General features: G+C 44.5%; 2 protein-coding genes and 1 pseudogene across 4 annotated transcripts; 2 read left to right on the top strand and 1 right to left on the bottom strand.

The window, feature by feature from the left end:
- Window positions 1-19042: 19042 nt before the first annotated feature.
- Window positions 19043-19177, top strand: LOC122703374 (annotated as a pseudogene).
- A 20121-nt stretch (window positions 19178-39298) lies between these two features.
- On the top strand, window positions 39299-43763 carry FAM136A (family with sequence similarity 136 member A). Its single transcript, XM_043918321.1, has 3 exons — window positions 39299-39449; window positions 40310-40450; window positions 42264-43763. Exons 1-3 carry the CDS (start codon window positions 39321-39323, stop codon window positions 42450-42452), a joined length of 459 nt encoding a protein of 152 aa, XP_043774256.1. The 5' UTR covers window positions 39299-39320; the 3' UTR covers window positions 42453-43763.
- Window positions 43764-54114: 10351 nt separating this feature from the next.
- Window positions 54115-114037, bottom strand: XDH (xanthine dehydrogenase). 3 transcript variants are annotated; one of them, XM_043918320.1, is made up of 36 exons: window positions 113646-114037; window positions 108564-108621; window positions 105579-105675; window positions 103850-103958; window positions 100680-100806; window positions 99673-99734; window positions 95871-95939; window positions 95449-95538; window positions 94142-94283; window positions 91404-91496; window positions 90659-90810; window positions 89322-89415; window positions 87851-87960; window positions 85914-86098; window positions 83571-83745; window positions 82102-82182; window positions 80167-80336; window positions 78637-78760; window positions 76762-76881; window positions 76181-76277; window positions 75153-75277; window positions 74290-74423; window positions 73831-73918; window positions 72789-72875; window positions 69457-69648; window positions 69093-69238; window positions 68223-68304; window positions 67394-67489; window positions 66655-66783; window positions 65953-66027; window positions 62595-62647; window positions 60535-60649; window positions 59830-59895; window positions 58022-58210; window positions 56349-56525; window positions 54115-54758 (listed from the first exon to the last, which is right to left on the bottom strand). In XM_043918320.1, exons 1-36 carry the CDS (start codon window positions 113685-113687, stop codon window positions 54708-54710), a joined length of 4002 nt encoding a protein of 1333 aa, XP_043774255.1. In that variant the 5' UTR covers window positions 113688-114037; the 3' UTR covers window positions 54115-54707. The 3 variants fall into 3 exon arrangements, with proteins under 3 accessions (XP_043774255.1, XP_043774253.1, XP_043774254.1); XM_043918318.1 differs by having other exon boundaries at window positions 82102-82185; window positions 113646-114034; XM_043918319.1 differs by having other exon boundaries at window positions 82102-82185; window positions 95449-95535; window positions 113646-114034.
- Between the last annotated feature and the right edge of the window lie 30142 nt (window positions 114038-144179).

Here is a 144179-nt window from a genome sequence, read left to right as displayed (position 1 = left end):
AACAAGTGTCTTTTAATTTCATGGCTGCAGTCACCATCTGCAGGGATTTTGGAGCCCAAGAAAATAAAGTCTGTCACTGTTTCCATTGTTTCCCCATCTATTTGCTATGAAGTGATGGGACCAGATGCCATGATCTTAGTTTTCTGAATGTTGAGCTTTAAGCCAACTTTTTCACTCTCTTCTTGCACTTTCATCAAGAGGCTCTTCAGTTCCTCTTCACTTTCTGCCAAAAGGGTGGTGTCATCTGCATATCTGAGGTTTTTGATATTTCTCCCAGCAATCTTGTTTCCAGCTTGTGAACACTTTAGACAGGTGAGTTCTGTGGTATGTGAATTATATCTCACTTAATAAAGCTGTTATGCTTTTGTGTGCTGACCTGCCGGTGGCCTTGTTCCCTCCCACTTTTAGAACCAGCTTCAGAGGCATCTGTACATGTTCCTCATAGAAGCACTGGCCCTGTTTGTGCTTCTTGCCGGTGTTGATCCCAGTCCTGGGGCCCTCTAACCACACTCACCCCACCAGATCCAGAAAGAAAGAGAGATTAAAAACAAACAAGTAGCATCTACCTACTGAAGGTCATTTAGGTTGTTTCCACTTTTCCTCTTAACAAAGGAACTGCAGTGGCCATTTTTACTCACATTGACTTGAGCACTACTGTGAGTTTTTCAAAAGGATACACTACTAGAGTGAAATTTCTGGGTCGTAAGTCATAATTCATCTCCCGCAAGACTTTGACCAATTATTCTTCAAAACAGTTGAAACAATTTATATTCCTACCAGCAATGTGGGAGAGTTTCCATTTACCAGCTGCTCTCCAGCTCTTGACCTATCAAAGTTGATTATTTTTTTTCTTTTTCAGCATGACCATTATAAATCTTGTTTTGTTTTAGTGGGCATTTCTCTGATTACCAGTTGAGCATCTATCCATTAGTTTATGAATACTCAGTTCTTTCTCTGTGAGTCACTGATTTTTATCCAAACAGCAATTTTCTACTGTGTTATTTGTTTTTTATTTCTTGGTATGTATTCTGGGCACTAATTATTATTACATGGCAGATATCTTCACTCAGTCTATTAGCTTGTCTTTTCACTTTGGTTGTGATGTGTTTTAGTATTTGCAAGGTTTTGATTTTTATGGCAACAGAGGATGAGATGGTTGGATGGCATTGCCGACTTGATAGACATGAGTTTGAGCAAGCTCTGGGAGTTGGTGATGGACAGGGAAAACTGGTGTGCTGCAGTCCATGAGAGTCAGACACAACTGAGCAAACGAACTGAACTGACTGAATTTTAATGTTGTCTAATTTTCCTCTATGGGCTTCCCTTGTGGCTCAGTGGTAAAGTATCCACCAGCCAATGCAGGAGTTGCAAGCTTGATCCCTGGGTCAGGAAGATCCCTTGGAGAAGGAAATGGCAACTCATTCCAGTGTTCTTGCATGGGAAATCCCATGGATGGAGGACCCTGGCAGGCCATAGTCCACAGGGCCACAAAGAGCTGGACACAGCAACAATTCAATTTTCCTCAATAGTTCATAGGAGCTTTTTGTTTTGTTTCAGAAATCTATCTCTACTCCATAAAAATAATCTTTGTTTTTATGCTTTTCTTCCACAGTTGGGTTTTAATCTAAATGAGACTTATTTTGTGTGTGATGTGAGGTAAGGATTTTATTTTTCTCCACAGAGAGCCACTGGTCCCAGCACATTTATTGAATAGTTTACCTTTCCCTATAATCCATAGTGCCTCTGCCATTAAATTCAAGTTCCCGTATACAAATGGAGACCTCAGAAATTCATCCCTCTGCAAAATTCACTTGTAACGTCTACAGTTTTATGATGTCTCAGTAACTTAAAGGAAAATACTCTCACCACATTCTTCCAAATTGTCTTAGCTCTTCTTGATCCTTTGCCCTTTTGGTGTTGACCAACAAAAAAAAAGGCACAACATAAGAGTTGCAAGTTAAATTTATCTGGGGCAAAATGAGGACTGCATTTCAGATAACTCTGAGAAACTGCTCCAAAGAGGTAGTTGTGGGGAGGTCAGTATATATGAGATTTTGGTGAAGGGGAGATATAGGCAATCAAGCATATTTTTTTTTAAGGCAGGTTTCTGCTGGTCATGAGGAGCAGTCAACACTATGAAGGATTTTAGTGCTTTGAGGAGATACAAACAAGAACTGGACTCATAAAATCAGCTCCTGGGATTTCCCTGGTGGTGCAGAGGATAAGAATCTGCCTACCAAAGAAGGAGACAAGGATTCAGTCCCTGGTCTGGGAAGATTCCACATGCTGCAGAGCAACTAAGCCCATATCAGTTTCTAGAGCCTGGGAGCTGCAAATACTAAGCCTGTGTATCACAAGTACTGAAGCCCCTGCGCCTAGAGTTTGTGCTCTGCAACAAGAGAAGCCACCACAATGAGAAGCTTGTGCACGGCAACAAAGAGTTAAGTCCCTGCTCACTGCAACCAGAGAAAGCCCTCGCAAAGCAACCATGACCTAGCGCAGCCATAAAAAAATAAATAAATTTTTAAAAAAATCAGCTCCTAGGGACTTCCCTCGTGGTCCAATGAGGAAAAATTCACCTTGCGATGCAGGGGACACCAGTTCAATCTCTGGTCTGGGAGGACCCCACATGCTGCAGGGCAACTAAACCCAAGCCCATGCACCATGTTTCACAACTACTGAAGCCCACTCGCCTAGAAGGGCAACAGGAGAAGCCACCACAACGAGAAGCCACAACTAGAGAAAGCCCGCGCATAGCAATGGAGACCCACAGCAGTCAAGAAATAAATAGATAAATCCAACAAAACCAAAACAGGGCTCTTTGAGTGGACTATCCAGCAACTGGTCTGTTATGGAATAATCCTGATTTCCAAATCACAAGAGGACTCACCAAGATGCTTATAAGCAATTCTGTGTACCATAATCTTAATATTTCTGAAATAAAAAGTTAAAAAAAAATCAGCTCCTGAAAATATCTAACTATCAGAAGATCTGTTTTGTCAGTTCCCTTCTTCTCCCCGACCCCTACCCACTTCCACCACCTCCACCCAACTCCCAGCCCCCATCCCACCTCTGGCCTCAAGCACAGAGTGTCTCATTCCTGCTCTTCACCTTGAACTCCTTTCAAGGGGCATTAAAAATCAGCAGCTGCAGAAGCACATGATTCAATCCTTGTAGAGGTAGATGGCAAGTGCCTACGCTAAGTGTCAGTTTGTAGTTGACACCTTTAATATTAGTTTTGTTAAATTCCATGAAAATCCTTCTCAAAGTTTCACCGTGTCAAGAAGGAAGACATTTTCCTTTACTCTCTAGGTTATTCTGGCTGGTCTAAGAATTAAATTGACAAGAGGCAGATTAATAGGAGGAAATCACACAAAAGTTTAATAACATGTACACATGGAAGAGGCCCAGAAAAACCAAGTAACAAGCCAAAATGGCTGAAACCTTAGTTTAAATACTCCCTTCAGCTAAAGACAAAAGAGAATACTGAGGGTAGTAATTTGGGACTTCAAAGGGGAGGAAGGCCATTGACCTATGTCAATGGAAAAGCAAATGATTGGTAAATAAATGTTTGCTGGGCCATGCAGAGACAGTGGGACACAGAGAGGAATTTTCACAAAGAGACTTTGCTAGGTTCCTCCCTGTACATGCATACATATGTGCTTAGTTGTGTCTGATTCTTTGCCCCTCCATGGACTGTAGACCACCAGGCTCCTCTGTCCATGGCATTACCTAGGCAAGCATACTGGAGTGGGTTGTCATTTCCTTCTGCAGGGGATCTTCCCAACCCAGGGATCAAACCCATATCTCTTGTGTCTCCTGCATTTCCCCATCTGTACACCTAATTCGTACTATAGTTATCTATGGTGATAACTTCTTTCTTGGAATATATTCTCCGTCTGCATTCTTTTAGACAGTTAGGGAGAAGGTCAAAGCTTTTTCATGAGTCTTTTGGGCCTTGATTGTTTCCAGCACAAAGTAATCTGCATGCAAAAGAGACCTTTTGGAATGGCAAGATTTGATCTCCTACAACTTAAATTACATTAAATGTATACTTTTTTATTTGGGAGCTGGCATCACCAGTTTCTTGCAAAAGGGGAGCCAGTGGTAGGGCTAAGGAGTGAGTGAACAGGCTCAAACGTTCCCTCTAAAATCTCATCAACACCCCATTCTCACTATTGCTCCCTGCAAGCCTCCTCATAAAATGCCGTGTCTCCAGCAAAACCCTCCAGTGGCAGTTTCAAGGAAAGGTGAACCTAAGTCTTCTCAACCTTCTCCCAACCAGACCTCACTGCCCCTACACACCCTGTGGTATAGGAAGTCTGGAACCTCCACCAAGAGGAAAGAGAAGGGGAATGGAGGCCGTGGATAAAGCTGTTACTGAATTGGTCAACCAGACCCATGCCTGGGTCCTAGCCTGGGCCAAGACCTCTTGTCCCAGCCCAGGAAGTTCTTTTCCCCGTCAGATTCATAGCCAATAACAAAACCAGTGCTGAGACTGGAACAATACAAGCTTTATTCAATGGCCAAAGCGTGGAGAAGCGGGCACCTAGTTCACAAATCAACTTCTCAACCCAGTTTAGGTGGAGACACCAAATACATAGAAGGGTTGAGGTAAAGGGGACAGAATTGGAAAGGGTGGGAGGAATGAATACTCATGTGATCCGATAACAGGGGTGTGATTTCAATCCAGAACTGATGCAACTCTTCTTTTCAGTGTTGGTGTAGGCTTTTCTGGTTGTTGTCATGGCGATTATCAACTGTCGTGGCAGTGGTGGGTCTGTCATTTAGCATGTTAAAATATTATAATGAGTGTGTAGTGAGGTTCAAGGTCTGCTGGAAGTCAAGTCTTCTGTTATTTTGGGCCTAGTTGGTTCTAAGCAGTTTTTGTTCTTTTTTCTATTTGAAGCTTCCTCTTGAAACCTAGGTAAGAGTAATTGTTTTCTATTCAAGAGAGGGGCCGGGGTTTGGTTCTGGGGAGACGGTCTTGGTAACAAAAGGCCTGGTCCCAGGCATTATTCTATTCTGATTCCTGTTATAAAGGGGCTTGAGCCCTCTGAACAGACTAGAAGACCTAGTCATCATCTGTTCATTCCAGAGCATACCTTGGGCTTCTCGAGGGTTTTTGGGCCTGTGGGGGAAATGGAGGCGAGGGAGGGAGAATAAGGGGGCTGCATGATTGCTTACAAAGCCTCATTCTTCTACCCTCACAACCCCAAGTTCCCTGGGGAAGGGCCTCAGGGAAGCAACATCTGAAAGGCCCACTGGGACTCCTAAAGCTGTGCAAGACTTTCATAAAACTACAACCAGGGCACAAAGGACTCGAGAAAGAGCAAGTTGAAAAGAAAGGGCACACCCAGCAGCGAGTTAATTGAGGAGAATGAGATCAAGAGGCTTTATTTTCTTGGGCTCCAAAATCATTGCAGTTGGTGACTGAAACCATGAAGTTAAAAGACGCTTGCTCCTTGGAAGAAAAGCTATGACAAACCTAGACAGCATATTAAAAAGCAGAGACATTACTTTGCTGACAAAGGTCCATCTAGTCAAAGCTATGGTTTTTCCAGTAGTCACGTATGGATGTGAGAGTTGGACTGTAAAGAAAGTTGAGCATCAAAGAATTGATGTTTCTGAACTGTGATGTTGGAGAAGACACTTGAGAGTCCCTTGGACTGCAAGGAGATCCAACCGGTCCATGCTATAGGAGATCAGCCCTGAACATTCATTGGATGGACTGATGCTAAAGCTGAAACTCCAATACTTTGGCTACCTGATGCAAAGTACTGACTCATTGGGAAAGACTCTGATGCTGGGAAAGATTGAAGGCAGGAAAAAAAGGGGACAACAAAAGATGAGATGGTTGGATGGCATCATCGACACGATGGACGTGAGTTTGAGCAAACTCTGGGAGTTGGTGATGAACAGGGAAGCCTGGCGTGCTGCAGTCCATGGGGTCACAAAGAGTTGGACAGTACTGAGCGACTGAACTGAACTGACTGAGATAAAGTGTTGAGTTACAGCAACATGGACAGGCTTAAGGGAAAGCAACAGTCCTGCCCTGTATCCTGTGAAGCAATCGTGGGGAGCTCTTACTATCTCTAGAACTGGAGGAGAATGGGGGGAATGGTCACTGTAACCCAAAGAGACCCACAGATATGAAAAAGAACTGTCCAAGAGCATGGCCTTCAATAGAGAGAGGCAGCCACTGCCAGCCTATGGCCCAGACAGTCCCATTAAGCATTTAGCTCTCTGCTCCTAAAGTAGAGGCCCATTGATTGAGGTGAGCAAAGCACAAATCACTAAGTAGTCCTCTACTTCTTGTCCCTATCCTTTGGCCCTAGGGTTGGTTAGGTATTCCTTACAGGCAGGGATGTGTGCAGGCTGATATTTTTCGGTTCACAGAGCTATTTCAGTTGCTTGTCCTGAGGAAGGCAAGGAAGAGTTGAGCTGGGTCTAAGTTTGGTGCTCCTGGATCAGATAAGAGAGACCACCAAAATCCACCCCCACCACAGACACCCACACACATGCACACACCCCACATGTAAATATATAGTAAAAGCTACAGAGTACTCCACAGTTGTTGTTTATTTTATTAAAAAGGATGCCCTTAGCACCTAAACTGGTCTTCAGACACAGAGAGAAGACTTTGAAATTCCTGAAAGCAACCCGAGGAGGAGAGAGGAGGAAGCAAAAAGGAAGAAAATCAAGGAAAGAGGACACTACTAAATGACTTAAGACTATGGTTTGTTCTCTGAGCTCCAGGACTGACCTGGAACCAACACACCCCTCTTTTCCTCACGGCCATACTCCTTTCATACTTAGATGAAGCAAGAAATTCACCAAGGAAGAGGTTAGAGCCTGCAAATAGGGATACTTCCTATTTCACACACTGTTGGAAAAGGATAAAGTAATTTCATTGAAAACACTTTATACAGAATAGGTCCTAAATATGTGTGAGCTGAAACTAAACAGACTTTTCATTACTCCCCAACGGGCTGATGAATTCTTCTCAAGCCATTTACCCCTTCTCACTTCTCACTCTGGAAGCAGAGGCAGCTTGAACTAGCTCAGCCCATCACCCCTTCTCCCTAAACCTCAATCTCTTCTTTGTTTCAAGTTCCTTTCTCTTAGAAAAAATGGCCGCCCTCCAAGCCTCATCACTTGGTCTGGGCACTAGACTCCACTCTGCTCTGGACCAGGATGTATCAGTTACTCCTCTTTAGTCTGGTTTCCCTCCCCTGTCTCCTTTCCTTCCCTTCCCTATACACGTGTTTAGTTGTGGCCAGGATTTTTTAAAAACAGTTCTTGGACCTGTCCCCCTCTCCAGTTTCCACCCTTTCACTCCTTCCTCCCATCACTACTAAACTCCTGTAATACCCTGCGCAGCTGGCTTCCCCCAAACGTCATCATAAAAGTCACCAACAACCTCCATGTTGCCAAATCTGATGGTATCTTCAGTCTTGATTTTGCTGCCATTCTTGACCCTCAGGCCCACTCCGTCTTCCTGAAAACTCTATCCCAGCCCCTGCCACCATCCTCACCAGGTTTTCCTCCTCCATCGGGCTATAGATCACTTTCTTAGTCTCTGCTCACTGTATACACACTTCCTGGACAGGCTCATTTACTAACTCTTCTTCAATATTCTTCCAGATAACCACCATTCCAGTCTCTGAGCACTGTAGGCATGGAGCCAGCCACAGTTTATTGGGAATTGCAGGTTCCATGGAGGTGGTACGGGTGGCACTCTCCTTTCCCAAAGCTTGGGAAAACTTACTTCCGCCTGGTGACCCACAGGCACTTTATGCCTAGCTGTCACAGCAGACCCCTGTATGAGGCCTTCTGCTAGGCAAAGGGGTGGGGATTGGGGAGCGCACACAGGCATAAAGCCCTAAAGTTTGTCACCAGCCCTCCTCGTCCTACGATATCCACATGACCACACACACATACACACATCCCTGCACATGCTCTACGCAACAGAAAAGAATGACCCGTTCAGAAAGGATGAGCTGCTCCACCTTAGCCAACACCCAAATTCCTTTTTCTGTTTCCATCACCCCACCCATCACTCCACCCCATTGCTCATAGTCATAGCCAATGTCACATCACAAGAGTGCCCTCTAGAGGACAATTTTCCAAACTGCAATGGTGCCCTCTAAGAGGGTGTGGTAGATTGCATTTTCCACAGATGGTAGTTGTCTCCCATCTCAACTGCTCTGCCTACAATATGGCACTCCACCCAACACTAAACTCCATCTTGATGGATTTAGGGACTTTCCCTGGTGGCCCAGTAGTTAAGAATCTGCTCTTCAATCCAAGGGATGCAGGTTTTATCCCTGGTCAGGGAACTAAAACCCCACCTGTGGCGTGGTAACTAAGCAGACTGCAATTACTGAGGCCTTGCACTGCAACTAAGACCCGATGCATAAATAAATATTTTTTTAAAAGAGGTGGCGTTTATGTTATATATTCTTCTATTGGAGTGAGCTTGTGATTATGGAGGAAGTCATGCTAGATGACTTTCAAGGCTAGGCTACTGTTTTTCTTGTTTTCAGCTTTAGAGCCCTTAGCCACGTGTAACCAATTCAAGTACCCTCAGGCTGCCATGCTGTGAGGAAGCACAAACTAGCCCATGTAGACAGACCACATGGAGAGACTACAGAGAAACAGTGATTCAGGCCCACACCGTGCCAGCCCCAGCCACTAACAACCACTTACAGACCTAACAGCAGCCGTGCTGAGCCCTTCCCAAATTCCTGCCCCACAGAACACTTGGGATATAATAAAATGATTTTTGCTATTTTTAGACACAGTGTTTAGGGTAATGTGTTATGCAGTAATAGATAACTAGAATAGTGGGTCATGAATTCAATCTACTATAGCATGACCAGTATTTTTTTAAAACTAAGTAGAACAGAATGAAACGGAATATAAATTAATAAGGGTATAAGAACTGTCGAGAAACTTTTTCAATAAAATGTATGTGTTTGTGTATGTTACACTAGATCAAGAAATTAAATGTATTTGCTCCTTGAATAATATAACTTTTTAAGTTTTGAGAAGCTAGACTATTATTGCAATTCCAGAAGTTACCAAAGCCCTCTGAGGCCAATATCATTGCTATGAGTCCAGGAAACTGGGAAATCTAGTACCTTGGCAATATGTTATAGATGGGCCCATTTGGCTTTATCATCTAGACTAGAAAGAGGATTAGAAGTGCCTTCTGCTTATAAGAATAATAAAGAAGGTGATTACTAGGAAAGAGGCATTCTAGGTGGTTCTTGTATATTTATACTATAACACTCAGTACCTTGATTTCCTTAGTAAATACTCTGTTGTATTAATGAAATTTCTGAGATAGTTTGATGGCATATTTTTTCCATGAAACTCCTGCATCAGAATTACTTGAGGGCTCATAAAAATGTAAGATCCCAAAAAAAAAAAAAAAAAAAGTAAGATCCCTGGATCTCTCTTCAACCCTTCAGTATCAGAGGCATGAAGCCCAAGGCCTAGCTTCCCAGAGAACCATCAGAAGACTAAAGTTTGAGATCTACTGAGTCTCAGAAAGGACTTCAAATTTGGGATTCAAACTCCCCTAGAAAGTGAAGGCTAACTCTATCATGCAAAGGCCTTTAGCTGGTCAGAACACTGAGTGGTTTCATTGCACCATGGATGTAACTGGAAATAGCCCCGATTATCAAGAAACTTCATCCAGGACACCTTTAAAGAGAGGGCATGGCTGGAGCACCTCCACATTTCTGAAAACAAATTGCATTGATGAAGAGTACTGTGTATCTTTGTGTATGTCTGTGTCTGTCTGAGGGCATGTCTGTTTTACATGTATATATTAAATTATATTATATCATTTTCTGTATGTTATTATGTTTTGACACCTTAAAAAACCTTTCCTGCTGAGGAGAGACAGCCCCTCCCTTTGTTGTTGTTCAGTCGCTAAGTTGTGTCTGACTCTGACCCCGTCGACTGCTGCACACCAGGCTTCCCTGTCCTTCACCATCTCCCTGAGTTTGCTCAAGTCATGTCCATTGAGTCAATGATGCCATCCAACCATCTCATCCTCTGTTGTCCCCTTTTCCTCCTGCCCTCAATCCTTTCCAGCATCAGGTTCTTTTCAAAGGAGTCAGCTCTTCACATCAGGTGGCCAAAGTACTGGAGCTTTAGCTTCAGCGTCAGTCCTTCCAATGAATATTCAGGACTGATTTCCTTCAGGATTGACTGGTTTGATCTCCTTGCTGTCCAAGGGACTCTCAAGAGTCTTCTCCAGCACCACAGTTTGAAAGCATCAATTCTTTGATGCTCAGCCTTCTTCAGGTCCAGCTTTCACATCCGTACATACCACTGGAAAAACTATAGCTTTAACTAGATGGACCTTTGTTGGCAAACTAATGTCTCTGCTTTGCGATACACTGTCTAGGTTTGCCATAGCTTTTCTTCCAAGAAGCAAGTGTCTTTTCATTTCATGGTTGCAATCACAGTCCACGGTGATTTTGGAGCCCAAGAAAAGTAGTCTGTCACTGTTTCCATTGTTTCTCTATTTATTTGCCATGAAGTGATGGGATTGGATACCATGACCTTAGTTTTTTGAATGTTGAGTTTCAAGCCAGCTTTTTCACTCTCCTCTTTCACCTTCATCAAGAAGCTCTTTAGTTCCTCTTCGTTTTCTGCCATAGGGTAGTGTCATCTGCATATCTGAGGATAGCAAAGGATCCAGCCAGGATGCAAACTAAACATTCCAGAGCCAGGCCACATCTCCTTTATGTGACCTGGAGGCAATATTCCTATGCCTCAATCATCTGGGCCAGGTACCCCCAAAATCGTCCACCACCACCACCACCTCCCCCCCCACCCACTCAGTAAGTACAGATTTGGATTGATAAACAGCAAAGGGTCCGCTGGAGCTCACTTCTGGATGACCAGGTCTTATGAGTTTGAAAGGGGTGCCCATCCTGTGCCAGTGACTTGGAACCAATGCTAAAGCCCATTGAAACTGTTCAAACTGACCAGTCCTAAAATGCTCACCCCGCCTCGCCTTGCTGTTTCCATGGAAGCCCCAAGAAAACCCATGGATTAAGGGCTCCCCTCATTCCTGCCTCCTCACAATCCTGGTGTCTCTCTCCCTGTGGCCTGCACGACAGCCCGTGTCTAGGACTCAGGAATGCAATAAACTTTGCTTTTCTAGGCCCCTCCTCCGTCTCCTCTCATGCCTGCACCTGACTAAAACCTTCTCATAAAGAATGTCTGCATGTGTCTCTCTAGTCCCGTCTGTGTCTGAGTGTGTGTGTCTCTGAGCATGTTTCTGTTTGTGTGTGTGCCTGTGTCTGTCTCTCTATCTGAGTCCAGGGGACCTTGGAAGCAGTCCCTTCGGTAAGGTGTTTCCTGACAAGCTCTGGGAGTTGTCCCTGTCCATTCCAGGTACTCCAAGTCTTCCTGTTCTGGAGTGTTTTTCCTTTGCACACACTGCACCCAGGTGTACACAAACATGCACACACTTTGCTTTGATTGGTAGATCCCTAAGTTCCTACTGAACGGGACCTCTGAACTTTTCTTCTTCTTTCATTCCCTGAATTATATCTACATGAATATAGATTCCCTGATCCAAAAGGAAATAAACAGATCTTACAACCAGTGTGCTTTCTTAAGAAATTTGACAAGTAATTTTTTTTTAAATCATCATCTGTTGACAGAATGTGAGTGGAATCACTTGGATTCAACTAATCAGCCAAAACAGTCTCACGGGGGAGTTAAATGCTACACAAAATGATCCCAAGTATATTCATATGTTGGAGTGAAAATACTGAGAAAAACACAACTATTTTTATTGCATGAAGAACAAAAAGCACAAACCATGATAAAATTGTACAATAATTATAGGACAAAAAGCCTCACATGGAGCAGTGATCATCACATGGACGATGGTCTGGACCCCACCACCACCATCATAATCACCACTCATCTGTGCAGCACGTCTCCACCTTGTGTTCCTAGGCGGGGCTCACCATTCCTTAAAGATAGTTTTTTACATAATAATCATTACCATATGTGTGTGTTCCTATCTTATTACATGTTTTTAAATATGTTTAAGAAAAAAAAATACCGTCTGTATTATTTTGAGAGTTTGGTTGGTTTTAGGATTTCAGAATTACCTCATAGAAGAAAAATTTAGAAACATGGATCCAACCCCATTTTCAGTTGAATTAACTGAGTCCCAGAAGAGTAAATGACCTGACCAGGATGGTAAAGGTTTTGCTTCACAATCTCAAGAGGAAAAAAGATTTGGAGAAGATTCATAGGCATGCTAAGTATATGATCACATCTCTGACCTTGAGGACACTCTGGGGCCCACACGGACTGGTAGGCTACTCGGAGTCATGGGGAGGGTGAGAAGAGCTGGAGCTATTGCTGGAACTTGCAACATGTTAAGTATTTAAAACAGAGATCTTATCTTTGGGCCTTATTTTGAGATTTTATTCTTAATATGCATAACAATTGAGTGAGTTTATAAATAACTTGCAGTCTAATTGGGTGGGTCTAATCTGTGTCCTTAGTCTCAGCAAAACTTGGGGAGTGGGTGATGATGCCAGCAGAAGCCACAATAAAGTCAAATCCATTCAGCTCCCCTGTGCACATAGTTAAACAGACCCCATGGGATAAACAGCTGGTGCTAAGCTGCTTATTTCCCTTATTACTCACACCAAGAGGCTGGCTGAAAAGCTGCCACATGGTTAGAACCTTTCGTGCAGTGACCCCTGCTGCTGAGACCTGAGATACACATGAAAACCATAATCTTGCTTGGGAGAGACTCTGGCCCCTCTGTTCGTCCTGAACCCATAGATCTGTCCCAACGCCCTCACTCACCCACAGCAAAGCCCACAGCTGAGTCAGGGGTTCATCAGGATTCCAGCTGTGAATTAGTTAGGGGGGCACATTGAGAGAAGCCTGGGAAGCAGGGGACGGCTGAGGGGCATCAAGGTGAGCACAGGAAAGGGGAGTCCCCAGCAGAGGAAGTGGGCTTGGGCAGAACAACCTAGGGCAGTTATGTTCAAATTTGAGAAAAGCATAGACTTCTTTTGAGGAAAGTTCCAGGCCTGAGATTGATTTTGAAGATTTTCCCACTGGCCAATTCAAGGCTATGATCAGAGAAAATACTTCCATTTCTTCTTTTCAAGTATTTATTTGGATATACCAAGTCTTAGTTGCAACATGTGGGATCTAGTTCCCTGACCAAGGATCAAACGGGGACCTCCTGCATTGGGAGTGTGGAGTCTCAACCACTGTACCACCAGAGAAGTCCCAATACTTCAATTTATAAATTTAAAAAATTATCACTTTGGGGAATCACTTTAGCGCCAATGTGATGGTAATCAAAGATGCAAACAAGAAAACATGAACCCTGAAGTTATATGGAAGAATAGATGTGTAAATCCATTCACAATTTGGTCAGATGGATAGTATAAAACATTACTTTATATTTTATATAAATATGTTTAAATATTTCATATATTTATATTATTTTCTCTAAGAGTATCAATAAAATGAAAATATTAAAAACTTGTACCGGATTCACAAACTCTGAGAATACACTGAGGCCCCCAGCGGTTCCCCAGTTGGAGAAACATTGGGTGGACTGTTTGGACTTGGATAGATGGTTATGCTCCAGAGTTTCAAGTTTCATGATGTTCACATTTATAAAAGTTAGGCATTGTTCTTAAAGAAAATTTGGCAAAATACTGAGAAGTAGAAAGAAAAACACAACTTCACCTGTTTCTGCCTTCAAAAAATGCTGTAAATGTGTCAGTATACCTCAAACTGTTATAAAACTTGTAAATTTGAGGGAAATTTCTTTATTAACTTATTTCTTTATTAACTGATTCTTTAGGATTGATGCTGAAGCTGAAGCTCCAATCCTTCAGCCACCTGATGCAAAAAGCTGACTCAATGGAAAAGGCTCTGATGCTGGGAAGGACTGAGGGCAGGAGGGGACAACAGAGGATGAGATGGTTCGATAGTACCACCGACTCAGTGGACATGAGTTTGAGCAAACTCCAGGAGACAGAGAAGGACAGGGAAACCTGGCGTGCTGCAGTCCATGGGGTCACAAAGAGTCAGACACAACTTTCCAACTGAACAACAACAACAAATTTCATCAAATATGTCTTGTGGTCCTAAAAGTCACACGGTGAGGTCAGGCAATATTGCACTTAGGAACCAAAGTGGTTATTGATGTGCCTGGCACATACCAGGAGTCACTTCTCCCTCCAGTGTTCTATAAGCAACAAAGAATCCAAGACAGGACTTGCTCCATTGATGGGAGGCTTAAGCTCTGGTCACAAATCTCTATTGAAGAGCAAAAGCTATTCCAGTGTCTGTCCTTAATCTCTTCTGTTCCACTTCACTGTGTTCAGAAGAATCAAAGCAAAAAGCCAGCCAAAATCATCCCTGATAATAAAACAACTAACAATTATAGAACATCTTGTATATCCTATGTGTGGGTACATACATATATATGGAGAGATTAACTGCAGATCCTCATGACTAACTACTACCAGGATGCCTCTTCTAACAGAAGCACTTTGCATTTTCCAGCAGCCCATCAGAACAGAAATCAAAGCTCCAGTGTGCCCACCTATCCTCTGTTCTCCAGCGCACGTGCACATATCTGCTTTCCCAAAGCTACAGACAGAGAAGAGATAATTCTGTTAACCCTTAAAGTGATTCATACGAGCAGAACAGAAGGAGACATTGAGTAGGAGGGTGTTTTCTTTGAGTTAAAGGAGGTAAGAAGAAAAAAAAATCTCGTTACAGTAATCAGATTGTCGGTACAAAGACAGAGTGACTTAACGCAGGTCCCCGGCAAGGAGGTGCTGAGCGAGGCTGGGCCATGTCCTCTAGAATTAGAACAGCATTCTGTGTATGTTCCCACTTCTAAGATACACATCCCTCAGAAAACCAAGTGAGGAGAGCCTGTAATTAAGGCAATCTGGGCAGGGCTGTGACTACAGATGAAATCGAGATGGAAACCCAATCCACAGTACAGTTCTCTGTTGGGGGCCAGAGCTTTCTTGGGCTGTCTTTTTGTCCACTTAGTACATCTGAGCAGTGGTGTGGCCTTAAGGTTTTGTGGGGAAGGTGCCTGATAGAAAAAAATAATAATAATTTTAAAGTATTGCTGATATGGAATATTACTCAGCTATAAAAAGGAATGCATTTGAGTTGATTCTAATGAGGTGGATGAACCTAGTGCGTGTTATACAGAGTGAAGTAAATCAGAAAGAGAAAGACAAATATCATATATTAACGCATAGATATGAACCTAGAAAAGTAGTCCTGATGATCCTACATGCAGCACAGCAAAGGAGACACAGACAAACAGAACAGACTTCTGGACACAGTGGGGGAAGGAGAAGGGGTATGATTTGAGAGAATAGCATTGAAACATATATGTCACCATATATAAAATAAGTAGCCAATGGAAGTTTGCTGTATGATGCAAGGAACCCAAAGCTGGAGATATGTGACAACCTAGAGGGGTGGGATGGGGAGGTAGGAGCGGGGATTCAAGAGGGAAGGAAGATACATATACCTATGGCTGAATCACGTTGATGTATGGCGGAAACCATCACAATATTGCAAAGTAATTATCCTCTGATTAAAAATTAAAATTAAAGGGAAAGTGTTACTGTTGGGTGAGTTGCAATATTACATGAGAAAATCAGTCCTAATTCTCAGTTCAGTTCAGTTCAGTCGCTCAGTCGTGTCTAACTATTTGCAACCCTAAGAGTCCTAACTCTCTTGCTCATTAATTATGGTGGAATGTTCTAACTTGAAATAATTTTTATATAACCAAGGGAGACGTATGTGTTGAAGAAAATGTAAACATACAGAAGAAAATAATTTCACCACCCACAGGTAACAAACCTTAACACATTTTATTGTGTAACCCTCCAAACTTTCTTCTATGCATATAAACCTGTTCGTTTCTTATAAATATAAAATCTTTATGCACAGAATATTTTCTTACTTGACTTCTCAAGTAACTCAATCAATCAAATATGCATTTTTCCACATCAATAGAAACTGCTCCCTCAGCATCATTCTTTATGTCTGCAGGGTACTCCATTACATAGTACATTCATTAGTTATTAATCAATTTTATATGTTTACACATTTAGTTGCTTCCTAATATGGAATATTATAAGTGCTAAATGTCTTTGTTCACATATCTTTCCAAACATGTCTGATTATTTCCTCAGGTTTTTCTTTTTAGAAAAATTGTTGGGTCTAGAAGTTTTCATGTATTTATGGTTTTTACATATACTGCCAAATGGCCTTCCTTGCTCTATGGATAAGTTGTACCCTTTACATCCACTATTATTGTATAAACGTTCCTTTTTTCCTTTCATCTTCACTGATAGTTGATTTTATCCTGCCACCTCACAGGTTGAACAGTGGTATAAAAAACAGTGTTTTGTTTTCTTTTTGATTTCTTAAATTTCTAGTGAAACTGAATATTATTTCATAGTACATTGGTTTCCTAGGGCTATTGTAACAAACTGTGATGAACTGGGTGGGCTAAAACCACAGAAATGTCCTGTTTCAGAGCTCTGGAGGCTGGAAGCCCAGAGTTAAGGTGTTGGTGGCCATGGGCCCACTCCCTCTGAAGCTTCTAGGGGAGGATCTATTCCAGGCCTTTCTCCCAGGTTCTGGGAGCCTTCCTTGGGAGACTTCTCCCTGTGCCTCTTCGCATGATCCTCTCACTGTGCGTGCCTGTCTCTGTGTCTAAACTCCTTTTTATAAGGATGCCAGTCATATTTGGGGCTTCCCAGGTGGCACTAGTGGTAAGGAATGCACCTGGCAATGCAAGAGACATAAGAGACGCAGGTTCAATCCCTGGGTCTGAAAGATAACCTGGAGGAGGTCACAGCAACCCACTCCAGTATTCTTGCCTAGAGAATCCCATGGACAGAAGATCCTGGTGGGCTACAGTTCATAGGGTCACAAAGAATCAGACACAGCTGAAGTGACTTAGCACAGTCCTATTGAATTAGGACCCACCCTAATGACCTTGCATTAACTGGTTATTTCTGGAAAGACCCTATTTCCGGATAAGGTCGAATCCAAGGTTCTAGGGTTTGGGACTTCAGTGTATCTTTTTTGTTACAATTCAAATCAGAACAGCATGTGTACTGACCATGTGTATTTCTTTTTCCTAAGGTGAACTGCTCACTTTTCTATAGAGTTGTCTTCTTCTTTTGTTGGTAGGGCCCTTTATATAAACACTTCATCTATCACACATGCTCCTAATGCTTCCCTTGTGTGCATGAACAGCTGCTTCAGTCAGTGGGACTCTTTGTGACCCCATGGACTGTAGCCCACCAGACTCCTCTGTCCATGGGATTTTCCAGGCAGTAACACCGGAATGGGTTGTCATGTCTTCCCCCAGGGGAGCTTCTCGACTCAGGGATTGAACTCACATCTCCTGCATCACAGGCGGATTCTTTACCACTGAGCCATCTGGGAAGTCCAACACAAAAGAGCCAACATAGCCAAAAATAAATAAATAAAATGAATATATTTTTAAAAAATCACATAGTGAATGTAAAAGTACAACCACAATAGGTGTGAGAAAGAAAACGGTTACAAACACTACTCAGTGTATGGTCCATGTACCAGCAGTAAAGGCTTTACATAGAAGCTTATTAGAAAAACAGAAACTCCAGTCCCTCCAGGCCTCCCCAGTCAGGATCTATACCTTAACATGTGTCTTAACAGAATCTCAAACATTACAGGTTGAAGAGCACAACAGTAGGAAAGATTTCACTGTTTAGAAAGGTAAGGAAAGATTTATATATATATACATATATATGCACACACACATATATCACACAGATATATACATGCACACACACATATATCACACAGATATACACATGCACACACACACATATATCACACAGATATATACATGCACACACACATATATCACACAGATATACACATGCACACACACACATATATCACACAGATATATACATGCACACACACATATCACACAGATATATACATGCACACACACACACATATCACACAGATATATACATGCACACACACATATCACACAGATATATACATGCACACACACACATATATCACACAGATATATACATACACACACACACATATATATATATTTGGCTCCAATCGGTCTTTGTTCCTGTGCGGGCCTTTCCCTCTTTCCCTAGTTGCGGTGCAGGGTCTTCTCATTGTAATGTTCTCTCTTGTTTCAGATCACAGGCTCTAGGGCATGCGGGCTTCAATAGTTGTGGCTCCCAGGCTCTGTAACACTGGCTCAATAGTGTGGCGCAGGGCTAAGTTGCTCCAGAGCAAGTGGGGTTTCCCGGATCAAGGGTGGAACCCATGTCTCCTGCACTGGCAGGTGAATTCTTTACCACGAGTCACCAGAGAGGCCCAGGAAAGATTTCTTGAGGAAGCAAAGACTATACTTAGACCTGAAAAAAGAGAAGGCATTAACTAAGCCTAAAAGAGAGGGAAGAGTGTTGTGGGTGGAGGGAACAGCACCTGCAAATGTGATGCGATGGAAGCTGGTGCAAATGAAAAAGGAAACAGGCCCAGAGGGCTGGATCACAGCTCACCAAGGAGAGGTGGGATGGGGGTAGGAGAGGGTGGGACAAGACTCTAGAGAGAGGCCTGATTGTGTACTGATACACAGGCCTGATATACTGGACTAACATTAAATGTGTTAGGAACCCATGATTGTGTTTTCAGCATGAGCACAACTTGATTATATTTGAACTAAGTGAAATAATTATTTGATCACTTTTGCTGCCTTTAACCTGTGAGTGTGATTAAATGAATAATATACACTAACAGATCTTTTATATTGAACTATATCAGCATTCCTCTAGCAAACCTTACTTGAACTCAACTTTTATTCTTTAAATATACTCCCACACCAGGCTGCAGCCACTGCAGACTGGACTCCCTTGGCCTCACTCCACTTCCTCGAGTGACCATGTCTGACAAACCCGGTATGACTGAGATTGAGAAATTTGACAAGTAAAAATGGAAGAAAACAGAAACACAACCGGAAAATCCACTGCCTTCTAAAGAAACAATTGAACAAGAGAAGCAAGCAGGTGAGTCGTAACCAAAGTGCGCTGTACATGCCACAAGCATTGCTTTTTTATTTCACTTCTTTTAACTGTTCGACTCTGTAGATGAAAAGAGGTTGGTACAAGTTTAAATGACCGTGCTGCCCCTTTTCACATCAAAGAATGGAGAACTACTGACAAAAGCCTGGGCCTGCCTCTCCCATCTGCCTGTCCGCCTGGCAGGGAAGGAAAAGAACTTGGTTGTTAGCAAAGGAAGAAGCTGGGTGGGAAGACAGAAATCTAGAATAAAAACCTGGCCCAGGGTTTCCTTCAGGCTGTAAAATGCTATTTAATCAGAGTCCCATTTTGTTGTTCAAATTTGGGGGCTTCCCTAGTGGCTCAGAAAGTAAAGAATCCGCCTGCAATGCGGGAGACCTGGGTTCGATCCCCGGGTTGGGAAGATCCCCTTGGAGAAGGGAATGGCTATCCACTCCAGTATTCTTGCCTGGAGAATTCCATAGACAGAGGAGACTGGTGGGCTACAGTCTATTGGATCCCAAGAGTCAGACACGGCTGAGTGACTTTCACTTTCAAATGATTTTAATTACTGTAATGCACAATTTTTAATATGCAAATAAAAACTTTAAAACCTGAAATAATCAAAATAATATACTCCTAGATTTTATTCAGAAGTAGTCCCCTTAGTATTTTTGCATTCATGTTCATTCTCTAGTCTATAGGCCTTTTTGTTTGTTTGCTTGGTGGGGGATCTTTCTTTCTCTTCTTGTCTCCGGACTAGCCAGTTTTGTAAAATAAAATTCTCTGCTATCCAACAGTTTATATATCATGAGAATTCTTTTCTTAGAAGACTCAAAAGAACTCATCTATGCATGAAGTTTCTTGAACATAAATTGATAATTTATTCTAAAAAAGAAATTCATCAAGGTTTTAAAACATATTAGCATAGCATTTTGCAGAATATTTTAATAATTATAGTTCTCCATGATTATCTAAGTTTAGGTCTGTTTTTTGATAACTTACTTTAATTATCTTTATTGAACTAGCCATGGTATGTATATTATCATTGTCTTGTTTTTCATAACAATGTGTTGAATTTGTTTATTTATGTTAGTGGCTATTTTTAAAAACTCTATCCATCAACTCCTCTCCCACACCTTATCTGACGAGAGGCCCTGCAGTCTTGACCATCAGGTACACATGTATGAGGCTGAGTCCATCTTAGTGCCTAAGCCACCTCATGACAGCAACTGAACCAAGGTTTACTTGCTACCCAAACTAGGACAATCAGAGTTCTTTCCCAGGATTATTTTTTTTGGGGGGGCGCACACTATGCATCATTCAGGATCTTGGTTCCCAAACCAAGGATTGAACCTATGCCCCCTGCAGTGGAGGCTCAGGGTCTTAGCACTGGATTGCCAGGGAAGTCCCTTTCAGGATTTTTCCTATTAGAACTAGCAGGTCCTCCTTTTCCTTTCTGGTCATGTCTGGAAAGATATAACCCTTCTGTTCAGTTCATTTCAGTTCAGTCACTCAGTCGTGTCCGACTCTTTGCAACCCCATGGACTGCAGCACGCCAGGCCTCCCTGTCCATCACCAACTCCCGGAGTTTACTCAAACCCATGTCCATTGAGTCAGTGGTGCCATCCAACTATCTCATCCTCTGTCGTCCCCTTCTTCTCCCACCTTCAATCTTTCCCAGCATCAGGGTCTTTTCAAATGAATCAGTTCTTCGCCTCAGGTCGCCAAAGTATTGGAGTTTCAGCTTCAGCATCAGTCCTTCCGATGAATATTCACGACTGATTTCCTTTAGGATGGACTGGTTGGATCTCCTTACAGTCCAAGGGACTCTCAAGAGTATTCGCCAACACCACAGTTCCTTGCACAGACAACCTGTCTGTATTCCAGGCAGCTCTTTGGATACTTGTTAGCTCGTTCCTTTCCCTTTCCCACCACCCTCCCCCCACCACACTCAGACATCCCACCCTTGTGTTTGTCCAGGAGGTGTAATACCTTCTTCACATCTCCCTATCAAATACATCTTAGCTTTTTTATCCTTGTGCACAGTTTGGACTGTACCCTATGCCTCCTTACTGAGAGGGTTGTACAGTTCCCCTCTGGGTAGCTTGAGGTCCTCTTGGGCTAGCCTAGGTGAGCCAAGGGCATTCTTCCCACCTCTTGTCCTTCTGGTAAGAATGTGTTCACCTGGCCCCTTACTAAACAGCTCACCATGCTTCTACCAGGGAAGAGAGAGTCCCACTGATTATCTGTCTCATTATTACCAACATCACCTCATGTTGGGAGCATAAATGTATCCACCTATCTGGTACTCAGATGGGGCCACCCTGCAAGTCTGCTAAGAGTTTAGCTGGAACCCAAGGGTCCTGCCTCCCCGCCTTGTGTTCCTGGCCAGGAGCCACAGGCAGCAACTGGAGGCCCCAAAGCCCAGTGGATGACAGCCCCTCCCTTCCTTCCTTCAGCCCGTCTCACCCACCCCCATACTGACTTCCTGAATGGCAACCTCCCTTCCCAGCCCACAATCATTCCCCGGTACTGTCTAAGTTATGGTGATGCAATGACACAAGTAAGCACGCAGACCTCATTTTTAAATGTTGAAGGCAACCTTTTCATTTCTTCAGGATTCAGTGACTCACAGTGGTCCAAGGTCAGAAGAAGAATAAGCTGCTTGTGCTTGCTGTGCACTTGGACCTGAGATGTCTAGAGTTCTTCTGAGGTCCACTGACATTCTTATATCCCCAGGAGAAGCTTAATCTAGGTTATTTGCATACTCTTCTTCTTTTTTTTTTTTTTTTTTTTTACTGACTCAGTAAAATTTATTTGCAGCCCAAAAGGAAAACTGCTGTTGTATTTACAGTCATTCATGGACATTTACATGTGGCCAGTACTTGAACCACCCAACACACACACACATTCATACCTAGGGTCAGTCAAATCTATTGCATACTCTGCTTGTTGAACTCAAGTATATCTTTAAAACTTGTACTGCATGGTGTTTACAGCAGCTAAAGTAGTCTGTGTTTATAGAAGATGAAGTCAGTCTTTGATAACTCCCTGAATTCTCTCTTAAAGCTTCTGTCCTATCCCCAGTCTTCTTGGGACACTATTGTCGTCATGAAAAAGTGAAAGTGAAAGTTGCTCAGTTGTGTCCGACCCTTTGTAACCCCATACATCCATGAAATTCTCTAGGCCAGAATATCGGAGTGGGTAGCTTTTCTCTTCTCCAGGGGATCTTCCCAACCCAGGGACTGAACCCAGGTCTCCTGCATTGCAGGTGGATTCTTTACCAGCTGAGTCACAAGGGAAGCCCAAGAATAATGGAGTGGGTAGCCTATCCCTTCTCCAGGGGATCTTCCTAACCCAGGAATTGAATCGGGGTCTCCTGCATTGCAGGTGGATTTTTTACCAACTGAGCTATCAGGGAAGCCAATTGTCATCTTAATGCCCTTTAACTGCCACTGTTTTCACCACTTATCCCCTCCATTCCTAACACCTCCCCCCAATCTTGACAAGGCCTCAGAACAGAGGCCTCTCCTCCACTCTTACTCTTCAAAACTTGGCTGCCAGATATGTTTCCCAATTAGCAAGAGATACTTCATCTTTTGGTAAAGGGTGTCACAGGGAGTAAAGTTGTTGAGAACCACAGAGATGGTCTAATCCAATCCCACTCATGTTACAGATAAAGAATTTGAGTCCAAGAGAAAGGAAGGCTTAAGGCCGTCACAGACTCAAAGACTTCAACCAAAGTTCCTTCAATGTCATGAGAACCAGAGCCGCTTGGGTTAAGAACATGTGTGACCAGCCTCAGGTCTCCTCCTGTAGAATGCACTGAACACTGCCCCATAAGAGGTCTTCTTATGCGGGCTCATCAGTCCTTCTGCCCCCAAGGCCTGACCCATAGCAGGCTCCATGAATTATTATTATTATCATTATCATTGCTAATCATGCTAATTGATATCAATGCTAATAATGATATTAGCATTATCATTGTTGTTTCCACTATGATTACCGTAGTAATAACAGTGGGAGAGAGAGAAATACAAGATTCCCAACAACAATAATAATTATTTACCTCACACCTCAAAGACACTAAATCATGGTCTGCCATGGCACCCCTGAGAGATAGCAGGATTGTCCACAATTTTTAGAGAGGAGAAGGAAAGAAAAGAAAAGGGAAGTGTGTCAGTGGATTAATCCAAAGATAGATTGTCAGAGATAAGTGAAAAATACTGAAGACTTTGATGTTCTTTGGCTACAGTCCATGGAGTGGCAAAAAGAGTTGAACATAACTGTGCAACTAAACAACAACACATATATATGTATATGTATATGGTGGTTTAGTTGCTAAGTCATGTCCAACTCTTTCAAACCTGTGGACTGTAGCCCACCAGTCTCCTCTGTCCATGGGATTTGCCAGGAAAGAATACTGGAGTGGGTTGCCATTTCCTTCTCCATGAGATCTTCCCTACCCAGGAATCAAACCCAGGTCTCCTGCATTGCAGGCAGATTTCTTTGCCAACTGGGCTACGAGGGAAGTCACCCATATACATATACATATATGTGTGTGTGTGTATATATATATATGTATATATATATATATTTTCTTTTTCAGATTCTTTTCCATTATAGGTTTTTCTAATACGATATTGAAAAAAGTTCCCCATTCAGTAGGTCATTGTTGTTTATCTATTTTATATATAGTACTGTATATGTGTTAATCCCAAATTCCCAATTTATGGCTCCCCGCTTTCCCTTTTAATAATCTTGTTTGTTTTCTATGTCTGTGAGTCTATTTCTGTTTTCTAAATAAGTTCTTTTGCATCATCTTTTTTTAGATTCCACATGTAAGTGACATCATATTATATTTGTCTTTGTCTGACTTACTTCACTTAGCATTGTTAGGGGAAGCACACTGACTGAAACCACCCGCCCTGGCCAGGAACCATACTAACCATATGCATGAGTTACTTTACAACAGGAGGTCCTGGTAAGGAACACAGAACTAATAAGCCACCACCAACCAGAAGAATTCAGGCAAGGTCAAAAGGAGATACCACATGTCCTACCACCTCCCAGAATCCTTCTTGCTGGCATCCATCTTGGCTGAGCAATGCATGCACCACCAGGAAGGACCCTGAGTCATAATGATTGGCCAAAGACAACCCTGAAATGAATCCCATCACCATAACACTCGAGACTGCAAGCCACATGGCAGAGCAGTTCTGGTTTCGCTTACCCTGCTGCTCTCTGCCCAAGTGCCTCTCCCCAATAAAGCATCTTGTTTTATCAGCACATATGTCTCCTCAGATAATTCATTTCTGAGTGTTAGACAAGAGCCCATTCTTGGGCCCTGGAAGGAGTTCTCCTTTCTGCAATAGTATCTCTAGGTCCATCCATGTTGCTGCAAATGGCATTATTTCATTCTTTTTTACAGCCAAGTACTACTTCATAGGCTTCCCAGGTGGTGCTAATGGTAAAGAACCTGCCTGCCAATGCAGAAGACGTAAGAGATGCAGATTCAACCCTTAGGTCAGGTAGATCCCCTGGAGGAGGGCATGACCACCCACTCCAGTATTCTTGCCTGAAGAATCCAGTGGACAGAGGAGCCTTGTCGCCACAGTTCATGGGGTTGCGATGAGTCAGACATGGCTGAAGTGATTTGGCATGCATGCACAGGTTTCAATTGCATATATGAACCACATCTTCTTTATCCATTCATCTGTCACTGGACATTTAGGTTGCTTCCATATCTTGGTTATTGTAAATAGTGCTGCAATGAACATTGGGTGCATGTGTCTTTTTGAATTAGAGTTTCTGCCTTTTCCAGATATATACAGAGGAATGGGATTGCTGGATCATATGGTAACACTATTTTTAGTTTTTTAAGGGGCCTTCATGTAATCTGTGAGTTTTATTTATATTTCCTCCCAGTTAGGTTGCCCTCTGAGATTCAAAAACTTCCCCCAAACCCGCCCGTGAGAGGGTTTCCTGGTGTTTGGAAATTTCCTCTATTAAGACTCCCTTCCCGGGATGGGTCTCTGTCCCTAGCTCTTTTGTCTCTCTTTTTATCTTCTATATTTTGTCCTACCTCGTTTTGAAGATGATGGGCTGCTTTTCTGGGCGCCTGATGTCTTCTGCTAGTGGTCAGAAGTTGTTTTGTGAAGTTTGCTCAGTGTTCAAATGTTCTTTCAATGAATTTGTAGGGGAGAAAGTGGTCTCCCTGTCCTATTCCTCTGCCATCTTGGCTCCTCCCCCTTAAGGAGCCTTCTTACTGCTCTCCATAGTGGCTGCACCAATTTACATCCCCAATGGTGTAGGAAGAGTCCCTTTTCTCCACATCCTCTCCATTTATTGTTTGTAAACCTTTTGATGCTAGCCATTCTGACCTGTGAGTGGTTGTACTTCATTGTAGCTTTGATTTGCATTTCTCTAATAATTAGTGACGTTAAACATCTTTTCACATGCCTGTTGGCAATCTGTATGTCTTCTTTGGAGAAATGTCTATTTAGATCTTCTGCCCATTTTTTAATTGGGTTGTTTGTTTTTTGACATTGAGCTGTATAAGCTGTTCGTATATTTTAGAAATTATGCCATTGTTGGTCACATCATTTGTAAATGTTTTCTCCCATTCTTTAAGTTGTCTTTTTGTTTTGTTTCCTTTTGTATGGTTTCCTTTGTTGTGCAAAAGATTTTACGTTTAATTCGGTCCCATTTGTTTATTTTTGCTTTTGTTTGCATTACTGTAGAATACTGCTACAATTTACGTCATGTCAAAGAGGGTTCTGGCTATGTCCAGTTTTCCCAGCACCACTTATTAAAGAGATTATTTTTCCCCATTGTATATTCTTGCCTCCTTCGTCATAGCTTAATTGAGTATAGATATGTGGGTTTATTTCTGGCCTTTCCTGTGAAGAAGGAATTCATAGGGTCTGGACTCCATCTCGGGCCTGTCCTTGCTGATCGTGCTAGGCTGCCTCTCTAATGGACTCTGAACTCTGTGCTTAGCGCCTGTGGGAATGACAATGGAAGGATAAGACCCCGTCTGGGCAGGGGAATCTTGAAAATCACATCCAGGTTAAGAGGAAAACAGACACTAATCACCCCTGCCTCCGGACAGTATCTATCGGAATGTAACCACAGGCTTATAGGTTATTAACTAGTTGGAATATAACCATGGGCTTATTGATTATTAACTGTTTGAACACATAACACGTGAATGATGGGGTTATTGTGATTGTATTTACCCTTCCTTTGTAAGCCTCAAGGGATTTGGGCTGGTGGGTTTGGACACGTACACACGGGGTATAAAAGATTTTCACAAATGCTGGTTGGGGCCCTTGGCTAAGAGGAGACTCTGCCTTGGGCCCGCCGGTGTAATAAACTGCACTCCATTATCTGCATTGTCCTTCTGAGTGAGTTTGTTTCCCGGAAAGCATGGCTATAACACCTGTTCCATTGATCTGTATTTCTATTTTTTGTGCCAGTACCATAGTACTTTCATTACTATGGCTTCGGAATATAGTATGAAGTCAGGAAGCATGATTCCTCCAGGTCCAGTCTTCTTTCTCAAGATTATTTTGGCTATTCTGGGTCTCTTGTATTTCCGTACAAATTTTTTTTGTTCCAGTTGTATATAAAATGCCATTGGTAATTTGATAGGAATTACACTGAATTCATAGTTTGCCTTGGGTGGTATTGAAACCATTCACCTCAAGTTGGGACTTGAACCCATGTGCTGGGACTCAAACCCAGCCAAAACTCACAGTCTTCCAACTGAGATCACATGCTGATTTCAGGGCCTAGTGAAGCTCAGGTTCTTGATGTCTCACGACAGAAAGAATTCAATGAGAGACAACGTGATATATAAGAAGTGGATTTATTTAGAGTGAAATACACTCCACTGGCAGAGTGTGGACCATCTCAGAAAGAAAGAGCAGCCTCAAAATGTGGTGTGGTTAGCTTTTATGGGCTGGGTAATTTCATAGGCTAATGAGAGGGAGAATTATTCCAACTATTTGAGGGAAGGGGCAGAGATTTCCAGGAGTTTGGTCACTACCCCAATTTTTGGTCTTTGATGGTTGACCCTAGAACTGTCATGATGCCTGTGGGAGTGCCATTTAGCTTGCTGATGTATTACAGTGAGCATATACGGTGAGGCTCAAGGTCTAGTGGAAGCTGAGTCATCCACCATCTTGGACCCATTTGGCTCTAATCCGTGTATCTTGTGTCCTGGAGCTATATCATTCTTTTAAAGGTTATACCCTGCCCCCTTCCCTCTTGTTTCAGTGTTAACAATATTGATTCTTTAAATACAAGAAAACAGAATGTCTCTGCATCTGTTTCTGTGGTCTTACAATTTCTTTCATTAGCGTCTTACAGTATTGAGAGTAAACATATTTTAAAAGATGTAATAGCAGTGAATCCACCACTTACTCCAACCCACACTGAAACAGGAGAGAAGTGGGCAGGGCACAACCTTTAAAAAAAAAATAACAGTCACAGGACATGACAAAAACTGGTTAGAACTAACTATAGCCAAGATAGCAGGGAGATTCAACTTTCAGTAGACCCTGAGCCTCAGTATATGCTCATTGTAACACCTCAGGATGCTAAATGACACACTCACAGGCACAATGACAGTTTCAAGGACAACCAGAAAAGGTCAAAAAGTGGGCAGTAGCCCAATACTTGGAAATCTGCAGCTCTTTCCCCCAAAAAGAAGAGACATTACTTTGCCAACAAAGGTCTATCTAGTGAAAGCTATGGTTTTTCCAGTAGTCATGTATGGATGTAAGAGTTGGACTGTAAAGAAAGCTGAGCACCGAAGAATTGATGCTTTTGAACTGTGGTGTTGGAGAAGACTCTTGAGAGTCCCTTGGACTGTAAGGAGATCCATCCTGTCCATCCTAAAGGAAATCAGTCCTGAATATTCATTGGAAGGACTGATGCTGAAGCTGAAACTGCAATACTTTGGCCACCTGGTGCCAAAAACTGACTCATTTGAAAAGACCCTGATGCTGGGAAAGATTGAAGGTGGGAGGAGAAGGGGACAACAGAGGATGAGATGGTTGGATGGCATCACCGACTCAATGGAATGAACTGAATGAGTGGAGGAGTTCAGTTCAGTTCAATTCAGTTCAGTCGTTCACAACCCCATGGACTACAGCACACCAGGCCTCCCTATCCATCACCAACTCCGGAGTTTATTCAAACTCATGTCCATTTGTAACAGGAGGGAAAGGGGCAGGGCATAACTTTCAAAAGAATGACATAGCCCAAAGACAACATAAACTGATTAGAATCAAATGGGACCAAGATGGCAGACAAGACTAGACCTTGATCCTGAATCAGCAAATGAAATGACACACCCAAAGGTGCCATGCCAGTTCCAAGGCACTGTTAAAAGACCAAGGAGTGGGCGGTGGCCCAAATCCAGGAAATCTCCGCCCCTTTCCCAAAATAGTTGGAATAATCCTCCCACTCATTAGCATATGAAATTACCCAGCCTATAAAAACTAACCATGCCACATTTCACGGCCACCACATTCACCCTCTGCAATGGCCCACAGTCTGTCTGTGGAGTGTGCTTCTCTCTGTATCTGAATAAATCCACTTCTTACCTATCACTTTGTCTCACTGAATTCTTTCTGTGTTGAGACATGAAGAATCTGAGCTTCATTAGGTCCTGAAACCAGGTACAGGGTTTTTGCTGGGTTCAAGTCCCAGCCACGTAGGTTCAAGTCCCAAACTGGGTTTTGGCTGAGTTCAAGTCCCAGCCATATGGGTTCCAGTCCCTATCTGTGGTAAACAGTTTTACACTGAGTCAGTGATGCCATGCAACCATCTCATCCTCTGTTGTCCCCTTCTCCTCCCACCTTCAATCTTTCCCAGCGTCAGGGTCTTTTCAAATGAGTCAGTTTTTGGCATTAGGTGGCCAAAGTATTAGAGTTTCAGCTTCAGTATCAGTCCTTCCAATGAATATTCAGGACTGATTTCTTTTAGGATGAGCTGGTTGGATCTCCTTGCAGTGCAAGGGACTCTCAAGAGTCTTCTCCAACACCACAGTTCAAAAGCATCAACTCTTCAGTGCTCAGCTATCTTTATAGCCCAACTCTCACATCCATACTTGACTACTGGAAAAACCATAACTTTGAATAGACAAAACTTTGTTGGCCAAGTAATGTCTCTGCTTTTCAATATGCTATCTAGGTTGGTCATAACTTTTCCTCCAAGGAGCAAGTGTCTTTTAATTTCATGGCTACAGTCACCATCTGCAATGATTTTGGAGCCTTCCCAAAAATAAAGTCTGTCACTGTTTCCATTGTTTCCCTTTCTATCTACCTTGAAGGGATGGGACGGGATGCCATGATCTTAGTTTTCTGAATGTTGCTTTTTAAGCCAACTTTTTCACTCTCCTCTTTCATTTTCATCAAGAGGCTCTTTGGTTCTTCTTTGCTTTCTGCCATAAGGGTGGTGTCATTGGCACGTCAGATTATTGATATTTCTCTCAGCAATCTTGATTCCAACTTGTGCTTCATCCAGTCCAGCATTTGAAATGATGTACTCTGCATATAAGTTAAATAAGCAGGGTGCATAAAGTTAAATAAGTTCATCAAATAAACCTTGATGAACTCCTTTCCTGATTTGGAACCAGTCTGTTGTTCCATGTCCAGTTCTAACAGTTGCTTCTTGACCTGAATATAGATTTCTCAGAAGGTAGGTCAGGTGGTCTGGTATTCCCACTTCTTTAAGAATTTTCCACAGTTTGTTGTGATCTACACAGTCAAAGGCTTTAGCATACCCAATAAAGCAGATGTAAATGTTTTTCTGGAAATCTTGCTTTTTCGATGATCCAGTAGATGTTGGCAATTTGATCTCTGGTTCCTCTGCCTTTCCTAAATCCAGCTTGAATGTCTGGAAGTTCACAGTTCATATACTATTGAAGCCCTGGCTTGGAGAATTTTGAGCATTACTTTACTAGCATGTGAGATGAGTGCAATTGTGCAGTAGTTTGAGCATTCTTTGGCATTGCCTTTCTTTGGGATTGGAATGAAAACTGACCTTTTCCAGTCCTGTGGCCACTGTTGAGTTTTCCAAATTTGCTGGCATATTGAGTGCAGCACTTTCACAGTATAATCTTTTAGGATTTGAAATAGCTCAACTGTAATTCCATCACCTCCACTAACTTTGTTCGTAGTGATGCTTCCTAAGGCCCACTTGACTTCACATTCCAGGATATCTGGCTCTAGGTGAGGGACCATGCCATCATGATTATCTGGGTCATGAAGATCTTCTTTGTATAGTTCTGTGTATTCTTGCCACCTCTTCTTAATATCTTCTGCTTCTGTTAGGTCCATGCCATTGTGCCCATCTTTGCATGAAATGTTCCCTTGGTATCTCTAATTTTCTTGAAGAGATCTCTAGTCTTTCCCATTCTATTGTTTTCATTTATTTCTTTGCAGTGATCACTGAGGAAGGCTTTCTTATCTCTCCTTGCTATTCTTGAGAACTCTGCATTCAAATGGGTGTATCTTTGCTTTTCTCCTTTGCCTTTCACTTCTCTTCTTTTCACAGCTATTTGTAAGGCCTCTTCAGACAACCATTTTGCCTTTTTGCATTTCTTTTTCTTGGGGATGATCTTGATCACTGCCTCCTGTACAATGTCACGAACCTCTGTCCATAGTTCATCAGGCACTTTGTCTATCAGATCTAAGCCCTTGAATCTATTTGTCACTTCCACTGTATAAATGTAAGGGTTTAGGTCATACCTGAATGGTCTAGTGGTTTTCCCTACTTTCTTCAATTTAAGTCTGAATTTGGCAATAAGGAGCTCATGACCTGAACCACTGTCAGCTCCCGGTCTTGTTTTTGATGACTGTATAGAGCTTCTCCATCTTTGGCTGCAAAGAATATAATCAATCTGATTTCAGTGTTCTCCATCTGGTGATGTCCATGTGTAGCCTTCTTTTGTGTTATTGGAAGAGGGTGTTTGCTATGACCAGTGCATTCTCTTGGCAAAACTCTGTTAGCCTTTGCCCTGCTTCATTCCATACTCCAAGGCCAAATTTGCCCGTTACTCCAGGTGTTTCTTGATTTCCTACTTTTGCATTCCAGTCCCCTATAATGAAAAGGACATCTTTTTGGGTGTTAGTTCTAGAAGGTCTTGTAGGTCTTCATAGAACCATACAACTTCAGCTTCTTCAGCATTACTGGTCAAGGGGGACTTGGATTACTGTGATATTGAATGGTCCTCACTCCGGTCCTCGGACCTTCCTTTGACCTTACTCTGTTCTATTTTCACGGGCTTTACCCTTCCTTGTCTTTTAGCCACCCCCATTTTGGACTCCTTTTCCCTATTCTAACTATCTAACACATCCTTTTTTAGTTGACAGTGGTGGTGGTTTAGTAGCTAAGTCATATCCAACTCTTGGGATCCCATTGTCTGTAGCCCACTAGGCTCCTCTGTCCATGGGAATTTTCAGGCAAGAATACTGGAGTGGATTGCCATTTCCTTCTCCAGGGGAGTCTTCCTGACCCAGGAATTGAACCCCGGTCTCCTGCATTGCATGCAGATTCTTTATCAACTGAGCTATGAGGGAAGTCCTTAGTTGACAGAGTACAATGTAGTTTTGAAGTCTATCAGATCTTATCTGAGTCTCATTTTGACTGTTTTAGCTGTGTGACCTTAGACAATTTGCTTGACTTCTAAACCTGCTTCTTGGACAATGTGGAATTTAACCTGAACCCAGTGAAGATTAAGAAATCCTCACACCCTTTGTGTTCCAAAAATACCTCACTGCGAGGACCCACCCCTCCCCATAAGATTTTGTAAGAGTGCAGATGCCTTCCTTGTTTACTTACTTGGAGGTCACACAGTCTCCAAATTTTTATTTGTTGTTTTACAAATGAGTAGCTGAAATGCTTGTCCTTATTGATCAATCAGAATAAGACTTGTTATTGTTAACCAAACTTTCTGTTAAGCTTTTCTCCCCTCTCCAGTGCCCTGAACTTCTGTCCACCCTCAGCCTGAACCAGCATATAGCCCCTTAAAGGATTCTTCCCAGAAAATAAACTAGCCTCTGGGTAAAAGAATCTCTGATCCACTATCTAATCTCACCATCCTTTCATCCCACTTCCTTACACCTGTTTCTCTCTAGCTTTGTTTACTGCTCTGTGAAAGGAAAACAGTTTTTGCCTAACTCTGAAGAAATTTGTAGGTCTTTCGGTCAACACGGGCTCCCTATTGCAATAGTTACCTGACTCTTTAAAGTAGTCTTCCTCCCCCACTACAATAAGCATTTTAAACTAAAATTCCTCCTTACTAAGTCTGTTAGGGGAAGCACACTAACTGAAACCACCCACCCTGGTCAGGCACCACAGTAACCATTTGCATGAGTTGTTTTAGGACAGGAGGTCCTGGTAAGGAACAGGGAACTAATAAGCCTCCACCAACCGGAAGAGTTGGGGAAAGATCAAAAGGAGACACCACATGTCTGGCCACCTCCCAGAATCCTCTCTGGCCTCCATCTTGGCTGAACAAAGCGTGCAACACCAGGAAGGACTCTGAGTCAGAATGATTGGCTAAAGACAACCTGGAAACTAATCCCATCACCATAAAACCCGAGACTGTGAGTCACATGGTAGAACTGTTCTCTTGGGTTCCCTTACCCTCCTGCTCTCCACCCAGGTGCCCTTCCCAATAAAATATCTTGCTTTGTCAGCACATGTGTCTCCCTGGACAATTCACTTCAGAGTGTTAGACAAGAGCCCAGTTTTGGGCCCTGGAAGGGGTCCCCCTTCCTGCAACAAGTCTGCATTCATTTTTTATTTGACAGTCCTTTGTTGAATGAGGATAATAGTATACTTGGCACACAATATGTGCTCAATAAATGGAAGCAGCTATTGTTGTCACCAAAGATAACATCCCAAATCAGAAAGGTGAGGCCAAGCTCAGCTCCCTGCTTGGGTCCAGCTCTAGAGCCTACCCTTCCTACCACCAAGGCCCCAAAGACCAGGGACCAGATGATGGGGGAAGCCGTGTTTGGACTCTATCATTTCAACAGTGTATGAAAAACACTTTGACAGAGTCAGAAAAATCTATTTCTACTCTCCTTTCGATAGTCACCTACTGTGTGACCATATGAAATCCCTTTTTGTCTTTTTAGGACCTGGTTTCATGAGAACTTTGATTTGGATGAAGAGTTTTCAAACTGTGCCCAGCAGCATCCTAGGGCTCCACAAGAGAGGCCCTAGTATTTCACACATCTCAAAATTCTAATTTTTTTTAATATGTTTAAATACTTTCTGAGCTATCCTTCAAAAAACACCTGCTCAAATATATTCTTTGCCCTATTTTAACCCACAAGACGTCATTAGTTATTTTGCCACTGGGTTAACTAACTCTGGCCTGGGATCTAACTAAAGCTTCTTCTGCCACCTTTGCTTAGTGGAAGGCCATCCTGAGACTGCAAAAAAAAAAAAAAAAAAAAGCAATTGGAAAAGATCACAGTGTGTAGCTACTCATCCAGTGAAATCAAGGTTGCCTTGAATCTGTGCAGGTGAAGTCAAACCAAGATGTACACTGGATCTGAGACTGCTATAGGGATATAGGAACATCATTCACAACCCTGAGCAACACAGCCTCATTGTTCTAAAGCTGTGTTGTCCAACAGAACTTTCTGCGATGGAGGAAATGCTCTGTGTCTATATACTGCAGTCAAGTTTGCCTAGTGAAGACTTGAACTGTGGCTCATGAGACTAAGGAGCTGAATTGTTTTCACTTACATTTAATTTAAATTCAAATAACTAATAACTTGGCCAGTGGCTATCTGGATAGTCTTTAAAATAAACAATTCTCTGAAATTTGAACTTGGAAAGTTAATTTAGACTGTTAAAATAACATCTTCATCTGTTCTTCATATTGGAGTTTTCCCCAGTTGTCACGTTTGAAAACAAATGATTCTTCTCAAAATTTTGCAAAAGCAAACAGATCTCTAGGAACCCTTTAACTTCTATGATTCTTCACTAGAGACACAGATTGTTACCAACCTGGGCCGTAGGACTCTTTAATCAATAGAAATTGATAAGAGACTGGACAAGAATTTCAGGCAAGACTTTATTGCAGCTTGTGCTGCAGCAAGAGGGAGGGAGAGAAGACAAGAAGCAGGTCCCCAAGGAGAGCTGCTTGTGTCCTTAAACAGGGTAACAGTGGGGTGTGTGTGGGGGGGCAGTGAGGATCCGTGGGTTGGGCAGGCGGCATACCTAGGTGGTCTGCCCGCCCCCTTGGTAATACTGAGTGCGGGACCTGGTGCAGTACCTCACTTTTGCCCCAGGCACATCAGAAATAGCTGTTGGTTTATGGCCTTTTGTATCCTATTGTTCATAATTGCCCCAACTGCACATGCATGCAGTTATTTTCAATCGCCTACAGTTTCTCTGTATTCTTTGGCTCAAGCAGACATTTGTTCAGGTGCAAGCCCTTCAGTAGAGTGTCCCAGGTCCAGCTGTCTCAAGATGATATTTCACTCACACAGAAGAGATTCCTCCTGGGATACTTTGCTCTGTAAGTATCAAGATGTCTATGATTACATGAAGAAAGGACTAGACTAGTTTGGCCTGGCCTGAGTGGAGGCAGACATGATCCAGGGGCAAAAGTCACAGAACAACCACATGGTGAGATAGTCACGGATTAAATAACTTGTCTAGGGCTTTCCTGGTGGCTCAGTGGTGAAGAATCTGCCCACCAATGCAGGAGACATGAGTTCGATCCCTGGTCTAGGAAGATCATACATGTCTTGGCACTAAGCCCATGCACCACAACTATTGAGCCTGTGCTCTAGAGCCCGGAAGCCATGACCACAGAAGCCCGAATGCCTTAGAGCCCATGGTCCTCAACAAGAGAAGCCACTGCAGTGAGCAGTCTGCCCATCGCAACTAGAGAGTAGCCCTTGCTCTCTAGGAACTAGAGAAAAGCCCCCACAGCAACAACGACCCAGCACAGCCCCGAATAAATAAATAACTTGTCTAAGACGACATCACTGGTAAGGGGCAAAGTAGAACTCAAATCCAGATCTGACAAGTTCTCAACCACTGGGCTGACTTCCTACTGACCACAGCACTCATGGGTTTTATTTATTGTTTAACAGAGAAAATATATAAGAGGGACACTTCCATAGCCACGTGGTTGTCAATCTGTATTATCTCCCTGGAACTGGGCTTTAAACATCTCCAAGGAAGGTGAGCCCTCTGACCCACCAGGGTTGCAGACAGGTAAGGGTGACAGAAGTATCTGTTTTCGGTGAAAACACCTCAAGTCTCCTCAGTCTTGTCATAAACTCACCACAAAACATCCCACATCTCATCTTGTTCTCTTCAGTGACCAGTAAGCTCATTGGTCAATGATCTGATTCCTAATAATAATTCTTAGTAATAGTCTTAAAATTTCTCAATAATAATTCTTTGTATTAAAAAGAGATTTTCCTCTGAGAACCTAAAAGTACTCTATTCTATTCCCTGAAACCAGCCAATGAATATAGATTTGCTTCCCTCTTTTTTTTTCTTTTCATCAGATTAGGAAACTGAGGTTCAGAGAGATGAAGACTGAGGGACTAGGGGGTCGGTAGGACTAGGAACAACCTCTAGCCAGGTCCCAACCTGATTTCTCCCATCCCTTGCCCAGTGTCCACACCCCCTAGGGTTTTAGTTAGAGTTATTTCTCCCAAAGGGGCTTGGTTTTGCTCCATCTTATCTAAAAGCCCCTCACCAAGTTACCCAGAATCTTCCCAAGTACACAGAGTGGGCCAGAGGCCACACCAATCATCAGGCAAACTTGAAAGTAGAGAAAATTTACAGAAAGATAAGCTATCGCCTTCCCACTCGTTACTGTCTTCAGCAAAATTTCCCTGATAACGTGTGTGTGTTGTACTGTTATTAGTGCTAAGGAAAATGGGAAGAACAACACGATGTTCTCAAAGGGCTCACCAGCTAGCAAGGGGTAACAAAAAGGAAAGGAAGCAGTTTAATCACTTGATGAAAGCACCTGAAAAGTCAGGTTTACCTTGTGTTGTATGGCCATGTTGTTCAAGGGGAAACACTGAAAATGGTCTTTGGTCTATCATAATCCCCATCACTCAGCCCACACAGGTACTTACCCCAGACCAGCTTCACTCACTGGCGCTGCCTCTAGGACCCAAAATGCTGGTGAGATTGAGACCCCTGCTTTGTTAAAAAGACACTGTGATAGGAAAAAGGCAGAAAACATAAAGCACGACGGGAGCATTCAGGATAAGACACCAATTGTGTAGCATCTAAACTAAGTCTTCAGTAGGAGCCCACAGGTGAAAAAGAGAGGCAGGGAAGGGCAGCTCAGACAAGGGGCACAGCGGGTGGTCCGGGGACCTGGGAAGGCTGCTGACATGTTTGAGGACTGTCAATGGTTGGGCATGGCGGACATATGGTAGTGAGTAGAGAAACTGGTGTTGGAAAGGTAGCTTCCAGCAGATTCTGATGGGCCTGGTAGTCCGTCTCTAAGGCATTAGAACTTTCCTCTGCAGACCTGCAGACCTTGAGCAGACATTGGATTGGGAGAACTAGAAATAATTCCAGATTAATAGGATAGAAAACTCACTAAAGCTTGGAAAACTCACTAAAGTAGCCTGTAACAGGAGGGGTTGGAAGCGTGCGTGCCTGCATGCATAGTCACTCAGTCCTGTCCAACTCTGCAACTCCATGGACTGTAGCGGTCCAGGCTCCTCTGGCAATGGGATTCTCAGGCAATAATACTGGAGTGCATTGCCATTTCCTCTGCCAGGGGATCTTCCCAACCCAGGGATTGAACTGTATCTCTCGAGGCTCCTGCATTGGCAGGTGGATTCTTTACCGCTGAGCCACCAGGGAAGTCCTAATAAATGAATGCATAGGAGGTGGGGGAATGGGTTTTCCAGACAGAACTGTTCCAGAAGCTCCGAAACAGCTCACTGCTGCTGACACATAAATGCTCCCTTGTCAACTGAATATCTGTAGCTACCACATTGTGCCTTTGAAGCTAACAATTTCTTATTAGAAATGAATGCATAAATTTATCTACCAACAATCCAATGATTCCACTTCTAGATATTTATTTGCCCAAGAGAAATGGAAATTTAGGTCTACAAAAGATTTGCTCAGCGATGTTCAGTCACCACTTTATTCAGAATAACTGGGAAGGGCCCAAATGCCCGTCAACAGGGAAATGGAAAAACAGATTGCTGTACCTCCATTCAATAGAATACTATTCTATTGAAAAAGAAAAAAAGAACTGAAGATAAGGCTCAGCCTCAAAAGTGTTATGTTAGGTGAAGAGACCAGAACCCTCAAAAAGTATATAGGAATGAATGATTTTATATAAATACATATATTATATTCTAGAAAAGAAAAGGATAATCTGTAGTAAAAGAAAGCAGATCAGTGGTTGCTTGGGGTCAGGAGCAATTGGGTGAAAATGGGCAGAGGTTAACAGGGAAAGGTCAAGGCCTGTTAAAACTCATTGTTTACACCTAAGATCTGTGCACCGATCTGTTACATGAATCATATTAAATATTTTTTTCACCTTACTGTACAGCAGAGATTGGCACAACACTGTAAATCAATGATCAGCTCAGTTGTGTCCGACTCTTTGCGACCCCATGGACTGCAGCACACCAGGCCTCCCTGTCCATCACCAACTCCCAGAGCTTACTCAAACTCATGTCCATTGAGTCAGTGATACCATCCAATGATCTCATCCTCTGTTGTCCCCTTCTCCTCCCACCTTCAATCTTTCCCAGCATCAGGGTCTTTTCAAATGAGTTAGTTCTCCACATCAGGTGGCCAAAGTATTGCAGTTTCAGCTTCAACATCAGTCCTTCCAGTGAATAATATTCAGGACTGATTTTCTTTAGGATGGACTCGATGGATCTCCTTACAGTCCAAGGGACTCTCAAGAGTCTTCTCCAACTCCACGGTTCAAAAGCATCAATTCTTTGGTGCTCAGCTTTCTTTATAGTCCAACTCTCACATCCATACATGATTACTGGAAAAACCATAGCTTTGACTAGACAGATCTTCGTTGGCAAAGTAATGTCTCTGCTTTTTAATATGCTGTCTAGGTTGGTCATAGCTTTTCTTCCAAGGATCAAGTGTCTTTTAGTTTCAAGGCTGCAGTCACTATCTGCAGTGATTTTGGAGCCCAAGAAAATAAAGTCTGACACTGTTTCCATTGTTTCCCATCTATTTGCCATGAAGGGATGGGACCAGATGTCATGATCTTAGTTTTCTGAATGTTGAGTTTTAAGCCAACTTTTTCACCCTCCTCTTTCACTTTCATCAAGAGGCTCTTTAGTTCTTCTTTGCTTTCTGCCATAACGGAGGGGTCATCTGCATATCTGAGGGTATTGATATTTTTCCCAGCAATCTTGATTCCAGCTTGTGCTTCATCCAGCCCAGCAGTTCTCATAATGTACTCTGCATATAAGTTAAATAAGCAGGGTGACAATACACAGCCTTTACTGATTTGGAACCAGTCTGTTGTCCCATGTACAGTTATAACTGTTGCTTCTTGACCTACATACATATTTCTCAGGAGGCAGGTCAGGTGGTCTGGTATTCCCATCTGTTTCAGAAGTCTTCAGTTTGTTGTGATCCACACAGTCAAAGGCTTTGGCAAAGTCAATAAAGCAGAAGTAGATGTTTTTCTGGAATTCTCTTCCTTTTTCTATGATCCAACGGATTTTGGCAATTTGATCTCTGGTTCCTCTGCCTTTTCTAAATCCAGCTTGAACATCTGGAAGTTCATGGTTCACGTACTGTTGAAGTCTGGCTTGGAGAATTTTGAGAATTACTTTACTTCAGTTTTTAAAAAATAAACAAAAATGAATTTAAAGAACTTTAAGTAAGAGAGGGGAACAGGGACCCAGACAGGTAAGGAGAGAAAAAACCGTTTGGCACTAACAGACGTGCGCAGACCTAGTAAAGACGCTCGCGGGGTGGGCGGGGACGCCGGGGGCGGGACCCCAGAGCGCGGCGGGAGCGGGCAGCCAGGGGTGCAGTTACTCCTCTCGGACGCTAGGGGGCGGCGTGGGCCGGGGAAGGGCGCGCGCGGTGACCCGGGAAGTGGCGACGAGGGGGCGGGCCCGTGCGCGGGAGTCCATGTGGGCGCCGGCGCAGCCGGGAACCGCGCGGGTCGCCATGGCGGAGCTGCAGCAGCAACTCCGGGTGCAGGAGGCGGTGGACTCCATGGTGAAGAGTCTGGAGAGGGAGAATATCCGGAAGATGCAGGTAGCGGGGCGGGAGCCGACCCGGGGTCGGGGGGAGCGAGTACGGTCCGGGATTTTCTGCGCCTTTCCGCAGCCGCCTCAGGATCCTTCCGCACCACTGCCTCCCAGCCTGCAGACCCGGGTCGGGGTGTCCCTGGGATCGTCGCTGCGTCCTTGGAAGCACTGGTCCCTCTTAGAACTGGAGCTTCGGCTGAGCGAATGAAATCTGTGCGCCCTCGCCACGCGCAAGGCCGTTTGCCCCCCAGGCCAGGCGGGGGAGGGGGTGTCCCCTCGCCAGGGTTGAGAAACCCCCTGGAGTAAGGTGTTCAGCCTCCCCCACCTGCCCGTCTTGCGCGGCCGCTTCGCAGGTGAGCAGCCAGAGCCCGTCCAGAGAGCACCGCCAAGGTGAAGGACCGGAAAGGCGACGGTGCTCGGCCTCCTCAATGGCCTGGCCATCCTCGGCTCACGCAGCACTGCCTTACATGCTGTTCCGCTTTGATTCCCTGAAGGTTGGGCGGCTGTTGATCCCACCTCCCTAGCCGCCTGGTGGGTTTCGCTTGTAAAGGTGACCCTGGAGTCGGTGGACCAGTTGCCCCCTGGTGGATGGTTACTAGATCGCTGACCTCTGAACCCTGTGGTTTAGGCACCTGGTTCTCAGAACTTGGCTCCATCTCATCCTCCGCCACCCTCCTTGTCCACCCAGCTTTCGGTTCGACAACCGTCAGTGAGCTAGCAGCAATGAAACATTGCTAGGTACCGAGGATAATGTTTCCGGTCGTGGGTTTAAGCTCTTGGTGTCTGTTCTAAGGAGAGGTGCAGGTGTGACGCGCCTGCTAGCCTCTGATGCACTCGGCGGTGGTCATCTCTGCCCTCCCCCCACAGGGCCTTATGTTCCGGTGCAGCGCCGCCTGCTGTGAGGAAAGCCATGCGTCCATGCAGCAAGTCCACCAGTGCATTGAGCGCTGCCATGCACCGCTGGCTCAAGCCCAGGCCCTGGTGACCAGCGAGTTGGAGAAGTTCCAGGTGAGGAATACCCCAGTCAGACCACTTCAGCCCTAGGTGTTGCTCTTTTGCAGATGACAAGCATTGGTTCAGAATTCTTGGCTTTAGTGTCTTGTTTCTTTGTTAACATCTGTGACAGGCCTATGTCCAGCTAGTCTTTACAGGGTTTAAAATTTTGGAAAAAGTCCTAGAGGTTGAGTGCTGTAAGAATTTCCCATAGAAACAATGCAAAAGGGAATTCATGACCAAGAGCCTTATGCTTTTTTTTTCCCCATAAACATCAAATATATGTATACTGTACAGTATAAAATGTACAGTATAAAAATATGTTATTTCATTCTTACAATAGCAGAATCCCCAGGAGAGTGGAATAAGCCAGTCTTTAAAAGGTACATATTAGAGCAAGATCCTACCATCGTTTTATGGGTTTTCCCACCCAGGATGCCCCTACTTGCTGTATCCAGAGGGCAGCTCCTGTCACTAAGGAGCAGTCCTTTACATGAAGCATTATTTTTGTTGACTCATTGATGCCTGACTCGCAAGCCTCTCTCAGGTCATTTAGAGCCTCCTCTTCCCCAACCCTGCCCCATATTTCTCTCTGGAGAAGCAAAGGGTGTCCTCAGCTTCCTTTTACTCCCTTCCTCTGGGTATACTTTCCTGAAACCTGGGTGAAAGAGGGCCCACTTCTGAATCAGTATTTCATAGCCTGGGATTCTGTTCATGTGGACAAATTTATATCCAATGTGAAACATTTTTATATTCTATATAAAATTCTTCAAAATGACTGGCACTGTAAAAGGAGAACTTCTCCAAGATCATGAAACTCCAAAGGGTTTCTTTGTGTTTGACACTTTATTTTACAGGTCTTTCAAAGTTTGCTTCTTGAATTACTGTACAACTTTCTCTTCCATTCATTGTTCAGTCCTGTAATCAGACTTACTTATCCATTGTGCCAGGCCCACTCTTGCCACTCCCCTCCATGGGGCTGAATCCAATGGACATTTCTCATTCCTCATCTTACTCAGTCTACCTGCATCATTGACACAGTGGATCGCTCTCCCCCTTCTTTAAAAATATTCATTTGGCCACCAGGATAGGATAGCTCACTCTCCTGGTTGTGTTGTTTCCCACCCCCCTGACCCCCAGTTCCTTTCTTGTTCTCATTTACTGTGTTTTTTACTCTCTCCAACCTCTGAAGAGGACTGGAGTGCCCAGGGTTATGCTTGGACCTCAATCTAGTTCTGTAGTCTCATAGCAAATATTTATATGCTGACAACTCCTGCATTCATATCTTTAGACCAGTTTCACTCCTTATCCAGATTCATATATTCAGCTGTTCCCCAACGTCTTCACTTATTTGTTTGTCCATCTCCCTCCACTGGAATATCAGTTCAGTGAAAGAAAGAGCTTTACCTGTTTCACTCATTGCTGTATTCCCCAACAGTGGAGTCCCTAGCACATAGTAGAAGCTCAATAAATATTTGTTGAATTGAGTATTTCTCTGTAGCTATGACAGATCTTATAAAATCAAGTTGTTTGAAAGTCTGTGTTGAGTAACAGTAGCCTCTAGTTCCTTCTTGATTCCTGGAAGGGACTTCTTACAATTTATTCGGTCATTCAGCTGCTTTCTAGTAATGCTTTGTCTGGGCCCTCATGGTGCCACCCTCTGTTTTAATCAGGACAATCTTGGTCAGTTCCACTATAGTGTCCCTTTAATTGATCCAGATAATACACGTCAAGCCAAAACATGTAGTATAGACCGTGGCACATGATAAGCACTTGGCAGATAAAGGTCAACCTTTCAGTTTTTCTACCCTTTTCCTTCTTGCCACAGGACCGCCTGGCCCGGTGCACTATGTATTGCAATGACAAGGCCAGAGATTCGATAGATGCAGGGAGTAAGGAGCTTCAGGTGAAGCGGCAGCTGGAGACCTGCGTGACCAAGTGTGTGGATGACCACATGAACCTCATCCCAACCATGACCAGGAAGATGAAGGAGTCACTCTCATCAATGGGGAAATAGCTGTCTGCTAGTGGCCATCAGGGCTGAGGGCAGGAATCGATTTAAAAGGAGGAATGGGGATTTGGGTCTTTTAAGGAGAGTTAAGGAATGAGGAAATTAAGGATGGCAGCAAGTCTAAGGCCTTTGTTTCTTTCCTCTGGATGCTGGTTCCTTTGTGTTTCAATCCTAGAAAGTGAAATGGGAAAAAAATGGTGCTAAAATTTGGGTCACAGATAGCACAGGAGGTTTGTTGTGAGCCTGAATTTCATGTGGCAAGTACTTCTCCTGCCAATAGGGAGTCTCCCTTGTCCCAAACCAGGGCCCTCCAAGGTACCAGATTCTCCTACTGCACAGATACCAAGAGGCCGGCAGGTTCATGTAACCTGCTTATGGTCTAGTGGAGTATGAAAAGAGGTGTTTCTATTTGTTGCCCACCTGCTGTTCACCAGAAGGATCACTACAACATTTTCCACAAACTAATAAAATCCATGCAGTCACTAATGTCAAAAGGGGCAGGGGGCTTTAGGGGGTTTGTTTTGCTTGTTTTTCTTTTATAGACAAGGGCATGACGTTAAGATGTAAAGCTGGGAGAGGCAGTTCGGATAAAAACTTTGAAAGGTTCCCTGCAGGTACTCATTTCTCCATCAAGATGTGGATGTGTGTTTCTTAAAATTCTCACACATTACATCATTCAGCCTGGAGACCCCGCAAAAATGTAAGAAGCGATATCACACTGGTAAGGGAAGCAAGTGTTCCCTCTCACTGGCAGCCATGGTGGGCCCTGAGGCCGCCTGCAGCAGAATCAGCCAAGCGACAAGACAATCTTACAGTGACACTCGGCCTTGAACGGAAGCAGGATTTTGACAGTATTATATGCTCATATTCAGGAACGAACAGTGAAAGAGGAACTATTAGCTACTTAAATAAGAGGGTTGTGAAGTATGGGCTTTGGAAAAATCTGTTTTTCATGAAACAGAATGAAAGCCTAAACCCAGTGTTGCTTACTTTGCCCCCTGAAATAACAGAGCTTTGTTGAGACAATCCCCTGGCAACAAAAAAGTCAACGGAGGAAAAGTAAGCAACTCGGGGATGAACTGTGGCTCCTTTAGAGCGATAAAGGGACTGCCCTCCATTACCAAATACCACTTTTGCCAGGGCCTTTGCTACATGTGTTGTTCTTGCCCCAGTTCTGGCCTCTTATCATTTTGATAAGGACCTTGTTTTTTTTTACCAACTTAGTACTTGAAATGATAATGTCTGTTTGCTGTTTCAAGACTGTGATATATTTTCCTAGTGGTTTGGTTTTCAAAATAAATAAGACTTAATTTTCTTTCACTATTGTGTTTTTTCCCTTATATCTGGACAGTGAATATACAACTTTGTCAGGATACTTCTCTTTGTAATGTGTGAAATAAATTTAAGATGTCCCAGGGAGTGAAAAATATGTTACAGTCCAGGTGCTTATAGATGAGAACTTTGAGGACACACTAGAACACTGCGAATGTAAGTCTGTTAATGTAAAAAGACAAACTGGAACGCTGAAAAATTCAATATGCACATCAGGTCTCGCGGTTCCACCGTGGAACTAGGCAGGTGGCCCTGCACGTCCCATGCCCCTCTGTCAGTTGTCTGTGTTTGCCTTATTCTCATTCAGAGGCTGTTACTCTACCCAAGAGTTCACATATCCTACCCTTCAGAAGACAAGGTTACACCTCAGGAGAAAAGCTGGCTGTTCTCACGGCTCCTTGCAGGAGGTCTCTGGCCTCCAAGGTTCATCCTTTCCATTTCCTCTGCCTGAAGAGCCCTCTGGCCACGCCCAGCATATGTAACTTCTACGCATTAGAGGCAGGCAGGATAAGTGCTCTCCAAAGATGTGCTCACCCTAATCCCTGGATCCTGTAAATACACTGCCTTGCAAGGCACTAGGGACTTCGCAGATGTTAATTAGGTTACAGGCCTGAAAATGGGTGGATTTCTTTGAGCCCATTTTTTTGGGGGGGAGGGGAGGCAAGAATACTGGAGTGGGTTGCCATTCCCTTCTCCAGGAGATCTTCCCGACCCAGGGATTGAACCTGGATTTCCCACATTGTAGGCAGACGCTTTACCGTCTGAGCCACCAGGGAAGTGAAAAAGTTGTATTAAAGCTCAACTTTCAGAAAACTAAGATCATGGCATCTGGTCCCATCACTTCATGGCAAATAGATGGGGAAACAGTGGAAACAATGTCAGACTTTATTTTTTTGGGCTCCAAAATCACTGCAGATGGTGATTGCAGCCATGAAATTAAAAGACGCTTACTCCTTGGAAGGAAAGTTATGACCAACCTAGATAGCATATTAAAAAGCAGAGACATTACTTTGCCAACAAAGGTCTGTCTAGTCAAGGCTATGGTTTTTCCAGTGGTCATGTATGGATGTGAGAGTTGGACTGTGAAGAAAGCTGAGCGCTGAAGAATTGATGCTTTTGAACTGTGGTGTTGGAGAAGACTCTTGAGAGTCCCTTGGACTGCAAGGAGATCCAACCAGTCCATCCTAAAGGAGATCAGTCCTGGGTGTTCATTGGAAGGACTGATGCTGAAGCTGAAACTCCAGTACTTTGGCCACCTCATGCGAAGAGTTGGCTCATTGGAAAAGACCCTGATGCTGGGAGGGATTGGGGGCAGGGGGAGAAGGGGCTGACAGAGGATGAGATGGCTAGATGGCATCACCGACTCGATGGGCATGAGTTTGAGTGGACTCCGAGTGTTGGTGATGAGCAGGGAGGGCTGGCGTGCTGCGATTCGTGGGGTCGCAAAGAATCGGACACGACTGAGCGACTGAACTGAACTGAACTGAGCCTGGATTACCTAAGTGGGCCTGATTTAATCAATTTCCCTAGCTGAGGTCAGAAGAGATGAGGTAGAAGTTAGTTTCAAAGCATGAGAGGATTCAACCCCCACTGCTGGGGGGTGGATATGGGGCACATGGAAGGTGTGAGGAGGGAAGTGGCTGCTAGGAGCAAACACAGACCCCCAGCTGACAGCTGGCAAGGAATCAGGACCTCGGTCCTACCACAACAAGGAACTGAATCCAGCTGACAATTTGAAAGCAGATGCATCTAAGGAGCCTCCAGAAAGGAACACAGCCCTGCCAACACCTTGATTGTGACCCTGTACAACTAAGCGAAGGACCCTGCAGCGCCACACATAGCTGACCTACAGAACTGTGTGATGATAACTCTTGGCAACTCCAATATGTAGGACAGTATGATTAACTATTGTCACCATGCTGTACATTAGCAAATGTAGTTTTAACGCACTAAATTTGTGGTAATTTGTTATGGAAGCAATAGGAAACATACCATCCTTTAGCACCATGATTCATACAAATACCACTTCCATGAAGCCTTCTCTGGTTTCTCCATCTATAGATGTGTCCACTGTTAAGTCTCAGAGCATTCTGCCCCCGAGCCTCTTCAGCCATTGCCATGGTCCACCTGGGTCATATAATTATGGTTATTGACATACGTCATATTTCTCCTACTAGATGATGTGATACTCAGGGCAGTCACTTCAGTCCTGTCCGACTCCTTGTGACTCTATGGACTACCCCGCCAGGTTCTTCTGCCCACGGGATTCTCCAGGCAAGAATACTGGAGTGGGCTGCCATGCCTTCCTCCAGGGGATCTTCCCAACCCAGGGATCAAACCCACATCTCTTACATCTCCTGCATTGGCAGGTGGGTTCTTTACCACCAGTGCCACCTGGGAAGCCCACTCGGGGCAGCATCTGAGCCTTATTCATCTTTTATTTTCCTTCTAGGGAGTAGCACATATCTCATATGTAGACTGCTAAATTTTTCTTGGAAAGGATGTTTCACAACTTGTATGGCTGGTTATTGTTTAATAAGATGAATTGCTGTGACAATGAAGAATTGAAAAATGGACCTAGAAATATTTGTGACTATAGAAAAGAAGAGCTGATGGATGATGGATACTGACAGCATAAGAAAATGAGAAGGGACGACAGGTAGACAAATCTGGGGAAGGGGACGACAGAGGAGGAGATGGCTGGACGGCACCACCAGCTCAATGGACATGAGTTTTAGCAAACCCCGGGAGTTGGTGATGGACAGGGAGGCCTGGCGTGCTGCATTCCATGGGGTTGCAAAGAGTCGGACACAACTGAGTGACTGAACTGAACTGAATCAGCATGAACAAGCAGAAAGTTACATCACTGATGAAGGGACAAGATAAAGCCTCAGTAAAACACCTAAATGAAGTGGAGATAGGCAACCTTCTGGAGAAAGAATTCAGAATACTGATAGTGAAGATGGTTCAGGATCTTGGAAAAAGAGTGGAGGCAAAGATTGAGAAAATGCAAGAAATGTTTACCAAAGACCTAGAAGAACTAAAGAACAAACAAGAGATACACTAGAAGGAATCAATAGCAGAATAACTGAGGCAGAAGAACAGATAAATGATCTGGAGAACAGAACGGTGGAAATCACTGCCACAGAACAGAATATAGAAGAAAAAGGAAAAGAAATGAAGACAACCTGAGACCTCTGGGACAACATTAAATGCATCAACATTTGCATTATAGGGGTCCCAGAAGGAGAGAGAGAGGACCTGAGAAAGCATTTAAAGAGACAATAGCTGTAAACTTCCCTAACTGGGAAAGGAAATAGTCAACCAAGTCCAGGAGGCACAGAGTCCCAGGCAGGATAAACCCAAGGAGGAACACACTGAAACCCATAGTAATTAAACTGACAAACATTAAAGGCAGAAATAAAATATTAAAAGCAACAAGGGAAAAATGACAATATACAAGGGAACTCCCATCAGGCTCTCAGCTGATTTCTCAACAGAAACTCTACAAGCCAGAGGGAATGGCATGATATATTTAGTGATGAAAGGGAAGAATCTACAACCAAGAATACTCTACCCAGCAAGACTCTCCTTCAGATTTGATGGAGAGATCAAAAGCTTTCCAGACAAGCTAAAGGTAAGAGAATTCAGCACCACCAAACCAGCTTTACAACAAATGCTATAGGAACTTCTCTCGGCAGGAAACGAGAAGGAAGAGAGCTGCCTACAGAAAATAAATCCAGAACAATTTAAAAAGCAGTAATAGTATCATATATATTGATAATTACCTTAAATGCACCAACCAAAAGATATAGACCAGCTGAGCAGATGAAAACATGTGCATGTATGCACTTCTACTCATCACATCAGTCTACTTGACCCCCCAAATTGTATGTAATTATTTTATATTGTTATGATAATCATGTTCCCACTATGGCTTGCAACTATAACTATCTTTTATTTTTGGTCTGGCTATTGATTGTGAAAACTGATAAACATCTTTTACTATTGTGATTATGTAACTATTACTCACTTAAAACCATTGTATCATGATTGGTCAACAGAAAAATAATAGAATTCTATATCACCAAAACTACCATTTAATAGAAAAATCTGTAATCACTTTTTAAAATCCAAATGCATATCAGAATTATCTTGGAATTTTTTGAAAAATACAGATGCCCAGGTATCGCTTTTTTTCACCAGAAATGTTTCTAATGAGCAGCCATGTTTAAAAACAACTGGACTGTATGAGGATCTTTTACTTTTATCTAGATTGCGTCACTTCTTCCATCTCATATTCAGCGCTCCCATTTCACTTAATTCATGTTTTCCAATTTCTTCATCTCTTCTTCTTTTTTTTTTTTGATGTTCTTTCTCATGTCTTTGCCAAGCATAGTAGAAAAGCTCTTGTATGTAAATAATATGTATAATATATATATTTTAGAAAACATGACTTTTTGCCTAACTAAAAAATTTATGACATTTTGATTCCACTGTTTGACTTAGTGTGAATAGGATGCTAGATCTCTAATTTAAAAAAAAATATGGAACAAGCAACAGAGGTTTACTGTATAGCACAGGGAGCCATAGTCAATGTCTGGTAGTAACATATAATGAAAAATAATTTAAAAAATAATATATGGCATATGTATAACTGAATCACAGCAAAAAAATTCCATTTTGAAATTTAATAATGTTTATATTATTTCCAGTTTTTCTAAATGTCCTATGGACTTCTGATAACAATGTATGAGAGACAAAACTTTAAATATATTTATATAGGATGTAAGATTAATATAAATTAATATAAGTAGAAATCTATTAATTTAAATTATTAATGCATCATTCAAGATGCTCCTATTCTTATTTTTTATACACTTGGTAAAATATTCTCAGAGAAATGTTAATATGTCTCACTATGATTGTATTTTTTTCTTTTCCCTTCTATTTCTTCTGATTTTTGCTTTAGGTATCTCTGTTTCTTTGTTGTTAGGTGTCAAATGGTTTTATGATGTCTGTCTTCTTTGTGAATTGTACCTTTTATCATTAAAAATATCCATCTTTGTTTCATTTAAAAATAAACTTAATTTTTAGAAAAGAAGCAAGTATTAATAGAATGGAGCACACCTCCATTCTCCTCCTCCAAGCCCCACGGTCGCCCTCTCCTGGCAGACTGTAGCAGAGGGCGCAGACAGAGCAAGAATGTGGTTTACACCGTTTCGCCCCAGCTTTATTGAGCAGATAGAAGAGTTATTGTGGAACTGAAGGAGTTGCTTAATAATTGGAACAATATAAAGTAATGGAAATATCTATATTTAAATAAAATAAGAGAACCATCTTAAATTTAAATATATGTTATAGGAAAAGAGTGTCACAGGCAGATAGATAACCAAATACTTATTTTAAATAGAAACCATTTTATTCTTCTTGAATAAAGGAACAAATGAATAGCTAAATGAGTGGATGAAGCTGGGTGGATGAGTAACTGACAAAGCCTTCCTAGAGGTTTCCATCGGCCCATTATAGGAACTTATTTTCACAGAGTTTACATACAGAGTTTGTCTCAGTAAGATGTTAATGATCAGTCTAGATTCTCAAATGCTTTAATCACCACAAGTAATTTCTATACACAGTATTTAGTTCTGGTTGCAGTCATGGAAAAGAAGAGCTATTTCATGAAAAGTGTTTTGGATATATCTGTGTTTTTTCTCACAGAATCATAGGACGATACCTTGGTCTGGTCTATTAGTCATGTTTTGAGGGTTGTGTTTATAATCAGATACACTTTTGTGTAATTGTCTCAATACATAGAAATGCTTTAAGAAACTATAGCATGAAATAATTATATTGGTTTGATAAAGGACTGGAAGCAGGTATTAAAGTTGAATGCCTTCATTTATAATTTTGTTGCAGGAACGGCAATTTCCCATGCTGAGATAGAGACCTCATGGGTGTCCATTTGGAAACAATAATTTCTTGCAGGAGTGGTATGATTATCCAAGCTTATTTTACAGATGAAAAGAGGGAGGTTCAGAGGAGCTAACTGGCCTGCCCACCCTCAGTTCCTAAACAGCCAAGTGCTGCCTGAGGCATGTTGGTGCCACTGCCCAGGACGGGTGCTCAGTCCAGCCTCCCCCCCAGCACAGCACACAGCCAGGGGGACCCCAGGGAATCCACATCTCATGGGAAGAACACAGGGCCCACACATGGGTCAGTTCAACACTTGATTAGGACAACCGGCTGCACAGAGGAAGGACCCCGGTCCCCACTCCAGCTAGGCTGTGATGGAGATGGGGAGGCAGGGGGAGGGGGCCGCAAGCCACAAGCTGCCGGATTCCCAGAAACACACTCTGTGCTGCTGGGCTGATGTTCTGAGCACATCAGAGTAAGTGGAGAAGCCTGGGCACCGCTGCCCCTAAGCCTCCTCCCCCAGCATTCAGGGCTCTCTCTCAGGGAAGATTTCTGAGTGAGAGATTCCAGGTGTCGGGCACCAGCCATCACAGAGGCACAGTGGAGAGCCCTGCCACCTTCCTCCCTGGTGAGAGATCTGTGCTGGGAGTGAGGAGCGTGGTAGAGGAGGTCAGGTTGGAACAGAGGAGGCAGGCAGGGATGTGAGAGCATTTCTCATGGCCACTGGAGCAAGTTGATCCTGGGCATAAAATGGTCCCTCCCTCGGATGGGATTACATCTCCCCCTCCAGGCAGTCCTCATGGGTGGCTCCCTCCAGTGTGGCCACAACTGGTATCCTTGCCCGAACACTGGAGGACATGTAACTCGCTCTCATCCCCTTCTCCTTGCTGCTCTGTGCCTTGGGCTGATCCAAACACAGCCTCTCAAGCAGCTCTCAGGATTGGGTCTCTGAGTGCACCCTGTGAAGCTCCCCCTCTCCTGGCCTAGTGAGGGGAAACCCTGCCTCACACACAATCTTCCTCTCTTTCTCTCCTCCTTCCTCCCTCCTTCCCTTCTCTTCAACAGAGGACATACATCTTGCCCTCTTCAAAGATCTTCAGACATCCTTTCCCTCCAGTCTCTCAAACTCTCTATTTCATTTCTTGAATCCCTAAGGTAGGTCATGAGCTAAAAGCAGCAAAGTCAGTTTCAGCCATCCCTCCTGCAAGTCTCGCATGGGTTACTTAGGCCCTCATTTGGAACAAGGGGATGTTTCACACTGTTTGGTCCCACCTGGAGGGCTTCAGAAGGATTCCCGTTGCAGCATCCTATCCTAGAGCACAGATGAGTGAGGTATGAGTCCCTTCCAGCCACAGGGCTGTCCTGGGCTCCAAGCTCTCCATATCTTCTTCCCACCCACACGACTAGATTTCTAGCATGTCCCCCACAATCTGAGGTTGCCTAAGGCTCACTCCACTAGTGGGTGATTTAGTTTAAAGCACCTGGACCAGGATTCAGGCAGTCTTGTCATAAGCCTGTCTCTCTCACGAAAGGGCTGTGGGACCTTAGACAAATTAGTTACCCTCTCAGGGTTTATGATTCTCAGCTCTTAAACAAAAAGCTTGAGTCTGATGGCTCCCAGGGCCCTTCCAGTTCTAGGATGTGAATTGGTCTAGAGGACTGTGCAAGGTCAGGGCCAGGCCCATTCTAGGACAGAGATGACGCCCAAACCCTCTGGGTAGTTCATGACATTTCCATTCCCTCTGGTGGGCTGCTCTGTATCAGGTGACACAATTGTCCCAGGATCTGTCTCCTGCCTTGGGATCATGCTCTCCCCCAAACCAGAACAAAGACAAGGACAAGTCCCTGAGCCTGGGGGCCCCAGGGTGACTTCAAGCCTCAGCAGATCAAGGAAGCTGTGTGTTCCAAAGAGCTTTGTCCCAGGACCTAAAATAGGCAGCGGCAGGAATGGTCCAGGCTCCCCCTCCACTAAAGATAAAAATATCATGGGCTCAGGGATGTTCCCAGTTGTAAATCAATCAGCTAGGACAACTTCTGCCCTTATCCCTTGCCCGGAGTTCCTCCTACAACCTCCATCCATCCTGTCCTCCTGTCCTGGCTTCCCAGCCACCTTAACTGGAGTAGAAGGAAGTTTTCAGCTGCCTCTGACAACAGTCCACAACTTGGCCAAGTCATCGTGAGAGTCCTAGCTGCCCAAAGTACAGATGAATAGATAGGCATTCGGGGGCCTCCACCAACCTCTGGGAGCCAGGGTAGCATGGGTCCACTCTGACAGGCAGAGCGACACCCAGTATACGCCAGGTTTCTCCCCAGTCGCATGGCCCAGTCGCAGCCTGTTTTCCAGGAGTCAATGCCCATGAGTAATCCCTCTGCACAGCTATGGGTAGGACTTCTTTTTCATGTTGTTACAGAGATTAAAGTGCTACCTCCCAAGGCCACTGGGATGATTAAATGAGATTTCATAAGTAAAACGGCTTCCCAGGTGGTTCAGAGGTAAAGAATCCACCTACCAATTCAGGAGATGCAGGAGACTCAGGTGCAATCCCTGGGTCCAGACGAGCCCCTGGAAGAGGAAATGGCAACCCACTCCAGTATTCTTGCCTGGAAAATCCCATGCAGAGAGGAGCCTGGTGGGTTACAGTCCATGGGGTCACAAAGAATCAGACACGGCTGAGCACACACGTACGAGCAAAATGTGAAAACCAGCACCTGGCAAGTTGCAGATACTAAGAAAGTAAGGCCTGCCCCGCCCCGCCAGCGGTTTACCGGAAGCGCAGACTCCCGCAGCTGACCCCCGCCTTCTGAGCTCCTTTGAGATTTTTGTCAGACACCCTAAGTCAGCTTCCAATCCGGCTCTTGAAGAGAACTTTGAAGGTGTCCGGCCTACTCTGAGACACTAAATACGCTGCCTAGAATCTAACCCATAGCAGATGGCCATGCTGCTGGGCCCCCTGGACGGCATGGTCTCACGTCTGGTCTTCCACCGCCCCCTGCCGGCTGCCGTGTGATACTGCAGGCAATGCTGGCATCCCAGGCCCACGGAGCCTCAAGGTGAAGCGGTTTACAGAGGAAGACAGCAAGCCAAGGCCAGGTGTCTGAGGAGGGCAATGGCTTGGAACTGCACAGTGACTTATAGCTCACAGAGCGCTTGCCTGTTTGATTTTCACGACCACCCTGCCTTGCCTCTGTTCCTAAGCTCAGAAGGGAATTCACGGTCATTGTTCAGCCCTGATAGCCTCACTATTAACAGCTGACCTGTCTCAGTTTCAGGCCAAGTCCTATACCCTAACCATACCCTGATAGAATGTTCCAGAAAACCAATGAAACAGACCTGTGCAGATCTCAGTGCAAATACTGGTGTTATTTCTAAAGTGCTTCAGTTTTAACCACGCTGTAAACAATCCAGAATATTCAGAGGAAAGGTATTTTGTAGGGAAGTGCATGTGTGTATGTGTGTGCACGTGTGAGTTTGGTATGTGCATTCCCTAGCAATGCAGACCAGTTAATATATGGCAGATGTCAGCATCTGTCATGATGATGATTAATAAGCATTTCTCACGTGCCAACCAGCAGACAGTTTCATTTACTAGTAACATCAAGAACCGGGCTCCAATGCACGGTTTCCACAGTCCTTCCAGGCCAGAACCATGGACCCCATCCAGTAGAACATTGGATATTCACAGAGTGAAGGCACATGACCTGGCGACTCTGTCCATCAGCACCAGAGAGTGATGAAATCACCCGTCAGAGCCAGCAGAGGGAACACCTGCCTTTCTCCTGTTCTCTTTTCAACTTGGGGGAATCTAAACCCAGACAGCACATCATAGTAAAGGAGTCATGTCTCTAAGCCCTGCAGATCTCATAAATAACTGGCGTTTTCAGGTCATATATTTATAGGCTTTTGGATCTGAAGGAGACCTTAAGAGAGTATTCCAGTCCAATCCTTTCATTTTGCAGTAAAATGAAGCACAGAAAAGGGAAGTGGCAGTCTAAGGTCACAAAGACAAACAGCTGAGATGAGAACTCAGGGTCCTTGGCTGTTTTTTCTCCAGCTGACTTTAGTTCGAGTAGCCTCCTTTCTAGATGGGAACTACTGGCTTCAGTTGAAGATTTTTAAGCCCGATCATTCCTTAAAGCACAGAGGAAGAGGAAGAAACCAGCACATTGTAGGTACTGAATAAGTGGGTTGGTTGGCTTTTGCTTTTATGGATTAATCTTACTTTATGCAACTTAAGAAGATTAAATTCATGGGACTTTCCTGGTGGTCCTAAGACTGCACTCTCAATGCAGGGAACCTGGGTTCGATCCCTGGTTAGGGGACTAGATCCCACACGCAGCAACTAAAAGATCCTCTGTATCACAACCAAGACTCAGTACAGCCAAATAAGTAAATAAAAAAAAATTTTTTTTTAAATGAAGACAATTCAAGTAATGAATTTCTCTCTTTATTCTCTCCAATGAAGTGGTCAGAGGTTTGAATTGCACCCCGCTGTCCCATTGCAAATCTGAGTGTGGATCTGAGGTTATAATATGATGTTTATTGAATCAAAGGAAAAGCTTTTTGAGGAAGACACACAGACTTAGAGTAACTCTGTTTTAAGCTTCTGGAGGCATGTGAGAATCTTCTTTGAAGGAAAGACGCTGTCAACACTTAAGCGTATACAAGCTGTCCAGGGAGTTAGGACACAGCACAAATACTTCCTACACCTATTTCAAATACGTGATTAAAACAGACATGAAAAAAAAAAAAGAAGAAAAAAAAAAAACAGACATGAAATGATGCTAATTGCCTATTAGCCATTTGGGCCTAGTAGTTTTGAATTTGCTCATCATCATGATTATAAATCATATTTTTATCAAAATCTTCCAATCCATTCAATGTTCTTCCAACCACCATCCTGAGGAATAACACCTCTGTCATCCTGAGACTTTCGCAGATTCATGTTCTGCAGGGCAAGTTCCACCTTCCATGGAATCCCCAGGGTAGCATAAGAAGACTCCTGTGGGGCTTCTTCTTCAGACCCTCAGAGACCAGGGTTTACAGTTTTCTGGTACACAAGTGACACACTAGGAAGGAACAATGGAGAACTGATTGAAGGGTCTTCCTACAGCTCAGGGCTCTGTGCCACATCCCATCACTGCCAACCACCACCCCAAGACCAAACACCACTCTGCAGTCCCGGCTGTGGGGAACGCCTCCAGGGCAGGACCCCGTAATATCCTGGTCATTCATTAATCTTCACTGTATGTTTCCATGTGTCAAGCACTGTGGCAGACTCTGGGGATACAGGGATGACCAGATACAGAAGTGGTCCTTTCTCACAAGGCACTCACAGTCCTTCAAAAGCCCAGCTGGTTCATGGATCAGCTGCTCATGAAAATCCGTAGCAGGGATTTTAAATCACTGCTGTGTTGCAGCATAGCTAAGGCACTTGGGTTAGAATCATTGCTTGAGTCCGGGGCCTCAGAGGGAGGGGCTCATCAGATCACTGACTTCTGCATCAGATGGTTTGCAAGGAGCTACCTCTGCAATTTCTGTGAGCTTACTGGGAACCATGCAGCAGCTCTCCTCTCAGAGGAGGTGGGTTTGGGTTACTGTCAGCCCCGAGGCCATGGTGGGAAGGGTCTGGGCTACAGCGAGGTTGCTGCACAGTTGTAGGCATCCTTGCTGCCTGGGAGCCCCGCATATGGTCTGTTTGTGTCTCACCCTGAAGCTAAAGCTATTGCAAAACCTGAAGGGCCGCCTGACTGGAGACCCCTCCGCCTCTCTCACCCTCTGTGCTGACTGCAGATCTGCCTGCCCCCAGGGACTCTCCTGTACCTTCCCCCTCTGAAACCCAAAATTATCACATTTCCTATCAAATGCCCAGGAGGAGATCCAACTTGGGTGTTGGGAAGAATCTGGTTCTGCTAACTCAACAGAGGCTGCAAAAGCCATTGGAGAGTGAGTGCAAGGCTCACTCAGCCCAGCTCAGAGACAGGGCTGCTTCTGAGGCTCCGACAGTGGACAAATCTGTCCTGGCACAGTCTCCTTTCACCAGGCACTGTCCCCCACAAGTATCACACACAGGGACCTCCCCAAATGATTCCAGAGACCATCGAGTTCACTGCTACACACACCTCCAAGGCAGTAACCAGTCACCACACAGGGCAATCAGCTGGTGTCCGAAAAGGCTGCAATGTCTTCCAGGGCACCTACGCATCCCCGGTATCAGCATGGCACAGGGTCATCACAGAACAAATGTGCTCCATCTCACAAATTCATTTTTTTCCCTCTCCATCTCCTTAGTACCTCACAGTGTCTTTAACAAAGAAGGGTCTCAGAAATGCCACTGGTGGACACTAAAGATCAGGCTCTTCTGGAGTTTTATCCATTACCCTCATCTTTATGGAAATAATGAAATCAGTGGGCGATAAGTGCATCACACAGCCTCCTTCCTCTCAGGAGGCCCAGCCCAAGCTGAAGCTTTAAGGTGATTCTTGTTATCTTCCTGCAAGTTGGAGGCGGCGCCTCATGGCAGCAGGCGGTGTGGACCCATGGCTTCCCAACCTAACATACAGGAAGGCTGAGAGACAGCCTAACATCTCAGCCCTGCCTCTGCAGCAGAACTTCCCCGGCCTGTGGCCCCACCTCCCTGGATTGCGGGGCCCCCGTACCAGGGTGGTGAACTTGTCCACGCAGGCGTTGCGGATCTTCTCCGGGGTGGCGGGGCTATCCAGCCGGAAGAGCTTCTTCGCGTTACCGGCTGTGTGCTGAGCGCGAGCCGCGCGGATGGCATCCTTGATGGCAAAGAAGATGGAGGCGCCCAGGAAGAGAGGCGGCTCCCCGACCGCCTGAGTGGACAAGAGCAGAGCACGGGCAGGGAATCAGGGGAGGGCCCAGCCTCCACAACTGCAGGGCTGGAGACCCCGGGACCCCAGCCAGCACTCGGCCACACAGAGCAAGGCAGGAGCTCAAAATTAAACAGGGGCTGAGCACAGTCTAATAAATGATTCCTCCTGTGGGCACATGTCTTCTAAATTTCACTGTGTGATTTTCTCTGATGACACCATGTGAATATAATGGACGATTAAAAGTTGTATAAAGCATTACATTTTACAGACAAAAAAAAATCTGACCCTTTCCTCATAGCAATAAACCTCAGGGAATAATCTACCTGCAACTCTCACCAATATTTACAGTCACCATAATTATACTTAACAAGTTGCTGAAACAGAGGCATCATGACCAACAGGATGGAAACTATTTTCTAGCAAAGATGCTTTCATCCCCCAAAGCATAGATCAGAGACTGCCCATAGCAGAGTCAGCAGGGAGACTTGTTAAAAATGCAGGCCTGGGCTTCCCTTGTGGTCCAGTTGGTAAGAATCCACCCGCCAATGCAGGGGACACGGGTTCCATCCCTGATTTGGGAAGATCATTTATGCTGAGGGGCAACTAAGCCCATGCAACACAGTCACTGACCCTGTCCTCTAGAGCCCGGGCACTGCAGGTAGAGAGCAGCCTCCATTTTCCGCAATGAGAGAAAGCCCACGCAGAAACAAAAACACAAGGCAGCCAAATATAAATAAAATCTTTTTTTAAATGCAGGTTTAAGGACCCTACCCCATACCTACCGAATCAAAATTTGTAAGGGTGAGTCCCATGGAGCTACCTTTTTTATCTTGAGCCCCCAGTGACCCAACGCATGCTAAAGTGTGAGAGCTGATGGCAAGGACCACAAGTGTCCCAGGCCCTCCCGCAGGAAAGTAAACTGAGATATGTCTCATTGATTACAAGTAATTATCTGTCTTCCTTCTTAGACCAACAATGGTACCAATCAGTTTAATGAATTTTAATTAACTGTTTTTCATACTTATTGGGGACATGGAGGAAACAGAGGGTAGTTATAACCATCCAGGCATGCTGATCAAGCCCTAAGGTCTAGTGGCGGTCATTGAGGAAGTGAAAGTGTGTGCACCGGGGAATGGGCTGGTCCTCATGAGTCGACAGGGGTGCAGGACCTGTCAGAGCATCTCTGGGACCAAGCCTCAGGGATGCACGCCAGAGACGTGGGGGTAGGTCAGGGCTTGACCTATAAGACTGAACTAAGGAATCCCTCTGAGTGCACCCCGAAAGCTGGCTTAAATGACCGGGGGTGGTGTCATCCTCAACCCCGTGCCCTATGCTCCCAGGCGGGTCTGCTCACCGCCCCCTCACCCCACCCCCAGCCCTTAGGCTCTGGTCAGGCCCCTCCCTCTCTCTTCCATGCGAGCTCCCTGCAGACCCACATGGTGGGTGGTTTCCCAAAGTGCAGACGGGAAGGCAGCACAGACCCAGGGCAACGGTACCTTGGAGGCATAGATGGCCTTCTTGTTGGGGCAGTCGCGAAGCAGGGACACCCTGAACTCTGTGGGGATGCTGCCAAACGCGGGGATCTTGTAGGTGCTGGGGCCGCGGGTGTGCAGGCTCCCCTCGGGGGAGTAGTGTAGCTCCTCCAGGGTGAAGAGGCCCAGGCCCTGGACAAACGCCCCTTCCACCTGCAGGACAGACAGAAATCATGGCCACCCTGCCTCCCGCCCCCCATCCAAAGACAGGTGCTGCTTCCCACAGCAGGCACCAAGCCCCACCTGCCCAGGGGACTGGAGAGAAGCTGAAAACAGCCCCCCACTGCTTCCTTCCCCAGCTCCTTGCCCCAACCTGGGATAACAGATCTGGGCCTTTGCCAGCACTGGTGTAGGCAGAGCAAATGCACGGACACGGAAATCAGTTTCAGAACTTGTCAGAGGCTCCAGGATGGGGACATGCGGTGGTAGGCATGATTTCCCACGAAACCTACTTCAGGACTGATGCAGATGTTCCTTCCATGATGCCACAGGAGAAATGGTAGCCCAGAGCTGAGAAGTGAGCTTGTGGGGTAATGGTGGCTGAGGGTGTCCCTCAGGGGACCACTACCCCCCGTGTACTGAGAGGGACCAGGCACTTTGGGGCAGCCCCACAAGACAGGTTCAGTCCCTGGGTTGCGAAGATCCCCTGGAGGAGGGCATGGCAACTCATTCCAGTATTCTTGTTTGGAGAATCCCCATGGACAGAGGAGCCTGGCAGCCTACAGTCCACGGGGTTGCAGAGTGGGACACGACTGAGCGACTGAGCACACAGCATAAGACAGGATTTTCTTGGTTAGTAGACTGCAGGCTTTTTGAACTCCCAGTCCTGCCTGCCCTCTGGGAGAAGACGGCCCCTGCTGCAGCTCACAGGGCTCTTGAACAGCACGTGCCATGCTCTGCTGGCCCACGTGTCTGCTCTCCCAGCCTCACTGCTCAGAATCATGGTATGTGGCACCATCACAGCTAAACAAGTGTGTTCAGAGGGAGACCAGACGCTGAGCATCTCTCTGTCTGCTATGCCAAGCTCACTGCCTGCCCATAGGAGGGGCTCCCCACACGGTTGTTCCATGACTTAAAAAACAGATTTATGACTAAGTTTCTATATACTCAGTGATTGTCCAGGTTTGGGAAATACAACGAACATTTTCTACCGCATGTTCAATACCTCGGTTCTTGATTCCTCCCTCTGACTCTGTTCTACCTGCTCTGCTCAATGCTCTCATATTTTTCCAAAGTGGTTTTCTTCCAGCCATTCCTTTATTCCTCTTGCTGGAACCTGTGTCTTTTGCTCCCAGGACCCTCCACCACCCCAGGCTCGGTAGCATTTACTTGCTAGAGTACAACAGCCATCCTCAGTGGAGGAGGAATAAAGAGGGAGAAGATGCCTCTGCCCTGAGACCCCACTGCCTGCACATTGAACCCATACTCAATCTTCACTCCCCCTCCCGTGCTCCCTCTCAAACTATGCATGTGCCTATGTGTGTGCATGCATATACGTGTGTGTTTGAACATTTAATGTTCCCATTGCCCATCATCTTGCTTTCTGCTGTGTGAATGCCCTTTTCAGGTTTATCCATGTCGATTTCTCTTCTGCCTCAGGAATTGGGTGGACTCTCATCCACTAAATCCCACTCTCGGGGGGACTCACTTGGCACCATGCTCAGACCTCCTTAAAAATAACAGCGGGTGAGACGCTGTGGCCAGGGATCCTAGCAGGCAGTGGGACACATCAGTGGCCAAGTCCCTCACCACCGGCCCCCCAGGAATCTTACTTGTCCAATATCGATGGCAGGGTTCAGACTAGAGCCAACATCCATGACGATGTCTGTGCGGAGGTTCTAGAATGGATAGCAAAACAAAAGCAGTTTGAGAAGAAAGGGATGTATGGAATGATAGGTGGGTCGTGGCAACCCTTAGGTTATTAAGAACAACCTGTATAGTTCCCTCCCAAGCAGAGAGCTCCAGGCACCCTCAGGCAGCAGTGTGAGTAGGAAGGGCAGGCCCCCAGGTTCCTGGGGCTTTGAACCTGAGCCCAGATCGATCATGTAAGGAAGGCTTACATTCCATGGGCTAAACCCAGCCCATCCCCTGCTTTTGTGGAACTTGTGAGCTAATAATGGTTTTCATGTTTTTAAATGACTGACAAAAATAAAAAGAATATGTTGTGACATGAAAACAATATGAAATTCACATTCCAGGTGCATAAATTACATATTGTGGGAACACATTCACGCTCATTTCTTTGCATACATTCCTATCTGTTTTCACACTACAAGATAGAGTGGAATAACTGAAGCAAAGTCTCTGTGGCCCAGAAAATCTAAAATATTTATTTTCTGGCTTTTTACAGGAAGTTTGCCAAGTCATGATTTAGCACATAATTTTCCCAACCAGAAAGTTCATTCCTCTGCTCTTTGTATTACAGTTTTAGATGTTTCTCTTTTACCCTCCATAGTAAAGTTTTGCAAACTTCTCACCTTATGATCCCCTGTCAAGCAGTCAATTTCCACTTCTGAGCAAGCCACCCCATAGGTGAAATAGTGGAAGGCATTCCCTGAGTTGGTCTCAAAACTGTAGCCAAGGTTGGGTGTCCTGGGGAGAAGAGAAAACATCGCATATGAATAAGATGAACATGTCCCCCCTCCCAACTCATACACATACAAACAGTTTGTCCCATAAAATCTTAAGACCCTAAAGGCTTTATTTTTTATTCAGCTGTTCTTTAAAAAGCCCGTGAGTTCTGAACACTTTGAACGTGTCCGTGAAACCCCTACACGCCCGAGCATCTTGCCCCTTGTCGCTGCTCCATTTTGCCAACGGCCTTCATATGAATCATTCTGCAGAGCTGAGCAGTGCAGGGTCCCAGCATGCTGGCCTCTATGTGGTAGAAACAGAGGTGACAGGATTGCCTGAGCTCATGAAGGACGTGGAAATCACACTTCAAAGGATCTACTGAATTATAATTCAAGATCTCAGAACCAAAGGTTCCTTCTGGGCTGGCTCCTGGGCTATTCATACAAGCGCACCTGGGGCTTCTCACCTTTCTCAAGGTGAAAGGTAACAAGATCAGTAACCCGTGCCAACATGGGTGCAGCCACCTGTTATTATTCTTCATCTACGGACCCCTCCTAAGTTTTAACAGATGATTTGAGCAAAGGGTTATTTAAAAAAAGCAAATTTTTTTTTACCTTCTTTTTCTTTTCTTTTTTCTATTCCTTTTTAAAAATTTACTAGTAAGTTTATTCCAGCATTTGGTGTTAGGTTTTAGACTTGGTTCATTTCTTTTTTTTTTTTTTTTTAATTTATTTTAACTGAAGGATAACTGCTTTACAGAATTTTGTTGTTTTCTGCCAAGTATCAATGTGACATTTTTTTTCAATCCTGAATATCTTATACTATGATTCCAATTTTGCATGAGTTACATTGGTTGTGTGTGTGTATTCTCTGTTTATAGCACTCTACACCTGAGCTATTCTATACCTTACACAGAAAGAATAATGTGAGCTGATGCGATAAGAATTTGCACGAAAACAAAACCAATACAGGACTGAGGGAAAAGGCTTCTCCCGAGAGATGGCCATGTTCTTTGACCTCTAATCTCATCAAGTTCATCTGGGTGTTCCCTGATAAAACTCCAGTTCTATCAACTCTAACAATGAAATAGGAACTTATGAGAAAATCTTCATTGGTTTGTGTGTGTGTAGGTCAAATATTACACAACCAGGGAGCATTGGCAAAACACTGCTTTGCTCTAAAAAATACATGTATGTATTTATATTACATATATAGTCTATATATTTATAAATTTTCACATAAGACCTTTTAAAGCAAACATTGAACTATTTTCCACGTCCACTGATCCGTGAAAGAAAAGGTCCTAGATAGATTTCCCAGAGAAAGCTAAAACATTATGGCTAACAGTAAATATGATCATTTCTTTTCACAGCTTCTAGATGAGACAGGCAGGGCCTCTGCTGAAACAGGGTCTCACTGAATTTTCAAGTTTCAGAAGACAGTTTTTTCTAAATCTCATTTTATGTTCTACTCTGCATTTTGTAACAAGACCACGTGCTCTAGATCCTCCTCTCTTTCTTTTGCAGAAGAGCCTGTTAAAGCAATCTGACCCAGAGCACACAGCAACACATGTGGGTAACCCTCAGAACACCAGACGCCCCTGATTCTTACAGGAGAGTGCTGAGGGGCATGGCTGCTGATGGGCCCATTATGTCATAAAAGAGGAGACAAGTTCAAAGAGGGACCAGTGACTCCCCAAGTGGAATAGTACACTTTAAGACCAGAACTAGAACAGAGGTCTTTCGATATGATAGCTCATGCTTTTGGCACATCGTTTGGTAAGCTCACGTATTTCAGGGCAACTTCAATACACTGAAGTTAGTGGAAGTCCATTGGAGAGAGAAGCATTTTGGGGGACCTGCTCTCTCCTGACCAAAGGCTGACAGAGTGCAGTGCTGGAGGGGCCTGCAGAGGTTAGGATGACAACACACGGTGAGAGGGGCAAGGTCAGCACCTTACTTACCTGTAAAACCCAGTGGCAGACAAGCTCACTCTATCCTGGTAGGCAGCCATGACCTGAGGAGACGGAACGGCCATCAGGAAGGGGGAAGCATGGCTTCCAGAAACCCCGGCCCGGCGCTAAGCTTTCAAGAGCTCCTCCTCCTCACCTGGAAGCTGATCAGCTCTTTTTCAATAGTGACTCTCGCTTCCACATGGCACCTCCTGCTCTTCACCACCACCCCCTGCACTGGTCATCTGAAGCCTGGAGCACCACAGCGGCCTCTTAACTGGTCTTCCAGCCTCAAGTCACCTCCCTCTCTGCCGTGTAGCCCAGTCCAGTCAGAGGGATCATCTTAACACACCATACAGTCCTTGTCACTCACCTACTCTAGAGCTTTCCGTGATTCCGCATTGCGTACAGAGCCACTGAGCAAATGCCTGACAGTAAGGATTCCAGTCTTCTCTCTGGCTTTCGGTAATACACTCATCGTCGCTGCTCCAATCAAACTCCAGCGTTAACTCTCTCCCAATCCTTCTCATCCCTACACTTCTGCGCCTTCATTTATGTGCTTCCTCTGCTGTATCTGTCCAAACCCCTTTCTTCCCTCAACAATCAGGGAAGGCAATCAAGCTGGCCTCTTCATCCACCTCTCCTGTGATGACTCCCTACTCTGGCCATTACAACAGCAACTCTGTACAATGCTCATTCCTTATTGAACATATTAGCCTTGTGATCTATTAATAAAGTTGTCCACCACTCCATCCATTCTATCTCTTTAGTCACTGCAGACAGTGACTCAGCCATGAAATTAAAAGATGCTTGCTCCTTGGAAGAAAAGCTATGACAAACCTAGACAGTGTATTAAAAAGCAGAGACATCACTCTGATGACAAAGGTCCATATAGTCAAAGCTATGGTTTTTCCAGTATCGTGTATGGATGTGAGAGTTGGAGCATAAAGAAGGCTGAGCATTGAAGAATTGATGCTTTTGAACTGTGTACTGGAGAAGACTCTCACTGAGAGTCCCTTGGACTGCAAGGAGCTCAAACCGGTCACTCCTAAAGGAAATCAATCCTGAATATTCACTGGAAGGACTGATGCTGAAACTGAACTCCAATACGTTGGCCACTTGATGTAAAGATCCTGATGCTGGGAAAGATTGAAGGCAGGAGGAAAAGGGGATAATAGGGGATGAGATAGTGGATGACATCACTGACTCAATGGACATGAGTTTGAGCAAACTCCAGGAGACGGTGAAGGACAGGGAAGCCTGGTGTGCTGCAGTTCATGGGGTTGCAAAGAGTTGGACATGACTTAGCGACCAAACAACAACTACATAATAAATTTTTATTTTTTTCTTCCTTCCTTCCTTTCTTTCTTCTCTCTTTCAATATTCACAGCTCTAAATTTAATTTGTTGTTGATGTAGCTTGCTTCATGATCATTGTCAACTACCAAGCACTTTACTACATAAAAGATGCTATTGAGTCCTTTGCAGACACTGCCTTACTTAATGTTCAGTACAAACCTATAAGATCAGTAGTATTACTATAATCATTTTACAGATGAGAAAACTAACGTTTACAGAAAGAATTTCTCTAGGATCTTTACTATATGATGTCAAATATATACATAGATAGTAGTGGTAGCAGTAATAGCTTGCTTTTTCAATACAGTACAGACACTAAAGAGCTTTGATGTCTGTCATGTCCCAATCACACTCTTCTGATAAAACCCTTTTGGAGGGTTACCTGCTTATAAGGAACACTGGACTACATGGCCAGTAGATGAAGACAAAGCCCAGGTCAACAGATTGTAGAGACTGTCATTGAAAACATTTACATTGCCTTACAAATCCATGCTAAAATCCACACTACCAAAATCAGCCCACATTCATTTGTATCTATGAGTGTGGACAGGGAAGGACAGGCTGTGTGAGGCACAATAAGATGAGTAGATCTAGGAGAAACAGCTTATTTTCTTTGACTCTTTTGAGGGAGACTTGTACAATCTGAAGAAAGCTGAGTGCCGAAAAATTGATGCTTTTGAACTATGGTGTTGGAGAAGACTCTTGAGAATCCCTTGGACTGCAAGGAGATCCAACCAATCCATCCTAAAGGAGATCAGTCCTGGGTGTTCATTGGAAGGACTGATACTGAAGCTGAAACTCCAGTACTTTGGCCACCTCATGCGAAGAGTTGACTCATTGGAAAAGACCCTGATGCTGGGAGGGACTGGGGGCAGGAGGAGAAGGGGATGACAGAGGATGAAATGGCTGGATGGCATCACCGACTTGATGGGCATGAGTCTGAGTAAACTCTGGGAGTCTGTGATGGACAGGGAGGCCTGGCGTGCTGCAATTCATGGGGTCGCAAAGAGTCGGACACGACTGAGCGACTGAACTGAATTGAGCTGTACAATCTGAGTTGGTTCATGTGCGGTCATGAACCCATTTTATGGGTTACTATTGCATCCAGTCCTTTCATTGCAACATGAGGGGAAGGTCAAGTGGGGCCACCATTGCATGTTTGCTTGTGGGTGGAGCTGAGTCTCCCACCCGAGAGACATTGCCTTGCAGCTTCCCTCTGAGGGTTTCTGACAAGCAGGCTTCTAAACCAGAAATTAGAGAACAGGGCTCATTCTTCTCATGAGTGCTAGTATCACTCCTAAAATCACAGGGATGATATAAATTTGTGGGTAATGTCTTTTGGTGTTTCCCAGGTGGCTCAGTGGTAAAGAATCTGCCTGGCAAGCAGGAGACATGGGTTCATTCCCTGGGTCAGGAAGATCCCCTGGAGGAGGGCATGGCGATGCACTCCAGTAGTCTTGCCTGGGAAATCCCATGGACCGAGGAGCCTGGCGGGCTACAGTCCATGGGGTCGCAAAGAGTCAGACACAACTGAAATGACTGAGCATGGACACAGTGTCTTTTTCCCTGTTCCCTCACAGACAAGAGTCTCTGTGGACCCAGACCCCAGAGCTGGGTAATGGGGGAGGCTCCTGGGGCAGCCCTCTCAGAAATGGAGGTTTGAAGAAAAAGAGACTCTTCAAGACTGCAGATGAATGGGATGTCGGATGAGCTCTGAGGGAAGAATTCTCAGCGAGGCAGGAGTAACAGTCACTCCCAGCTTCTGCTGCTCAGGGCAAGCCCAATTCCCTCAGGGCTGTCAAGATCTTGGATCAAAAATTCTCAAGTGACTTCCCTCAACTATGAATGCTGTAGAGAAGGCGGCCAGCAAGGCTGAACATTTGCTTCTCCTGTGAAAGCATACAGACACCTTAACTTCTCTTTGCCTGTGTGACTAGATCCTGGCCTCCTCTTCCTGCCCAGGGTTGGGGACACAGCCCTGTTCTTAATTTCTCTTTTGTCTGCAGACTTACCCAGTCTTCCCAGGAGCCATCAGGATTCTTTCTCTTGAAGGGTAACAGCCTTTTCAGGATGGTCTGGCAAGCTTCCTAAAGGAGACAGCCCACATGGCAGACACATCAATCCTCTGCATTCCCCAACTCAAGCAAAACCCTGAGGTTCTCCAAGCAATGCTGTGCCCAGAGTGCTGCTCAGACAGCCGTGCCACCCTCTCAGGAAAGTCCCAGGCCCAGGGTAGGAGCCACTGGCCCTTGCGTGGAGAGCACTTCACAACTCAGTCCTGAAGTTGACAAGAGGGGGAAATGCTGAAGGATGCCTAAGGAGGTGTCTTCTCCCTTCAAACTCCTTTGTTTGATGACATTACCCACTGTAGGGCAGGGGGAAGCACGGGTTCTGACCTGGCTGACCCCCAATCAAAGTTCAATTTCGATCCATTGTCTCCTGTTCAGTTCTACCACCAGGGTGTGTGTCCTCCCAGAATCCCCTGCACTCCTCCAACTCCCCCCCCCCCCCCACGTTCATCCTTCCAGGCCTTGATGGACGCGATAATGGTTCCTGGGCCCCTCTTTTAGCTTGGTGTCCTCCCGATGAAGAGAACCAGAGCCACGGCCACCGCCACAAGCCCGCAAGGGAACCATTGCAGCTCCTACCCGGGGACTCTCCCGGCCCCCGGCCTTGGGCTGGCCCTCATCTCAGCAGCCCCCGAGTCTCCTTACGTAGATGGCCTGTCCGTAGACGTCAGTACTGACGGAGGCGGCTGTGGGAGAGGAGTTGGGCACTGTGTTAGTGCTTGTCTCGCTGATATAGATCTTAGAGGTGGGGATCTTCAGAGCTCTGCTGGCCACCTGCAAACAGAGAGGACACTACCTTCCAGGGAAGGGCCTGGCAGGGCTTGGCTGCCTTCTCCCCAGGGTGGGATTCAGATTCACTCTTAACAGGCAAGAAAATAATTTCATAAACCACAAGTCTACTGAGGCTGGGATGTTCTCACATCAGTCTGAATCTGAAGTAACACTTTATGGAGTGGTTTGGTTGGATTCAAAATATTCAAAAACCTGATGGTGATGAACGATGCCTTTTTAAAACTAACTCTGGCTTTAAAAAAGATTCAGCTTGGCCAGTGCCCACAAGCCAAGCAGGTGAGACAACTCTAATCCAGCTCCACTGAGAGGAGTCTCACATGTGTGAGGGAAGCCAGTTACCTTTAACACACACCTTACACACTGGCACAGAGCCCTTGAGTGCTGGTGATGGAAGTGGCCCGAATCATCACCAACCTTTGCATAGATGGGGAAACTGAGGCCAAGAAGAGGAGCAGGCTTGCCCAAAGTCACGTGTAAACAAGCACCTGGGCAAGGGCCAGAACCTGGGCCTGCTTCTGCCTCTGGTATGGGGCACTGTTCACTTTTTCACAGAATCTTACCTCACCCAGACATCTGTCTCCAGACTGCTCACCTGGACCATCTTGGTGTGAAGGCCTTGGCCCATCTCTGTGCCCCCGTGGCTCACCAGCACGGAGCCATCTGTGTATACGTGGATCAGGGCTCCTGCCTAAAGGAAAAGAAGAATGCCAAACACAAAATTCAGCAAATCCTAACTCAGTTTAAGGCCCGGGACCAAAAGTACTGGAGCCCAGGAAAAAGAAAACCCGCAGTAACATTTTGAATAGAAACCTCAGACCAAAAAAAAATCAAAGTAGTATACATCTCATGATTTAATAATATATACCTTCAGTAGTTAGCAAAACTTTTAAAAAATATATCTCTCTGTCACCTGTCCTCAGAGGGGGGGCAGTCATGTATGTTTGTCCCCCTTCTCTAAACAAACAGATGGGATCAGAAAGGCAGAGCAGCTGTCCATAGTCCAAAAGTCAGGAAGATAATAACTAGGTACTGACCCCAGGTCAAATAGGGATGTACAAATTCAATTTCATTTAAACAGCAGAGAGTTCCTCTGGTCAGCCCTGCTCCCATGACAATGTGTTCTTGTTGTGTCATGTTCAGTCATGTCTGACTCTTTGCAACCCCATGGACTATAGCCTGCCAGGCTCCTCTGTCCATGGAATCTTCCAGACAAGAACACTGGAGTGGGTTGCCATTTCCTACTGCCAGATTCCCACAGGGGATCTTCCCCAATCCAGGGATCAAATCTGCATTGCTCGTGTCTCCTGCATTGGCAGGCAGATTCATCACCACTGTGCCACTTGAAGTCTTGCAACAGTGCAAAGAGAGGGGAATGGGACCCCAGGGCAGTGAAGATGGACAAAATTATACAAACCAATTACCTGATTTAGAAAAGGAATTGTGAAGCTTATTCCAAATTTGGTAGGAATTATGCACAATCCTCTCTTTTTCCAACAATTCTTCCTAGAGGAAAGAAAAAAAATCTCATAGTAACTTCTCCACCACATTCATTTCAGATTGGACATGTTTTATGTAATATCTTTGTAAAACTGGAACAAGGCGTCCTTGGAAGTGCCCACTCAGTCTTGGTCATAACTGAGTTGTGCTTTGATTGGGCAGACAAAGTGAGAAGAGTGGGCATTTGGGTTCTGGATCCTCCAGTGGAGCTGGAACAAGGCCCACCCTCGACAGTCTCGACCTTAGAGTCATTACTCTGCTTCCCTGAGAGGGATCAGGATTGGGTCAGAGTGCTCTCGTGGTCTTGGACTGTGATGGTACCAGGGAAGAACTGTGGCTTGTTGCTAATAATACTTCCTCTGTGCTGTATATTTGCTTATCCAAGTAACTCTGTGAGAGACGAGGCCAGCACAATTATCCCCACTCTGCAGGTGATGAAGCTGAGGCGCAAGGAGATGGAGTGACTACCAAGGTCACATTTATAGATTGGTGTCAGAGGCAGGCACGTAACTATGGTGTTCTTAGTCCTTGGCTTTTCAAAGCATCGTCTGCCCAGAAGGCATACAAACATGTGAAGATGAACCACACTGCTATGATCCTAAGTGCTGTGACCCGGGGGCCCCTGGGCTGCAGAACATTTCAGAATCTCAAAGAGATGGCTATGGATGAGTCCGCAAACGCAGCAGCCTTCTCAGTTATCTAGTAAGTTATTATTTTGAGTTCAGCGAAAAGGCTATAAAATCTGAAACCCTAGAGAACCCCAGAACATCAGGCTCCTCCCCCGCGGCGCTTACTTGTTGAACTTGTCGACCTCACTCTTCCGAGCGTAATACTGAGAGCTCTTCAGGCACTCATCCCAGCACCTGGGCACGCTGAACTCCTCAAGCCGCTGGTTGAAGTGGGTCAGGTCCCCTTCTTTGTACAGGTTCTTCCGCCGCACCTTCCCAAGCAGTGAGATGCTGAGGCTGTGGCCGTGGCAACAGACCAGGGGGGCGTAACCGGAAGTGGAGCTTCCCGCCCCTCCCCAGCGCCTGCCCATTCTCTACCGCGACGGAGATGTCCAAAATCCAAACTAAGCTAAGACCCACTGACTTGTTCCTCCATATTCCCAAAGTACGCTAAGCCCCTCTGACTTGTTCCTCCATATTCCCAGCTTACTTCCTCTGCAGGCAGCCCACAGGTCACTGCGACTTCACTCATCCAGTTCTCAGCAATGAACAGGGCCTGGGGCCCCCCAAAGCCCCGGAAGGCCGTGTTGGAGGACAGGTTGGTCTTGCAGAGCCGCCCAGTGCCCCGGATGTTGGGGATTTTATAGCAGTTGTCCATGTGGAATAGAGCTCGTTCCATTATCTGAAGCACACACAAGCAACCAAATTGGGAGAGAACGTGCATGGATCTCACTGGCTCCTCAAAAAAGGAGGCGGGCTTTCAAGGGCTGCACCCATCCCTGCCTTTGCCAGCCCCACAGTCAACCGCTCTTCTTTGGGCCCGCAGTAGTTTTTTCCTGTGATATCACAACTGCCTCCTTAGTGCACTCCTGGCCTGCGTCTCTTCCCTCTAATCTATGCTTCATACTAAAAGGTAAGATCATAGCTACTCAAAGCACTTGCTTCAAAGTGCCCCTTGTTAACACCAGAATAAAGTCTGTATATCTTTAAGTGTGGAATTCAGGACACTTTTTGACCTTTCCCCAGTGTATCTTTTATCCTCTTTTCTGATAGCCTGTTACTCTCACCTTAATGCCCCTTCCCACCATATCCACCTGCTAAAATCCCCATTCGGCTCCCACATGAGCAAGTCCCTCCCAGATCCTCCAGTTAGGATTGATTATTTGCCTCTTTTAAAAAGTTGGTGATTTTATTCCCATTAAACCGGTACTACAAATAGTTCTAAGAATCTAATACTTCCGTAAGTCATGTAATGCAAACCAGCAGCCCCTCCACGCTCCTCCTTCCACTCCCCAGAAGCAACCTCTTATTCTGTCAGTTGTTAACATTGTCTTCCATGTCTCTAAATAATGTGTTTACATTTCCATTTCTTGACTTGTTCAGTTTAGACTTTTACACTGTTTTTCCATCATGGAAAAGGAGGATTTAGTCCTCCCACCCCCACCCCAACCCTCTTTCTCTTTGTACACACTGGCCTCCTGTCTCCCTCCATCCCTATATCATTATATATTGATCTGACAGTATATTGATATTAACAGTCCATTTAATAATTCTGTAAACATCACTTACAGTTGAACAGGCCCTGGAGTTATGCTAGAATTACTTCTCTCTTTATTGATAATATTTCCTCCTTGGAGCTAATAATTATCTTTACTTTTTACACTGGCTTTGTTTTCTATTCACATATTTCTAAAAAGCTGTTTTCAATATGTTCAAACATATTTGATTTTCTATCAGTCTCATCTTTTTGAAGACATTGTTTCTGGAGCCTTCTGACCAACTTTCATTTAAATTGGCTTCCCCAGGCGTCAGTGGTGGTGCTTCCCTGGTGGTTCAGAGGGTAAAGAATCTGCCTGCAATGCAGGAGACCTGGGTTTGATCCCTGGGTTGGGAAGATGCCCTGGAGAAGGAAATGGCAACCCACTCCAGTATTCTTGCCTTGAGAACTCCATGGACAGAAGAGCCTGGCGTGCTACAGTCTGATGCGTCTGTTCAGCTGTCACTCACGGGTTTTCCCCTCACATTCATCCCATGATTCCCTCTGCCTCTCTCCACATTGCATTTCCTCTTTCAAGATTTCCATGTCTTCCCCTTTCTTAGTTTTACACCTTCATATTATTGGAGTATAACCTTCAATATCTTTCTAAAAAGAGTATATAGAGAGGTGCATTTTTGAGAACTTGTTTGTCTGAAATGTCTTTATTCTGCTCTCACTTTTAATTCATGATTTGGCTGTATGTAGAATTCCAGGTTGGAAATAAATTTCTGGTTTACCCTTAGCATTTTGAAAGCATTAGCTCGCCAGTATTGAGAAATCTAATCAATACCTTTCCAATTCTTGGAATGAGTCCTGGTTTTGTCCTCCCTGAAAATTGTGAAATCTCCTTTGCCCCCTGGTTTTTGAACTTTCACAATGATGTAAATTAGCATAAGTCTATTTTCTTTTTTTTATTTTAAAAAATATTTTTATAATTTATTTATTTACTTTATTGGAGGATAATTACTTTACAATATTGTGATGGTTTTTGCCATACCTCAACATGAATTGGCCAAACTGATGCAACCACTATGGAGAACAGTATGAAGATTCCTTTAAAAACTAGGAATAGAACTACCATAAGTCTATTTTCCTTTATCGTCCTGGTTCCTGGATGGGCTCTCTTAACCTCAAAATGTATGCCCACCAGTTTGGGGAAATTTCTTGAATTCCTTCTTAACAGTTTTCCTCCTCGCTCTTTTTTCTATTCTTTGTTCCTGAAGCTTCTATTATTTGGCTCTCCTGGATGGGTCCTCAGATTTTCTTGTATTTTCTCTACTGTTTTCCCCATTGTTTCCTCCTTTTTAAGAGAGTGCCTTCAGTTTCTTTCAACACTTCTGCTTTCACAGTTTTAATTCACAAGACTTCATTTTTATTCTTGGACTGCTCCATTTTTATAGCATTCTATTCTTTCTTTAAAGTATAATGACTCGTCTCTTTAATGAGCTAAATGATAGCTTTTGTTTGTTTCATTTTGGCTTTAGTTTACTTCTCCATTTACAGTCTCTTTCCCACAGGTTGCTTTTCGGTGTTAGTCATCCTAGATGATTTTTATGTGTCTCAATCCCATTTTTTGCTTTCCCTTAGTACTTTGTCAATTGTACTTCTATTTCATTTTGTCTTTTATTGTCTGTCTCCACCATATTGTAACCTTCTTGAGGGTGGAAACAATGTCATATTCTTTATGTCACCACCCTAGGGGTTCAATAAATATTTGCTGGGTTGAATTTTAACACTTGTAAAATCTTTGGGGATAAGTTCTGTATCTTTCTCAACCTGATTTTCCTATAACATCAAGAAGCAAGTTTTATAGTTAGTAAGACTACTAGAAATATTTTCTTTTCTGAACAGTTTCTTATCCTAGATCTGAAGTATAAAGCTTCCAAACTGAGCCAATTAGAGAAGCCCTTAGCATGTCCAAAGTGGGAATAATAGAGAACTTCTGTTTTTCTGAAATTTCTTTTTTACAGGAATCTATACATATATAACTAATATAGTCATAAAGTTAAGATTTAAAAAACATAAAGATAGTACCATCGAGGTAACTTTGTTAATTTTCAAAATGACAAAAATCTGAGTCATATGAGAAGATTCAAAGCAGCACTGTCCATAAAAACTAAAGAGTGGAAACAGCCCAATTGTCCATCTAGTGGTGAGTGGGAAACAAAATATGGTCCTTTCATACAATGGAATATTCTTCATCAATAAAAAGGAATGAAGGAATGGTCCATGCTATAACATGGACCTTCCAGTCACCCCAGGATGCAGGGGCAGGTCTGACATACACCGTGAGAGAGGTCCTGGCTGTTCCCGGCATTGCTGTAGTGATCCACCTCCAGAGCCACAATCTTCCCTGTCTTCATGAAGCCAACCTGGTAAAAAGGAGAGTAAGCTCAATAGTTCCTTCCCTCTGTCTGTCTCTAACCATCTCCTCCCACTTAAGCTATCTGCAAAAGACAGAAAGAATAAGACATCACACCATGAAATGAAGGAGAACTTAAAGAGATCCGCAGACTTCACAGGTAAAGAAGAAAGGAACTAACATCTCCCACTGATGCACCCTTCTCCCTGCACTTGTCCTTCTTCCTCTCTACTCCTGGCTTCTGTTCTACCAGCAGAAGTGAGGAGGTAGAAAAGAGAGCATTGGTCATGACAGGCCAGGGAGGGGAATGTTGGGAAGAGAAACCAGAGACCCGCTCATAGCTTTTGGGCAGCAGACAGCAAAAGCTACACTTTGCACAAGCATGAACATGCTTCCACATCCCCAGCCTCGTGTGAACAAGCCAAACAAACCCTGACAGGCCATTTCGTGAGCGAGGAACCTGAAATCTCCAAAGACCAAGTTACTTGCTTGGAGCCCACAAGAATTTGGGAATGAGAAAAACAGTAAAACAGTTTCTTTTGGTAAGTTAAGTCATGGAATGAAGTCAGAAGAGGCCAAAGAGGAGCTCTTCAAAACCAGCTTGTGCAGACAGAGGGCTCCCAGGATTATAGCACATTAACGTTAGGCCACTTTGTGGAATGGATTTACCCCAGGTCTGTTGATAAATTGTGTTTGAGCCTGAGTGGACAAAGACAAGATTTGGACCACAGCAATTTCACAGAAGTCGTGCATAGCAACCTGGGGCATCTCCTGGGAGCTGGCCTGCATTGCCCTCCTATGTTGCTGTTGGCTGATTTGAATTTCTCTCCTTGCTATTTCTTCTTTGAACTTCTATAGGTTATCATGAGAAAAGTTAGAGTATATCCCAGGATCCCTGAATCTTCATCCCCAGTTTCCTAAGCAGAGGACACTGCGCACCCAGCACAACCCCTGACATCTAGAACCTTGTATCTGGCCAAGAAGGGGTGTCTGCCGCCAGTTATCAGCATATCCTCATCACGATCCAGCATGCAGCGCACCGGGTGTCCGGTCCTGGGGGAGACACCAGAGTGTGAGAAATCTCTACAACAACCAAACCCGGTGAATCTCAGAGATAAAAACTGCAAGGAAGCCTTCTTTTTCCACCAGGACACTGTGAGGGACAAGGTAGAGGTATACCGATGTGGGTAATGGGGTGTGGGGTGTGTCCTTGCCATCAGGGTCCTCACAGCTGGATAGAGGAGATAAGATATGGACACAATGAGCCAGGTGATACTGCCTTCACCCCTATACTCAAGAGTTCTATAAACAGAGGGCTGTGCAAATTCCAAGCAAAAGCTATCTGCTTCCCAACAAAGGAAACCCAGGAAGTCTTCCCAGCAGAGGCAGCCTTGTTTTTCCCCCCAAAGCCTATTGGAACTCACTTGTAAGCAGCCAGGGCCACAGCCACAGTCACCAGGGTGCTCCGGGTCTCCTTCCCTCCAAAGCCTCCTCCCATTCTCTTCACTCGGACCAAAATCCGGTTTACTGGAACCCCCAACATTTTTGCAACAAAGGACTGTGGCCGAAAGAACAAAATACTCTCAGTGAATGCATCACCAGGACTTTCTTCATGCTTGACCCAGAGCCTACCTGACACACAGAAGCCTAATCATTGCTGTGAACTCTGAAATCCCTTGATTCAAGAGTCCCCCTCCTGCCCCAGGGCACCCCTTGGGTAGTGGTGCCAGGGTCCAGCACACATCAGTTACTGCCCACTGAGTTCACATACTTGTTTACTTGTTTTAATCAGAGGGGTGAGCAGCTGTCCACAGCATACTATCAGGGTCAAAACTCATTCCATTTAGCCAAGAACTGGTGGGTCACCAGGGGAAGACCAGTTGCCAAAAACACTGGCAACCATTGTCATGTTACACACAATGGAGAAATGAGGACTAGCTGAGCCCCCGCAGATCATCTCGTGGTCCCCGTGGCTCTCATTAAGCTCAACTCCTTCATTTAACAGATGAGGAAACTGAGGTCAGATATGATCTGACCAACGCAATACAGCACTGGAATGACAAAAGCTAACACTTTCTAGGCTCTATCCAAGTTTTAAAACTTATCTAATCGTTACAGCATCCATGCCAGGCCCGGTTTTATAGATGAGAAAGGTTGTATAACAAGTTCAGTCATACCAACTTGTTGGAGACAGGGCCTGACTTCAGACTACCACCCTCACATCCCCTCCTGGACCAGCCCATGTCTCCCTCTCCCCTGGCCCCTTGTTGACCTGCTGGACTCCTACCTGGGTTTTCGTGGCATTCTGTGTGGACACAAAGAGTTCCATCTCTCCTGCCTCACCTTTCGGAACAGCAATGGTGCAGTGAGTCTCCATGTAGAAGTGCTCTTGGCCACCAATGTAGAGCTCACCTGGGGAAGCAACAACACTCCCCACAGTGAACCCAGTGCTGCAGAGGCAGTGAGTTTGCTTAAGGAGAGAATGTGCTTGTCCAGGGCCCTGGGCAGTACCAACGGTCCACAGGTAGCCTTTCAGTTCCCTAACCAGGATGGGCAAGAGTCTCAAAGTCTTAGCCGTCTGGCAGCTAAACCCCAAAGAAGAAACCAAGACAATACTGAAATATGTCAGGTGTGAAGCTTTCGTCCTACTTCAGCCAGTGGAAATCAAAGATTTTTAAACTACCATGGTAAACCTTTTAAAAAAAATAGAAAAGGAGTTAATTAATGTGATTGAACAGCTGAAAATAAACTGCATCTTCCAGAGCTGAGGCTGTCAGGCCAATTGGAGAGCTGGCTTACTAGTTACAGCAATGCACAAAAATCAATGTAAAAAACAAACCCCAAAGGGGTCTGATCAGTAGCCTTGCCCTAGGATGCGCGCTCTGGACCTAATTGCACAGTGGGGGAGGGAGGGGGTGGGGAGAGGAGATAGCACTAGCTGTCAATGGGTGAGGACTGCCTTCATGCAGATGGGGAGGACGAGGATTCTGTGTAGCTGGAAGCCTGGCAGACCCAAGGCTGGCCAGACATCTGTGACCCTTTTCTTCTCTAGACAGTCTTCCAAATCCAAAATGCCATAATCTCTCCAGAATCACTTAGGTATGTCCAGTCTAGAGACAGGAGAATGGAGACTAAGATGCTGACGTTCCTTCTTTCCCAGCCACCTGTCTAGTATTTTTTACAAACATCAGAAAGATTCTTCTGTTAAGAAATGTCAGGAAATCACTTCCTTGCTGCAGGGCTCCGGTACATCCCTTAAATTTCACTCAGAAACCAGGGCCACCCCATCCCCACCTTTGCATGGTGCAGCCATACCTGAAACCACATTATCTGCTTCTGAAAACCCCTTCTTGAGGTCTCCTTTCTCAATCTTCAGCTCAGATCCATAAAAGGAATTATTTTTTATAGCATCCTGAGGATTAAAAATAAAAGTTTCAATGACTTGACTTTAAAGGATGGGAGGTGAGTTTAAGGGGCTGGGGAAAAGAAGCTCTTGAATGATTACTTCTTTCTCCTCATGTAAATCACACAGGCATCTCTATGAGTATTTTACGCAGACTAAAAGTAAGCTCAGTTGTAGTCCAGGGTGTCCTGTGTCTCTTTTTCCTCAGATATAGACACACAACCCTGGTTCTTGGGGAAAAGCAAAGGACCTCTCAAGAAATCAGTTGAAACTGAAATTGGAAAGGAAGAACTCAGTTTGGCCATTAGTGGACTGAGTCTAGGATCATGATGGGGAGGATTAGCAGGATCATATAATCACAGGACTGGAGGAGATTTAAAAGCCTATCTGGGAAAATCCCACCTGCACCTCACATCTCCTCTATAGGATCTTAATAAAGGTGCCTCCAGGAACAGGAAGCATTCCCCTCTCCAGCCAGCCCACCCCCAGTTACCTCAATCGTGATAATGGCAGGAAGATCCTCGTAGGTGACTTTCACCCCATGAGCAGCTCTCTGTGCGTGTTCTGGGGTGTCAGCGACCACAGCACCAATGATGTGCCCAACGCAAGTCACCTAGGAGCAGAGTCAGACCATTAAAGAACATGACACATTCCTCATGAAGCAAGTTATTTTGGATTGTTCAAAACAGCAAAGGAAGTCCCACCCTCATAGGTTTCTAAGGTACATTTAAGGAATGTCCTGGGACCGTTTCATGTTCTTAGCCTACTAGTGGGGACTATGTGCTTCGTCCTAAGTGTTTAGAATCAGCAGAATTGGAATAGGACTTGGAGAGAACTAGTCTCAGGATGGCAAACTTGATTCATCTCCAGGGCCAATTCTGAGGGCAACCTGTTGAGAAGCTGCTCAGGATGAAGCATGGTGGTTGATTAGTGATGTTTGCCATGAGCAGCAGAAAGGAAAGCATGGCATCATGAAGTGTATCTATCCACTCAGATCCACATAGCACCCTTGTTCTTCATATGAAGAGATGGAAACCAAGGCAGCAAGATCTAAATTGGCTCGTTACTGGACCATAGCTAAGTCTTAATCTCTGACTTGGAGTATTATTTTCTTTCTACCACTCTACTCTTTTTTATCTTCTCTTTTTCAGATTTATACCAAAAGTTTCTCAAAGGGCAGCAATCATTTCCCCTAGTTCATCTAGATGCCCCAAAGCGGTAGTTCTCAAATACTGGTTCTTAGTTACGATAGTCTATAAGCCAGTTTTTTGGGTTGTTAGATTTACAAACTAATTAATAATTATTGTTTTCTTTTCATTGGATGAGCTCAGTTTCTATTTTAAAAACTTTATGTATCTCCTTCAGGGATGTTTTCCAACATCATTCCAAAAATTAACAACAACAAAAAATTGTCCAGCTCATCACTTTGGAATATAATATTTCTTGACAATAAGGGCCAATATTTAACATGTCTGTCTCTCATAATTACCTCTTTAGGACTCAATTAAGCTCTTGACTTAGCTAGTTAGCATAGAGGATGTCGAACCTGGATGACTCTCACTAACCATAATTATGGTCTTAGAGGCTCTTGAAGTTTGTAAAGCAATTTATCTTCTACCAAAAGCTCTCCTTTAGTTCTAATGACTCAGGGCTGTAGTTTTGAATTCTCTCCTTCATGTTTACCTCAGTAATAAGTTGAATTTGTCCTTAAGCAACACCTACTCACCGTCAACTTGCAATATTTGATCTGTACTGGAATAACAAAATGACTATCTGAGAACTATCTTATAAGTATACAGGTTTTTGTAGCACCTGCCTTGAATGCTTATTTTTTTTTTTTTTTTGCAGAACTCCAGATATAGTTGAAATCAATAGTTAAACTCTCATGTAAGTGAATTATCAGTTCACATAGTAATGGTAGTATAATTGTAATTTTTATTCTGTTTACTTTCTGCTTAATGCTTAATTGTATACATTAATGTATACAATACATTCTGCTTAATGTATTTTTATTTCCTTTTAACAAAGGAGCTTAATATTGTACCCTAAGAACCTGATTTTTAGTTAAAATACAGTCACCAGCCTTTTTTTTAATGCCACTCTGGCATGGAGTCATCTTACCATGTCTGATACTAAAAGCAGCAGCCATCAATTAAATAAGTAAGTACACCTTAAGTTAAAAGTGCTACCAGGCATATCTCTCCCTTTACTGATTGTCCCAAATACTGCCCAATTGGATGATGGCCACAATATGTGCAAATGCATAAATCTTTTCAAGATTAGGGGTCTGAAGAAATGAACACAAATTAAAGCTTAAATACTCATTCCACTGGCTTCATATTTTTTTTTAAAAAAATCCAAGATATACCTTATCCTTCGCAAAGACTGTCTCATCATTAAAAAGTCCAGTTTCATTACTCCCAGGAATATCATCAGCAGAGAGAAAGCGAACAAACCCTGGCACTTTTTGAGCTTCTGACACATCAATGGACCTGCAAGAAGGAGGAGCGTGAGGAGTCAGGAAGGAAAACTGAAGCAGAAGACCTGTCACCTGAGAAAATGCCGAACTAGGCCATACCTCAACCTGCGGATCAGTCATTTTTTCCCCAAAGATTGTATGGTAGAGAAAATCTCTGAAATACCTTCAGCTGTATTTTGATACCTTATAAATCTTGCTCCTTGTAGTTCCCCATCCAATACCACCCATCCCTTTGCAGGAAGAACAGATACTATCATCTAGAAGAGAGAGCTATATCCTCGAAGGATCCACTGATAGAATTCAAGGATCCATGAACTTAAATGGGAAAACATTTTCCTCTTAAAAAAAAATATGACCCATTAACCAATCAGATAACCTTATCTTCTTTTTGACAGGCTTTCCTTCACCCTAATTCTTCCCCTTTCTCCCTCCTATCCTATCCTATTTGGCAAATGCTGCTTAAATACTTAGCATGTGGAGGCCATGAGCTGGGCGCTAGGGGGAGTATAAGATGAATAGGACAAGTCTGTCCCCATGGGCCTTGTACAGACGCTATTCTGGTCTCCATGTACAAGGGAACCAAACAGCATTTACTCTGGAGAGCTCCAACTAACACCCACATCATAGTTAATATAACCATCCAGAATCAGCATGTTAGGGCTCTGGCTATACCACTCAGTTTCCTTACCTGGGACATGGGGACAAGAATAGGCCCTGCCTACAGGGCTGTGGAGAGGAATAGATAAAGCATCATGTATAAAATGCGTAAACCAGGCTGCAGCAAACATTAAGTGTGATATGAGTATCTATTCTTTATTATCATCATCATCTTAGAGGTGGCAATTCTTGCCATTTGGGCTTTCAAAGTTTAATAAACAAGTACAAGTGACTGTTCTCTACTGGGTCCTTTGTGGACACTATCATTTTAAATATGCTATTATACATGGGGAAAATGAGAGCTTGTCAAGAGCTTGGCTTGACAAGGCCAATGTCAATTTGCTAGGCACTGGAACAGGAAGTCAATGCCAGCCATGCTAAGGCCTCCTTCTTCCCTTTAGTGCTGACTCAAGTTTTCCTGAAGATTTGTACTGAAGTTTAGCCCATTTCCACAGTGTAGATCTAAGAAAGGTCTTTCAGCAGTTCCTTATCACTTTTTGGGCCAAGTGTAACATCCCTGGTCAGCACCCCTAAGGCTTTCCTGATCTGGGCCCTGAGTATGTCTTCATTATCATCACCCCACCCTCCCAGGAACCACTGAACCCCTCTTGTATCCTGCTCCTCTCCTGTCTGGGTTTAACACAAGTCGCTGTGCTCCTCTCTGGACCAGGAGGCCCTAGAGAAGGCTCATTGTTGTGGCATCTCCAGTGCCTGGCGGGTGCTCCCAGCACCCTCCTCCCCAAGTGTTTTCACTGCACGCACTTGATCTTGGCGTGGGCCCGGGTGCTGGTGACCAGCCTGAGGAACAGCTCATTCTCGTAGCAAGGGATGTCGTCACAGTATACGGCTTCCCCAGAGGCTTGCATGGCCGCGGCCAGGTGGGGCAGGGGCCGGCCCACTGTGTCCTCCTTGGACTGACCCTTGGGCACCTCCTGGAACAACATGGTCACTGGTTTCAGAGGACACTGTTCCTCTATAGACCCTGGGGAACCGTGGAGAGCTTCAGGCCAAAGCAAATGTGAGGAATGAGAATGGAGGAGGCAGGAGGGCCCAGGGGCAAGGAAACAGGAGGCAGGTTAGAAGTCACTTGAAGAGTGGTACAGTCATCCTCAGTGTCTGTGGGGGACTGGGTCCAGGACACCCCCTGGAGAACAAATCTACGGGTGCTCAAGTCCCTCTATAAAATGGTGCAGTACAGTCGGCCCTCTGTACCCATGGATTCCACATACACAGATGAGGGCTAACTGTATACAGGAACAAACAAAACGAGGAGCCTAAAGGTCCGTTTGTTGGAGGTTGGGTAAATAAACTATGCTATGTTCACAGGTTGGAATAATATACAGTTGCTAAGAGATATTTTTGAAGAATTTTAATTAGAAGAAAATGCTCATGGTAAGTGTAAAATCAGGACACATACTATTGTATGCGTACATGTAATGATTCAAATTCTGTGGGAAAAACACTGTAAAATGCAAATATGTCCATATATGCATAGGGGGAAAATAGAGAGCAGTACACAAACATATGGGCTTCCCTGAGAGTTCAGGTGGGAAAGAATCTGCCCGCAATGTAGGAGACTCTTCTTCACCCCTGGGTCAGGAAGATGCTCTACAGAAGGGAATGGCAACCCACTCCAGTATTCTTGCCCAGAGAATCCCATGGACAGAGGAGACTGGTGGGCTACAGTCCATGGGGTCGCAAAGAGTTGGACACGACTGAGCAACTGACTCTCTCACTGTCTCACACAAACATAATAATAATTTTCTCTTGGAGGTAAGGTTTGGTGTGATTTCTATTTTCTTCTTTATGTTTTTCTATATTTTTCAAAATGTTCCAAAGTGTATTCAGTTTAAAATAAAATTCTGTTTTATGTGTTTTTTCAAAATAACAATAATGATGGCTAGTATTTATTTAGAGCTTACCATATACTGGAATTATCTAAGTTATTTACTTTTATTAACAAATTGAATCCTCAAAACTGTGCTGTGAAACAGGGACCCACCTTACCCACATCTGCAGCTGGGTATAATTATCTTGCCCAAGAGGCACAGAGAGAAAGTCACTTGTCCAAGTGTACACAGTTATGTGATGGCAGAGTTTGGATTCAAGTCCTGGCCGTCAGGCCCAGAGTTCATGTTTTGGATTGTTACACTTGAGAGCAGAGGTCTACAAATTGTGGACAATGGCCAAATCTGGCCCACTCTCTGCTTTTATAAATAAAGCTTTAGTGGTACACAGTCATGCACATTAATTTATGTATTGCCTCTGGCACCTTTTGTGCTACAGTGACGAAGCTGAGGAATTGTAGCAGAAACTACGTGGCCCACAAAATCCGAAAAGTTGATCCTTTACCTAATGCCTCTCAAAAAATTACTGTTAATAGAAAAAATTTTTTTTAAATTTTGTTTACTTGAGCATGCCTGGCTTTGCACATTAGCCCGTAGAGGAACGAGAAAAAAACAAAATGGAAAAAAAGTTTAAGGAGCAGGTGAAGGTGAGAGTAAGCCCAAGAGAGAAATGAGGTGAGCTTCATTCACATTTACATAATTCCTGTTTCCTTCACTAGACATTTATGCACAATGGTAAGGAGCTTTAAGCAGTGGCATACAGTGTGAATCAGTCATTCGCCAATGGTCAGCATCATCTGAGGTGGCCTGCAAGGGCCCCTGATATTAGCCACATAAGGTTTGTACTCACTTGGAAGAGCTGGATGTTGGCTGCAGGGTCTTTCTGAAAGAGTAAAGTGGCGCTGGTGTAGGTGGGGTCCAGTTTACCACACTTCTGTGGAGACAAGGTGACAGGTGATCATGACTATTTCTATCACTGGTCCCAACCTTGGCTGTCCCCAAGTGGTAGAAGTAACAACTTTCTCATCTCCTCATCTGCACTCCTTCTGATGCTGGCTGGATCTACCTGAACATTTTATCATGGGCTCTGTCAGCTTCTCTTCTCCCATCCCTGCACCCTACTTCCTCTGACCCAACCAAGGCTTCCCTCCTTCCTGCATTGATGTGTGCTTCTCTGTTGGGAACATCCTTCTCCCGCAGCCTTCCTGGAAAAGTCATTATTTTCCCCCTCAATTTTGTGGGAAATATTTAATGTAGGGGAATTATTCATAATAGTAATATAATCTCAACAAAATTAAGTGGCATGTGAAGCTCTGTATGTCACGTGATACCAAATCTGTTTAGAAAATAATATATCCAGATCAAAAGACAGCAAGATGATAGGTTTATAAACCTATAGGTTTATAGATAGATGGAAGGGAGACAGAAAGAGAGAGATGGGGCAGACAAAAAGGATTACACACAGATTGGACAGATAAACATGGGGAAAAGATCAGAGGAATAAGCAAAAATACTAGCAGTGGTTTTATCTAAGATCTGAGAGTAATTTTAATTTTTTCTTTATACATTTTTGTATTTCTAAAGTTTTCCACAAGTTTTTTACTTCCATAATCAGAAAAATTATTGTGAATGTTTATAAACTAGGTATCTCACTCTGCTGTCCCCACAGATGTGAAGCCTTTTCTCCTTTGTGCTTCCCGCTCCGAACTCCATCTCCTCAGTAGTCACACCAGGCTGGCCTTTATTGATCCTATTCTCTCCCGCACTAGGCTGCCCACCATGTGCAGTACAATCTTATGACATAAAAAGTATAAAATAAATGCTTGCTGGCAAACCCACCTCAGGAGCTGGGCTCCACTTCAACTAGCACCCTCTCCTGAATGCACAACCCCACCTCACATCTTATCACACTAGATTCCCATAATCACATAATCAGAATCACATAATCACAGTTGTATCAGCTACACGGCAGAAGGATCATCAGGTCTACCCACCCCCAGATTTTACAGCTAATGCTTAGAAAGAGTGGTGACCTATTCAAGTTCACATCCGAGGTAATGTCACAGCCAGGACAAGAACTCACATCCCTGACTCCCAGCCCAGTGCTCTGTCTCTCATCCCCCAAGTTGGCTCCCATCTCCGTGTGACCCTCTAGGCTGTGTCCCTGGTCCCTACTCCTCTGTCTTTAGACATCCAGAGGAGAGGAGCGTTTACCACCTGGTCCACAGTCCTCTCCTGCCTCAGCCAGCTTCCCAGATCCCGAAACACAAGTGCTACAGGAGCACACACGTCTTCGGCCTTGCCAGGCCCCACACTCACATCTTCCGAGTCCTCTTTGCCCAGTTTCTTCAGTACCGTCAGGTAGAACTTGAAGAAGAAGCTGAGGGTCAGGGTGCGTCGGAACTCAATCATGCCTCCAGGGGCGTCTGGGGATAAGGCCAGTTCTTCCGCCAGACCTGCACACACGTCCTGTAGCAGCTTCTCATTCCAGAACCTGCCAGAGAGCAGGTCATGGGAGAGTGTTCCCAACCAGAATCACTTGTGTGAGTAGAGTCATGAACCTCAGCTCAAAAACGTGACTCAGATACTTATAGTTATGTGGCTTCACCTAGTGCTTCAGATAGTAAAGAATCTGTCTGCAATGCAGAGACCTAGATCTGATCCCTAGGTCAGGAAGATACCCTGGAGTAGGAAATGGCAACCCACTCCAATATTCTTGCCTGGAAAATTCCATGGACAGAGGAGCCTTGTGGGCTATAGTCCATGGGGTCACAAAGAGTCAGACACAAGTGAGCAACTTTTACTTTCACTTCACACAAGTTACTTAACCTCCTTAAGGCTCAATTTCCTCTTCTTTAAGAATAAATGCAATTTTTATCCAACCTGGGCTGGTGATCTGTTTCACCCTTGATAGTATACTTGTTTCAATGCTGTTCTCTCTGAACATCCCACCCTCGCCTTCTGCCACTGAGTCTAAAAGTCTGTTCTGTACATCTGTGTCTCTTTTTCTGTTTTGCATATAGGGTTATCGTTGCCATCTTTTTAAATTCCATATATATGCATTAGTATACTGTATTGGTGTTTATCTTTCTGGCTTACTTCACTCTGTATAATGGACTCCAGTTTCATCCACCTCATTAGAACTGATTCAAATGTATTCTTTTTAATGGCTGAGTAATATTCCATAGTGTATATGTACCACAGCTTTCCTATCCATTCATCTGCTGATGGGCATCTAGGTTGCTTCCATGTCCTGGCAATTATAAACAGTGCTTCAATGAACATTGGGGTACATGTGTCTCTTTCAGACCCAGAGGGATGGGATGGAGAGGGAGGCGGGAGGGGGGATCGGGATGGGGAACACATGTAAATCTGTGGCTGATTCATGTCAATGTATGGCAAAAACCACTACAATATTGTAAAGTAATTAGCCTCCAATGAATAAAAATAAATGGAAAAAAAAAGAATAAATGCAATTTTTAGAAGACCACACCAAACAATAATAGTTAAATCTATTGAGTTCCTACAACACACTGAGCAATGTCCTAAGTGCTTCATATGAAACATTACTTTTAATGTAAATTAAAAGGTACAGTAGGGAAAATTTTTATACTCACTTTACCATGAGAAAACTGAGATATGGGAGAATTAAGTAACTTGATTTATATTAACCATCCGTTAAGTGTTCAAGCCAGGAATTGGAACCAAGGAGCCTAACTCCAAAGTTAAGCTTTATCTAGCCATATGGTTATTGTACGGATTACATAGAACAGTACCAGCAAAGTGCTTGGTACAGTTGCTGCCATATGGTAGCCTTAGTAATGGTAGTTGCCATACTAATAGTGTAGCAGCAGTAACAGTAGTAGTAGCAACAGCAATAGTAGTAGCAGCAATACTAGTAATAGTAATGCTAGCAGTAACAGAAGCATGAATAGTAGGAGCGGAAGCAATAGCAATAGCAGTAGAAGCAGAAGTAATAGTAGAGATAAGAGAAGCACCAGTAGTAATAGCAACAGTACAAGCAATACTACTAGTAGGAGAAGTAACAGCAACAGCAATAGTGATACTTCTATTAGCAGTAATAGTGGCGGCAGCAGTGCTAGTTGCAATAGTAATAGTTATTGTAGCAGGAAAGTAGTAGTAATGGCATTAATAATAGCTTCCGTAACAGAAACATCAGTAGCAGTAACACTAGGAGTAGCAACAATAATATTATTAGCAGTAGAAGAGACAGCATAGTAGTAGCAACTGTAATAGTAGCAGTAGCCACAGTAGTAGTATTAGTCATAGTAGTGATAGCAGTAGGAACAGCAGTAATGATAATAGTAGAACAATAGTAACAGTAGTAGAGGAATGAGATGAGTAGCACCAGCAGTAGTAACTGGAGTAGTAAAAGCAGCAGCAGCAGTAGTAATAGTAGTTGTAGCTGTAGAAATAAGTAGTAATAGTACCAACAGTAGCAGCAGCAGTAGTAATGCTAATAGTGGTTCAGCAGCAGCAACACTACTAATAGTACTACCACTAGCGGCAGCTGTAATCATGGTAGTAGTAGCAGCTCTTGTAGAGTAGCAGTGGTGTTAGCAGTAGTTGCAGCAATGGTAGCACTACTGGTAATCATAGTAGCAGCAGCAGCAGTAACTTTATTCCACTCTCAGCTCTTACTTTGACAGCTGCCTCCGCGTGGTCTTGAGGGCTGAGATGGTTCTGTCCGCCATTCCGCCATAGCAGAGGGCTAGCTCCTTTACCTGCGTGCTTCCTGGCTGGAACAGGACTCTCATGCCACAGGTCACCTTGGCTATGTCATCTTCTCTCCGGGACGCCTGCTTGAATGCTGAGAAAAACTCACCCTAAAAATAACAGAAAAATACCTCTTTCTCACCTTGCTTTGCAAAGACTTCAAACAATGGGTCTGAAGCAGGGAGGGTGGGGTGAAGTCAGAAGACCATCACAGAGCAGCCAGGAGCTGGTGGTAGGGGTCAAAGATGAGGACATAACTACTGCCTTTTCAGGAGGATTTCCGGGTAACATCCCCAGAAACTGGGAAAGCGTCAGGATTTCTGCCCATCAGTCAGGAAAACAGGAAGTCCAGGGACACAGCCAGGGGCTGTGCCAAAGCCTCTATCAACACGACTGCCTCTCAAGCAGATACAATGAGATGCCAAAGGGTGTTGAAACCCAGTGTCAGCTTGGGCCTCCATAGATGCTCTCCCTGACCTGTCTCTCCTACCAGTCTACTGGCTTCAATTAGAATTCTCTTTTCCTGAAAGGAAGACTCACACTATGAAACAGTAGCTTTCTTTGTGCTTTGAGCATACACTTCCCCTGGGTCCAAGCCAGGCTCTGTCTTTGGAGATGGGAAGAGAGCATGAGTCAGTTTCCAGGTAAAGATCCACCTGTGTCAGGTTCTGTGCAGGGTTTGAACTGTCCCTGGCACCAAGTTCTGATGAACATCAGTGGTGGGAGGTTTAAGGGAAAGTGTATTGAAGAAACACAACTGTTGAGGTTCAAAATGACCCCAGGCTTTTGTTGAAGAAGCCAAGGAGAGCCCTCCTGATGAGATTTCTGACATCTAACATAACACTGGGGCTATGAGCCCAGAGCTTGAACTTGGTTCTGGAACAGAGGTTCCAACCACTTCTAGGACTGTGCAAGCCCACAGCAACATTTTCCCCAGGGTGCATGCAGGGTCAGGGTCAGGCCATCAGCTGTTCTTTCTTGAGAAAGACTTCCAAATTCTGGGTATGAAAATCTTTCATTTATGAAATGTTTTTTGTTTATGTCTCTACCTGGGAGAATACAAACCAGACTGTTTCCTCCTTTCCCCATCTCATAAGTTTTTTCTTTTTTTTAAATCTATTGATCAGTGACATACAAAAATTCTGGGAATCACTGTTCAAAATAGCCTATAAAGACAAGCTGGAAAATCATTAAGAAACCACTGCAGGGACATAACTGCTTTAATTTAATCAGCATTCTCATTAAGGAGGTCAAAATCTGCAAGGGCAAACATGCCTTGTAACCAGCTCTGTAAACCCTTAATACTCTCCTTTACTGCTGGTGCCCCGCCTCTCCCAGATCACTCTTCTAAAGGCTCATGGAATGTGTAGGACAAAACCATGCCAGGTCAGGATACCACAGGCCCCAAGGAACACGAGCAAGGCGGCCAGAGGAGCCCAGACCTGCCCCACCAGGCCAGAAAACCCTCCCACTAGCACCAGCTAGTGATCCCCACCAGCTCCCAGACACCTGCCAGGAACCTTAAGAATTCTGTCTTTCTGGTCCTCGCAATAATCTTCACAGTCAGTAAACATGGGCCCACTTTACAGATGAGGATTTGGGGCTCAGAAAGATGAATGACTTGTTCAGAACCACACATCTACCTGTCTGGTTTCCTTGCCTATGCCCTGTGCCCAATACCCTGAAACTCCTCATTGTCCAGAAAGGAATATGGTTTGTTAATAAAGGCCAGGCTCAGAGACGAGAACATCAGTGTTAAAGTGGAGAGATGCAAAGTGTGGTCCCCGAGGCAGACTCTGGTCTCTTCATCTGGAGCCTGGCCGGAGCAGGGGTGATTTGGGTTGTTTCTGACAGCATCTCACCTCCCTGCTGTAGGGGATCTCAATGGAGAGCAGTATCTCCTCTGGACCCAGCAGGGTCTTTCTGTAGCTGGGGAAGAAGGTGTGATCCATTGGAACCGTTCTTCTGGTGCCTGTACAGAGGCAAGACAGACAGGGACCAATGTGAGAAAGCACAGGACAAATCACCAGGGGAATTCTCCTTCCTGGCCCCTGATGCCCACAGTCAGAGGGAGTGGCTGGCACGACAGGGACCCAGGTGCTCCATCTGAAACCCCTAAGCATTGGTGTGCTGGTGACTGTTTAACAATCAGTTCTTTAAGAAAAAGCCCTGACTCCTAGCATTCACAATCTTCTGTGGTATAAATACTTCTACAACGGCCAATGTCAAGCTACCAGAGCAGCATAGCTCAGTGTGAAGTTGAGAAGAGGGTAGTGAGGAGTTGACACAGCAGGCCTGCCATCCTGGGAGAGGTCTGCTTACAAGGCTGGCCACTGGCTGTCCTCTGGGACCTTAGGTTTCAGGAGAGTTCCCACCATTCCCTCATAAGACCAGCTCACAATGCCTAAAATGTTTGTACAAATCATATGGTTTATGCTCAACACCTGACTTTCCTTCTGAGAGTCTGGACTTCTGGTACATGCCAGGCAGGGCTACATGACCAGCCTCACTAAAAGCCCTGGGTGCTGGGTCTCTAACGAGCGTCTCCAGTAAACAATCCTTCACGTGTGTGGTCATGGCTCAACTTATTCCCGGGGAGAATGAGTGTGTCCTGTGTGACTCCCCTGGGAGGAGGCCCTGGAAGCTAGTGCCTGGCTTCCTCCGCCCCATGCCTCTTTTCCCTTTGCTGATTTTGCTCTCTATTCACCTGCTGTAATAAGTCATAGCCGTGAGCAGACTCAACACTGAGTCCTGTGAGTCTTCCTTGTCCTCCTGAAAGTCATTAAACCTAGAGGTGGTCTTGGGGAGACCCTTGAGCAAGGAAAGTGGCACAGGAGTGAACTATTACATAGCATTTCCAGTCTATAAATGGAATAAATGGAAATAACCTCAAAGATATAGACAGCTGTAAAATGAAGGGAAATAATGAGGAAATGGTGAATTTTGAGTATTTATTACCTTTGTTTTTAATATAATGTATTTTATTGTGAGGGTATATAGTTTAATGTTTAATAATGGCCATGTTTAACAAATGCTCAGACTCCCTGAAAACCCAGCCATCAGCTATGCTGAGTGGCATACTCTGGCCCCAGCACACACCACTGAGTATGCCATCTGGGTGACAGGTCCTATTGTGAATTCTTAATAAAGTGATGGTCCAGCCCTCCTGACCCCCAGCCTGGGTGCAGCTCCTTTTGTAGTTTCCAGGGATCCAGGCTTTAGGAAAGCTACGTTATTGAACTTTGGGTTCTGTTTCTGCAGAAAGTGATTTCTCCTGTGAGACTCCACTCCAGCCCTGGCCCTGTTTCCTGACCTCTGCATGAGGCAGCTCACCTCTGGACACGATGGTCAGCTTGGTCCCGCTGGCCATGAACACAGGGTTGAGGTCGGAGATGGGGCTGGCTGTGATGATGTTCCCTCCAATGGACTAGGACAAGCAGGGAGAATGTGTAAGAGCCCACCCCAGCAAAGTCCAGCTCACACATCTGGCTCCCGAATGTGGAAGGTGGGGGACATCTGCTGAAGGGACAGCTCTGAGGTCCTCCACCCACTGTAGGCACCAGACCAGCACAGTAAGAACCCGGACATTCGGGCAACATGCAAAACTTGAGATTCCAACGCCTGGGGTTGGGTCCCAGCTCTGAAGTTTACCTACATGTAACCCAGGATCAGCTCCTTTAAATTTGTTTGTTTGATTGATTTCACCCAACCTTTTTCTGAAAGGTCTGAGATGGTTTATCACTGAGGCTGTAGAGAGTTCGTGAAAGAGAAATAAAAGACAAAGATCAAGGAAAAAGAATGGGAAGTCTTATGGATGAACAATGTGTTCTAACTGAGCTTCCTTGGCAAAGAATATAAGGACAATCAGACACAGAGTTCCCATTATTAGAAAAGGGGAAGAAAACCAGTTGCTCCAGGAAAAAAAAATCCTTCCCACAAGCAGATTTCATCTGAATTGGGGAACTTAGTAGAGTTTTCTGGGTTTGCGTCTCCTTATCTATAATTGGAAGAGGTGCTTGAGGTAGGGCAAGGGGAATGGGAGTAGGTTGTTTTGCTTTGCTTTTTGTTCTAATTTAAAACAACAGCTACAACAGTAGAATGGAAGGGTCAGCTTTCCTCCTAACCCCATCAAGAGTTGTGAGACTCAAATGGCGCCAAGTGTGAGAACGCCGTCGGCAAACCCTGGGTTTGGGGGCTCATCTGAAGGCTGCTTGCAGTCAACACGTGGGCCTCTCTCTCCTCTCAAGGGGCTCGACCTCTGGTTCTCCCCCTGACTCTGAAAGGCAGCCCGCCTTCCTATTTTGGCTTCGCCCTAACTTATCTCTCATCCACCTGCTGTCAGCCTCGGCTAAGTTCAGAAAGAGATGGGCAGGCGGCTCCATCTCTCCAACCTCAGGGGTAAAGATGGGGCCACAGCAGGTGCACCCCCCAGGGTGGCCCTCGGGTCACATCAGAAGCACCTGTGGGGCTTGTTAAAGCCTGACCCCGGCACTCCAACCCAGATCTGCTGTAGGTTGTCTGAGAGCGGGGTCCAGGAATCTGCATTTTCAACAAGCCCCCAGGAATTCTAAACACAAGTTTGAGGTCTATTCGGGCTGTAATAGAACCCAGACTGGCCCCCTCACCTTGTGAGGAAAGTGCCCATCCTGGGCCCCTAAATAGGGACTCACCGCCACAGACTTGACCTGCTTCCCGGCAAACCAGCGCAGCTGCTCCAGGACTCCTCGGAACACCTCCGTTTTCTGGGTGGGCAGCTTGGCAACTGCCTTGAGCAGGGTCTTTTCCACAGAGCTCAAGGGACAAGCGGCTCCAAAGGAGATCCCTGAGAACACATGCCCGGAATGACAGCCATCCACCTCACAGCTCAAGAAGCACTTCTATACACAGCTCCTAGGAAGCTCCACAGCAACTGAGTAAGGATGAACCAGGGTGCACGTCCTTATATGGATGCAGAAATTAAGGCCCAGAGAGGTCTGGTGACCTGCCCAATGCCACACAGTTAATAAAAGAGCCAGGACTCAACCCCAGGCCTAAAACCAGAGTGCTTTTTTCTCTAAACCAGTGACTCTCACCTCAATAAAATCAGATCTCTGAGGCTGAACTCTTGGCATTCCTTTTTTCAAAAGCACCCAACCCCACCTCCCAACCTACCCCCTATTCCCGTGAGTGAGTCTGTGTGCAGCCAGGATTGAGAACGATTACTGAAAATACCAAGCCCCAAGCCCATTGGCACCTGACCACTGATGCTCAGCGGAGGAGAGCAGTGAGGGTTTCCGCTTCCCCAGTGCAGGGTGGCTCTTGGAAAAGCAGGCACAGCAGGAGCCAGAGGGAGGCTTTCCTGATCGCCACCATCCTCTGGACAACCCGCCTCCAGGATCCCAGCCCCCCTGTGAGCTCCGGCAGGCCCCGCCTTACCCTCAGGTCCGTGCTCCACTGAATTCAGCTCAGGGATCCAGGCTGGGCAGATGATCACAGGAAACAGCTGATTCTTGAACTTCATCTCAATGCCTCGAAAGAAACCAAAAGCCCCAAGTTGCAGGGCTCCCACCTCTGCAGACAGCACGGATTTCACATGCTCTGTGGGTGTCGCGGGACTTGGAGGTGCAATGGACAAGACATGGGATAAAGGGCAGTTTCCACATGATCAGCCAGGAAGCTATGTCTTTCTCTCTCTCATCGGAACTCAAATAAGACGAACTTGACTTCATGTGTGTGTGTGTGCATGTGTGTTTATTCACAATATTAGAAAAAGGGCATGAAAATAAGTCAGAAACCCTTCTAAACACTTTACATATTTTAACTCATTTAATCCTCACAATAACCCTATGAAATACTGTGATTTTCTCTGCTCATAGATAAGAAGGTTTTTCTTGGTGGCTCAACGGTAAAGAATCTGCGTGCAATTCAGGAAACATGGGTTTGATCCCTGGGTCGGGAAGATCCCCTGGAGAAGGAAATGTCCACCCACCCTAGTATTCTTGTCTGGAAAACCCCATGGACAGAGGAGCCTGGTGGGCTACTGTCCATGGGGTCGCCAAGAGTCAGACACGACTGAGCCACTAAACAACAACAGTAGATAGGAAACTGGAGCACAGGGAGGTGAAGTTTCTTTCCTAAATTATACAGCTAAGAATGGGCACATTTCAGTACCAGGGCAATTATTAGAGTTGGGATATAATGGTAATATAATATGAAAGTCTAACATTCAGACAAAAAGGAAAAATGACTGAGAGAAAAATTCAAAATCAGCTCCTAGGTCCCAATATCTGTCTGAGTTCTTACGGTGCATGGCTTGATGGGACCGAATGTCTGTGTCTGATTTCTGTCCTTCCAGTGAACCAAGTAAGAAACCTCTCTGAACAGACCTGCCCCTGTTCCTCAGACCCAGTCAGCACAGCACCCCTCCCAGCCCCACCCACAGGGTTGTGAATAGAAAAGGTTAAAAAGGAAATATCTGTGCATCGTCCCCCATCTTCTCACGTGCTGCAGAGGGTCTCTGAAGGGTGGAGCAGGCTTTGAGAAACCTCATCTGTTTGAATATCAGCTCATAGAATGAAGAAGGGAGAGGCAGGCAGTAAGTGGTTCATCTTGATAAGGTTTTCTCTATGCCCAGCTTCCCCCAACATCACGGCAGTAGATGGTTACACTGGGGCAGGTAGGGAGTGTGATGGTTACACTGGGGGAGATAGGGTGCATGATGGTTACACTGGGGGAGATAGGGTGCGTGACGGTTACACTGGGGCAGGTAGGGAGTGTGATGGTTACACTGGAGGAGGTAGGGTGTGTGATGGTTACACTGGGGGAGATAGGGTGCGTGACGGTTACACTGGGGGAGGTAGGGAGTGTGATGGTTACACTGGGGGAGGTAGGGAGTGTGATGGTTACACTGGGGGAGATAGGGAGTGTGATGGTTACACTGGGGGAGATAGGGAGTGTGATGGTTACACTGGGGGAGATAGGGAGTGTGATGGTTACACTGGGGGAGGTAGGGTGTATGAGGGAAGAGGGGTGGAGCTGTGGAGTGATCTTAGGCAATTATTTCTAATTTGGAGCTTGTAATATCTTTGTGAATTCCTTTTCTCTTAGAATCTAAGAGAATCTAAGGGTGTACTCACCAGTACACCCCTGAGCCGGGCCCTCCTCTCTGCAGCTGCAGAACCAACCAGAACCCAGGGCCTGGGGGGTTCTTCCAGAGCCAGAGATAGGAGCCCTGACAGGCTAGAATGGGCTGCTCTGAGACCGCCCTGGCCTCTGAGGGTCCTCTGAGACCGCCCTGGCCTGTGCCTCCATCCTCTCTCCGGATCCTCACTGGGCTTGCGGCCCAGCCAAGGGGAAACAGGCCACGCCGGGTATAGGAATGAATGGAGCCTGGCAGGGGCTGGGGTGTCTCTGCTCCTGAGTTTTCAGGCACCGGGCTGAGAGCAGCACCTCTGGAGCCTCCGTGCCCTGTTTGCATATGATGGGGCTCACGTCTAGGGGGTGGCATCATAGAGCAGGTGGCCACAGTCGTGGGCAACACAGAACGGCCACACTGGGACATTTCCCCTCCCTTGCCTTACCACGTCACCCCCAGAAAAAGGGAGCAGGAGACTGACATTTATGGAACCCCTAGGGCCTATCAGGTACTGGCCCAGGCACTTGACCCATGTTGCTCCCTTACCCTCAGACTTGGAGCCCCTCAAGGGAAGGAGTCTAGTCTAGGTGATCTGGGTACCCCTGGCTCCCCCAGAATACCTGGCATAGGGCCAGGTCTCTGTCAATGTTTATGGAGAACAATCAGCAAGGATCTCAGTTAATACTCAGAACAACCCTTGAAAGGTGAGTGTTAGTCGCTCAGTTGTGTCCAACTCTTTGTGACCCCACAGACTCTGGCCCACCAAGCATCTCTGTCCATGGAATTCTAAAAGCAAGAATACTAGAGTGGGAAGCCATTCCCTTCTCCAGGGGATCTTCCGGACCCAGGGATCAAACCCAGGTCTCCCACACTGCAGGCAGATTCTTTACTGTCTGAGCCACCAGGGAAGCCCATTAGAGGAGGCATCATTACCTCCACATATGAAATGGGGAAATGAAGGCAGAGTAGGACACACAGGACACATGGCCACAAGGGGCTGAACTGGACAGGCTGACCCAGAGCTGCCCAACACCCTTACCAATCTCTGTGTTCCCCACCACCAGCTTGGCCTCGGGATACTGAGCTTTGAGGTCCAGCAACTCCTTCAAGGTGGAGGATTGGATCCAGGTCACACGCTCCCCTTCAAAACGCAGCTGCTTCGGTGGAATGTCTTTCAGCCTCTGGAAAATGCCATTTTCTTACCATGTGGCCTCCTCCTCCCCACTGTGATTCCCAGGGCCATTGCTTTCAGATTGCAAGAGGATCATCTATGGATTTGCTTAGTACTGGATTCAGAGGGAAAGTGCATGTCAGGGAAGAAGCGAGGGGAAGCACTTGGTCCTGAGGCAGGACTTGGGTCGCGGCTCTTTTACATACATTATTTCATTTAGTCTTTATTTTTTTTTTTAAACTTAACTTTATTAGTTGGAAGCGGATTACTTTACAACATTGTAGTGGTTTAAAAGAGCTTTAGAAGAGTTTGGGGAAGAAGGCATTGTTAGTCTCTTCTTTCGCAGGTAAAGGAGAAACCTGGGGATCAAGGTTCTGGGACCTGCTGAAGGTTGCCACCACAGGTGACTTCAACTGTCCCACACAGTCTCCAGGAGGTGAGAGAGGGGACAGGGGTGGCAGAAGCTGGGGTATCAGAAGGGAACGTAATGGAGGGCCGGTTCTAGTGCATGAGGGGCGATGCAGAGCTAGGAGGGAAAATCCCCAAATTGAATTGATGGTTTTTTAAAGGTTTCATAATCCAGAGAAAGATATCCTGGTGGTCTGCTGCAAAGCCATTCTTTCTGGCCCAATGAACTCTTAAAATCATCTTCATGTGCTCACCACCCCTAGAGAAGTCTGCACTTGAGAAACTTTGAGAGTGGCTTGATTTTTGTTTGTCTGTTTGCCATCAATGTTGGTGTGGAGGAGCAAGATCATCAAGGTGAGAAAATGGGCGTGAGAGGTGTTCTTAAGATAGGGCTGCAGATCATTGTGTTCTTTGAACACAGCTTTTTTTGTTTTTTTGTTTGTTTTGTAAATAAATGGACTGCTTACAGAAAGGAGAATGCATTGCTTCAGGGCTCAGACAAGAGATTTAGCCAGGATGCTAGCCAACACTTCTGGAGCTCCTATTACTATACACAGCATGCCAGACAGATCTACTCCTCACCTGTGAGCAACACGTGTGAAAAGGAGAAGTGTGGGTCCCTGTGGCGATATGTGGCACAGGGACTTGGAGTAAGAGAAACCAAGGGAAATTCAGGCTGAAAGCCACAGGACAAAGAGGACACAAAGACCCCAGTGGGTACTAGTGGGACTCAGCAGGTCTCCAGGGGCTCAGGGCGCATCACCTACCAGCAACTCTGGGGGGAAGATGGGTTCCTGGGTGGGATCCAGGGGCATGAACTCCTCTGGGTTGAATAAAGACGGCGAGAGAGTAACCTGCTGGAAAGGGGAAAAGATAAGGGATACACCGTCTCCTGCATTAAAATGCCCCCTAGGGCTGGCCCAGCCCTCTGTCCAAGCGAGCTCATCCACAGCCCCCCGCAGGCTGGTTGGGGTGGGGGTTGGGTTGGGGGAGAGGTAGCTCCCAGGAAGCAGGAAAAAAGAGGTTTTGCCAGAGGATCCAGGGCTAAGGAGTACATTCACCAACTTCACAGTTTGAACATAATGGTTTCCTCTTCCAGCGGCCACAGCCCAGAATGTAGAGATAGCCCACTGGCTCCTTTGACCTGAGGTTGGCCCTCAGGCTTCCAGGCCAAGAAAGACCCACTTACCCTGTGGTCTATCTCCTGGTTCAGGCAGCAGTTTGGATTGTTCCCATTTCCTCCACAGCATCCACCATTCTAGAGAGATGACCACAAATACCACACAAAGATATTTGCAAAGAGTTTTCACAGGAGCTAAAGAACCTAGATTATTACTGTAAAATGAAACCTGGGTTTGAAATCCACCCCAGCATCTAGAGGAGCAGCAGATACTGCACCTCCCCACCCCCACCCCCACCCCCACCCATCCCACTTGCCTCTGCTTTAGTTACTTTCTCTCACTTGATAAATATAGATTATATAACTTGAGGATATATAAACAGGATCTCTCCTGGAAGTAACAGAGAAATTTAATTTTAAGAAAATTTCTCCATTAAAAACTAGGCCCTATTTTGTCAAAACATCTTTTTGTGCTCACTTCCCTACTTCAGTACTGCTTCCTGGGGAAGCCTCCCTGAGAGAAATTCCCGTTGGTTCTCACATCACTCACGCTTGTACTTCTAAACCAGCAAGTCCTGGGCACCTCCCAGGCTGGAGTCTTTGTGGGGCTCCTGCCAAAGATGTCTAGGACCAGAGCTGGGCCAGGGATGTGCCTGACAGCCTCCCACTCCTTATCGGCACTTCTTGCCAGAAAGTTCACACTCTTTATTCTTCAACATGGACCTGTTCGGGAGGTTATGTTCAGGTCTGCTGACCCAACACCTATGGACAGGGGACTTGCTCAAGACCTCTTAAGATGCCAATGACGGAGCACAAACTAGAGCCCAGATTGCTACATCCCAAAACCAATGCACTGAAGGTGGGAAAGGGAGTGTTTACCTGACTGATCTGCCCTAAGGAGGCAGAAGTCTCAGCTCAGGGCCCCAGAAGACACTACAGAATCGTGGAGTTCTACAAGAGTGGGGAAAACTCCCAGGCTCAGTCCTAGACACATTTCCAGAGCAGCCAGCTCCTAGGGGAGTAGTTGGGAGGAGCCCTTCTCTACATGAATTGTGGAAGACAGCGTTCATAACACCATTTACTAAATGAAATGGGTGTTCATACCACCATTTACTCACAGCTCATCCGTGTCCCTGAAGAAGTTCTCAGAGGGGCAAGGAGGCTGAAGGTCCTTTGGGAACCTGCAAGCCTTCTCAGACTTGCTTCATCCACCCTGCTTGCAGACCCCTCCTGTAGTCACTACTTTACCACTGGATCTCAGAGCTGTCTATTTTCTACCTCCCCACTACTCTTGAGAGTTCCTTGGACTGCAAAGAGATCAAACCAGTCAATCCTAAAGGAAATCAACCCTGAACTTTCATTAGAAGGACTGATGCTGAAGCTCCAATACTTTGACACTTGACATGAAGAGCCGACTCACTGGAAAAGATCTGATGCTGGGAAAGATTGGGGGCAAGAGGAGAAGGGAGTGACAGAGGATGAGATGGTTGGATGGCATCAGTGACTCAACGGACATGAGTTTGAGCAAACTCCAGGAGATAGTAAAGGACAGGGAAGCCTGGTGTGCTGCAGTCCGTGGGGTTACAAAGAATCGGACATGACTTAGTGACTAAACAACAACACTTTGCCTTTCCCCTCTGTGTTTGGGCAGAAAGAAGAGGGCCTCTTATCATCTCTCTTTTTGGAGAAGGAGTAATGTAGGGGAATACTAGGCCCTGCATACAGTAAGGCAACAGCCTTGCTCACCTGGTCCTTGTGGGGCAGGATGTATTTCACAAAAGTAAGTTTCACAAATAATTAAAGTACCAGCTTATTCTTACTTAGATCTTTTTTCTTCATAATTCACTGATGTTTTTTATGACATAAATTGTTGTGATTTACGATGATGTGTCACTGCCCTCAAGGCCTGCTGAGGTTGGATAAGATTAGGGTTTTCCCCCAGAGAGATTTCCTCTTTCTGGGTGTGTGCATGCTCAGTTTCTCAATCATGTCTGACTCTGCAACCTTATGAACTGTAATCAATCAGATTCCTCTATCCATGGACTTTTCCAGACAAGAAATACTGGAATACGTTGCCATTTTTTCCTCCAAGGGATCTTCCCAACCTGGAGATCAAACCTGCATCTCTTGCATCTCCTGCATTGGCAGGCAGATTCTTTACCACTGAGCCACCTGGGAAGCTCAGGCTAAAGTGATTAGGCTCAAGATTATTTTTATGATTCCTCATTTCCTTCTTTGCTGCTAGATGGATGTTATCATTTCTTGCTGTGAACAGGCTGCCTTCCTATAGCATACCTTCCTCACTCTTTTCCAGTGTGGCCATGTAAACTAGATAACTGAGTTTGTTAAAACTGTGTGTAAAATAAGAGTTAAAAGGCTCTGAAGAGGGCCTTGGGGGTTCTGGTGAGTAACATGCATGAGCTTCTGAGCACACTCTGTGTACCAGTCACTTGGGCTACTTAAAGCACCCAGCTCTATTTGACTCTTCTCTACGCTGCCAGGCAGCAGGATTGAGGGAGGTATGGATCTAGAGTGATAAAAATGATAAAACTCTGACTCTCAGAAGGAGGATACTTCCCAGCTACACTCAAAAGTCCTTCTCTTTCGAGAAAATAGTAGGGCTGGTCAGATTATCTTCCTTTGAGAAGCCTCCTATGAAGTAAATACACAGACAAAATTCACAATCCATGGTTCTCAGGGAAGCCTAAGCAGCACATGAAGATTAAATATTGGGTAACAGGAAAAAATGTACGAGCATCATAATTTATGTTGCCATTTACTGAAAATGTACGATGTGCCAGGCACTGTTCTAAGAGCTTTACAAGGAGTTCTTCCCACAAGCACTTTAAGGTAGGTATTATTATAATCCCCATTTTAGAAATGAGGAAATTTGCCCAATATTATGTATCAATTAAGTGATGGAATGGGATTTGAACCCAGGTCTGCAGACGGAATCTAAGCTTTCAATCACTTTCATTTAAATTCATACTTCCTGGTTCCTCAGTATCAACAGCATTCACCAGGGTGTGCTGTTTCCCATCCTTAGAGGTCCCACCTCCACCCTTTTGGATTATTTGGACACAATACTCCTTTTTTTTGCACTGTACCAACTCTAAGGTCAGTGAAAGACACTGACCTTAGAGGTCTGTGACTCTCCCCTCGACCCAGAATCAAATTGAGATGAGACAGTTTGATAGGAGTTTGGATAAACTTGACGCATTTGGGTAATCAGGTAAAATCTGGGGAGATTAAGCCAAGAAGGGGAAGCCAGCTCTCGGTCCTCCTTGCCGCATGGCAGGTGTGTGTCTGCATTTATGTGATCAGCGCCTGTTCATCCCAGCTGTGGTTTGTCACTCAGAGTTATACGAATACTGCAGGGCTTCACACACTGTCTGGAGATCTAATTAGCAGTTTCATAAACCCAGCAGGGTGCCAGCTGCAGAAAGCAGCCTGGACGGCAAGGGAAGAGGGACGCGAGTGCTGAGTCAGGCTGGGTTGTTACTAAATGTCACATTCAGCACCTGCACCATGGGCTGAGCGGGCCAGACACCAAGGCAGAATGCCAAGCCCGAACGCCCTGGAGGAAGTTTGCTCTTAGGTGGCATGTTTCTTTCAGGAGCCAGCTCTCCAGGCCTTTCCTGGAAGGAAAGTCTCCATGCTATTGATGAGAACCACCACTTACCCCACACCCCAAATAAGAATGGCAAAGCCCAGCACCCTTGCCAGGTACCTACAGCAGAAGTTTCTGCCAGTTGGCCATCTTATCTTTTTTCTCTGTAACCCAGAGGCCCTTGGCATCCCTCCCAACTGTGATTCCTGAGCGTTGCTGCTTCGGGAACCAGGCCACTGCTGTCCCCGAGCCCCCACTCACCTTGGCAAAGGTCCGGAAGCCCTGGAGGATGGGTCTGTAGCCTGTACAGCGGCATAAGTTTCCTGTGGGCCAAGGAAAAATCTGCAATGTCAGCACTGGCCCCAGGGCAGCTAAGGGGTTTGTGGCTTTGCTCCCAGCTCAGTTAAATGCCCTCTTTACATATTCTATTTTCTTTACTTGGAATGATCCTCCTCTTACTTGTACCCCTGACTTCCAAACATCTACCACTTCTTCCAGGAAGCCTTCCTAGAATGCTTAGACTGAATGAAGTGCTCCCCTAAGTCCTCCCATGGTGACTCCTAGTCAAAGCTTTATCAGTGAGCTTATCAAACTACATTATAAACTTTCTTCCCCTGCAGAACATGGACTCCTTGAGAAGAGGGACTATCTTCCATTCCTGTGTCCTTGTACCCTGTCTAGTGCCTGACATATGACTGGACATCATATAAATAACTGGAATAAATAATGCACTGAAAGAAATTGAATGGATGGGAAACCTTCTCTACTCAATTCAGAGGAAGAGATATCAGGTCCAGCCACCTGGGCCCATTCACAGAAGTCAAAGTGGGGAGCCAGTCCCTGCCCAAGACAGAATCAGGGCCGCCTTCCTCACACATGGCCTTTGCCCCCTGGAACCCTGCTCTGGGGAAGCTGCCAAGGCAGATGCCATGTCATTGACTTCTGTGCAGTTTCCCAGATGACCACCTCCCATGCCAGCCACTCAAGGTCACCCTTGCCAGCATAGAGGGTGGTCAGGAAGACAGTGCAGGAAGATGGACACTAAGGCAGGAGAACCCAGAAGGTCTTCAAACCAACCAAGTGTTCTTCAAATTAAGAAAGGGCCAATCTCCCAGGAAATCTTAGCTACCATGATGGGATAGCCTGAGCCTTTCTCTCAAAAGTGCCTGGAACTCCTAGTTCACTCCTGGCTTCTACTCTGCCCCTGCCCTGCCCTCCTCGGAAACCGACTTGCCCTTTGCCTCCTGGGCCCTGCACAAGGACCATACCTTGGAAAGCATCCTCAATTTCTTCAACAGTGGGCTCGGGCTGATTCCGAAGCAGCGTGTACATGCTCATGACGATGCCGGGGGTGCAAAACCCGCACTGAGAGCCGTGACTTTTGGCAATTCTCTCCTAAAAGGGGCAGATGACATAGACACCTGTGTTGGCAGAACCCCTGCCAGGCTCCCTATGTGACTCAACTAAAGACAGTCCACGTTGACAGTCTGCACTGTACAAAGTCAAATCCTAGTGTTCCCACTTACCAGCTGTGACCTCGGCTGGGTTACCAAGCCTCCCTAAACCTTGTCTGTTTGTTTAGCACTACCCTAGCACTTATCTTCAGAGCTGTGCTGAGAATTCAGTGAGATCATTCATGTAAAACACTTAGCCATCATACCTGGCATGTTATTAACCAATGGCAGTTATTAATAGGATACCCCCTCAAAGAACAGTGGCAATTAGAACTATTTTCTTTACTAAAGACAGAGGAGGAAGATTTAAGAGATTTAAGGGATGTGTGTAAGATCACAGTGGTGAATGCAAGAACTGTGCAAGTTCTTTTAACTTCACTACCCCACAATCCAAAATCAACCAAGTGAATCCATTTTATTCCAAATTAAATTGCCCCTGTATTCTTAAGTGAAGGCAATTCTTGAAGCCCAATGGATGGAGACTTAAGAATTGGGGAATGTGTGCTGTAGAATTCACTAAAAGCATTGAACGTCACAGAATTTTCATTCAGACCTGCCAGATCTTTATTACAACGAAATTCTCCTCATCTACATTATTTTTTGATCTCTTGGGAATCTCTCTTGGAACTTACGTCAAGTAAAATTGCTAGAATGTTGTATCACCAGCACTTAGCTCGGATAGTCATTAATTTGAGAAATATTTACTGAGAATCTATTATGTGCCAGGCATAGTATAGGTCCTGGGGATGGAGCATGTAGAAGAGAGATGAGGTCCCTGGTCTCACGAAGCTCACATCCTAGTGGGGGAAATACTGAAAAAAACAAAGAAGAATATTCGAGGTGGAGGTTGGTGTTATATAGAGAATTAGTACAAGATGACATGACTCAGAGTGACTAGTGGCTATTTGGAGCGGTCAGAAAAGCCATTATGATAAAGCGACTTTTAAGGTGAACTTGATGACATGATTTGGAACAAGGAAGAGAGTCACCCAGGCAGAAGGAACAGTGAGTGAAAGACTCTGAGCACAGACAGTGCGAAAATCTGCTGAAAGGCCAGGACAGGTGGAACCCTGGGACGAGAGATGTCAGCCCGGGAAATAGGAAACAGCCAGAGCCTGCAGCTCTTCACAGCCAGGATTAGGGATCCTGATTGTGATTCTGGGTGTGATGATGGGAAGCCTTTATGGGAATTTCAGCAGGGCTTGATACGATCAAGTTTGTGTTTTTAAAGAATCACTCTAGCTATTGAATAGAGAATGGCCAAGGGGGCAAGAGAAGACACAGTGGATCACGGCACTGATGTGGCCTAGGTGGGAAGGGATGTGACCTGGACGAAACAGTTGTAGGGGAGACAGAGAAACAAATGAAGATTTCATTGTAAACTCTGGAGGTAGAGTAGCTATTACTTCTGGATGGACTGGGTGCAGGGAATGAAAACATCACAGGGGACTCCTAGATTTTTGTCGTGAGAAATTGGATGGATGCTTTGCCATTGATTCAGATGGAGGAAGACCAGGGGAGAACGAATTTGGGGGGAAAAAGAGTTTTTGTTAAGTTTTAGATCAGACGTCCATCTAGTGATTCAAGTAGGCAGCTGGAAATCGGAGTCTGATCTCTGAGGAGAGGTTGAAGCTGAAGATATGAAGATATGGTCTTAAACTCATGTCGGGAGAGTGTGAAGGTGGAGAAGTGACTGGGCCCAGGCCAGAGCCCAGGGTGCTGTGGTGATCAGGGACTGAGCTGAGAAGGAACTGCACGTGGTTCCAGCACGGAGGGAGGGCGGAAATGTGGTGTCTTAGAATCCCAGAAGAAAACGTAAACGGACAAGGGAAAGTGGAATCTAAGCTTATCTGGAGCCAAAAGAAACACATCAGGAATAAGGCTCTGTACCATTGGAAAGGGAGAGCTTTCCTCTGATTCTAGGGATGCGATCCCTGTGTTTAAACAGCTCCTTTCTTTCATCTATTTGTTTCAAAGTAAATTACAAGCCCTCATTAACCCTCTCACACCTGCTGCAGGTTGGACAAGTTTAGTAACCTGCCACTTTCCTGCCTAGGAAGTGAAGCCACACAGGTGATGTAATACTGCCTCACCCCACTCTGACCCCCATGACTGGTCCAAGATGCTCCCTCTGGGGGTATAATTAGCTTGCTCGACTGGCAGCCCTGGCTCCAGGATTCATGTCAGGGACCCAAGGAAGGCAAGATCCGAATGATATGGTACAGGGAATATTAAGAAAAGGGTCTGGCTCAGACACCCTCTGTGATCACACCCTCCCAAAGACCTCCACCTCAGTTTAACATGAGCGCTGGGAACTGCGGCCTTTCCTTCCTCTGTGCCCTGCTCGATGTGGGGCCTCTCCCACCTAGCCTACGAACACCCTTTCTCACTCCACAGAACCCTGACTACTGTCCACTCTTGCCCAAAGAGGTCCCAATCTCAACCCATCATCAGATGCCTGATACCACCAGAAAGAAAGCCTTGGTCAGACACCCACGTGTCTCTGACTCTGCCCTTGCTAGCCGCCACTTTAACAAGCCTGTGTCTGAGTGATCTGTGGGTGGGAGGTGAGAGGTGCAATGGAATTACTGTGGGAGGGAGCAGGTAATAAGTGGGCTTTTGATCAAAGGCACACAGCGTTTGGAATCTTCAATCCGAGAAGGCAGGGGGCTTCCTAAGCACACTTGGGCACAGAGAGGAAGGTCCTCCGCCCCTCCTCCCCCAGCTCTGGTACAGCTAGACCTGCAGCCACCAGATCAAGTTGATCTCGTGGTTCCCACGGGGCCACGCAATGTCACCAGCCACTCAAACACAGGAGGGAGCTTCAGGCTCGGGCGTCTCCTCTTTCCACCTCACAGCTAGCCCCCTGACCTCCACAGGAATGGAGGGGGGTGGCCAGCCAGAATGCCTCCTTGCCTCAGGCTGCAACCCTCATCCCAACAATCCAGAGCAAGCCTGCAGCCTTGGGAAGAGCCGCTGGTTACCTGCACAGGATGCAGCCTCGTCTTGGTGCTTCCAATTCCTTCCACAGTCGTCACAGCCACATGGTGCAAGGAGCAGATGGGGGCCAGGCAGGCATTGGCAGAAAAGTGGCTGGAACCCCAGATTAAGGTCATCCCACTGACCAGTCAGGCCATCAGAGCGGACCCGAGCGCAGGGTCTGAGAGATTTGTGATGCTTCGTGTCACTTCTCCTCACTCTACATTATGTTCTCTTTTCCACAGGGATCCTCATCTCTCCACCCGGGCCAGGGCCCGAGCCCCCCCATTGTCCTGTGGGGGCACGCATTGGTGCACCCTAGGCCTCTGGGCTGGAGCATGGAAGCCAGGGGCACTTTCAGCTGCCTCTTACTCAGGTAGATCCTGGAGGCTGAGTAAAGAGGAAGCCTCTGGGAGGTCCCAGGTCTAATGCGTCCCTTTTTCTCTACGTGCTTAGTTGCTCAGTCATGTGATTGCATGGACTGTAGCCCACCAGGCTCCTCTGTCCATGGGGATTCTCCAGGCAAGAATACTGGGGTGGGCTGCCATGCCCTCCTCTAGGGGATCTTCCCAACCAGGATCGAACCCAAGTCTCCTGCATTGCAGGAGGATTCTTTACTGTCTGTGCCACCAGGGAAGCCTAAGAATACTGGAGTGGGTAGCCTACCCCTTCTCCAGGGGGTCTTTCCAACCCAGGAATCAAACCACATTGCAGGAAGATTCTTTACCAGCTGAGCTACCAGGGAAGCCCTTAGCCACTTCAATTTCAGAACCTCCTGTCACTTTTGCTTCTCTGCTTTCACTCACCTCCATTTCTCCCATTCATCTGTGTGGAGAGGGAGGCCAAAACCCCCAGGTGAACAGCCCTTAGAGCTTCCCCACCTCCATCCTTTTACTCATCTCTCACCCACTCATGCAACCAACATCAGTCACTGAAGGCCAACCTTATACCAGGCACCCTGCTGAGGGCTGAGGAAATAAAGGTGAATCAGACAAAAACTCTGTCCTTTAATAGCTTGCCTTCAACTCAGGAAAGCAGAAACCAGTGTGAAGATGCAGTTTAAATATCTTATGGTAAGGGTTGCAGGAGGGCTGCGTATGTGGCACCAAAGAACCAGCACAAAGGGCTCCTAACCCAACCTTAGGAGGTCAAGGAAGCCTTCATGGAGGAGGTGATATTTTGCCCAATCCTAAGGTGTTAATAAGAATTAGTCAGGTGGAGAAGTCCTTGAAAAAAGGACATTCAAGGTGGGAAACAGCTTGTGCAGAGACCAAGAAATGAGTGGACATGGAGCATTGGTAGTTCATAACTGTTTCTGCATGAGCGGAGTGCTGGACCCATGGAGAGAAAGAAAACTGGAGAGGAAAGGTGGGGCAAACTGAAAGACCTCACATGTTGAGCAAAAAATTTAGACTTAGACTGGGGGCTATGGAGGCCTACTGAAGGATTTCATGGGATGTGAAATGAGTCTGAATTTTAGAAAGCTGATTTTATCAACAGTGGAGAATCTTGTCCATATTTAAAAGCCAAGAAGATGTTCCCTAAGACATCATTGTATTATATCCCTGGTCATGATCAAAGCCTATTCAGGAACACAGGGGTTTACCCACATGTGTGCATACACACACATACAGACACACACATGCACACAGATACACACAGACACACCATCACTCAAAAGCTGACGCCTGCATCCTAGTCCCCAAGGGCAATCAGCCAGCAAGCAAAGGATACATGATCTTGTCTTGGAGACGATCATACTTGGAGAGCATCACCGTACAAGCCCCACAGCCCCCTTCTCCACAGCCCAGCTTGGTTCCTCTCAGCCCCACTGGAAGGTCAAGGGTTAAGGAGTATGAACTCAAAGAAAAAAGTCTTTGTTGGGCTGCTGGGAAATGCCTGGGCTGAGCTGCAAGTGAAGAGCCATCCATCCACACACAGGCTCAGGCCCCTCAGCCCGGGAGGCAGCAGGCTCAAAGGGCCTCCCACTCAGAGAGGCTGCCCTGCAACCCAGGGAGGCAGGGATGGGGCCAGCTCCACGTGCAGAGGAGGAAAGGCCCTGGCACCCATGTGTCATCCCCTGGGACTGGAGTGCCACTGCTCTCTAGACCTGGAGATCTTCTTGGGATCACAGTCTTCTAAGTGTGGTCTTAACAGGCCCCCAAACTGGTGGGCTCACACGGCAGGTGAATCAGGTGCCTCAAAGATGGAGCATGTGGAGCAATCCTCACTTCATCCCAGGTGGGCATGCAATGAAGCCACACAGGCCAGTACAGGACTTGCTGAGTTCAGCTTCCCTCATTCCCTCACCAAACTGATGAGGATGGACTGATGAAGTCTGGGGACCAAAATTAGAGCTGGATTAAGGGCTTCTGAATATCCATCCCATCAGATATGTGAAAGGAAATTAAAATGAGGATATCTTGGGGGTCAAAAGCCAATATTGGAGACACCTCTTACGTCTTGGGAGAAATTAAGACTCTGATACTTTTTGAAGTTTGAAAAGTGCCTAACTAATAGGCTGCTTTGGAGAACAGCAATTACGGTGACCTCTTTCCCACGGGACACACCAGCTCCACTGCTGCTTCTCCCTCAGGCCCCCAGGCCTCCAAGGCTTTCAGTTTCCTGCTGAAGATGGAAAGAACTGAGTCTCTTATCTCCTAGTTATTTCCCTAATTTTAAGATAAAGTTAATAATTAACAATGATAGAGCATCTTCTACTTGGAAAGCACTCATACCCATGTTTGAAGTTCACAATAATTTGGTTAGCAGGCAGGGCAGGAACTGCTATAAGAAACAGTGAAATGAAAGAAAGAAAGGAGGGAGGGAGAAAGAAAGAAAAAGGAGGGAGGGAGGGAAGGAAGGAAAGAAGGAGGAAAGACTGAGACCCAAGACATAATGTAAGCCCTGCAAGGTAACAGTCAGTTACTTTGAGTGTTAGGGCCCAAACACAGTACTCTAATTCTGGATTTGGGGTCTCCTCCTTCACCATGCTGCTGCTTCTTTTAAGGTACAGCTGAAGAGGGTGCTCTAGATCTAGAGTTTTTCCTTTCACTAGTCTGGACCTATGAGATCAGCAGTTGAGATCACTCTCGGGGTTCATGAGGATGAAAGGAAGCAGCCCAAAGTAGTCTAGAGGTCTTCTGCTAGCCTGGGGATCTTTCTGGAAGCCAAGGTAGAAGTCAAGTTTGGAGTCTTCTCTCTTGCCTGGAACTCTGACAAATAAACTCTCAACACAGGCAGCAAGAAGCCACGAGGACTTCATATTTACATGAAGCCATCTTTCAGGGTTGGATTTTATTTGAGAATTGGCATTTAAACCAACCAATGCTATGATCAGGAACTTCTTAGCCTGCTGGGTCTTCACAACCGTATTAGAAAACCAAAAATTGATGCTAACAATCTAATAATGAGCCTCTCTTCCCTAGCTGCCTACGTAGATGGGTTGGAAATGGAGTTTCATGCAGTTCCTTGATCCTACTGAGTGACTCTGCCTCTACAAAAACACCATCAGGTCCATGAGCTGTGAACCTCCAGACCTTCCCTCTCCAGGTCAAAAATCCAGGACAAAGTACACTAGAGCCAGCCACTCTCTGATAGGAGGTGAAAAATCGAGAGGGAAGGCCATGGATTCCAGGCTGGCTTCTGTGGGTGTTGAGACATCTTTTTGTTGTTCCAAAATACATCACTGGAAAGAGCTACAAGACATCCCCACCTCTGGGAGCCTCAGGGGTTTGTTGACAGAGGTCAGGATGGGCATCACTCTACAGCAGACCCCTAGAAAGTTTCCAGTGGTGGGTGGGAGTTTCAGACCATGGTGCTGGGCTTCAGTCCAGGCCTCCCAGCACGTGTGCAGAATACGTGAGGTGGGGGAGGCAGGTGCCTGAACACACCCAGCCTCACTTCCTCCTCTGTCAAAGGGATCGCGGTGGAGTCAGTGAGACAGCCTACACAAATCTCCTGAACTCTGCCTGCACATGGTCAGTGCCCATTAGATGTTAGCTCCTATTATCTTTACTGTTGTTCTTGTTCCAGGGTCTCAGAATCCTTTCCTACTATGAAAGAACAAAAGGGATGCAGGATCTTACAGAAGCCCTCCCCACGCTGGGGGCAGAGCAACACCCTACCCCACAGGAGTCCCCCACCCCATGCTTCCCAGCACCTGCCATTACCACAGTGGATGGTGCCCCTACAGGATTCTCACCTCAGGCATCCCTTTCCCCCAGAATACCCCCTCCTCTGACTTTCCCTTTCACTTTGCAGAGCTTGAAAGCCTCCATGGGAAGCCCATTCCTGTATTAACAAAGGTCTGCTGAGGCAGGCTCCCACCCCCCACACATTCTTCCTGGTGGGGAAGGGAAAGGCCATGAAGCTGGTCAGGGCTAAGGAGCGCCTTTTGGAGCTGTTTGTTTTACAGGCCCAAGATTAAATCTCAGCATTACTGGAGTCTTAAATGCAAGAGACCTTGAAGAATATCTGGGACAACATTCTTATTTGGCAGCTGAGAAATTCAGACCCACAGAGTTCAAATGACTTCCCAGGGTCAGACAGCTGCCAAGTGACAGAGTTGCGGCTAAAATGCAGAGATCCAGAGCCCTAATCCAGCGCTCTTCTCTGTACTCCATGGCCTCCAGACCAGTTACTAGCAAATGGCCTAAGGCCCAGAGAATGAGTCCCCCGTGGCCCCTCTCCCTCATCCCCACTCCAAAGTCAGGATACACTTTCTTCTCAGGTAGGCCAAAAGGGTTGTTTCTGGATCTGCATTTTTCTCCACCACCTATAAAAACAAACACAAAAGAAAACTATATCAAATATATACTTAGCCATTGTCTCACCCAAGAATTTGCAGAGTTAATGGAGGTGTGTTAAACATATCATGAAAATGAAGGTATTTTTCTTGACCATTCCATAAGATGAACATATTAGCTGCAAGCCAAATTGTGTGCAAGCTAACACCCTGCAATTCTAAAATTCTGCATTCATGCTCAGCTCTGGACCCATGACAGGGCATGTAGGTGTGGCACCTACCATACTGGGCTGATCAAGGCAAAGTCCCCTTTGAGTTAAGCATGTCATTTCATTTCCAGCTGCTGGATAACATCTGTGTATGCCAGGGACAGACCTCTGGCTTTGTCTCCTGGAGAGTAGACTCTTAGGCAGTAGGCGGCCAGTTGGTCGGCCTGTGATCATAGCAGAGTACTGTGAGTTGGGTTATCACAATGAACAACACTAACACAGGTTAGAAATGGAGGAAAAGTCTCAAACCAAAGGCCCATGAACAGAATGTTCAATAAGATGGAAAGTTTGTCTTACAAAGTTCAGTGCCAGGTCCTGATGGAAATCATAGAAGGAAATCCGTAAAAATCTGTTTCACTTCTCCTCTTGCATCATCAAGCACAATAGGGTTTGGATGATTGGGGTGAGTAAGGGGAGAGCATGTGTCATAAGGGGCTTCCCAGGTGGCGCTAGTGGTAAAGAACCTGCCTGCCAATGCAGGAGACATAAGAGATGAGGGTTCAATCCCTGGGTCAGGAAGATCCCCTGGAGGGGGGCATGGCAACCCACTCTAGTATTCTTGGCTGGAGAATCCCATGGACAGAGGAGCCTGGGATGCTACAGTTCATAGGGTCACAAAGAGTCAGACATGACTGAAGTGACTTAGCATACATACACACACACACACACACACAGACGTGTGATAAGAATTTCTTTAGAGAAACCTGTACTAGGAGTCCCACATGTTCCTGAATTAGGAGGAGAAGGTATCTGAAATTGAATGACGCTTGCTCCTTGGAAGAAAAGCTATGATAAACCTAGACAGTATTAAAAAGCAGAGACATCACTTTGCTGACAAAAGTCCATACAGTCAAAGCTACGTTTTTTCCAGTAGCCATGTATAAATGTGAGAGTGGGACCATAAAGGAGGCTGAGTGCCAAAGAATCGACGCTTTTGAACTGTGGTGCTGGAGAAGGCTCTTGAGAGTCCCTTGAACAGCAAGGAGATTAAACCAGTCAAGCCTAAAGGAAACCAACCCTGAACAATCGTTGGCAGGGCTGATGCTGAAGATGAAGCTCCAATACTTTGGCCACCTGATACACACATCCCCTCCTTCTTGAGCCTCTCTCCCAACCGCCGTCAATGTGCCAACTCATTGGAAAAGAGCCTGATGCTGGGAAAGATTGAGGGCATGACGAGAAGGGGGTGACAGAAGATGAGACAGCGGTTGGATGGCATCAGCAACTCAATGGACATGAACTTGAGCAAACTCTGGGACATAGTGGTGAACAGAGGAGCCTGGCATGTGCAGTCCATAAGGTCACAAAGAGCTGGAGATGAGTTAGTGACTGAGCAATAACAACAACAAAAACAGACTTGAGAACTAAGTGAAAGGCATGATCCTGGGTCCTGGGGTTGTGGAGAAAAAGCTATAAATTATATTTTTAGGAAAATTGGAATAATGCTGCATAAAGTCTAGAGATTAGATAATAATGATATAGTAACACTAGATTTCCTGATTTTTATAAATAGATTGTGGCTATGTAAGAATACCCTTATTCTTAGTTTAAGGGAGAAAAAAGTATGATATCTGAAATTCATCTTCAATTGTTCATAAATAAAATTTTATACTTTATATGTTCATTCCAATTACATATTTAAATATATAAAATTATGTACTTAAAAATCTATATATCTATGTACCTATATATCATTTTGCTGGCATTCATTTAGCAAGCATTTCTTTGTATTCTTCTTGCAACTTCCTTAGAAGTTTAACTTTTAAAGTTCAAAGTTTGAAAAGTAAATTTCTTTAGTAGAGGATTTCTCAGGGTTTTAATATCCATCCATTCATCCTTTCCACATTAATTGGGCACCTACAATGTGCCAACAAAGTGGTATAAGAATATCTAAAAAGAGCATCTTGTGGGGATACTTGTCTTTGAAATACATTTTGGAATATGGTAATTTACCTGATCACAATCCACTTTGCCAACCCGTTCATTAGCTCCCAAATGGTAAATGCCTGGTCTTGGAGATTGTGTTCCTTTCATGCATGTGTGTCCCACAGCCTCAGGCCTGGGAGGAGCTTGTAAATGTTGATAACAAGGGGGGTAGGTGGGTACGTGACTGAGTTTTGAATTATCACTGACTGCTGCTTCTCGTGGGCGTCACTCCTGGACACTTTCAGCTGTACCCTCCATGCAGAATTTTCCAGACTTCTCCAGGGGTCAACATCTCCACTAACCGGAGAGGGACTGTTTGAATAACAAGAATCCAGCACCAACCCCCCACCCCCACCCCGACCACCAGGAGCAGAGATGCAGACGTAGAGAATGGGCTTGTGGACACAGCGGAGGAAGGGGAGGGTGGGACCAATCGAGACGGTAACACGGACATGGATGCACCACCGTGTGTAAGGGAGATAGCTAGTGGGAAGCGGATGTACAGCGCAGGGAGCTCAGCTCAGTGCTCTGTGATGACCTAGAGGGGGGGGATGGCGGTTGGGAGAGAAGCTTAGGAAGGAGGGGATATATGTATGCTTAGAGCTGATTCACATTGTCATATAGCAGAAACCAGCACAACTTTGTAAAGCAATTATCCTCCTATTAAAAATACATTAAAAAAAAAAAAAAAAAGGAAAACAGCCAAAAGCATGATCACTACAGTGATACCAAAATACTGGGCAACTCTTTCCTTTTGACTCTGACTTTAAATCAGAGGAAGTGGAAGCCATAGTCACCAAGGCCTGTCACCACCACAGAAGGCTCTGGAGGTATTTGATCATTTGTATCTTACACCCTCTCCAGGGTCACAGCAAGGGAAGACAGGAGTCCTAGACAGTGGTCTGAAATAGGAAGAGGAGGAAGTGCATATTTAAGAGTGAGTCAGCAAGTTCCATCAGCTTCTTTGGTAACCTCCTTGCACAATGTCTAGTAAAGAAAGATCTAGAACATCTTGGGAATAGAATTGGGAAGAAACATCTGCCTCTATTTGACTGGGAATTCCTTGCTTGGTCCAATTTTTACAGCACTGTTTTCACCTCATCACTCCTCACCTTGCCTCACCACCTTTCCAGCAGATTCTCAAAAGTCCACATTTACAAAATTAAATGCGCCAGTATTCATCACAGAAACTTAACGGTAGTGGAAGTTTCAAGAGATGGTAGGGTTTGATGCGATAATATCATCTAAAAAATTTTAAATTGCTTTCCTAAGGTGAAAATAAAATACACAGGGAAACAACTTTCAACAAACCAGACTGACCTTGAAATGCTGCTTTCTAGATTCGGTGCATCACAGCAACCATCCCCAAAGAAAGAACCTTGCACTGTCACACGTGAATTGATGGCTTCATAAATAATCAAACCTTTGAATTAAGTCACTGAATCCAGCTGCTCACCCATTACAAAAATCACTTACAAAAATGCCACAGAAGATGCCTCTGTGTAAGTAATATGTGAAGAAAACCTATTCAGCAACTGTTTCTTAAATCTCTCCAATGTAACTGCTGCATGTGACAGCGTTGTTGGAATTCTTGGCTGCAGAAATCTTACAACCACCAACGTGGAAGCTTTGCCCTACGTCTTAGTTTGCTGAAAGGAAGTCAACACAGAGAAACCACTCTGCACCTGGAAGAGCACGGGTGACCTCCTTCCCCAGGAGCACTCGCTGATACCACTGAAATCGAATCTGACCTCCTTGGAAGCCCCTTACATTGCAACAGCTCACAGCATTCCCCTGGGAGTCACCCAAACACACCCTGACAATTTAAGCACTAGCTGCATTTTAATTCTTGAAAACTTCCTCCAAAGTCGCCTAGCTTCTCAACTTAAAATTGCCAATATTGCAAAACAAAATTGCTCTGACTCCTGGGTTTGGTCCTCACTCATAAAATCCACATGGCCATTCACAATGTGCAACCACAGCTACTCTTTTACTGTCCATTTCATTCACAATCCGGGAGCTGAAGCGAGCACCTCAGCACCGGTGGAGGGAGGGCAAGTGGACAACGGAGACAATGTGATGTGCTTACAGCTCTCTCCCTTCACCTGCATTAAAATCTGCAAAGATTCTTACCCCTCTGGTGCTGCAAGGACTGGTACCCATATCATAAGACTCTCCTCTGCCCCATTCCAACCCCACTTTTCCTAGGTTCCTATGAACACCAGTGAAGTTGATCCAAGTGGGCAATTTTTATCAAAGTAAGAGGTTTGCACTATTTATACATATAACCAAGAGTGGGGTGGGGGGGGACCCATGCCCTTTAGGAAACAAGAATTGTGACTTGCCACAAGATGTCAGGATATGTCCTCATGCAAGTTAGCTGTTACATTGATATGGATAAAATTTCAGAATCAAACCTGTGTACACGTTATATCCTGAGATTAGCAAGAAAACACATTCTTGTTCCTTTTCTCAGTAAAGAGAGCAACAAAAGCCTTAGGATACTTTTGATTAAACACCAAAATAGAGGTGGGGTGGGTGACCTCCAATCTCACCAAGAACCCTGTCTACCTTTCTCAGCTTGGTGCCAGCATCTCTACAGGCTGGGAGCGCGGGGGAGGTGAGTGCTCACATATACCCTTCTTCTCTCTTCCCTCCCCATCGTTCCTCTGCCCCATGGGGATCTCAACTGGGTTCTAGACCTGAGAAGGTCTTCTCTCACCAGTAATACCCCAAATTCAGGAATAGCTCTGAAGGAAGAGAGAGAAGGCGAACAAGTGAGCGAGAACCCAAAATAGAGAAGACAAACATCCCTCCCAGGGATCAGGGAAACCAGAGGAAAAGTCAGCTTCTGCTTACCTTTTTGCCATTCACAAAGAAAACCAATTCATCTGCTGTCATTGTCAATGGGTTGGTTGTCCCCGAACTCCAGGTACCTCACGCCCGAAAGGTACTGCCAGTTATCACTGCCCTGCAACTTGACAAATACACCTCCCCCAAAAGAGAAATGAAGTCAGCCAATGGGACGGACCAAGCTTAGAGCTTCGGGGCACAGAGAGTTCTTGGCACAAGCCACCAGTTTACACAATCAAGGAAAATGCAAACAGCCATACAGAGCAAATCACACCCCCAACACTTGTGTCCGAGAGCACAGAGGAAGACACGGTGGATATAGCCTTGGTGCTAGATGGCTGTGTGTCCTAGGCATCACCCTCATGGAACCTGCTTCATCCCCTACTTGAAGACATAGAAGGGGGACGGGCCATGGTCATAGTCGCAGTCATAGCAATAGAGATGAATCACATCCTCCAAGTCCACACTTGTCATCTCACCATTTACTTATAGAGACCCAGACTCAGCACTTAACATGCAGGACTCATTCTCCCAGAGCCTGGAGGAGTCTGGAGCCACAAGAGGCAGAGTCCAGTGCTTCAGATGCAAACTCTGGCCTTTGACTCCAGCTTGTCTCTTCTCACTTTCAGAACTCATTGATTTTCATCTGTAAATGGGCAAATGAATGACATCAAGAGCAAAAGGCTGAGGGATAGATGACGTACTTGGGAAGTGCTTTGTAAATTGGCAAACAACCTAATTTTTTTTTTTCTGTTGTAAACGTATTCTCCACAGCACAATAAAAATAATCCTCATAACAAGCCATTTTTGAGGTTTTCCTTTTGTTTCTCTCAGTGAAACACCATGGAGTAAACTGTCAGAATAACTCATAAACATATTTTAAAATACTGCACCAAATAAAATGTGCCTATCTCATAGTCATAGGCAGAATTAATACCGAGCTGAAAACCTTCCCCATCCAGTCTCCATTAACTACTGGTATAAACACACATACATATCACCTACCTGACACCACCAATGGGTTCTAAAGCCCAGCACCCCAATGCCCCTCCCAGCTCTGTCTCTCTCTCTCTCTCTGACACATGCACATACTCAACAGCATTCTCTCTGGTCTTCTACTCAGCCAGCCTCTCTGAGGTAGGTCATTTCCCCTATATCCCTTGAAGGATACAAGGAGGGAGAAAAGCAGATGTGTTTGGTACAGAAATAACTTAGAGAAACAGAAGACTGGCAGGACAACCACCACGAGATCAACCAACGCCCCTCTCACAACAGCCTCCATTTAAGCAGGAGATGAAATTCCACTTGTTGGGTGGCTGATCATTCCAGTTTGCCTCCAGATGTCTTGATTTTAGCACTAAAGTCTTGACATATCTCAGTCCAGGGCAAACTAGGATGATTGGTCAACATAAAACAGTAGTTCTTACCCGGGAAGACATGATGCCCATCCCAGGAGCCTTTTGGCAATGCCTGGGGATATGTCTTGGTGACAGAAATAATCAATAATCAATAATCAATCTATAATAATAATGATGACAATAACAACAATAATAATAATAAAAGAGAGTTTTATTTGAGCCAAACTGAGGACTACAGTTCAGGAAGCAGTCTCTCCAATAGTTCTGAAAAACCGTTCCAGAAAAGCACGGTTTTTGGAAGTTTTGTATCTTGTCAGAAAGAAAAAAAAAAAAAAATCTAACATGACAAGAGTACATTTCTTCATAGTTTCAAAAAAGACAGGTCAGCACATACACAGGGAGTCAGGAAAGCCCTGGTACCTGGTAAAGAAGGCTTATCATCCAAGGATCACCAGCACTGGTGTCCTAGGAAGGGAGGCATTTAAATGGACAGTTTCACTCTGGTCAATGCAGACCAATTTTTTCTTTATTGTTAAAGCAGATGTACAACATATGTTTAATAGGTCACAAAACAGGCTGTCCTAGTTAGGATAAAGTTTAATTTAATTCATGGATAAGCCAGAATGACTTCCTCATGCCTCAATATGTGAATATTTCCACCATCATTTCCCTTTTCTGATCGAACAAAATCTTTGAAAAGAAAGCAGTGATGACCAAAATATTTGTCCCTTGATGCCAGAGTGGTTGCTCCCTACCCACAGGTCTCTCAGTGCTAGGACTTCCTCTCCTTTTATTTTTTGCAGGAAAAGAGTTGTCTAATTATTCTCATTGAAAGTGAAAGTGAAAGTCTCTCAGTCATGACTGCAGCTCCATGGACTGTAGCCTGCCAGGCTCCTCTGTCCATGGAATTCTCCAGGCCAGAATACTGGAGTGGGTAGTCATTCCCTTCTCCAGGGGATCTTCCCAACCCAGGGATTGAACCTAGGTCTCCCGCATTGCAGGTGGATTCTTTACCGTCTGAGCCACCAGGGAAGCCCAATTATTTTCATTATGGGGGAGGTAATTAATTAATGGAACAAAGGAAACGCAGAGGTATATGATGATGGGTAAACATTTTATAAGTTATATTATCAATTACATCAAATTGTTGCTCCAACATTGTACATGTGCTTTTAGCAGTCAGCTTAGGGCAAAGAGTAATACATATCACGTGCACCTTGACAGCTAGGAAAAGAATAATAACACATACTGTGATGACGGTAATCCTCTGTAAAACAAGCTGAAAAAAATTGCCTATTACTGATGAACTCCAACCAGATTATTTAAAGGGTCTGTTCCCCATACTTCTTTTAGCTTTTTTGAAATTTTTTTTTCTAAGTGTATAACCTACTTTTCCTCAGGTGTTGATATGAGTGCAACAAGAAATGTGACCAATGGCACAAACATCTCTTTGTTTAGCCAGCAAAAAAATCTAAGGCAGCCCTGTTATCCAATACTGCTTGGACTAAGTGGTTGAGGGATGTCTGTTGTGCTCTAACGCTATTTGCACTGTCCTCTGCCATTTCACCAAAAGCGACTGATAGATTTCTAATCATCTCTCTGTTTACATATACTTCTGCACAAAGAATCAAGATTCCCCAAAGACTTTGCCACCAGGTATCTTGGTATTCTGCTAAAATGGATCTCATGACTCCATAATGAAAAGAGAAAGAAGGTTCATCTGTTGCCTTCTACAGAGACAATGGGGTAGCATTATGTACCTGTCAACATAATGATTTTATTTACCATAAAGACATTTATGTGCTGACCTCTGAGAAGGTGGGCCAATTCTAACGCCACATGCAAAGATGAAACTCCAGGGAGCACAAACAATCTCACTGACAGCTTTGTTAACTGGAAGTTTTCTGAACACAGTATTAAGACATGGATTTTTTTTTTTTTTGCAGGTTTTCCAAAAGTTATATGTATGGCATTTAATATTTGAGAGTAGCTGGCATAATATACACAGGTTATTCTCTTTAAGATGTTTGTTAATTAAGGCATACTTTATTTCACGTATATTCCCAAATATGACATTTCTGTCAAAGCCATGGTAATATCGCCAGTGTTTCCAATTGTGTCTTGCTATTAATATAATATCAACAACTTCAGATATGCAGATGATACCACTTTAATGGCAGAAAGCAAAGAGGAGCTAAAGAGCCTCTTGATGAAGGTGAAAGAGGAGAGTGAAAAAACTGGCTTAAAACTTAACATTCAAAAAACAAAGATCATGGCATCCAGTCCCATCACTTCATAGAAAATAGATGGGGAAAAAGTGTAAACAATGACAAATTTTATTTTCTTGGACTCCAAAATCACTGTGGATGGTGACTGCAGCCATGAAATTAAAACATGCTTGCTCCTTGGTAGGGAAGCTATGACAAATCTAGACAGTGTATTAAAAAGCAGAGACATCACTTTACCAGCAAAGGCCCATATAGTCAAAGCTATGGTTTCTCCAGTAGTCATGTACAGATGTGAGAGCTGGACCATAAAGAAGGCTGAGTGCTGAAGAACTGACCCTTTTGAACTATGGTGCTGGAGAAGACTCTTGAGAGTCCCTTGGACAGCAAGGAAATCAAACCAGTCAATCCTAAAGGAAATCAACCCTGAATATTCATTGAAGTACTGGTGCTGAAGCTGAAGCTCCAATACTTTGGCCACCTGATGCAAAGAGCTGATTCATTGGAAAAGACCCTGATGCTGGGAAAGATTGAGGGCAAGAGGAGAAGAGGGTGACAGAGGATGAGATGGTTGGATGACATCACTGACTCAGTGGACATGAGTTCGAGCAAACTCTGGGAGATAGTGAAGGACAGGGAAGGCTGACGTGCTGCCGTCCATGGGTTCGCAGAGAGTCAGGCATGGCGACTAAACAACAACAATCAACATAAGGAGAAAAAATTCTTATTAAACTCATGCGAATAACTATTACCATAAACTTAAGAATACTCCAAATTCTGGTGGAAACAGGTAGAGAGGAAAGATAAAAGTTTTTATTCCGGTGAAGGTTTAATTTACCAAATTGGTGTTAAGTCATAATTAGCTTGGGCTTCCCTGATAGTTCAGTTGTTAAAGAATCTGCCTGCAATGCAGGAGACCCCAGTGTGATTCCTGGGTCAGGAAGATCTGCTGGAGAAGGGATAGGCTACCCACTCCATTATTCTTGGGCTTCCCTTGTGGCTCAGCTGGTAAAGAGTCCACTTGCAATGCGGAAGACCTGGGTTCGATCCCTGGGTTGGGATGATCCCCTGGAGAAGGGAAAGGCTACCCACTCCAGTATTCTGTCCTGGAGAATTCCACGGATTGTATAGTACATGGAGTCACAAAGAGTCGGACACGACTGAGTGACTTTCACTTTCATAATTAGCTTAGGGGAAATGTTTCCTAATATCCAAAAAAGAAAGATAAAAAGCCAGTAATATTTCAGATTAAAAAAATCACTAAAATTATTATTATATTTATCAGTTCAGTCAACCCATATAAGTAATTCTTGTTTTGCTTAAACCCAATTTTTCCTTTAGTTTTATTACTCTTGCCTGATGATGGAAGGTGATAATGTCAGTGATCATCTCAAGAAGTTTGCAAGGTTTTTGTTAAGGCTCATATAATTTGCCCAGGGAGACTGTGGAAGATATACCCCAAGTAGAAATTACATTTATTTTCCAGCAGTTCCTTTGTCGTTGTGAGGGCATCAGCCTTGCTGTAAGGAAAAGTTCTAATCCATCAAAAGAAAAGTGGAGTTTGCAAGGAATCCAGGAAGAGCCAAGCAGTCAACTTGAGTTTCCCAAGGCCCAACTATTTAATTTACAGCTATTCCTCACTCATCTTAACTCCTCTGATTTAGGAGCAGACTGTTGCCATGTTACAAGGATATCAGAATGGCAAAAGTCTGACAGTTCAGTTCAGTCGCTCAGTCGTGTCCGACTCTTTGCGACCCCATGAACCGCAGCATGCCAGGCCTCCCTGTCCATCACCAACTCCCGGAGTTTACTCAAACTCATGTCCATTGAGTTGGTGAAGCCATCTAACCATCTCATCCTCGGTCGTCCCTTTCTCCCCCTGCCTTCAATCTTTCCGAGCATCAGGGTCTTTTCCAATGAGTCAGCGCTTCGCATCAGGTAGACAAAATATTGGAGTTTCAGCTTCAACATCAGTCCTTCCAATAAACACCCAGGGCTGATCTCCTTTAGGATGGACTGGTTGGATATCCTTGCAGTCCAAGGGACTCTCAAGAGTCTTCTCCAACACCATAGTTCAAAAGCATCACTTCTTTGGCGCTCAGCTTTCTTTATAGTCCAACTCTCACATCCATACATGACTACTGGAAAAACCATAGCCTTGACTAGACAGACCCTTGTTGACAGAGTAATGTCTCTGCTTTTTAATATGCTGTCTAGGTTGGTCATAACTTTCCTTCCAAGGAGTAAGCGTCTTTTAATTTCATGGCTGCAGTCACCATCTACAGTGATTTTGGAGCCCAAAAAAGTCTGACAAAGAAGGGTTAATTTTTGCAGCAGTAGCATGGACTTTATCTATACATAAAATAATCTTTACAGATTCTTTTACTGTTGCCTTCATATGTGAGCAAACTGGGCATTTCCCTGATGGTCGAGTTCAGTCACTTTGTGAAAATGAAAGTCGCTTCAGTCATGACTTCAGTCTTTGTGACCCCATGGACTGTAGCCCGTCAGGCTTCGCTGTCCATGGGATTCTCCAGGAAAGAGTGCTGGAGCGGGTTGCCATTTCCTTATTTAGTGTAGACTCAATTTTGATGACAGATAACATTTCATGTCAGGACATTTAAGACTTCCAGGAATTTCACATAAAAATTTCTGAGACACTTATTTCTCATATTTATATAGACAGTAACTACATAAAGAAGGCTGAATGTTACTTTTAATTTGACAGTGCTTCCCATGACAACATGCCGGATTAGTTGATAAGTCTCTTTCCATAAGGAGAGAAAAATATCTCAAAGTTAGTTCTAAATCAAAAGACTTCATTTAGAATTTAAATATGGGAAATTTTTTCAAAATATCAAAAAGGTTTTTTAAAACATTTAATCAAATGAGTCACTATGAAAAAATATTTAGTCATTAACCAAAGTGTCAATAAAATATTTCAAAAGCAAACACAGAAAGACAACAGATTGCTTAAAATGTATTTTTTTAAAAAGGACCTTTCACAATCCATTATCAAAACAGATCAATATTCTGAGAAACCTTTGTCCTCCTAACAGAGAAAACCAAATTCTAGTCCTGACCACTACCTTTTCTCAGGTCACCTCTTCCACAAACCTTCCACAATTTACCATATCCAAATCTGACTATCTTCTTTCTCATTTAGAAATAACCAGATTTAGGACAAAATCACTTTCTTTTTACCTTAAGAAAATGCATTTTCATATCCTCATATCTTCTTTTATTGGAATCACATCCTAATTTCCTTGAATATTGAAATATTTCTCTTACTATTTCTAGTAGGTTTAATTATATGTATGCATATATATATACATATATATACATATATACATATATATTAAAAAAACTATTTTTAACCCTTAAGAGCCTTCAGTTCAGTTCAGTTCTTAATCTCTAGCAAAAACCAAGAACCAATCATTGCAAGTTGTCTGTTTTATTAGCATTTCCTGATTGGCATGCTTACATACATATTCCATAACTTCTAGAAACATGCATATTTTCACAACATAATTTCTCTCAATGCGGTATAAGATGTCTTTGCAATAAACCAAACATCTTTAGCTTTTCTCTAATAAAAGACAAGAGTAGGTAAACATAGACTTGCTTAGCAATTAATGTTTCAGCATTTATTAAAAACAATATAGACATTAGATGAATTCCCATCCTTAATTTAGCAAAACCCTAGTTTCAAGTAAAGATTTCAACAAAAATCTGGAGAAACTATTTTTTTTGATAAACTATTTTTAAGCAAACTTACCATAAAACATAGTTAGTCTTAAAGAATCTACCTAAAATCCATCTATCTCTATCTGTTTTATTACTTATGAAAGTATCATCATGCCAAGTTAATTTTCTTGTTGAAAATTTTTCTAACAGAGATAACATGAGTTTATTGACTTTCATAAACCCAGGTACAATTAAAGTATTATTCTATTGTTGATGACTTGTAAAGACCTGTCTGTATTAGTTATACCAATAACTGAAGCTAACTTTAATACTGAATATTAATTTAATACAGAATATTTCCCACATCACGTGAACCCAAAATTCCTTTCAGTAAATTTCTATTTCTGAGAATTTATATAAAAACTTACTTGTTTAAGCTATTTAAATACAGAACTTTTAAAATTTAATTTTGATAATACCATCTGAAGGTAGGAACATATCATGTCTATAACATACACACAGACATATGTACATCCAGATACAGAGAGATCTCATAGTTTTTCTACTGGAGTTTGAAAGGGCCTCTTTTCTCTTTTTTTTGTTTAGGTTTTAGGTTCTACTGATTAAACCAAGGGCATAGTCTCAGGAGATGTAGGCTATGCTTACATTTCAGGGGCATGGTAAAATTTAAAACTTCAAGCTTTCTCCTAGAAATAATTTTGTTCCCTCCAAGTCAGAATCTTTCAAAGATGTTTTATCAATCCAGCTTTATTTTCTAGCTACATATATAAAAACCAGTTTCAGAATGTCAGAAGAACTCCCATAATTGTCATTTTAGGACCAGATAAGTACTTGATAGTAATGGTTCAGGACCAACTGTACATGAGCTCAGACAGAGTTCTAGTGGCTGCCCATCTGGCAGATGGTAGACTTTGGAAGTACTGTTCCCCTTTTACATTCATTTTATTTAAAAGGTTTGAACAATTTCTAAAGACAGTGTAGTGGATCAGAAGGGTGCTGCTTGTGAGCTTAGCTCCTCAAGGTGTTACCCTCAAGTCAGTGCAGCTCTTTTGCGTTTCAGTTTCTTCTGCCAGCTATCTGAAACCTCTATGGGGGCTCAAAGCACTTACTGACAAATTCTTATGTACGTGTTCCCAGGAGAACTGTAAATTATATGAAGTGTCATGGTGGAGTTCCCTACGGGACCACTACTCGTTATGATGATCAATTCTCAGACACTTTCTCTAGGTTATCAGTTGCCTAAGTATGAGATACCAAGCGAACATTTCACACAAAGATGGGTTCGATAAAGGACAGAAATAGTATGGACCTAACAGAAGCAGAAGATATTAAGAGGTGGCAAGAATACACAGAAGAACTGTACAAAAAAGATCTTCATGACCCAGATAATCACAATGGTGTGATCACTCACCTAGAGCCAGACATCCTGGAATGTGAAGTCAAGTGGACCTTAGAAAGCATCACTATGAACGGAACGGAGGTGATGGAATTCCAGTTCAGCTATTTCAAATCTTGAAAGATACTGCTGTGAAAGTGCTGCACTCAATATGCCAGCAAATTTGGAAAACTCAGCAGTGGCCACAGGACAGGAAAAGGTCAGTTTTCATTCCAATCCCTAAGAAAGGAAATCCCAAAGAATGCTCAAACTACCGCACAATCGCACTCATCTCACACGCTAGTAAAGTAATGCTCAAAATTCTTCAAGCCAGGCTTCAGCAATACGTGAACCATGAACTTCTAGATGTTCAAGCTGGATTTAGAAAAGGCAGAGGAACCAGAGATCAAATTGCCAACATCCGCTGGATCATCGAGAAAGCAAGAGAATTCCAGAAAATCATCTATTTCTGCTTTATTGACTATGCCAAAGCCTTTGACTGTGTGGATCACAATAAACTATGGAAAATTCTGAAAAGGATGGGTATATCAGACCACCTGACCCGCCTCTTCAGAAACCTATATGCAGGTCAGGAAGCAACAGTTAGAACTGGACATGGAACAACAGACTGGTTCCAAATAGGAAAAGGAGTACGCCAAGGCTGTATATTGTCACCCTGCTTATTTAACTTATATGCAGAGTACATCATGAGAAACGCTGGGCTGGAGGAAGCACAAGCTGGAGTCAAGATTGCCAGGAGAAGTATCAATAACCTCAGATATGCAGATGACACCACCCTTATGGCAGAAAGTGAAGAGGAACTGAAAAGCCTCTTGATGAAAGTGAAAGAGTAGAGTGAAAAAGTTGGTTTAAAGCTCAACATTCAGAAAACTAAGATCAGGGCATCTGGTTTCACCACTTCATGGAAAATAGATGGGGAGACAGTGGAAACAGTGTCAGACTTCATTTTTTTGACTCCAAAATCACTGCAGATGGTGATTGCAGCCATGAAATTAAAAGACACTTACTCCTTGGAAGGAAAGTTATGACCAAACTGGATAGCATATTAAAAAACAGAGACATTACTTTGCCAACAAAGGTCTGTCTGGTCAAGGCTATGGTTTTTCCAGTGGTCATGTAAGGATGTGAGAGTTGGACTGTGAGGAAAGCTGAGTGCCAAAAAATTGATGCTTTTGAACTGTGATGTTGGAGAAGACTCTTGAGAATCCCTTGGACTGCAAGGAGATCCAACCAATCCATCCTGAAGGAGATCTGTCCTGGGTGTTCATTGGAAGGACTGATGCTGAAGCTGAAACTCCAATACTTTGGCCACCTGATGCGAAGAGTTGACTCATTGGAGACCCTGATGCTGGGAGGGATTGGGGGCAGGAGGAGAAGGGGACGACAGAGGATGAGATGGCTGGATGGCATCACCGACTCGATGGGCATGAGTTTGAGTAAACTCTGGGAGTTGGTGATGGACAGGGAGGCCTGGCGTGCTGTGATTCATGGGGTCGCAAAGAGTCGGGCACAACTGAGTGACTGAACTGAACTGAAGTATGCCTCTGGGCTTAAAGGAACTAGTATGCTTTCTTTTGAGAGCTCGAATGGACCCAGTCTCAAATAGCCTCTTAAAAATATATACATACCAGTCTTGCCACTTTAAGCCAAATTGGAAAAAGAGGTCAACCAACACATTTCACTCTAAAGTTTTCCTGTCTAGGACTAGGTCCCTGAATAAGGAATCACCTCTAGTTCCCCACCTAGGAAAGCACTCCAAAGTTTCTTCTTGTTTGTTAGTCACTCAGTCATATCCGACTCCTTGCAACACCATGGACTGTAGCCCACCAGGCTCCTATGTCCATGAAATTCTTCAGGCAAGAATATCGGAGTGTGTTGCCATTTCCTTCTCCAGGGGAATTTACCAACCCTGAGATCGAACAAGGGTTTCCTGTGTTATAGGCAGATTCTTTACCATCTGAGCCTCCACGGAAGCTTTAAATAATTTTATTATATTTATTTATTTTTAATAAATTAATTGAATCCCACACATGGCATATGGGATCCTAGTTTCCCAACTGGGGATCGAACCCATGTCCCTTGCATTAGAAGTGTGCAGTCTCAAACCCTAGATCACCAGGGATGTCCCTAGGTTTTTATTGTTTGCAAATCCCCCTCAAGTTCTTTTCACCTAGGAAATATAACAAAAATTTCTTCTAGTCTTTTCATGCCTAGCAGTTCCTCCCAGGTATACAGATACCACAATAAAAGTCCAATATTTAAGATGACAACTTGAATAAAAGTCACAGAACATCAAACTTAAGGTAAGGAGGTCCATATATCAGGAAGAACTCACCAAAATATCAGAAAAATGCTGTGAAGCTGAGGTGGTAGGGGCTCAAGGGTCTGTGCTTGATACTGGGTGCTAGTCCAAAATAGGCTCCATTTAACCTCAGGTGGGTTTTTCTGATATCGTGTCGACTACAAAAAGTGATGTCAAAGGAAGTCATCAATAGTCAACCTACAATATGAATAGAAAAGTTCTATTCAAAAGCCAAACTGAGGACTATAGTCTGGGAGGCAGCTTCTAAGATTGTGTGAGGAACTGATTCAAAGAAGCATGTTTTCAGCACAGTTTTATATAGGGCTTGGTCACTTCCCACTCAGTCAATTGTTAGCCTCCTTCTCTTACCTAGAGATAAAATTTCACTGTTATGAAACTCTGAATATGATTTTCAAAAAAGGTTTACCAGATTATCATTCAGATTTTATTTCTATAATAACTAGTTTCTATAAGACTGAAATTTAACAGAACTTTCACACACTTTGACTTAGGATGATTACTTTAAATTAAAAAAATATGTTTGTGACCATGTCTTTCTCTGCAGCTTTTCAAGATGCTATAAATTAGGGAGAAACAGTCTAAAATAAGCATTTGTTCCACAAGCCTTCTGTTTATGCTTTCAACTTTGGGATGAATTCTCACATTTGGGCTGAATGATGGGATTTCATGGTCTTGAAATAGGCCAACTATAACTTACATTACATTAATTCCCTCCATTTTCCTAAGGACTGTGTGTTAAGGCACTCAGTCATCTCTGACTCTTTGTGACCCTGTGGACTATAGCCCTCCTGTCCATGGGATTCTCCAGGCAGGAATACTGGAGTGGGTTGCCATTTTCTCCTCCAGGGGATCTTCTCGACCCAGGGATTGAATCCTTATCTCCTGTGTCTTCTGCACTGAAGGCAGATTCTTTATCACTGAGCCATTGAGGAAGACCCTTCTAAGAACTTCTTGACTTATAATATGCATTGCATTGGCATGTGAGGTCCCAAAGTCCACAGAAAAGTCAGATAAATTCTGAGGCCTCCTGGACACAAACCTCTTCCTCTTGTAACAACAATTTTAGGAAATCATAAGAGAGAAAATACTTCTAAGAGCTAAATCATTATTTCTGGAAGCATGAGCTCCCTTAGGGCCAGGTGCTCTCGTGTTCTCTGAAGGCTTGGTCTTGGTTGGGTCAACAGCTGTAGAGTTTGGCTGTTTTTGAGTTGATCCTCTGGTAGCTTGTGCACTGGCAGATCCCCAGATCCCTGCAGATGTCTCACTGCCAGCCCTTAACCTGTCTCTGCAGCAGGGCCTCTGGTCTGCTCACTCCCTCTCTTTGAATCCAGATGTGCATCTTCCTGGTACCAACCAGGATCCCTGTTCACTTTCTTCACTTACAACAAATTTTACTTGAAAAAAAAAAAAATCAGTTCCATTGTTGATATTATTTTTCACTAAGTTGTTGTGCATTATGTGTGTGGTTTTTTTTTCACTAAGACTGATTTCCCTCCTACATATGTCCATTCTAGATGAAAGATTTTGCTATATTCTCACAGCATCACTGCCCAGCACCCAAGTCCTCCTTTGTTCTCTCACATGTCTAGATTATTAATCAGCCCTAATAATAGTTCACCAGAATAGCATTTCTTTCCCATGTGATTTCTTTAGATCCTTATGAAAGTCCTCCCAGAAGAGCAGGAAGTTATTATTATCTTCACTTTCCAGACAGAGAAAATAGAAGTCTGATAAGTTGAGTTGCCAGCTGTCTCATAGTAAGCAAGTACCGGTTTCAACACTTATCACCCACGACCCAGCAGAGAAATCCTCTCTGATGCTTCTTCACTAACTAGGAAACATTAAGCTCAAAACTGTTAGCACAATGCTCATGGGTCTTCTCTGTCCAGCTGAAATCCAGTCTTCTCATTGGTGAATTTTCCCATGCCTAGATGGTGAGCTCCTGAGATTAGAAGCAGAACCACTTACTACCACATTGTTGGTGCCCAGCGTAGGGTCAGGCATATAAAAAGGACCAGTAAATGCTCATTGAATTAAGCCCACAATGCAAGGAATGAACTGAGCTTTCAGAAATGTTTAAGGCTTTTTGCCTTTTGCCAAACATGGAACTTTCTCCCCTCACTCCATACATTGTTCAGTTCAGTTCAGTTCAGTCATTCCTCGTGTCCAACTCTTTGCGACCCCATGAAACGCAGCACGCCAGGCCTCCCTGTCCATCACCAACTCCCAGAGTTTACTCAAACTCATGTCCATTGAGTCAGTGATGCCATCCAGCCATCTCATCCTCTGTCGTCCCCTTCTCCTCCTGCCCCCAATCCCTCCCAGCATCAGGGTCTTTTCCAATGAGTCAACTCTTCACATGAGGTGGCCAAATTATTGGAGTTTCAGCTTCAGCATCAGTCCTTCCAATGAACACCCAGGACTGATCTCCTTTAGGATGGACTGGTTGGATCTCCTTGCAGTCCAAGGGACTCTCAAGAGTCTTCACCAACACCACAGTTCAAAAGTATCAAATTTTCGGTACTCAGCATTGCTCACAGTCCAACTCTCACATCCTTACATGACCACTGGAAAAACCATAGCCTTGACCAGACAGACCTTTGTTGGCAAGGTAATGTCTCTGCTTTTTAATATGCTATATCTAGGTTGGTCATAACTTTCCTTCCAAGGAGTAGGCGTCTTTTAATTTCATGACTACAATCACCATCTGCAGTGATTTTGGAGCCCAAAAAATAAACTCTGACACTGTTTCCACTGTTTCCCCATCTATTTTCCATGAAGTGATGGGACCAGATGCCCTGATCTTAGTTTTCTGAATGTTGAGCTTTAAGCCAACTTTTTCACTCTCCTCTTTCACCTTCATCAAGAGGCTTTTTAGTTCTTCTTCACTTTCTACCATAAGGGTGGTGTCATCTGCATATCTGAGGTTATTGATATTTCTCCCGGCAATCTTGATTCCAGCTTGTGCTTCTTCCAGCCCAGCGTTTCTCATGATGTACTCTGCATATAAGTTAAATAAGCAGGGTGACAATATACAGCCTTGGCGTACTCCTTTTCCTACTTGGAACCAGTCTGTTGTCCCATGTCCAGTTCTAACTGTTGCTTCCTGACCTGCATACAGGTTTCTCAGAACCATTTAAAGTCCCTCACCAGCTTCTTTCCAACCAACCTTCTGTTGTTGATATTAGGTAACCAGCTAGTACTCTTCAGCATAAGGGCCACATTACTCTCTTACTATCGAGAAAAATCAACCCTTGATTTTCAGTGTAAATCTGGGAAGTGGATTGCTTTTAGAATCAACAAAGTGGTATTACCCAAAAGTGGATACATAATCAAAACTAAAGGCCTCTAAACTTCAGCCTGAGTCAATATTGCCAACAAAAAGCTCAAAGAATAGAAAAGATCCAGAAGCAAATTTAAACTTACCTTATCTACTATGTTTTTTGATAATGTCTTTCAAGAAACACTTTAATCTCATCGCCATTGTGACAATGACAATGTGGGTTTGTCTGGACACCAAGTAGGGTCTCTCCAGTCTGAAATGTTCCAGCACAATTCAGGAAGGAGAGGTCTTACTTTTAATGGGCCAACTCACATATGCTCTGTAGACAATATGGCCAAATGTGTACCACTGGGGAAAACTATTTTCACAATTGTTCGCAGCCCTTTTCCTCTCTCCTAACTTATTTTCCTTTTATCATCTGAAATACTATGTAGTATACTCAGTTACATGTTATTGTCTATCTCCCCACACCTAATAGAAGATAAGTGTGGCAGGCATTCTACTTCCCCACGAAATATTCATGCCCTCCTGTAATAGAGAGTTTCTGCTGGGAAACTGTTGCCAGACAGAAATAACATTTCCCAGCCCCCTTTCATGTGGATAAAGCTGTATTATTGAGTTCTGATTAATGTAATATGGGTGCAAGTGATGTTCACAATGTCCTGATTGCCATCTTTTCTTCCATTGTCTGATCACTAATGTCAATGCCCAGGGTAATCATGGAAGCCTCACAATGAACATAACAGAATTTCAAGCCAAAGTTCTTAAATAAATACAATGATCTGAGATTTCCTCTCCTCTACTTTATTGCTTATTTGACTTTCTAGGAGCAGGAAATCAGTTTTACTCACTGAGATTTCTGAGTTGTCTGTTTTAGCATGCAGGATTACATTCACTAATACTGGGTTGGCCTAAAAGTTCATTTGGATTTTTCCACACCATTTTACAGGAAAATGTGAGCAAAACTTTTGGCCAACCCCATACATTAAGTTCCCCAAAAACAGATATGTTCATGCAAAACACTGCCTGGGCAGGGTAAGAAATATTTATTCAAGAAATACTTTAAATTTTTCTCTATGGAGTCTTTCATTAATCTTAAGAATGATCAAATTCTCTATAAATAAGCTCAAATCTGCCTCTCTCAGGTAAATGGAATAATCAATCAGAAAGAAAGAAACTTCTTAGAATACTGAATGAATGAATGACTGAATGAGTGAATGACACAGTGCAAGGACCTGGTTTTAGTTAAAGGCAAGAGGCATGGCTCAGCGCTCTGGTTTGACCCATGTGCAAAGCTGCATGTGTAAATCATGGCCACCAAGGGTTGTGGGCTTCTGAGCCAAACACAATTTTGTTTCCTTCTGACATCCTCGGCCTTTAGTGTTCCCATCCTCACACTGTTTTAAGGATGGGCTTCAGAGCAACTTCTACATAAGGCAACATTCACACACCCATTCATTTATCAACTTTACTAGGACTCAGCCCTGTCTCAGACATGATAATGGGCATTGGTAAGGTCAAAGAGGCTTGAAGAACACCCTCATTGTATTTTATAGACAATCTCTGATTTCTGGGCCAGTGTTGCAGAAATTGAACATATAACACTACCGTTCCTCCTAAATATCACCACTACCCAAAGCAAAGCTGCAGATTTTAGGCTTATATATGTTATCCTCGGAGAACTTAAGAGTTTCCTTTAGACCTCCCAGGGCTGCCTCCCTAGTTTTATTACAGTGACCTCTGGGAAATGAATTCAGGGTGCAAGAGTGTATAGGAAGATCACCTACTGTTCCCATTCTAAACTTGTCCTTGAACCAGAACTGTCTACAGGAACATAGTGTTGTTAATGATGTTATTTGCTTTGTCTTTCTTCTAAAAAGGAAGGAACACCATCTTTCCTGCTTTAAAAAAAAAATCCATTAAACTACTGTTTACATCCCAGAGCATACAGCCCCAAAAGGGAGCACCAAAACAATCAGGGACAGAGAGCAAGCTGGCCACCTCAGACCTCTCTGTATACCAAGTTCAGTTTTCCTGATGCTCAAGGAGAGAGAAAAGGAAGCTGAAAGGACTTTCTATGTAGAGTCTGCCCTAATGCATGAGTCCCTGCTGGTGGTCTTATTCATGTCTGGCTGATACTATCTTCTTCTGATTGGATCTTTCCTTCCATCCTCTGTTGTACTTTTGGAAACAATCTACCCCTCTCCCCAGTATCTTGAAGGATAGTTGATCATTGGAATTTGTGGGATAACATTGGCGATTTGGGAGCTTCCTGGTTGGCTCAGTGGTAAAGAATCTGCCTGCCAATGCAGGAGATGAGGGTTTGATCTCTGGATAGGGAAGATCCCTTGGAGGAGGGCATGGCAACCTCCTCCAGTATTCTTGCCTGGAAAAGCCAATGGACAGAGGAGTCTGGCAAACTACAGTCCATGGAGAAGTGCACACACATGCACATTTGAGATTTTAGCCATTTGTGAGTAATCCCAGAGTTTCATGACATACTTGCCATTTTTCTGAAGCATGAATTTTAAACTCATGAGCTATAATGCTGCATCCACAACACAGAACAGTGGGCTATTCTCACTGAGGGATTTAAGGAGATTTCTTATACTGTCAGCTTTGTTTTAGTGCATTTTGTGATGACTGGAGAAATCAAGACATCCTTATCTCTCCACTGATCAAGTAACCTTAAGCTCTTTTAAGAGCATCCTATAGTTCTTGCTATAAATGCCCCAATGGAAGGCCTCCAGTCCCAAGGTTAGTCTACTGGTCCAAGTTAAATAACCTCCTTAGAGGGAGACTATTTGAAGAGGACACAGATTTATGAAGCTTCTATTATATGCCAAGTCCTAAGTTAAGCATTTTATGTGGATCTCATTTACTTTCTACAATATCCTTATAAGATAGGTACTATTTCTTATTTTCTATATGGAAAAACTGTCTGCCCTCAGAGAGGTTTAGTAATTCACAAGGCTGGTAAGGGAGAACTAGGATTTGAATCCAAGTTTCTCTGATTCTAGAATCTTCTGAAAGCAATAGGGAGCAAAGACTAGGCTTTCCTAGTGTAACACCAGCAATTATGGGGGCTAGAGACAGAGGAGAAACTGCTTCATTGATAAAGGTCTCACTTTACATTGAAGAGGTGTCAGCACTGAAAAAATTTGATCTTGAGAGAACCAGAGGAGTACAGAAGAGCTTGAAACAGCAGGGAGAATGTTGTGCAGTGTGGCAGAAGCAGGCTTGAAGCCCTGCAGACCTGTCTTCTGAAAAAAACACAGAGATAGTTTAGTCCCCATAACATGCTTCATAGACAGGGATCATCCAGAGAACAGAAACTGGGTGTCAGACTCCAAGAATCTTAAGGAATTCTATATTCCCAAAAGCAATGTAAAGTGTCAAAAAGTTCCAGGAAGAGAGAAAAAGCAGACAGTGGGAAGTCAGTGCCATCTTAACGGTCACCCATCTGACAACTGACTCCCAGGGACCAAGAATAAAGGTGCCAGGTCCCAGGCTCACTCTACCAGGAGAAATAAATGAAGCAGAATGTGTGATGACTACCATCACTCCTCTAGAATTCCAGTCCAGGATGTGCAGAGAAGGACAAAGGAGGGAGTATTCTTACAGGGTCTACCCAACATTTGGACTCAGTCTTTTTTTTTTTTCTAGAGAACTAAGAATCGTCTGGAAAGCAGTGTCTGTGAGTGGATTGGTAGCTTCCTGGCACATGAAAGGAACATGAACCTGAATGGGAAAAGATTTAACCTCCCACAGAGGACACCTTTGGGCCTGAGCAGAATACTAATGGATTTAGAACATACACATGCAAGAAGGAAGACAGAATACCCAAAGGAAGCAATAAAAGAGTGGTTCCCAAGGATGATGAACATTGAATGGCAACTGAAGTTACCTCTGGGACCACTCCATGGCCTCTTAGTCAAATTTCCTGCCCCTGTGATTCTTGGGTGTCTTCCAGAACCAGGTGAGTAGCCAGACCAGAATAGCTAATAGTCCTCAGTGACCCAGTAACTATAAGTTTTCAGTCTTGATCACTATCAGTGTTTTTTCTACATTAAATGCCCCCTATTCATCACCTCTATCTAATTATCACTATTATTCTGAGAAAATCATATGGAAGTAGGAACTAGGGTGACAAGGATCTTGTGAATGAACCACACAGCCCAGTAGCCATGTCTGGGTGCCAGGAAAGTAGCAGCTCCCAGGAATTGTGTGAGGCACCTTGCCTGGAGGCTAAATCAGAGTGCTTCAATGGTGGGTCTATGAGCAGAGTTTATGAACTTGTTTCAAAAAAAAAATTAATATTGTTCCCAAGGCAAAATTTTCCAGCCTCCCATTTCTTTGTTATGAAACAGAGCCCTCGTTCAACTGATCTAGAGAATTTTGGCAATCAAGTACTGAGTTGAGATGAAGCCATGGAAAAAATCCCAGTCTAGAGGACAAGAGACTCAGGTGATAGCTAAGGATCTGTTCCTCCTTGACACTTATGGCAAGACCCTTTCCTATCTGTGATATTCCACGTATTCTTCCAGCTCTGACATTCTAGGGTATTATGTCCAGCACAAATAACTTTACTTCTGCATACAGAGCTGTGCTATCAGGACCCATCTGGACCCCACCCACCTTCTAGTCTCATTTTCAGCTTGCTCACCCACACAACCCATCTTTCAGCTATACGGGGATTAAGCCTATTTCCCAATCCCTGAACTCACCACCAAGTCTCAAGACCTTTCCTCAGGACACTCCCTCAGCATAGAACTCCTTTTCCCCATTTCTCCCCCTAATGAAATCCTTAAAAGCTCAGCTTAAATGCAATCAGCCCATAGCCTCAGACTTCTGCACACAACCACACAAAGGAAAAGTCATTGATCTCTCATCTATTTCCATTGCACTTTACATCTACCTCTATTACAGAACACAGAGACCAGATCTGGTCAGCATCAGTCCTTCCAAGGGTTGATTTCCCTTAAGACTGACTGGTTTGATCTTCTTGCTGTCCACAGGACTCTCAGGAGTCTTCACTAGTGCCACAGTTCGAAGACATCAATTCTTCGACTCTCTGTCTTCTTTATGGTCCATCTCAATAAATACTTGCTTAGTGACCTCTGCTCAGCTATAGACAGCTGAGGAAAAGGCACTAATTCTTCTTACACAACTTACCTAAGTCTGCTTCCCTCCTGCCCAAAGAGAAAGTCATCTTAATCTTATGTTTATTTTTATCATGATGCTTCCCCTTAATCGTCACCATGCACTTTGGTTTGTATAGCACTACAGCTCTTTTATGGGCTTCCCTGGTGGCTCAGTGGTAAAGAATCTGCCTGCAATGCAGGAAATTCAGGTTCTATCCCTGTGTCAGGAAGATCCCCTGGAGAAGGAAATGGCAATCCACTCCAGTACTCTTTCCTGGAAAATTCCATGGACAAAGGAGTCTGGCAGGCTACAATCCATGAGACTGCAAAAGATTCATATATTACTTAGCGACTAAACAACAACAGTTCTTTTATATACATCAACTCATGGTATCCTCACAAGTAATACATGGTGTTATAATCCCATTTTCATCTATAGAAATAGGCCTGAGAGTAAGTGAGCAGCAGAGTGAACTTGAACCCCAGGTTTTAATCCCAGATTCAATGTCCCTTCCTCTCGACTTGATCCTTGAGATTATGACTTGAACACCCCCACTGTTCTCATGACTGAGAAGTTCATGTAGACCTTGGTAACTGGCCAGGGCAGAGATCTCATCAACACTGGACGTGGACAGATCAGGAAGAGTTAGGAAGGACACTCTTAACATTTATAAAACGAAATTGCAACAATCAACACTGCAAATCTAGCGATCAGGAAGTGAGTTTGGCTTAAATAAGTCCTAGTCACCGGAAATGTTAGCTTAAGTAAAATAGGACTTTCCAGGAAAGAGCAGGTCAGATGGGAGTTACTCAAGGTTTGGAAATCTGTCATGGGCAATGCTGGGTGCTCTCTTGTTAGAAACATTTCAGAAGGGGTTTGGAAAGAATGTTGGCTAAAGGTAAGGCTAAAAGAATGGCTAAAGGTATGGAAGCAGACCAGAAATGGACGAGAAAAGATTATAAGGAAAGTGAGAAAGGAACAGGTGGGGAAACTGGTTTGGGCAGAGGATGAGGAAGGAGACAAGAAAGTAGCTCAAAGAAAACCAGCCCCAGCAGAGGGAGGATGAGCTGGTCACAGCTGCCCACTGCCATGGCCTCATGGACCCCAGTGGTGTTGTGCAAACCTAATTGCATCCAACCAAATGAGTCAGCTCTGACTTGAAGGGGCAGAACACATGCCTAACTGCCCCTACCCAACAAAAATCACCAGAAAGCTCAGACAATCTTTTCTTACCTCCCTTCTGGAAAGGAACTGCTGTGACATCAGAGCCTCCCTTATCCTCCAGAAATTCTCGCCAGGTTCCCGCTGTGGCCTCTCAAAAAACAAAAGACTGCACATTCAGTCACTTTCTACTTGGACGTGGGGTGGGGTAGCTTTTATTTGGTTTTCTGTTGTGTAGCAAGCAGCATGGTGCCATATCAGACTTTGTAGAACAAGGTAAGGAAGAAGTTAAACATCAGCTCCTGTGGGTAAAGGTCAGTTTTCCAGCATGTAGGAATAGGGTATGTGATATCACTTACTTGTAGAATCTAAAATAGGACACAAATTAACCTATCTATGAAACAGAACCAGGGACAGAGAGAATAGATTGGTGGTTGCCAAGGAAGAAGGAGGTGGTGGGAGAGGGTTGGATTGTGAGTTGGGATTAGCAGGTGCAAACTGGTATACATAGACTGGATAAACAGCAAGGTCCTATGTACAGCACAGGGAACTATATTCAATATCCTGTAATAAACCATAATGGAGAATAATATGAAAAAGAATGTGTGTGTGTACAGGTGAATCACTTTGCTGCACAGCAGTAATTAACACAATATTGTAATTCAGCTATATTTCAATAAAAAATAAATTTAAAAGATAAAACTAAATTTTGTTTCAAATTAAAAAAGAAGATGGCATGTAAGCAGATACAAACTCCAAGAAGTGGTCATTGACATGACCTAAATTAAAGAGCCCAACTTTGCATCCACTTTCACACACCTAGCACCCGTTCTTCTCCTTCAGTAAGGACCTGGAGATCCAGCCCTTTGCTACCAGAGTCCACTGAAAGGAAAGGAAATGTGTGAAAGAGGGTAGGAAGACACCATTCTGTATAAAGCTTAACATAACGCACACATGCCATTCAAATTCCCACCAGGAATTCCCTGAAGGCCCAAATGGCCACAGGCCCTGAAACACCCCATAGAACCACCACCTGATAATTAGTCACCTTCAAGAGTTAGGAGAGCACCTTAAGGACAGGAATGACAGCAACAGGTGGGAGTGGCGGGTGGCACTGTCTGAGCTGTGGGTGCCTGGTACTGCCCCTGCAGATCCCCTTAATTATACTGTGCCTTCCAACTTAGGAAGCCCACAATTAGTTCTGAGAAGTGTCCTGGGGAGACAGACCCAGCAGTTGGTCTCTTCCTCTGGATTATCCCACTGTATTCAGGTGGACACTAGGTACTGGCTCAGGTGTGTGAGGCAACCCTGAGAGGACTGTCTTGGCCAGTGGCTTCAACTGGGAGTGCTATGAGTCTCTGTCCCCTTCCAGCAGCCCAGCACAGCTCGTACTGGAGTAACCAACAGGAAAGAAGTTTTCACTGTTTTGATTCCCAAGACTTGCCCCTCCAGGCTCTTCCATCAAACTTCTGCGAACTGATTTTTGTCACAAAGCAACAATTTCCAAGACTTTGAAAAATACCCTTCAACACCAGGCCAGTAGGAAGAGATTTCAAGAGAAAGATCCCAGGGACAAGATTTAAAGAAGGGAATGTTACACAATAAGTTGTATATTTAGTTGTATGTGCAACAACATTAATATACACTTAGAGAGAGAGGGAGAGAGATTCAAATTTCTTGTTCTCCACTCACTAGCTCTGCACCCATGCATAAGATCCCTATGATCTCTAAACCAGGGTCTCCATCTGTCTAATGGAGATGACACTTTCCTTACCTGATGGTTGTAAGGTGTTTGTTAATTGCCAGAAATACAGCAGGTACTCAGACAATGTTTCCTGAAGCAGAAGTTTGAGTTTGGCAGTATTTTATTCTGTTATTTAGCCACTCTCCCAAGTCAAATGCATCTGTCAGTAAACTGGTGATGTCACATAGGCACTTCCTAGGGGAGAGGTCCTGAGTCCCATTGTGGGATACACCAGCAACAAGCATATGGACAGAGGAGCATGAACCCCTCCCAAGAGCCTGCCTCAGGCCACGCTGCTACAATGCTCCTGCACATGTGGGGAGCCAAGCACAGATGGGACTGAGTTTCTGACATCCAGGACTTCAGAACACCTAGGTCTGGTCCTATCCAAGAAAACACTGAGTGACCCAAAAGCAGTGTAAGGATTTGGATGGGAGAGTTAAGGCATATTTACATTAGATGCAAAAGGTCTTCCATGCAATCTCATTCTCTCTTGACGTAGTCGTACATATCTAATCTTCCCTACACTTCGTTCCTGGTTCCTTACTGCTCCCAGTAAGTATGGACCCAGAAGTATGATTTCTGAAGCCTGGAAAGATATGACCAAGTGACTTCTGCTCACATTTTCTTGGCAGAACTAGTTGCTTCAAGGAAATGAGTCTATCTCTTTTCTACATTGGGTTAAATGATGGCAATGAGCAGCCCCCCCACATCTCAGTAATTTACAAGAACAGTGATTTATTTCTTGTTCATGTGACATTAATAGCATCATAGAGGCAAATACAGAGGGCTATAAAATAAAACCTTGTAGGAAGAAATGGTACGTTCTGCCTATATTAGGGATTAAGGGAGTAGGGAAAGTTACAGAAAAACAGACAATTGATCCTGGCCCTAGGTTGGAGAACTTATCATTATGTATATTATAGTCAACAGTAAATTCATTCAATACTTACTGAGTATCGACTATGGGCCAGGAACTAACAAACAGTGACAAGCAAAATCAGCCTGGTCTCTACCATCACAGAAATTAAATATATTTAGGGGAAAAAAACTGACATTAAACCAATAAACACCCAAATAAATATATATTTGCAAATTGGGCTGTTACAATGGAAAACACTGGGCTATCAGGTACAGGAAGGCAGAGAGAAGTCCATGCTGAGGACATGATATGAGAACCTAGCCCTGACAGAGTTAGCCAGGCAAAGAATGTCAGAAAGAACATTCTAGGCAGAGCTTACAGGTTGCACAAACTTCCTGAGAGGGAAAAAAAAAGAGATTGGTCACTCTAAGTACTGATAGAAGGAGGGATATCAATGTAGTGAGTGAGTGTAAAAGCAGTTCAAGGACAAGTTAGTGAGGAGATAGATCATGCAAGGTTTTGAAATCACAGTGAGGGTTTTATTGTATTTTAAGTGAAATAAGCCATTGACAGTTTTTCATCCTGAGGAGAGATGCAATTTGTGTACAAGTGTGAGACATTATCCCATACTCATTTATAAATCATTTTTATTGCTATCTGGAGAGAAGATTGATGGAAGGAAAGAGTTGACAAAGGAAAACCAGTTTGGAGGTTAGGCAGGAGTCAAACAAAAGATAATGGTGACTTGGGGTAAACTTCTGGAGATGGATATGGACATATCCATGATATTCCAAGACCACTGACTTAGAGATAGAATCAACAGGATTTTGTGATGAATTAGAATGTGTTGGGAGACAGGAAGCAGTGAATGAGGAAAATGTAGCAAGAAAGATAGAGTTTCTTCTGCCTGGGAATTTCCTGGTGGTCCAGTGTTTAGGACTCTGCCTTTCCACTGCAGGTGGCATGGGTTTGATCCATGATTCGGGAACTAAGATCCCTCATGCTGTACAGGGTGGCCAAAAACAGTTATTTCCACCTGAATGAAATTTACCCAGATGAAAAAGAATGATGAAATTGGAATGAAATACGTCTTTGGTATATGTTAATTTTGAGATTCCTTTGAACCATCCAAGTTAGAAATATCAAACTAGTCATTAAATATAGGAATCTGAGGCCCAGAAGAAACATCTGGACTATCAATATTTATATAAGGATCATTATATATAAAGCAATGTCAAAAGTCATGGGAATTGATGGGATGTGGATTTAATGGGAGAAGAGAAGAGTCCATGAATGGCTTCTTGAAGAGCATATAGTATTAGAGTTCAGATGATGGGAGGAAGAACAAGGGTGTTGGCAAAGAAGTTTGAGAAGACTAAGGAGTTAGGAGAAAGCCGGAGTAGTACAGTGTCATGCAAGCCAAGAGAGGAAGCTTTTATTACAAGAAAAAAGAAGTGGTCAACAGCCTAGAATACCACAGAAAGGTCCAGCAAAACATGGACAAAGAAATCAGTGTTGGCTTGGGCAGCATAAAGTGACCTAGCAAAATGGGTTTCTATGGAGTGGAGGGTGCAGAACTGCCATTGAAAACACTGAAGAATTAATAAGAGGTGAGGACATGACACAGACAGCTCTCGAAAGAAGTGCAGTTAAGTAGGGAAACAGAAAATTGGGGCAATACTTCAGAAGATTAGAGTAACACATAGGTGGTTTAGTTGCTAAGTCAAGTCTGACTCTTGCCACCCTGTGGACTGTAGCCCACCAGGCTCCTCTGTCCATAGGATTTTCCAGGCAAGAATACTGAAGTGGGTTGCCATTTCCTTCTCTAGGGGATCTTTCTGACCCAGGGATTGAATCTGGGTCTCCTCCACTGCAGGCAACTTCTTTACTGACTGAGCTAGCAGGGAAGCCCACGGGTGGTATACAAATGTTGACTATTTATTCGGTGGATCCAGTGGAGAGTGAAGAGTTGAAGAGAGTAAAGGCAGAATCCCTAATAAGGAACAAACAGCCTTGTAAGGCAAACAGGGCAGGGTGGGATCCAGACCAGTAATAGGGAGCCTTGCTTTGCAGAGGAGGGGAAGTCACATTTCTTCTCAGGCACAGAAGAGGAAGAAAGCTGTGCGTTAATGTCACCAGGGGTTTTGATTTAGCAGTGGGGAGAAACAGGTAGAGCTCCTGTCTCATACACTGCTTTGGGTTCTTAAAAAGTTCGTACACGGGGGAGCTTGGCTAAGCTGGCAGAGTAGGAAGACTCTGAGCTCACCTCCTCCCAAAGTCACACCAAAATCACAGCTACTTACAGAGCAGCTGTGAATGCAAATGACCAGAAGGCTAATACAAATACCTTCTACAACTAAAGATATAAAGAAGTGAAAGGTTGCAGCTACGAGCCCTGTGTGACGCCAGGATTCGTGGCCTCTGGAGGAGAGGAATTCGATCCAGGGCCAGAGACAAGGCTTGATCACTTGAAGATTTTGTGTAATAAAGTTTTATTAAAGTAGAAAAGAGATAGTGAAAGCTTCTGACAAAGACATCAGAAGGGGACAGAAAGAGTGCCCCCTTCCTAGTTTTTAGCAAGAAGTGATATACCTGTTAGCAAGCTGCTAATTAGACAAAGGAAACTCCTCAAAACTGAGAGAGTTGCATCAGGCCCCTCACCCACAACATGCATTTTGAGATGCATTGGCACAAGGTGTTAGGGTTAGGGTTAAGGCAGAGGAACCAGAGATCAAATTGCCAACATCCACTGGATCATCAAAAAAGCAAGAGAATTCCAGAAAAACATCTGCTTCTGCTTTATTGACTAAGCCAAACCCTACTGTGTGGATCACAATAAACTGTGGAAAATTCTTCAAAAGATGGGAATACCAGACCACCTGACTTGCCTCTTGAGAAATCTGTATGCAGGTAGAAAGCAACAGTTAGAACTGGACATGAAACAACAAACTGGTTCCAAATCAGGAAAGGAGTATGGTTCCAAATCAGGAAAGGAGTACATCAAGGCTGTATATTGCCACCCTGCTTATTTAACTTATATGTAGAGTACATCACAAGAAATGCTGGCTGGATGTAGCACAAGCTGGAATCAAGATTGCTGGGAAAAATATCAATAACCTCAGATATGCAGATGACACCACCCTTATGGCAAAAAGTGAAGAAGAACTAAAGAGCATCTTGATGAAAATGAAAGAGGAGAGTGAAAAAGTTGGCTTAAAACTCAGCATTCAGAAAACTAAGATCATGGCATCCAGTCTCATCACTTCATGTCAAATAGATGGGGAAACAGTGGAAACAGTGGCAGACTTTATTTTGGGGGGTTCCAAAATCACTGAAGATGGTGACTGCAGCCAGGAAATTAAAAGACACTTGCTACTTGGAAGAAAAGTTATGACCAACTTAGATAGCTTATTAAAAAGCAGAGACATAACTTTGCAACAAAGGTCTGTCTAGTCAAGGCTATGGTTTTTCCAGCAGTAACGTATGGATGTGAGAGTTGGACTATAAAGAAATCTGAGAGCCAAAGAACTGATGCTTTTGAACTGTGGTGTTGGAGAAGACTCCTGAGAGTCCCTTGGACAGCAAGGAGATTCAACCAGTCCATCCTAAAGGAAATCAGTCCTGAATATTTATTGGAAGTATTAGGTAGTTAGAATAGGAAAAAGAAGTCCAGAATAGCAGTGGCTAAAAGACAAGGGAGGGAAAAGCCTGTGAAAATAGAACAAAGGAAGTTCTGAGGACCAGAATGAGGACCTCAGGTAGAACAAACAGCACTCCTACTGCTGCTGCTGCTAAGTCGCTTCAGTCGTCCGACTCTGTGCGACCCCATAGACGGCAACCCACCAGGCTCCCCGGTCCCTGGGATTCTCCAGGCAAGAATACTGGAGTGGGTTGCCATTTCCTTCTCCAACGCATGAAAGTGAAAAATGAAAGTGAAGTCGCTCAGTCGTGTCCGACTCTTAGCGACCCCATGGACAGCAGCCTATCGGGCTCCTCCGTCCATGGGATTTTCCAGGCAAGAGTACTGGAGTGGGATGCCATTGCCTTCTCCAAACAGCACTCCAATTTACATAGGGCAGGCCCAGGGGGAGGAAAAAACATAAAAAGAAAAACCAAAGGGCCAGGGGTGTCTCTCCACCCCCACCCCACCCCCACCCCCGTGTGCGCGCGGGCTCTCGCTCTCTTCTCTTCGTGTCTTTTGGGTCAGTGTGCCCTCGCACCTCAAGGATGTATTTTCCTTTATTTTCTAAATAAAACTGAGCGGTAACATGGAGCCGTAACACTGTCCGAGAGTTGTGACACACTGAGGGCCTTAACGTCCATCGCTTCAAATTTTTGTTGTGATGAGACAGAATCAAGGAAATTATACACTCCCCTGACAGAAGGACTGATGCTGAAGCTGAAGCTCCAATACGTTGGCCATGTGATGCAAAGAACTGACTCATTAGTAAAGACCCTGATGCTGGGAAAGATTGAAGGCAGGAGGAGAAGGGGTCGACAGAGGATGAGATGGTTGGATGGCATCACCGACTCGATGGACATGAATTTGAGTAAGCTCCAGGAGTTGGTGATGGACAGGGCGGCCTGGCGTGCTGCAGTCCATGGGGTCACAAAGAGTCGGACACAACTGAGCGACTGAGCTGAACTGAACTGGCACAAGGTGAGTCATACCCGGCCATAAAACAATTAACATGAATCTTCAAGGCAGATTTCCAAGCAAATACATAGTTCATTAACATAGCTTAAGAAAACATTTCCATAAGAAAAACGCATTGTTTTGCTCAAGGGTTGAGATGGAGTTAAGCTCAGGCAGAAACAGGTGTCACCATGACAACACAGGATTAGAAGAGAAAATTTTAAACAAAATGTCTGCCACTTGCAGTTTATTTCCTCTTGCCGCTTGGGGACCTCTGGCCTCAAGTGTCCGACACTATTAACACTCTGAGATGGAACCACAACAAAAGGGTGGGAGTGAGGGGACATGCAGTATAGTCAAGACCCCCACTCCCCGATGTATGACCCACAAATGGAAGGATAATCAATTGCAAAGGTCAGAGTCTGAGTCTCACATTGGGCTCCCCAGCCCAGGGCTCCCGCTCTGGGAATATGAGCCCCCAGAATGTTTGGCTTTGAAGGCCAAAGGGGCTGGCTTTGGGGAAACTCAGAGAGCTAGGGGAAACAGAGCTTCTGCTCTTAAAAGATGCATAGAAAATTTCACACACTCTAAGACTCAGAGCAGAAGTATTAATGTGAAAGGAACCTGGGTCAGACTTGCTTGCCGATCTTGAAGAACCTCCCAGAGAGGAGAGGCAGGAGCAACTGGGACTGACCCAGGGTACACAGACACTGGAAGCAGACATTTTGGGGGAGCTCATTCTAACAGGAGGACACCAGTGCTGGTAAGCACCATTTTGGAATCCTTATAGTAACCACAAACCAAACGTTGAGAATAGTGAAAGGTCGGGTATGTTGAGACATGCCCCGGGAAAGTGCCGCAAGGCAAATTCCGGAGGCTGGCTAAACTTCCGGAGGCCGACCCCCTACAGCCTGGTCCAATCAGGTACCAACACAGAGCCCTTGGACACTGACCGCCGCTGTAGCCCGCGCTTTCTTCCTTATATGAAAAGACCTGGCTTGGATGCTGGCCCTGGCTATAAAACCCCTCCCCACTCCCTCATACCTTGCAGACTCCCTTTGTCTCCTCACTCACCCGTCCCCGGGAGTTCTGCCCGAGAACGACCGCTCAATAAAGGCCTTTACCACCGGTCCTTAGAGGCGGCTTTTTTCCTCCCGCGGCGTTTTCTAACAAATAGATACACACAAACAAAGAAGGGGATCCAAACATAACACTAAAGACAGTCATAAATCACAAAGGAAGAGAGCAAAAGACGAGAAAAGGAACAAGAATTATAAAACAACTTCAAAACAATTAACAAGAATGCAATATTGCATACCTATCAATAATTAAATATAGGTGGACTAAATGCTCCAATCAAAGACATAGAATGGCTGAAAGGATATAAAAAGAAGACTCATGTACATGCTGCCTACAAGAGACTCACTTCAGATTTAAAGACACACAGAAACTGAAAGTGAAGAGATGAAAAAATTATTTCATGCAAATAAAAATGACATGAAATCTTCAGTAGCAATATTTGCATCAGGCAAACTAGACACTAAAACAAAGACTGTGACAAAATACAAAGAAGTTTTTATTTGTCTGAAATAAAGAGTTTTAATACTCACCTCTAATATTTATACTATCATTTCTCTTTTTTAAATTTTTGCCTTATTATACTGATTATTATCTCCAGACCAATGTTATATAGAAGTGATGAGTAGATATCCTTGCCTTTTTCCTGACCTTAGAGAGACCAATATTTTTTATCTGTCTTATTTCTCCCACTAAACAGTGAGATGGGAGCTTCCCAGGTTGCTCAGGGGTGAAAAATCCACCTGTCAATGCAGGAGATGCAGGAGACGTGGGTTGGCTCCCTCTGTCAGGAAGATCCCCTGGAGGAAAAAATGGCAACCCACTCCAGCATTCTTGCCCAGAAAATCGCATGGACAGAGGAGCCTGGTGGGTTTCAACCCATGGGGCTGCAAAGAGTCGGACACAACTGAGCACGCACACACACATACAGTGATATTCTCCAGAGTAAGAATTGCGACTTATTCATGTTTGTACCCTCTGTGATGCCTGACACAGAAAAGTGTCGGTCATTTAAGAAGAATTTAGTAAATGTTTATTGTTGCATTAAATAAATAGCAGTAGAAATGCACTGGGCCATAGTCTGTTGTGAATCCTCAACGCATTTGGAAGTGGTCTCTTAAAATGAAATGGCAGCTAGTAAACAGGCCGTGACTAACAAGAAAATTTTTTAAAGAGTTAATGGTTTCAGGGGACTTCCCTGGTGGTCCAGTGGTTAAGACTCTGAGCTTGCACTGCAGTGGGCACAGGTTTGATCCCTAGTCAAACTACTATCTCACATGCTACAGTCAGTCAGTCAGTTCAGTCGCTCAGTCGTGTCCAACTCTTTGCGACCCCATGAATCGCAGCACACCAGGTCTCCCTGTCGATCACAAACTCCCGGAGTTTACTCAAACTCATGTCCATTGAGTTGGTGATGCCATCCAGCCATCTCATCCTCTGTCGTCCCCTTCTCCTCCTGCCCCCAACCCCTCCCAGCATCAGGGTCTTTTCCAATGAGCCAACTCTTCGCACGAGGTGGCCAAAGTATTGGAGTTTCAGCTTCAGCATCAGTCCTTCCAATGAACACCCAGGACAGATCTCCTTTAGGGTGGGCTGGTTGGATCTCCTCGCAGTCCAAGGGT

The sequence above is a fragment of the Cervus elaphus genome, chromosome 11, assembly GCF_910594005.1.
Source record: "Cervus elaphus chromosome 11, mCerEla1.1, whole genome shotgun sequence".
Taxonomy (NCBI): Eukaryota; Metazoa; Chordata; class Mammalia; order Artiodactyla; family Cervidae; genus Cervus; species Cervus elaphus.
The sequence above is the reverse complement of the archived record's forward strand: the minus strand, read 5'-3'. Positions and strand labels throughout refer to the sequence as shown.

Bases quoted from the DNA above. Each gene is read 5' to 3' on its own strand.
- FAM136A (XM_043918321.1), top strand. From the start codon at position 39,321: ATGTGGGCGCCGGCGCAGCCGGGAACCGCGCGGGTCGCCATGGCGGAG. The intron at 39,450-40,309 runs GTAGCGGGGCGG...CTCCCCCCACAG, and splicing joins AGAATATCCGGAAGATGCAG to GGCCTTATGTTCCGGTGCAG. The intron at 40,451-42,263 runs GTGAGGAATACC...TTCTTGCCACAG, and splicing joins GCGAGTTGGAGAAGTTCCAG to GACCGCCTGGCCCGGTGCAC.
- XDH (XM_043918318.1), bottom strand. From the start codon at position 113,687: ATGACAGCAGATGAATTGGTTTTCTTTGTGAATGGCAAAAAG. The intron at 99,735-100,679 runs GTATGGTCCTTG...CTTGGCCCACAG, and splicing joins AATTGAGGATGCTTTCCAAG to GAAACTTATGCCGCTGTACA. The intron at 54,759-56,348 runs GTACGGGGGCCC...GTTCCTTCCTAG, and splicing joins TGGACAAGTTCACCACCCTG to TGTGTCACTTGTGTACCAGA.